This window comes from Episyrphus balteatus, chromosome 1 (assembly GCF_945859705.1).
Source record: "Episyrphus balteatus chromosome 1, idEpiBalt1.1, whole genome shotgun sequence".
Taxonomy (NCBI): Eukaryota; Metazoa; Arthropoda; class Insecta; order Diptera; family Syrphidae; genus Episyrphus; species Episyrphus balteatus.
This window is the reverse complement of record NC_079134.1, coordinates 45,419,465-45,555,200: the sequence shown is the minus strand read 5'-3', so window position 1 is coordinate 45,555,200 and position 135,736 is coordinate 45,419,465. Positions and strand designations below refer to the sequence as shown.

Genomic DNA, 135,736 nt, shown 5'->3' with positions numbered 1-135,736 from the left:
TAAATTAAATTAAATTAAACCTTATTGGATCCTTCTTGGATAGAAACCATTGAGAAATCTTATTGTTTTTGTTCTATTCTTAGTACAGGTAAAATAGGCATTTAAAAAAAAAAATTATTACACTCATGAAACTTGGCATAAAGTTTGCTTTTGGGACAAGAACCAAGTACAAAAAAAGTCTAAAAAAAAGTTGGGTGGAAGGGTGTTTTTTCGTCGCAGGGACATAAGTCCCGAAAATTTTTTTCGGGACTAATGTCCCATTTTACTGGGTCATAAGTCCCGAATCGAATTCGGGAACTATGTCCCACCTTACTGAGACATTAGTCCCGAAAAAAATTTTCGGGACTTATGTCCCACATATTTTATTTTTTTGCATAAATGTATCTAAAGAGACTATTAGAGACTACAGCTGACGAAATAATAGAACCGATATTGTTCTGGCGATTTTTTTTTTGTAGTACCTACCAACTCCAATGTAAGGTACGGTAACAAGCTGTTGGAAAACAAAAGCAAAGTTTGCAAATTTATTGCTTAGTCGAATTTGCACCGTGACAAAATATAAACAAATGTATAAAGTGAAAGTTTAATAATTGAAATTTGAGATATGATAACCGATATGAGTTCTTACCAGGGTGAAGCGTGAAATAAAAATTCGCGCGAATTTTTATTTCCACACCTCAAAATGGATTCTCCCGTGGGCAAAATTTTTTTCCGCTTCGCGTTTGGGTTGTGCAAATTAAAGAGATTCGAATCTGAGAATTTTTTTCCGCTCCGCGTTTATCGAGTTATAACACAAGCATATCTTTGGAACAAACATTAAACTGGCAAAATATTCTTTGAAGTTTGAGTTCTATTTTTTTCCCTTATTAAACTGAAGTAAGACAAATTTTATTTACAGAGCTTTCGATGGCTTTAGATTACGTACTTGACCTGTCTTGCTCCAATAGCAATATATTACTTTTAGGAGACTTCAATTTACCTCACATTGATTGGGTCCCTTCCGATGATGAAACATATCAAGAAGCTTCACTAACATCTTCACAAAATGAGCTTGCTTTATTAGACAAAATTTTGTATACTGACTTACAGCAGATAAGCTGTATTAAAAACTATAAAAATCGAATTCTCGATTTAGTATTATCCTCTGACGCTATTAGTACTCTTGTTCTAGAGTCTAGAACTGGTATCACTAATATAGACGGTTACCATCCACCTTTGGATATTTTCTTTGACTGGAGCAATCATATTACTGAAAACAGTAACGATTTTGATTGCTCTTATACTCTTGATTTAAAAAAAGCAAATTTCGCGTTGCTTTCTGAAAACATATCTAGTTGAGGCATAGAAAATATACTTACATTATCTAATATTGATGAAGCAGTTACAAATTTTTATAACATCCTTAACAGCTGCCTTGTAAATTCCATTTCCATGAAAAAACCAAATAATAATAATAATAATTTTAGTCACCCTTGGTACACAAAAGACCTAAAAATACCTACTAAGAAATAAACGAAATAAAGCATGGAAACTTTTTTTAAGAACCCTTTCACCAGTTGATCACGCTTCTTACGTTGAACTATTTGAAGAATTCAAAACTCATTCAAAAAATTTGTACACCGACTATATGATTGAGAAAGGAAATTCCCTAAGAAAAGATCCAAAGTCATTTTGGAACCTTGTTAACTCAAAGAAAAACTCAGATGGATATCCGGCAAACTTCATTCATGACGATATTACATTACATCAAACATTTGACATTTGCAATGCTTTCGCCAATAACTTTCGTAATTCATTTGTTAAGAGACTGTTGATGTTGACGAAATCTATTTCAAAAATTTACATTCATATTCCGAAACGAGTTGTACGAACATCCCTGTACTGCAAAGTACTGTGTTAGACCTTCTTTCATCCTTAAATGATGATTGTTCTGCTGGCCCAGATGGTGTGCCACCAATAGTATTAAAAAACTGTAGAAACTCCCTAGTTCAGCCTCTAACATTTTTATTCAAACTTTCCATCAAGTCAGGAAAATTTCCCTCCATCTGGAAAAATTCATTCCTCACTCCTGTTTTCAAGAAGGGTGATAAGACAGATATAAAGAATTATAGGCCTTTCGTAGTTCCCATGGGAAAGAGAACATATTTAATGAATTTCGTAAGGGTACCATTTATACCATTGATTTTATCGGACTAATCGCGGATTTTTCCCTATTTCCCAAAAAAAAACACCCTTTAACCTAAAATATTTGTATAGACTGTTTGGGTTCTTGGTTTCTGTTATAAATGAAACATTTTTACCAATTTTCATTGGTGTAATAATTTCTTCCTAGTTTTTGTGCTACTAATTCCGAATTTCATCATTTCTTTAAAAAAAAACACCCTTTCACTCAAGATAATTTTGTACACTTTATAGATTCTTAATTCTTATAACAACCAAAACATTTACACCAAGTTTTAAAAATTAATAAAATTTAAGTCAGCTGTTATGATACCTTCCTCACACACAACTTAACCTATCAAAAAAACAATGACCCTGAAAGTAGCAGACAATAGACAAAAAAAATTTTTGGCAGCGGATATCTAAGAAACAAGAATAAAAAATGGATTTCTGTAAATGGCTATTTGTTGTAATTTTGATTATGAAAATAGCACATGTAGATCATTCAAAATACTTTATGTATATTTTTTATTAACTCAAAAATAGTCATTTTTGAGGAAGTTATAAGCTGCCAAATAACCTAAGCAAAAAATCAAAAAACTAAGAAATAGCACATTTAGAGTTTTGAAAAGTAAGTATACTGTTTCAATTTCATTAAATAATGTCCATTCGTTAGCCCAGGAGAGCTGGCCAAAGTTTTATTTTTACTGTAAAATTTTACACATTACCGAAATAAAAAAAAAAATGGCACATATTCAAAATCAAAATTACAACAAATCGCTATTTACAGAAATCCATTTTTTGTTTCTTAGATATCCGCTGCCAAAGATTTTTTTTGTCTGTTGTCTGCTACTTTCAGGGTCATAAAAAACACCCTTTCACCAAAAATAATTTTAAGAACTTTATGAATCCTTTGTCCCTGCTTTATCCAAAATCTGCATCCCGAATTTTATTAGTGTAGCATGTTTTTCACATGGGTTTCGGTTATATTTTACTTGTTGAAGTCAAAAAACAAGCACCCTTGTTTTTAAACGGCAATAACTTTTCTTAGAGCAATCGTATTGACTTTATTTTTTTTTTTTTTTCTTGATTTTATGTACTATTTTACCTGTACTATCTATGTGGGTCTATTTTTCTATGTGTGTGACACTGTGACAGTATTTACAGAGACGAGCAATGTCTTGTTTTGGTATCCCTGCTCGCCCACCTTTGCAGAATTGCTATAAAGAATGCATACTGCTCAAGATCTATTAACCGAATCTACAATAGACTGTAATAGTCAAAGAACTTACTCAAATACTTAAACACAAAAATTTTAGCACTTTTAGATAATATTGAGTAATTTAATGTTTTTAATGCAACGTTTAATATTAATTTATTATTTTGTTATAGAGCTTTAAAAAAAATAATTTTCCATTTATTTATAGAACTTTAGTTCATATAATTTTAATAATTCACCTTAACAATTCACAGTAAATTAATTCAAGAAAATGACTTCACAGATAACCAACTAATCAATACACCAGATTTTGCATTATTCTTCGTTTTGGAGAAACAAAAAAAAAAAAATCAATCAATTCCTTAGCACTAATATTATAATTAGATAAAATTAAACCGATTCAATTATCCAGAAAAGAACTTCAAGTAATACCTTTCATAGAACTCGTGTTAAATGTGTACTGGACGGTTAAAATTTTTTAATACAACTGTGTGATCTACTATAGCTTTCGAAGATGCCATTTATGTTGTCCTATATTTTTTTTTACTCAAAAATATACCTATTACAAAAATAAAAAATAATAAATTTAATTTTTTTTTTCTCAAAAATATATGTTTTATAATTAAAGCGACAGATACACTCAGATTAGGTTTATTTATAACATTATGTGCAGGGTCGGACTGGGGCTGTTTGTGAAAAAATTTTTTGTGTTTAAAATTTTATTAAAAAGCGGAATAACTTTCTCTATATTTTTAAATTTTTGAACTTGTAACTATAAATAGGCAATAGCCCTTAGTAATATACCCGAATTTAACGATAACTCTATTTTAACAAAAAAAGAAAATCGACATCTCCAAGGGCTATTTTATTTATTTTTTGGCCCCTGTGTGGAAAAGCTCACAAAAGATCGCCTGTGATTTTGGAATTGAAATAATTTAAGTTTGTATTTGGAATTTACATAACCCATTTAATTTTTAAAGGGGTCCAATAATGTTAGGTACAAGCAAGACCCGAGGACAAGTAAGGTACGCGAAAACCCCTCTAATAATTGTGTCTATTCTATTTCTGTTGATTCTAGTCTTTAAGATAGATATCTTTGGTGAAAATAAGGAAACGGAGTGCACATCATAGGTATCTGTTTGTTTCGTTGTTTATTTATTACATCCTGTTTTTTCCCTAAATACAATCTAGCGTGGGGCCCTGGCATATGTACGTGGGGGCCCTGGGACACTGCACCGGTACAAGGGTAGGCACAATTGTACACCCATGGGGCCCCAAACCGTTTCACTTCTTATAAAATTATAAATATAACTTTCAAATAGTAAGAGTAAGGGACTGCATTTGTTAAATTTCGTTGGTCCAAAAGAAAAACTCACTAACTACATAGGATTTCAATAGCGGTTAGTGAGTTTTTCCTTTGAACCCACGAGTTGTACTTGTTTTTAACATATTCCTTATGTATTTTTATTTTGTAACTAGGGGATAGCTGAGGGCATGGGTGGCAATCGCCATGTCAGTTATATGGCCAGTCCGACCCTGATTATGTGCATTAGGTGGACCAAAATACTTCGCGATGTCAGTGAATAAGCAAAAATTTTGAAATGTTTATCAATATTTTTTTTTACTTGCTCAATAGGGCAAGTATTGGTTTCGTGTAAAAAAAAAAATTCGAGGTTTTAATCAAAACTAACATTACGATGATGGAGAAGTCCGAAAAAGTGGTTTTCGTCATGACGTCCGTCGGTCTGTGCGTCGCACATAGGAGTATTTGCAGTAAAAACCTGGTCATAAGTCGATTTTCTAAAAATCAAAATTGACACCAAAAAGTTTGGCAAAATGGGTGCAAAATAAACATATGTCAATATGCTGCACTCATTTTTTTGTTTTTCGATCGTGTCTTGTTAAAAAATGAGTTCAATGTTAACTGTTACATCTACCTCATTTTTATTTGAATGCGAAATATTTGGTAATTGTTATTCTATATGTGTTGTGATAGAAATCTAAAAAAAATTTAAATGGAGAATTTTTCTTCAGTTATTTATTAACGATATTAATAAAGTTTTGAAAATGTTAAATGGTTTTTTCTATTTTAATTCGGGCTTAGAACTAGTATCTAAAAACTTGATATTTTTGGTAAGTTATTATTTGAAATTTAATAATTTTGTTTTAGTATACCCCGTTATTCTGCGATGAATTGAAACTTATGAGTTAGTTTATATATTCTTTAACACAATTCAACAAAAATTGGGTGCTCTTTAGAGAATCGAGGGTCAATTAGTTTTTCACTTTCTGATAGAAAATACTCCTTACTTTATGCAAGGTTTTTTATTTTTAAATTAAATTTACTGATGTTATTAGTGTATTTTATTTTGGGTGATCTTAATTAAGGTTGGGGAAGAGAGAAAAGAAACTGAGAATTGCGTATTAGGGATGAGGAAAAAAATTTGAGAAAAATAATGTCGACAGGCGGAGTACAGGCCATTAATCAATTTTTTTAGTTTTTGGTAAAAAAATAGAAATAACAAAAACTAGGTTTATATTGAATTTTCTTGTAGGAATACTCATTTTAAACAGAAATAATAACAAAAACCACGAAAAATAATTATGGCCAGGTTTTTGATGACATTATTAATATGTGCGTCGCACAGTGGTGCCATTCTTCGTTTTTGCCGACAAAATTCATTTGCACAGCCATTTATGGACGAAAAGTCATGAAATTTGGTACACTGAATGATTTTAGTATGGAGAATACGAAAAGGCTGCCAACTTTTTTTTATTCAAAATGGCGGCTCCAAAATGGCGGAAAGAATGAGCGTTAAAATAGAATTTTCATTTTCAAAACAGTATATAAGCAAGAAATTGGGCTAAATTCATGTCAAAAAATTGTTAGATTTAAGATTTAGGAATCATAGATTAATATTCATTACAAAAAAATCAAAAAATTTGAAAACAAAGTCCAGAAAATGCCAATTTAGTAAAACACATTTTAAGACCTCTAATTACGCTATTTCATGGATTTTTTTTAAATTTATAACAATTTTGAGATCTCTTCTATTTATGTTTCATAAGAAAATTGAAAATATTGGGGTTATATGGTTGCCAACTATGTTTTTAAGTAAATATAAGAAAACATGATATAATGAAAAGTTTCAATGTTCAATAAAACTGAGAATTTAATTTTTTCCGTAAACCAAAATATACTTTTCTAATAGATTTTAGCGTTTTAAACTCAAATCCGGAGTCAAAAAAAATCTATGACGTCAAGTTTCGAAGATATAAATTAATTTTTATCTGCTTATATCTCAAAAACGTGAGGTCATAGATTTTTTTTAACTCCGGATTTGAATTTAAAACGCTAAAATCTATTAGAAAAGTATATTTTGGTTTACGGAAAAATTAAATTCTCAGTTTTATTGAACATTGAAACTTTTCATTATATCATGTTTTCTTATATTTACTTAAAAACATAGTTGGCAACCATATAACCCCAATATTTTCAATTTTCTTATGAAACATAAATAGAAGAGATCTCAAAATTGTTATAAATTAAAAAAAAAATCCATGAAATAGCGTAATTAGAGGTCTTAAAATGTGTTTTACTAAATTGGCATTTTCTGGACTTTGTTTTCAAATTTTTTGATTTTTTTGTAATGAATATTAATCTATGAGTCCTAAATCTTAAATCTAACAACTTTTTGACATGAATTTAGCCCAATTTCTAGCTTATATACTGTTTTGAAAATGAAAATTCTATTTTAACGCTCATTCTTTCCGCCATTTTGGAGCCGCCATTTTGAATAAAAAAAAGTTGGCAGCCTTTTCGTATTCTCCATACTATAATCATTCAGTGTACCAAATTTCATGACTTTTCGTCCAGAAATGGCAGTGCAAATGAATTTTGTCGCAAAAACGAAGAATGGCACCACTGTGCGTCGGTGCGTCGTCACAAAAAGCTGTACATGAAGCTGCAGCCTAAACGGGTTGAGGGATTTTCTTGAAATTTGGTACAGATGATTTTTTTGGAATTTCCAAGGTTGTTTTTTTTTTTTTGTTTTTTAATATCTCGCTTTAAACGTATACCTCCCATACAAAGTTTTGGAGTTATTGCAACTTTCTCGAAAACGGCTCTAACGATTTTGATTAAATTTAACATACGTAATGCTGTTTGCAGTTCTAACATAACTGCGTTTTTCTCAAAAAATGCGGATAGTGAAAGTATGAAATTAACTCTTTTTTAAATCGCGGATGTCGGCTCTTCCCGTACATCTTAATGGAGTTATTGCAATTTTCTCGTAAATGACTCTAACGATTTCGATTAAATTTTACACAAGTAATGTTATACGTAAATCTAACGTAACTGCATTTTTAGTTTTTCTCAAAAAATACGGATAATGGAAATATGACTTTACATTTTTTTAAATCTTTGATGTCGGCTCTTTCCGTACACCGTTAAAGAGTTATTACAATTTTCTAGACTAAATTTGACATACATAATGCTTTAAGTGATTTTAATATATGTAGCTAATTGCGTTTTTTGTTTTTGTAAAAAAAAAACACGAGTAACAAAAATATGGCGTAAGAAAATCTAAAAAAAAATAATTTCGTATTTTTGCATTTCTTATGAAATTCCTTAAAAAAATCAAATTTTAACTAATTCAAACTATTTTTTAAATGTTTTTTCTGTATTTATAAACAAAGCTATTGAAAAAGGAAAAACAACTGCTTTACTTTACTAAAAACTTGAATTTAATTTATTAAATTATAAAATTAAGCTCTCTAATATGGCAATTTTTTACATTTACATCTAATCTAAACCGAAGATGAAACTAAGTCAATTGGCTGATACAACAGAAAGACAAGAGAAAGAACTACAGAAGAACATATATCCATCGCCATGAAAAAAACCTCGCACTTATAGAGAGAGATGTTTGCAAATGTTCATATAATTTAAGACGGCGTAAAAAAATTTACATCGATATCTTTATAAGCCAATTGTTTATCAATCCAAGAACGGAGATGTGGAATGTTTGCATAAACACCAAGTACATTTTCGCCACCACATCCAATACCCCAAGAAACAATTCCAACTTGGTAGTAACGATCGGGATTGTTGGCCATTGGACAAACTAATGGTGAACCACCGTTGACTAGTGGACAAAAATAAAAAAAAAAAAAATGCAATATTGATCTTCTAAGCTATGGAGCTGGTCAAGCATATGTTAAATTACTGTTTTTGGCTGTTTTTAGCGAGACTTTCAAAAGTAGGTACTGAAAAAAATTTTAGTCATTGTGATAGCTCGAGATTTTATTTTTGTGCATTTTCATTTTGTTCGTGTAAGAAAAGTACCAAAGTTTTATTTTTTTTTATTTGTGAATAATAATCATGGATACATTGAGAACTTGTATGAGTAGTTATATTTAATTTTTTAAATAAATTTGAATCCTTTTTAAGGCATAAAATTTCATCTAAATTAAGCCTACAAAGTTGTAGTAGCAAATTGTAGCACAATGATTTATGGCATTATCTTGTGTTGTTATTGCTTTTTGAGAACACGTTTAGTTTCATTGCTAACTTTTGCTAACCTTCAAAATATTTGACTTTTTGTAGGCCAAAGTCGGACCAGAAAAAATGAACGACTTTTTGAAAGGTGGATTTGTTTTGGCAAAAACAGGGGAGAAAATGACGATATTGAGTTTATTTTGAATTAGTTAAGTAGTAGCAACTGCCACATAAAGTGTTTTAAGAAAAAAATTGATAAATTTCGACATACATCTTGATCCGAGGGGGAAGCAATGCATAAGAAACAGCTTTTTAAAGCTTTTTTCGATTTTGGTTATGTTTATAAATTCATTTTAGCAAAGTATAGTAACATTTTTAGTGTCGTTACACTGTATTAATATTTTACTTTGCGGAAATGTAAAGTTTTCATGCTAATTTTTGCTAACCTGAAAAATTTTCAACATTTCTAGGACAAGGTCAAATCTTTAAAAAATTTAAAAATTTATAAAAATGGATTTTTTTATAAAAAATCATGAATTGAATATGTTAATAATTATTCTGTATCAATTGAAGATAAAAAATGTTCCATACAATTTAAAAATGATCTAAAATACAAATTAAGTTTTTTCGACTCAAACCTCGAGGATGGGAACAATGTTCATGCTTTCGTCGAGGGTCGAGAAGCATCATGAAGCTAATCTTAAAAATAGACTTACACTTCCTGATAGCATTTTAACCTATCTGCAAAATGTATCCCCTCTTAATGAAGGGGAACTAGTCGTGGAAGACACAAACACTACATTTAGAAGCGTCGTCAAAGACGAAAAAAAGGAAAATTTGCAAGCGTTTAGCCACTAAAGTGGGCGTGGCAGAGAGCGGAGAGGTTTAACACTATTTTATATTTTTTTTAACTCATCTAGGTAATCAAATTTCCTAAATTTGGTGCAAACCGTTTTTAAGGTATAAACAATCATATACAAAAGTAGGCGTGGAAATTGGCGAAAAGGGACGAAACTATTTTTTTATTTTTACACTCATCTAGAGAATCAAATTTCCTAAATTTGAATCAAATGCTGCACGCCGTTTTTTAGATATAAATAATCATATACAAAAGTAGCCGTGGCAGGTGCCGTGAAAATTTCGTCAATTTTTTTAGAATTTCTCTTTATTACATCTACAACAATTTTTCTTTGCAAAATCAATTCCTTTTTGGAAAATTGATTTTTGTCAACCATCTTAATACTATCGCCGCACTGTGCACCGTCTCCTGTGCAAGTATCTTTTCCAATTTCTCCACCAGCACACATAAAACTGGAATGCAATTCATAGGATTGTTCTAAACGAGTTTGTCCTAAGTCGTTTTGACATTTAGCATTTGGAACTACTTTCAACTCAATCTTCTTCATAATTTTTGGATGTTTTTTTGATCTGAATCTTTTCTTTCCCCAGCCAGAAGCAATACAACGTGACATATCGAAATTTTTGTTGACTGGTGGCAAACAAACTGTTTTGATGTGAGGAGCCTCATCAAATGGTATCTCGAGGAAAAGTAGAGCAATATTGTTCTCCAAATAAGTAGCACCAAAGTTTTCATGCATAATTATAACCACATCCAACTGTTAATGGAAGTGGGTTTAAAGTTGGCTCATCTGACTTAAATACAAAAAAAACTGTGCAAAAGATTTAAAGTTTTATCAAAAATTTCTTACTGTTTTATTTAAATGACAGCATTTTTCGAAAATAGTATTACAACCAGAGCCCATGCGAATTTCACTCGTACCTCCACCATGTGGATCCATTGTTCCATTGTGGCAAAGATACTGACGAACACATACCTTATTAGGACCACAATATCTTATTTGAGTTGCCGCACACACGGCAAAATGACTACCTTAGGAGGCCAAAAATCATATGTAGATATGGAAAAATGTTTTTATTTTTTCTGTTTAGGGTTTTTGACACATATGTAATCTAAAATAACCATCAAAAAGAATAAATGGACACTCGTAAGCTTAAAAGAAGCTTAAAACTAAAACGCTAAACAAAAAAAAAAATACAACAAAAAATATATAAACTTAGGAAACCAAAAAAGTAAACACATTTCACCGAGGTTGAATTTTTGACACTATTGAGGTGAAAAATAAAATTTTCAGCTGCTAAAAATTTAACCTGCTCTGGGACCTGGTTAAATTTTTATCTTCAGAGGTTAAATTTTTCACAGAAAGTTAAGCAATTTTTTTTTAAATATCATAAACTGAAAATAAAGAATGGAAATTGAGAAAGAAATAAAACATTATGAGAGTATATCAAGGGAAATATAATATTATTTGATATATTTCACTTTATTGATGATGAAAAAAGTTGAACATCCATGAGAATCAAAAACAAAATTCACAGATTTTGTATTTTGATTTTCCAGCATTTCCAAAACCTTTTTAGCAAATTGTTTTTTTTTTTTTTATTGTGGCTCATCCTCTTGGACGCAATCACAGGATCGGAAGCTATAAGCTTACAATGGACAATGTCGGTGTTGGTATTGATCCTGGAGGTCTTTCTGGAATGGAAAACACATTTTATTTTTAAAGCACTGTTGTTTGATTGTTTATAAACACTATGATTGTCCAATATATAACTAGTTAATCGTTCCACACACTTAGACGATGATAATTTATAAAAGTTTTCATTTTGTAGCAGTAAAATCAGATCAATTTTTCAAACATGTAATTTTGAGTGACTTGGATAACTCCGACTACCTGTATATAAAAGAAGATAGTGTCCCAATGAGTTGGTTTGAGTTCTCAAAATTCACAATAATAACGGACAACTAACGGCTTAATACAAATACCAAAGACAGAAAGCGGTACCTAGCGGAACTTGTTTTGTACAAGTCTAAGTAAACATCAGTTTTAACGAGAAATTAGTCTACAGCCGCAATTTTATATTTTAATACTTTCACATTATTTTTTATAAAATGAACATACAATTTAGCTTCCATATTCTTGATAACTTTTGATATTTAGGTGCGAGACGAAAGAAATAATGCGTAATGTTGCTTAACGTTTTAGAATACAATAAAACATTTCAACTACTTCGCTTATTTGCCGGGCCCTCCCACTCTTTTGTTTTGAACATAATAAAGGCGACTTATGTCTTATGTGCTCTGTGATTAACCGAGTATCCGACTAAAAAAATACATCATAATTTAGGCTTTATGTTGATAAAAATGCTTTTTGGCCTCCTAAACTAGTTATTTTGCAGTGTGTGCAAAATTGTCAAATCTGAAATTGGAGAAATATGTAAGTTTTTAGCTATTTTGAATTATGAGGTTTTTTTTTTTGAGGGAGCGATCGATGAAAAAGACAGATGCTATATACAAACAAGGAAAAATCATAAAGCATAGTAGTTAGCGACAGGGTTCGGACTTTACTTCGATCGAAGTAGATTTACTTCGATTTTGGGAAAAAAAATTAAATCTACTTCCCTACTTCTCTTTTTCAGGATCTACTTCTATTTCTTGATTGAAAAATATTTTTCAAATAATAAATTTAGAGAAAGGGATTGAACTTAAATTTTAAAGGTCGAGCCATTGAGAAATAAAGCTCAACTGAAATCTGAAAAGATGAATGAAGGTCAATTATTCTTCGAATTCAAGATATAAATAAAGTTTATCAAAGTAATTTTGACTGATTTTGAAGAATTCCTGATCAAAAATTTGTTAGATTATGCTGAATTAACCGTTTTACCCCAAAGCACCGTTACAACCACTAGATGAGAAAGGTTTTTTGGAAAAGATCATAATAAAAAAAAGTAAAGAAAAATTATTTTGTTGAAAAATAATTTTTTTAGAATAAGTTTTTGTAAATAATTGTTCTGAAAGTTTAATTTTGAAATCTACTTCCGAAATTTTGGATCTACATACTTCACTTTTTTTTCAAATTTGCTTCGAAATTTTGAAACTGAAGTCCGAACCCTGGTTAGCGATGTTGAGAATTTGGAGAAATCAGTTCTTTAATCTCTACAATGGCGATGACACCTCTTTCCGCACATAGCACAAGAATTATACTCTACCGAGCTGTGTTAAGTGAGGGATATCTTAGCTAAACTAAAATCTTAAGGAAACGACCGCCTTGCTGCCGCAAAATTTTAGGTAGCATTAAATGAACTGCCGCCGCCGCACAGTGTGGGAATTCGCGAATTTAGCGGAATAAAATTAATAACGCTTGCATTTTAAATTTTGTTGTAGTTTTTTTTGTGATTAGTTCATTGAATATGTGTATACAATCAAATGTAATTCACATTTTGGTGATATTGTATTTAAGTTTTTGTAAAATGAGCTTTGAAGTGACAGGTTATTTTCACCAAAAAGTACTTTTTTTTGAAAATCATAATTTACAAAAAAAACTTTTGAGGAATGATTTATTGTTTAATTTTATGACAAATATGAATAAAATAAAGAAAAAAGTTAATTATTGTCAGAATTGACTAGGTTTTTTGCAAACCGATATGTCAATGGCGTTGTTTATGAACTAAAGAAACTATTCTCTAAAAGGCTACTAAAACGTACAAGATACTATTTCAAAGGATGTTTTAAATTATGTAGCTTGGTAAGTGTTCTGTCACGAAATATTTCTGCCATACATCATCAAGGATACCAAAAATTAAAAGAACCGTAAACTTCCTGTCGAAAAAAAATCAGTTTAACTGGAATAGACAATTTGTATTTACCAATCGTGTTATTCTTGTAAAATAAAAAGCCAACTGCCTCAAAGCGCTTAATTTTTATTTTTGAGACCCAAACATCAAATATTTCCTTCTTTGTTATTTGGAAAGACATTCTGCAAATTATATAATACCGAAATATTTTGTAATTTAAAAGGATAGTTTGCTAATTATTCAAATAACATACCACATTATAAAAAGACGAAAATTAATACTCCACAGTACATATACACACAATGAGCCGTATGCATAAAAGGTAGCATATGCTTTTACTAGTAAATTTTAATAGTATTTACTACTTTCCATATGCATAAAAAACATAGTAAATGCTGATAAGGTAGTATTTACTAGAAGAATAGTATTTACTAGTTTTTGATGAATTTTTATAGTAAATACTGGTTTTGGTATGCATAAAAAACTAGTACGAACTTTTACTTTCTAGTATTACTGCTAATTTTTCAAGTTTCTAAATACCAACTTGAACATTTACTAGTAAAAACTTTCTCATGTTAAATACCGACATCATCAGTCGCGACTTTACTTTCAAAGCAACCGGTTTGCAGAGGATTTATTTCGAATATAAAAATTGCAGCTTTTTTCAATTTAAGATCTGAAAAAATTTATAAACAGCGAAAAAGGCCCGCGAATAATAATTTTAAAATGCTCTATCGTTTTGAGTAAAGATAACGTTGAGTGGCTAAGCGAATATTTTATGGGTAAGATATTTAATTGAATCTGATAAATTTATTTATCCCTTTTACAATAAAAAATCTCAAAGTTCTCAATCTGAAAGAAGGGGAGGAGCAACGTCAAGTAAATTATGTGTACTAAAATTAAAACGCTTTTTTCGGCATTTGTCCCACTCCCAAGCGTATAAAACTCCTTAACCGCCTTAAACACCAGTTGTTATTATCAAAAAATTATAATACAAAAAATTGGTTACAAAAGAAGAAAATTATAGAACTTTAAAAATACAGAACAAAAAAAAGCAACATCATTTATGTAGGTATCTAGTATATACTATTACTTTCAGATGAACTAGTAGTATTTACTGGGATGAATCCAGTATTTACTACTAGTTTATACTAGCTAGTAGAAACTGAGGTTTATGCATACCGAATGTAGTAAATACTATTAGTTTCAGCTTCTACTAGTAGTACTAGTATTTACTATAAACCTTTTACTACTAGTAATTACTTTTTTTTATGCATATGCCTCAATAACAAAACACAGCACTTATAACAAGTAAAATTAATTTTAATACCGATTTTCAAAGTATCAAATATCAAATTTTGTGAAAAATACGCGTTAAAGGCGCTATTGCTCGAAAAATAAACAATTGTTTTTTTTTAATTAATTTATTTTTATCATTATAATTGGAACACCCTTTATCAGATGTAATACTTTTTTTTATTAATTGATAGTTTACGTTTTTATTTTTTTAAATAACTTATTTCTTTTTTTTCTTACTAGCCGTGTTTTATTGGTACTCAGTATTTTACTGAGTAAACATTTTATGCTCTAAATAACAAAAAACGATTACTTTTAGTTATTTTTTATAATCCTTTATTGTTGAAGGGTAAAAAATGTATATGTTAAGAAAAAAATTTTCTCTGTAAACCAACAAATAAAAAACTTTTTTTTATCCTTAGCAATCATTTGTTGTTGTTTACCGTCTTAAATTTTACTGAGCTAAGTACTGAGTTACCAATAAAACACGGCTACTGTTAACTTTGAATTTGAACACCCTGTATTTTTATTGGAACTATTTTAAAATAAAATTCACAAATTTTTTGAATAAAAAAGTTTCTGATTTTATAACATTCTTCTTCTAACAAAATCCCAAAAAGTTGTTCGATTTTTACGGTATGCCATCATTTTTTTTTTTTGATGGTCATTTAGAAAAAAAAAAAAAAAATATATATCATAACAAAATTGGGGTGTCAAATTTTAGTGATTCTTGATAGATAATAAATCAAGCTTTGCATTGAGTATTGTCTCTAAGCGGAATAACTAAAGTTTTGCTCTAACAAAGGTACAAAAATCGAAAAAAAAACACATTTTTTTAACTTCAATCACCAAAACAAAAATGTAAAACACCCTGTGAAATAAAAAATTACTTACATAATTATACCTTGATATTTAGAAAATATAAAAAAAATAAAACTTTTATTAAAACACACACCAAACGCACGAGAAAAAATTAAGAGCAAAGTAATCTCTTTCACCAAATAAACAGGAAAAAAAATCGCCAACTGCAACTTCGAAGCTATTTTTTTTTGTTTACATGATCCCCACCTATCAATGCTTTTGTTATCACTTTCTACAATCTATTAGCTTTAAGAAAAACCGGTTTTGGCATCAAACAAGACAAGTCATTTTTCGAATTAAATTCCGCTAAATTCGCGAAATCCCACACTGTGCGCCGCACCGCGCCGTGCCGTGCCGTGCCGTGGGAAGTTAGATGGAGGGGGAACTTGCTGCGTTTAAAACCCTGTAGTTATAAATTTATCGTGCCAAAAAAATAGAAAGATAAGAATGTAAAAATAACTTTTATACAGTAAATTGGAAAGAAAGAAAGATGAAACAAACATAGAAAAGAGAAAAAAAATATTTATTATTATAATTAGAAAAGAGAAAAAGAGAAATTTCTCCATGACTCCAGTCATGGAGAAACGTCAAACGTCAGTTTTTCAAAAACTGTTTTTGATGGATAAGCCCAAAATTTCATTTTCTCTTCTCTCTACACAATCAATATATTCAGATAAAATACAGTCTATAAATTGTATTCATTTTAGTCTAAGATATAAGTAAATTATGTAGAATAGCTGCATGAATTTTTATTTGAGTAAATTCTGATAAGGTTGTGTTGAAAATTTGCAATTTAAAAATGGAATTGAAAGCGAATGTATCCTTGTTGAATGGGGAAAATTATATTTTCTGGAAGACGAAGATTCAAGCCGTTTTAATAAGGGATGAGCTTTGGGATGTAGTTACCAAACCCAAACCTACAGATGCCAATGATGAATGGAAAAAGAAAAATAATAAATCGAAAGCTTATCTTACTTTAAGGATTATATACACATACATATTTTTAATGCTGATTCCAAAAAAAATCTAAAATCAAGGCAATCTGAAAAAAGTTATAATTGTTTTTCATCTGTCAACCCATATTATTATAACAGTTGCTAACTTACTACCGAAAAACCCTTAAAAGTTATGGTAGAGGAACCAAATTGTGCATAAAGGTTTTTATATCCATTATCATTAAGAATCAAAACAATGCAATGCAAAACACATGCATATCTATGACAAAATGGTATTTTTCGAGAAAAGAGGAAATTTTTTGATATGCACTAAAAAACATCCTGGTCATAATAATAATATAATAATAATGGGCTAATTTTTTTGTTTCTATCTTTGTTTGGATTATCTATAACATATGTATGTATGTCAAAAATCTAAAAAAAATCTCATGTCAGCAAGTTGGTTTGAAGATAAGGTGCAGATTTAAAAAAAATTAAAAACTACACTTCAGATATTTGTGTCAGATCAACATTAATAAAGGTACATTTCTTTTCAGGGATGGTCAGATTAATTTGTTTGTAGGTTTTGTTGGAATCAGTGTTAAAAAATACCTTGAAATCATATGGGTTATGTTGGTATACATATAAGAATCTAAAGTTTTCTTATTATTTTTTTTTTAAATCGGCACCTAACTTTAGTTTAACCTGGAAAATTAGGACTCTCGGACATGAGATTTTTTTAGATTTTTGACATAAAATATAGAATATCCAAACAAACAGAAACCAAAAAATTAGCCTATTAGAACTTATTCCAAGATTGTACCAGGAGGTTTTTTAGTGCATATCCTAAGATTTCCCTTTTCTCAAAAAATATCATTTGTTTATAGATTTATATGTTTTTTTCATTTTATTGTTTTCATTCTTAATGATAATGGATATGAAAACCTTCATGCAAAATTTGGTTCCGCTACCATAACTTTTAAGGGTTTTTCGGTAGTAAGTTAGCAACTGTTATAATAATATGGGTTGACAGATGAAAAACAATCATAACTTTTTTCAGAGACGTCAGTTTGCCTTGATATTAGATTTTTTTGAATCAGCATTAAAAAATACCTTGATATCATGTATCATATGTGTATTATAATACCATCGTCTATTTTTACTAATTTTGAAAATCTCCATTTCGTGCTTTTACCTCGAAAATCGCGACTTGCGGACATGAGATTTTTCTAGACTTTTGAGATATGTTATAGTATCTATAGAATGCCAAAACGAAGGTATTGAACAAAAAAAAATTCTATTAGCATTCATTCCGAGGTTTAGCCCTTTTTTCACCTTATTTGACTGTATTATTGTTTATTTTAAGAATATGGATTTTGCATCGGAACAACTAGTTCTAAATATTCACATCTTAATGTATGATTTCGGTTTGATTGAAAATTATCGTCATCGGCATCTGAATCTGTGGATGTTGAGAAGGAAAAAAGATGAAAAGTTGAGATTGAAATTGTCGACATTGACATGTGACAATACAATCGTGTATCTAGTCTACATTTTTTGTCTACATGGAACAACACTGCCGACAAACATCCTGACAGAATGTCAGACAGACAGACGGAATTTCTAAAACCCCTTTTCCCGCATTCTTTATCATCGTAATATCATGATTGTTATGTCTTATCTCAACTTTTTTTTTAACGAATGCATAACTTGATAGGTGTATATAGAAGCTGCGTTCCTTTGGGAACTTTTTTCTACTGCTTAGTACTTAAAACTACTTTGAACTACTTTTGCTGTATTGAAAAAATAGTTCAAAACTGCTTTTAGTACTAAGCAGTAGATAAATATTTCCAAAGGAACGCAGATACGCAGTACAGGTAAAATAGGCATTTTAAAAATAAAATAAATTGCACGACTGGGGTCGCACGTACTTGCTCTTATGCTTAAAGTAACTATAATGTTAAAGCTTTTTATTCAAGAAATTTAAAATTCGATATTTTGAAGAAATTTCATAAGTAGTATAAAAAAATGAAATCTGTTTTTATAATTAATTAAACTCCGTTTTAAATTATCTTTAAAAAAAAACAAATATGCCATTTTATTTCTCGTATAAAAAGGTATTTAAAAAAAAAAAAATTTTGAAAATTGTAGGAGCCGTTTTTTAAAAAAATAATTTTTTATATATAAAATTTTTTTAACATTTTTCAAAAAAAAAGTTGGTATGCCATTTTGAAGAAATAATTAATTTACACATAAAAACTAAATTTCAAAATTTTCAAATTTTACACACTTTTGTATAAAAATTTTCATTTAAATCGGGTTAATTTTGTACGAGATATTCAGAAACGAAAAAAACCGTTCTATGACAGGTACCGTTAATAACGGTACAAAAAATATTTTTTTTATTTAAAAAGTTGGCCCTTATGTGTAGTATTACACACAAAAATTTTAATCAAAATCGTTAGAGCCGTTTTTGAAAAAAATTAACTTTTCTATTTCCGTTATATGGCAGGTACCGTTAGTTTTGGTCATAAAAAAAAAATTTCAAATTCCCCTCTAGGGAATTACCAAAAACTGCTAACTACCAAGTTTGAAGAAAATCACTTCACTCGTTTAGGCTGCAGCTCCAGATAGAGACAGACGGACAGACAGACAGACAGACAGACAGACAGAATTGCCGGACCCACTTTTTTGGAATTCTCCATCATCGTAATGTCATGTAAAATTGTTATCTCGAGTTCGATTTTTTTTACGAATCCTAAACTTGCCCTATAGTACCTATATCGCAAGTAAAAATTGTTACACTCATGAAAATTGGCAAACAGTTTGCTTTTGGGATAAGAACCAAGTACAAAAAAAGTCTTTAAAAAAAATTGTGTGGAAGGGTGTTTTTTCGCAGACAAGAGGAAGGTTGTGAAGCTCAAAAATATACTGAAAACAATTGTTTGTGAAATTATCATATGACATTGAAACTCATGTTTCTAAGGAAATGGCGACCGTAAAACACTGCGTATCCAAAATAGTTCGTTTGTAATAAACTTTATTAAAAGGTCTGTTATGCTATACATTGCTATGATGTATTTGTTGTTAAATTTAATGATTGCATGAAATTCTGAGTTCTCGTGAAAGGTCTTAGACCGATTAGTCATTAGTTCTTTATTAATTTCTTATTCTTATTTCCAAATTGTATTTGGTGCTCAGTCAATATTTTGCGTGATTTTCTAATTGTGTTGGAAACTATGAAGAAGAACTCTTTCACTTTTGTTCTTTCCCGTGTAGTCAGAAATTCATGCTATCCTTAAATTCAACATTTAAAAAAGTTTTTTACTAACCTTCTTTGGGTACGCAGTGTTTTACGGTCGCTATTTCCGGTCAAAAGACCAAAAGGATAGGCTTTTCCACTATTTTCATTCACAAACCTTTGCTAAAGCGTAGTCTACCAACTATTACTTTTAGAGTATTAATTAAGCTTATTTTATCTTTTAAAAATCAACACCTAACTACTTCTTAAAATACCAATTCGGTTCTGAAAGGGTACAAAAATTAAATAATATGGAAAAATGACCTAATAAAAAAAGTCGCATTTCTTAAGAAAACAAATATTATCTTGATTATTTACGGAATATTCTCAACAATGTTATACCATTTTGAAAAGAGAATTGAACATACCAACTTTTAGGGTAACTTGCCGAAACATCTTAGTGCATTTTTTTACACTAAGGTTCATTGAATTAGAGTCATGTAAAATTTTTGAGTACTAAGTTGGGCAAAAAAGTGATATTTGCTTTAAAACTGATGCAGCTGAGTTAAAAGTTTTGTATGCATTTTGGTAGCAGGGTTTTCCAAGGTTCCGTAGCAAAAGAAAAAATTGAGAACACTTAAGATTTGTAGTCACGGCACATGAATAACTGTCACAGGGTGACCATTTTTTCGAATGCCCATAACTCACAAAATATATGGCTGCGATTTGTTTTATTATTTTTCTGATAACTGCCACCACCTACCCTATCTACCGTTTTCGTTTCGACGTTGACTTTTGGGACACCCTGTATATAATCAAATATAAACGTCACAAAATCAGTTCATCGATTTTGTTTTGTGGATATTTTAAATGCCTTCATACTTGAAACAAAATCTTTTATGTATGTTCTCATCATATTCAATAGTTAAATGATCAGACAGGATACTGGCTCAGACTATCAAACGCTCTTCTTTTAAAATAATATTCATAGTTCAATTTTCTCAGTGCATATAATACCCAATCAATGTATGATCGTTGGATTGCAATATGCAATATGGATGTGAATAATAACACTGTGCAAGTCGAAATTCTTGACAGGCGCGCGAATAACTGTTTCGCCCTATTTTGGACCCGAGAAATCCATTGGCATCATTAGTTTTTCGATTTATCGGTACGACTTCGAACAAAATTTTTTTTGAAAGATTTTCAATTATTTTGAGAATTTTACACTTTTTTTAGTCATTTTTTATCCAAAAACAGTATTTATATTGTTAATAATTCTGCTCAAACGTTATTTGCTACCAGTAGAAAGACATTATAAACAATTTTGAACAATTTATTTGAAAATTTAGTGATTTTTTTTTTTTTTAATTAAAAAAATCTAAATTTTTTACATTGTTAATCGTTTTTTCGCTATTTTTGTTCTCTTTTGCACAAATACATTGCATGTTTTCCATTAAAAATTAATTCAACTGTTAATTTAGTGTTGGTTAAACTTCGACAGTCTATCGATAGCATCGATAACAAAAAATATCGAGTATATCGATACTTCACAAAACTATCGATAGTTTCAATACTTAAAAATTATTTTACCACAAGGCTACCGATATTATCGATAGCTTTGAAATTAATTAAACACAATTTGAACTACAAGTTAAGTTTTCGTTTGACATTGGATATAAACAACGAATTAACATAGTGTTTGGTAGATATCGATAGTTTCCATTATCGATTGTGTCGATAGTTTTGAGAAAAAACTTTCGATAATATCGGTAATATAATATGGTAAAATAATTTGGAAGTATTGAAACTATCGATAGTTTTGTGAAGTATCGATATACTCGATATTTTTTTGTTATCGATGCTATCGATAGACTGTCAAAGTTTAACCAACACTAAATTAACAGGTAAATTAATTTTTAATGGAAAACATGCAATGTATTTGTGCAAAAGAGAACAAAAACAGCGAAAAAACGATTAACAATGTAAAAAATTTCGATTTTTTTTATTTTTTTCAAAAAAAAAATCACTAAATTTTCAAATAAATTGTTCAAAATTGTTTATAATGTCTTTCTACTGGTAGCAAATAACGTTTGAGCAGAGTTATTAACAATATAAATATTGTTTTTGGATGAAAAATGACTAAAAAAAAGTGGAAAATTCTCAAAATAATTGAAAATCTTTCAAAAAAATTTTTGTTCGAAGTCGTACCGATAAATCGAAAAACTAATGACGCCAATCGATTTCTCGGGTCCGAAATAGGGCGAAACAATTAATCGCGCACCTGTCTCAAAAAAATTTTTCAAAAAACTTGCACAGTGTAATGTAAAAACGATTCAAAGCAGTTTTAATGCCATTTCGTAGCCTTTCCAATTTGCATTGTTTCAAGAAAAATTAAATCAAAAGTCTTATTATAAGCATTTAATGGTTTTTATTCTCTGAAGCAATTCAAGGAGTTATACAAAAATCTATTTACTAGAAATTTGCTATCAAATGAAGTTGAACAATTTTTGTTCTAATTTTAATTGTTATTTTTTAGCACTGACTTTGTCCAATTTTATAATTAAAGGCACATTTATGGCGTAAAAGAATTTACATGGATATCTTTATAAGCCAACTGTTCATCAATCCAAGAACGGAGATGTGGAATGCTTGCATAAACTCCAGGCACATTTTCGTCAAAACATCCAATACCCCAAGAAACAATTCCAACTTGGTAGTATCGATTTGGATTGTTGGCCATTGGACAAACTAATGGTCCACCACCGTCTCCTTTGCAAGTATCTTTGTTATGTTCTCCACCAGCACACATAAAACTGGAATGCAATTCAAAGGATGGCCCTAAACGTGTTTGTCTTAAGTCGTTTTGACATTTAGCATTTGGAACTACTGGCAACTCAATTTTCTTCATAATTTTTGGATATTTTTTTGATCTGAATCTTTTCCTTCCCCAGCCAGAAGCAATACAACGTGACATGTCGAAATTTGTATTGACTGGTGGCAAACAAACTGTATTGATGTGAGGATCCTTATCGAATGGTGTCTCGAGGAAAAGTAGAGCAATATTGTTTTCCAAACGAACATCATCAAAATTTTCATGCATAATTTTTTCTACGACTTGTCTGTCCTGGTGTGGAAATGGTTCGACATCGGAATTAGATTGCCATTCACCAGCTCTGACCTGAATATTCCGGGCTTGTGTGGATTTCACACAGTGAGCTCCAGTTAAAACGACTGTTGGAGCTATCAACGAACCTCCGCACTTGAAAGAGCTTTTAACTTTGCCATTAGTAATAATTTTCTCCGAAATTAGCACCATCCATGGAAATTCACCAAATTCAGCTTCGTCATCAGTGGGTTCTTTGATTTTGATTCCAAGTCCATTTTTATTTCTATAACCACATCCAACTGTTGATGGGAGTGGGTTTAAAATTGGTTCATCTGACTTGAATAAAAAAAAAACAGAACTGTAAAAAAGATTTAAAGTTTTATCAAAGTTTTCTTACTGTTTCACTTATATCACAGCAAGTTTCCAAACCAATATTACATTCAGAACCCAAGTGAGGTTGAATAATAAATCCACCATGATTGTTAAATTTTCCATTATTGCAAAGATACTGACGAACACATACCTTATTAGGACCACATAGCTGATATGAGCTGACAGTTCGTTCACGTGGTAGGTTTTTTTGTCCAACTGTTGTAACAGGATGGTCTGTAGTTTCAAAATTCGATTTTCTAAATACTTGATCAATGATTTCAATTGGATATTTTGTGTTAGAAAAAATATCATCCAATAAATCTGGGTCAAGCTGAGCCACACATGATCCAATTAGAAAAATTGGGATGAGAATTAATTTTGCATTCATCCCAAAAATTTATTAAATCTGAAATTGGAGAAATAAGTTTTTAGCTGTTTTGAAATATGTCTGTGATAAATAAAGAAGAAGATGCAAATGAATAATGGACAACCTTATCATATTCTTTTTACTTGCGATATATAAAAAAAATCGTAAAATAAATCAAACTCGAGATAACAATTTTACATGACATTACGATGATGGAGAATGCCAAAAAAGTGGGTCCGGCAATTCTGTCTGTCTGTCTGTCTGTATATACCTCGAGCTACAGCCTAAACGAGTGAAGTGATTTTCTTCAAACTTGGTAGTTAGCAGTTTTTGGTGATTTCCTAGAGGGGAAATTGAAATTTTTTTTTTATGACCATAACTAACGGTACCTGCCATATAACAGAAATAGAAGAGTTAATTTTTTTCAAAAACGGCTCTAACGATTTTGATTAAAATTTGTATGTGTAGTATTACACATAAGATCCAACTTTTGAAATAAAAAAAATATTTTTTGTACCGTTAATAACGGTACCTGTCATAGAACGGTTTTTTTAGTTTCTGAATATCTCGTACAAAATTAACCTGATTTCAGCGAAAATTTTTATGCAAAAGCGTTTAAGTAAAGGTAATATTAAAATTTTAGAAAATTTTCAAAAAGTGCATTTTTAGATTTTTAAAAAATATTTCAACATTTTTTTTTGAAAAATCAATTTTTTGAAAACGGGATGGTGAAAAATTTTGAAATTTCGTTTTTAAGTGTAAATTAATTATTTCTTTAAAATGGCATACCAACTTAAAAAAAAAAAATGTTAGAAATTTTTTATATATAAAAAATTGTTTTTTTTTTTTTAAACGGCTCTAACGATTTTGGAATTTTTTTTTTTTAAATACCTTTTTATGCAAGTAATAAAATGGCATACCTACTTGGTTTTTTGTAAAACATATTTAAAACGGTGTTTCTTGAATAAAAAGCTTTAACATTAGATTTACTTTTAGCATAAGAGAAAGTACGTGCGACCCCAGTCGTGCATTTTATTTAATTTGAACTCAATGAACTAATTAAAGAATAAAGGCAAATAAGAAGCGGTTTGGCATTATACAATAAACATATATGTATATTATCAAAAGATCGTGTTATCTCCGATTCCTTAACTGAATCATAAACGCATTAACGCGCTGAGTACAAAGAGACACTGCAGAAAATGAAGCATTTAAGCTCTACAAGCAAAAAGAACGGTTGAACATTGGCTTCTCAGAAGAATAGAAGGATCTATTACATTTACATTTATTCCAGTCTGTAAATGTAATCAGTGAACAATGAAGTTACTCAAAAACTATAAAATTTAAATTGTAATTGTATTATTTTGTTACCGTACAAATACAAAAATTAATGTTTCATTAATTTTCCATAGAAAATGGGATTATTTTACGGCAAAAGAGCAGATAATCGAAAATCAAACACTTAGGTAATTTCAATAATTCACCTTAACAATTCACATTAAATTAATTCAAGAAATTAAGTTCACAGATAACAAGCTTTTGCATTATTCTTGTTTTTGAAAAAAAAATTAAAAAATTATAAAATATGTACATGATTCAGTTAAACAGAAAAAAACTTTAAGTAATACCTCTCAGAGAACTCGTGTTAAATTGTGTACTGAACGGTTAAACGGTTATAATAGTACTGTCTAATCTATTAGCTTTAAAATATTACTTTTATGTTGTCATGTTTATTTTTGCTCAAAAATATGATATGATAATGTGATTCCAAGTATTTTTCTTAAAAATATGTTTTATAATAAAAATGACTGATAAGCTCAGATTATGCGGATGTTTTGGTAGGTGGACCAAAATAAGTACTTCTTGAATACAGTGAATCTGAATATTGAAAAAAAATTGAAATGTTTATCAATATATATATATTTTTTTTTTTAACTTGGTATACATATAGGTAATTTATTTATACTTTAATCTTTAACACTGCTCAACACACTCAAATTTTCCAGACCGTTGTTTGTCATTACTAAATGGAGAATGCTGATTCCGAAAACAACATTACTTTTCTTCTAGCAGCTCTTGTTTTTAAACATAAAAGGGCATACAAATTCAATTAAATCTAAGCATAACTTAAAAAATAGTAGGAAATTGCCCCCAAAATGTAAAAAAAACTAATATTAAAAAAATAGAGCTCTTAGAAAAAAATTAATTTGATTTTTAGGCTTACTGACCTTAAATACATCAAGTTTGATGTAAAGTTGTTGGCCAGCGGCGGCGTTATAGAGGGTGATTCAGGAGCAATGTGCCAAAAACCTAGAGCGTGTAGGTTAGGTCGAGACAAGAAAAAAATCGTAAGGGAAGGGGGGGGGATGTCTATTTTGAAATTTACATGAGTAAAGGTATACCAAAGTAATCGTTTTCTTAAATCTTCATCAAACTTACATCAAACTACAACATATATAAATTACACATTGCCTCAAATATATTTTTGGAAAAATATGCAGTTTTCAGCTTGCCTCAAATACCTACCCCAAAAATTGGTGCCAGCTCTACTTAGCGATATTTTAAATGATATTTCTTTGTTTATAAAAAAAGCGATCGAAAAACAACTGCGTTACTTTACGAAAAACTTAAATTTAATTTATAAAATTATAGAATTAAGCTCACTAATATGGCAATTTTTAACATTTACATTTCCATCTAATCTAAATCGAAGATGAAACCAAGTCCATTGATTCGAGATTTGTTTTTATTATTGACAAAACATACAAAATTCTAAATATAAATTAAATGCAACCGATGTACCTCAAAAAGTTCATTAGTGACGCAAATGTTTCAAATTACGCTAGTCAAGAAAATTAAAGTTTGTTTCGCCACAAGAACCAAAATACACTTTTCTGAAGATTGAAAGGTTGCTAACTTGAATCCGAAGTCAGAAATATTAAATTGTCTTATATGTTTTTTTTTGAAAATTATCTACAGTTATAAAATTCAAAAAAAAAAAAAAACATTTTGGCTTTTTTTGGGTTATGCTTAAAAGTGTGGTAATTTATTTCAACATAGGTACTTTATTATATTTATAATTTTATTTTTTTTTATAACGCTTTAATGGTATTTATTGTTTATAATTTATAAGTTGTTCAAGGATTAATAAAAAAGTCTATTTACTAGAATTTAGCTACAAAACAAAGTTGCTCTAGTCTTAGTTGTTTGTTTTTAGCACTGACTGTCCACTTTTTTATATAATTAAATCCACATTTATGGCGTAAAAGAATTTGCATTGATTTCTTTGTCAGACAATTTTTCATCAATCCAAGAACGGAGATGTGGAATGTTTGCATAAACACCAGGCACATTTTTATCACCACATCCAATACCCCAAGAAACAATTCCAACTTGGTAGTAACGATCGGGATCGCTGGCCATTGGACAAACTAATGGTGAACCACCGTCTCCTGTGCAAGTATCTTTTCCAAATTCTCCACCAGCACACATAAAACTGGAATGCAATTTAAAGGATTGTCCTAAACGAGTTTGTCTTAAGTCGTATTGACATTTAGCTTTTGGAACTACTTTCAAATCAATCTTCTTCATAATTTTTGGGTATTTTTCGGATCCGAATCTTTTCATACCCCAGCCAGAAGCAATACAACGTGACATGTCGAAATTTGTGTTGACTGGTGGCAAACAAACTTCTTTGATGTGAGGAGCCTCATCGAATTCTGACTCGAGGAAAAGTAGAGCGATATCATTTTTTAAATTGTCAGCATTAAAGTTTTCATGTTTAATAATTTCTACGACTTGTCTTTCTCGATATGGATATGGTTCGGCATTTGAATAAGTTTCCCAATCACCAGCTCTAACCTCCAAATGCAGAACTTGTGTAGCATTTACACAATGAGCTGCAGTTAAAACGACATTTCGAGCTATCAAAGAACCTCCACATTTTAATTGGCGTTGAACTTTGCCGTTAATAATCATTTTCTGCAATATTGCCACCATCCATGGAAATTCACCAAATTCAGCTTCATTATTGGAGACTTTTTTGAATTTGTATCGTAAAACTCCATTTTTATTTCTATAGCCACATGTGCTTACCTTGAAAAAATAATATAAAGATTAAAATAAGGTTCAAAGTTTTATCAAAGTTTTCTTGCCTCATTATTATACCCATTGTTACCATATTCTAAATTAAAGTACCGTGCACGGGGAAATGTTTCTGGTTTTGTTGTAACTATTGAGCCATAATCCTTGGGATTTGGTTCATAATTATAACTCGAAGCTGGTAAACCGAAGTTAATCCTATTTTCGATATTATCATAACTCTGAACCATACATAACCCAATTAGGAAAATTGGGATGAGAATTAATTTTGCATTCATTATCAAATCTAAAATTGGAGATAAAAATTATTAATTAATTATTATTAATTATTATTAATTTGAAACGGATAGTGTGAAATAACCAACAAAACATTTAATAAACAATGCTTTCTGGAATCTTAATACCTTCGCTATTGTACAACTTTCTTCTGAGATGAAGTACTTGAGTGCTTGAGTCTGATGTAGTGCCAACACTTCGTTGATCAAAACATACTTACTCTGTATGAAAGTATTAAGCGGCCCATAGACACCACACTTGTGTCGGTGTGCGGAAATGTGTGATGTGTGTGGGCTGGATTGGACACCAATTTTCGGTGTGAGACACGGAGCGAGTAAAATCAAAAGATTTTGATTTTTGTATGTCGGTGTCTAATTACAACAATTACTATGTTGTTGCATATAAATTGTTGTTGAGTGCGAAGCGTTGGAGGTTTTTTTCAATTAAATTCCTATTCGTGCTTGCGAATACTGATGATTTTTCTTCTTTGAGATCTCTTGTGTGTACAATTTGGTGTGGCGTGTGTGGCGAAATGCAACACCGTTTTCAGTACATCCGGTGTGCACACAAGTGTGGTGTCTATGGGCCGCTTTAACAAAATATTTATTTTCAAAATATCATCTAATTTTAGTACATTCCCGAAACCCGAGCAGATAATTAAAGTTCTTCCTTATCACAATTTTGATATCAGTACGAATATTAAAAAAAAATATAACTTTTCAAACTACTGAAGAGAACAATTAAACAGATACCCAATGCATAAAATCCCTGCATATATTTTTATTTGCCAATATTCCTAATTACTTAAACAACTTAAACATACAATTTTCGATTTAAATGATTCAATTATAACAAAAAATTCAATAATACCTTTAATGAGAATTTGTATTAATTGTGTACTGAGCAGTAAGACGGTCGTATTTAAACTGTCTATGTCTATCTATAAGCTTTCGAAGATGGCTTTTGTAGAATTTCTGTTTCAACAAAGGTTTATTTTTGTCAAAATTCGGTCGTAAGGTCAGATTATATGTGGATTTTTTTTCCATTATCTGTAAAAGTTAAATTTGAGGAAGAAATAAATTTTTTACTACGTTTAAAATTAATAAATTTAAGCCAGAATGAAATAATTTATTGAATGAAACAAGCTAAACAACAACTTTCTTGAGTAATATCCTTCATTCAACGATATTCGATACAATTTGGATTTACAACAGTCGGAAAAAGTATTTTGACAAAATGAAAATTTTTCTAGCTAATGAGAATAATCTGTGACTGTAAAACATAAAATAAAGAGTTGACGGCAGTGTTGCCGCTGGGGAATACGAGAAGGTCGCAAAAAAGGTATTGAGGATCATTTCTAGTTTTTTGCTCTCTTTTTCATATGAAGTTTTTTAAAACTTTTGGTTCAATTCTTAGCAATTCTTTCTAGAAACGTGTTTTAACTCTGATTTTGAATTCACACCCAGATAACATGCAGAAAACTTCATTAAAGAACTATAGAACTGCATTACCTAGGGCTGCCAGATAAAATTTTATTAATGTCGGGACAACAAGTCTTAAAAGTCGGGACAAATCGGGATAGCAAAAAAATACAAGAAATCGAAAATAAATAAAAATTAAAAGAAATAAAAATAATAGAACATGCATTTGACTTCATTTCTTACATTTTATACAAAAGTATGGACCAATTTGGTAAAAATTCCATTTTTTTAAAACTAAACTAAAAGAGAAATAACAAAGTCTTCATCCATAAGAAATACTAATTACTAACTATTTCTATTAAATTTAACGTTGCCTTTTGAAAGCGGAAGTTTTTAAAATTGTATCCGATATGACAGTTTTTTTTTTATTTTTAATGTTGACTTTAAATAAAATTGAGAATCAATAAATTGAAGCTAAAAGTTTTTAATGTTTAAAATTTGAATACATAACAGAAAAATAATGGACCATTATTTTTTTTTTAATGTGTAATAAAAAAAGGGAAAGCAATACAAAACATACTGCGAATGTTCTATAGAAAAACAATTGAATTTGAAACCTGAACTGACCTCATTTGCGAAATTATCTCATTTGAGCTCTAGTGAAAACAGACTATAAAGAAATGTCTAATCTAATTCATTTGTTTTCGTAGTAGCCCAGGGAAATTAGTAAATTAAATCGCATTTTTGGCGGGACAAATTTTTTTTCATGGAATGTGTTCGGGTGGTTGTCCTTATCATAAAAGTCAATTTGTTGGGATAATTGGAGGTTGGGAACAGCCGCCATCTTGGAAAAGAGATTGGTATCGTTTTTATTGAATAGCTCCATTGTTATTCATTTAAACAAAAATTGACAAAGGTAAGACTTATTAACAATAAAATTATCTAAAAAATGATATACAAAACAATTCCGTGAGTTTATTAAATAAAATTTTATAGTTGGTCAAAGTGCGGGTTTGTATCGCAAGGTTGGGGCACTTTTATTTTCTTCCCCAAAGTTTTCGAATGAAAACGGATTGTCGGGACAAAATCGGGACATTTTGTAAATCGGGACAGGGTAAAAAATTCGGGACTGTACCGCCGAAATCTGGACGTCTGGCAGCCCTATAATCCAGACTTAAGCCTTAACTACATTTACCACTTTTTGCAAAAGCAAACAAGTTTGTTGTAAAAAAAGAATATACAAATTGTACTTTTTGAGCCAATGTAGTTAAGGTTTTATATACACAGTTCTTTTGTCGAAAAAATACACAAATTTATTCTATATTTTATAGACTTCATATAAAAGAGAAAGAAGCGCTGAGAAAAGCTTCCTTCAACAAAAGTGGAGTGAATGGAGTTAAAAAACTGAAGGCTCTAACTCCATTCGAAGAAAGAGTCCTAGCGCTTTTAGATTCTGCTGCAATCATCCCCATTCAGGAACAGGATTGGGTTCTGAGGCAAATCTACGTTCCTCAAGAAGCACCTATAATTCCACCATCTCGGAAACGAAAAAAAGCGCAAAAGACATCTTTTGAACAAAAAATTCTTAAAATTGAAGAGGAAAAGTTGGTGTTCATCAAAAAAACTTTTTAAATTCAAGAAAAAAAAAACTTTGCTAGTAACAAATTTGGTGCAGAACAATGCATGCATTTATAACATTTCCTTCCGTGACAGGATCGAAATCGGCTTTTCAAAATGCCTTGCCTATGCAGCGTTCCACCATGCACCTTGTTGTCTTATGAGCAACATTGTATCTTTCCATTGTTCTTGTAGACGCCGTTCTGCATGGTGTCATTAACCACGGCTGCTGTGGAAATCCACTGTCCCCAAGCAGCCAAAAATTTCTTTTACCCTCGGCATATTTGGTCTTTAAAAAATCTTGTACAACTGAGCGTCGCTAAACGTAAGCATCATGCGATGTTTCTGAAAATCTAGCATTCGCATATCGAATTCGGTATTTTGAGTCACAAATTAAAACAACATTAATAGAGTGCCCTCCTTTACGACAATAATAGGCATATTCAATGTCGTGCCTTGGAGCTGTTATTTTAATGTGCGTGCCATCTATAAGACCCACAATTCCAGGAAAAGATGAAATATTGTAAAATTCTGCTTTTATCACAATTTCTTCTTGCTCTGTTGAAAATGTGACATATTCATGTGCAATTGCATTTAGTATTTCCGCCACTTCATGAACTTCATGAATACATCGCTGCACTGATGTTAGCCATGAAATCCTGCCCAACTGCTCTTTGATAATTTCCGGTGGCAAAATACTTTACTGCACACAGAAATAAGTGTATTGCAGATTGGCGTTCGTTGATGCTGAAATAATGTTTGATTTTGTTGAGAAATTCCACGCAGAGATGTTTTGGTAAGCGATACAAATCCAGGAACTGCTGCTCTGTTGTTTCTTCGAAAGGATCCCGGGTAACTCTTATATTTCTTCTTATAATGACTAATTTTTTCCTGTAAAAAGCACAAAAAACGTTCAATTAAATCAAATTTAACAAACCGCCAAATATATCTTCTTATAATGTCATTATTTATGCAAAACTCATCTTTTTATTTAATAAATCCTCAGTTTCTGTTTGTTTGAATCATTATTTGAAATTAATTTCATCTGTTTTTCATGTGTCAAAACTCAATGCATACAAAATTATAAATATAAATTAAATGCAGCATATTATACATATATGAACCTCAAAAAGTTCATTAGTGAAAATAGGACTTATAATTTTAAGCTACGCAAATTTATCAAATTACGCTATTCAAGAAAATTAAAGTTAGTTTTGCCACAAGAACCAAAATACACTTTTCTGAAGATGAAGGGTTGCTAACTCGAATCTGAAGTCAGTAATATTAAATTGTTTATTTGTTTTTTGAAATATTACAGTTATAAAATGCAACAAAAAAACATTTTGGCTATTTTTGAGGTTATGCTTTAAAGTGTGGTAACTTATTTCAACACAATTTCTTAGATTTATAATTTATTTATTTATATTTATTATAACCATTTAATGATATTTATTTTCTGAAGCTATTGAAGGATTAATAAAAAAAAAGTCTTTTTACTAGAATTTAGCTACCAAACGAAGTTGCTCTAGTTTTAGTTGTTTGTTTTTAGCACTGATTTTCCACTTTTTTGTATAATTAAATCCACATTTATGGCGTAAAAGAATTTGCATTGATTTCTTTGTCAGCCAATTGTTTATCAATCCAAGAACGGAGATGTGGAACGCTTGCATAAACACCAGGCACATTTGTATCACCACATCCAATACCCCAAGAAACAATTCCAACTTGGTAGTAACGATCGGGATTGTTGGCCATTGGACAAACTAATGGTGAACCACCGTCTCCTGTGCAAGTATCTTTTCCAATTTCTCCACCAGCACACATAAAACTGGAATGCAATTCAAAGAATGGTCCTAAACGAGTTTGTCTTAAGTCGTTTTGACATTTAGCATTTGGAACTACTGGCAAATCAATCTTCATAATTTTTGGGTATTTTTTGGATCCGAATCTTTTCATATCCCAGCCAGAAGCAATACAACGTGACATGTCGAAATTTGTGTTGACTGGTGGCAAACAAACTTCTTTGATGTGAGGAGCCTCATCGAATTCTGACTCGAGGAAAAGTAGAGCGATATCATTTTTTAAATTGTCAGCATTAAAGTTTTCATGTTTAATAATTTCTACGACTTGTCTTTCTCGATATGGATATGGATATGGTTCGGCATTTGAATAAGTTTCCCAATCACCAGCTCTAACCTCCAAATGCAGAACTTGTGTAGCATTTACACAATGAGCTGCAGTTAAAACGACATTTCGAGCTATCAAAGAACCTCCACATTTTAATTGGCGTTGAACTTTGCCGTTAATAATCATGTTCTGCAATATTGCCACCATCCATGGAAATTCACCAAATTCAGCTTCATTATTGGAGACTTTTTTTCCATTTCCATTTTTATTTCTATAGCCACATGTGCTTACCTTGAAAAAATAATATAAAGATTAAAATAAGGTTCAAAGTTTTATCAAAGTTTTCTTGCCTCATTATTATACCCATTGTTACCATATTCTAAATTAAAGTTCCGTGCACGGGGAAATGTTTCTGGTTTTGTTGTAACTATTGAGCCATAATCCTTGGGATTTGGTTCATAATTATAACTCGAAGCTGGGAAACCGTTGCCAATCCTATATCTGATATTATCATAACTCTGAACCATACATAACCCAATTAGGAAAATTGGGATGAGAATTAATTTTGCATTCATTATCAAATCTAAAATTGGAGATACAAATTATTAGCTGTTGGCTTGCTTATACGAGTATGTATTGAAAATAAATAATTTGAGATGGATAGTGTAAAATAACAAACAAAACATGTAATAAACAAGGCCTTCTGGAATTTTAATAACTTCGCCTGGGTACAATTTTCTTGTACTTGAGTCTGATGTAGTGCCAACACTTCGTTGATCAAAACATACTTAATCTATGAAAGTATTAACAAAATATTTATTTTCAAAATATCATCTTATTTTATTACATTCCCGAAACCCGAGCAGATAATGAAAGTTCTTCCTTATCACAATTTTGATATCAGTACGAATATTAAAAAAAAAAATATAACTTTTCAAACTACTGAAGAGAACAATTTAACAGATGTCCTTTGCATAAAATCTCTGGATATATTTTTATTTGCCACTATTCCTAATTACTTAAACATAAAATTTTCGATTTAAATGATTCAATTATAACAAAAAATTCAATAATACCTTTAATGAGAATTTGTATTAAATGTGTACTGAGCAGTAAGACGGTCGTATTTAAACTGCCTTATCTATAAGCTTTCGAAGATGGCTTTTGTAGAATTTCTGTTTCAACAAAGGTTTATTTTTGTCAAAATTCGGTCATAAGGTCAGATTATATGTGGATTTTTTTTCCATTATCTGTATAAGTTAAATTTGAGGAGGAAATAAATTGTGTACTACGTTTAAAATTAATAAATTTAAGCCAGAATGAAATAATTTATTGAATGAAACAAGCTAAACAACAACTTTCTTAAGTAATAAGTTTCATACAACGATATTCGATACAATTTCGATGTATGTTCTTTTTTTAACCAAAACAATAGGACTAACATAATATGAACTGCTAAAACTAATAACACCGTCAGCTATCCAGTCCTGGATCTGCCTTTTAATATCTTATCTTTCATTCGCAGGTAATCTTCTAGGCTCTTGTAAACTTGTTTCTCATTTTAACCTTTAATTTCGTATGAGTTCATTCACTCTGTTTTTTTGACGCCCTGACGTGATAGGGCGAAATTGACTTCGAATCTGGATTCAGTGATCCAAAAACTATATGATTAACATATTCGCACATCCAGATCAGAGAAATTTTTTTTTTTGTTTTCTTGACATTTTATGAGGTTATCTCAAAAACCTGACGTGATGGAGCAAAACAAACTTCGGATTCGGTTTCAGCGACCCAAAAACTATATGAAAAATTTAGTCGCAACCCCAGGTCAGAACTTTTATATTTTTTTGTGTGGCTGCCCTACTAACAATTTTGCTTCTATAATGCTTTAAAGAAGCAACAATTGCATCTGTAAAGCTTTATAGAACCAAAATTGTTTGTCGGGTGTGTAATCATTCTGTGAGGCACGTACTATTACACGATGCCTCTTGAGTCAAGGACTCAAATTTGACATTTATCTTTTGAATTAAAATTTGTTGTTGTTGTATTGCACCAAGAAGCAAAAAGAAATGTGAGGGAATGTTGAAAAAAGAAAAAGTGGAAAAAGAAACGTCAAAAAAGAGTCTCGGACTCACGAGTCACGACCCACTACTCTCCGGTCGGATAATTTTTTCTTTCATCTTTTTTCTCTTTTGCACTCATTATGTTTAAAAAGAGTCGCTCCTCTTGAGGCTTCGTCTAATTGCTGACAAATTCTTTTGTTCTTTCAAAAGAGAAAAGGACGAAAATAGATTTCATTGGCATCAAAAGTGTTTACAAAAGATTGGACCTTAGTAATAGACTCGATTTTAATAGAATTCGTTTTTAACAAACAAAAAAAATTCATGGTAATAAAACAAACATCTTACTTCTAAACTTAGATAACTAAAACAATGAAAGTTAACCACAGTTTACATGCGATCTTAAAACAACGCACCAATGTGAACCCACCTTAATGTTTTTTGATTTTCGCTGAATGCTACATTCATTCAGTCATGAATGACATTTCATTCCAGTCCATTGGAAGTTTTCCAACAGATATTTCCAGTTGTTTTTGTTTTGCTTTGTTGTTTTTTTTTTTTTTTTTACTAAAATATCGAATTTTATTTTAATCAATTTACCTATTTCGGTTAGTAAAAACTTTAAAAATTATGCATTCTCCACATCTAGGGAACATTTGCTATCGGTCGGTATATAATTTATGCCCCTTCGGTTTTTGTGGGCCGCGTAGTTTGTACCACAAAATTCGCGTTCGCCGTTTTATTATATGATTTTTGATTGAATTAAGTGTTTTGTCGAAGCGTGGGTAAAATTTTTACTTTTTTTTCTAAATATTAGGTAGTGATTTAACCAACGCGCCATATTTTTTTCTATTATAATTCGATTTTTACTTGCGATATAGGTACTATTTCACAGACAAATTTTCAAATAAGCAATATTTAAATATGTAAACGTAAATTATTTTTTTAAGCCGAAGCTTGCACAACATCTGAGATAGTTAAAGCTGCAGCTTCGAAGTTATATAAATCTGGAAAACGCAGTGTGGCATAGACCTTAAATGAAATCGCTTCAGACACAATACTAGACCCAAAAAAAAAAGACAAAAAGAAAATAAAATTCCAATTAAGCAATCAGGCGATGAGGCTCTAGCTTTTTTAATGGATAACAAACTAACAAAAAACCAATACATTAATATTCGTGTTGATGCAAAAAAATGAAATGCGGATATAATCCCCCATACGAAAAAGTTGTAGAAGCTAAAAAACGCTGCTATCCGGAAAATTGTAGAATATCAGAAGTCGGTGGGTTTATTCCCTTGCAAGATCTCCTAAATCATACGGCTCATAGAATATGTCAAATACCCGGACTAGACTTTGATCAACTTGGCCAAAAAGATTTTGAAGTGATCTACAAATGGGGATGTGATGGTTCCAGTGATCAATCACGATACCGACAAAAGTACGAAACCATTGCAAATGCAGATGTAGAGACCGAAACTAGGTTGGTTTTTGTTATCTTAAAGTAAAACCGTTTCATATTGCTTACATAATATCAAATTTATATCGTCTTTTATAAGCTTGTTTGTGGTTTCTATGGTTCCCCTTAAATTATTTTGTGAACAAAATGGTCGTCAAAATATCGTGTGGAGAAACGAAATCTTTTTGTCAACTCGTTTGTGTCGGCCAGTGCAGTTCGAATTTGCCAAAGAAACAATTGACAAAACAAAAAAAAACTGTGAACGAACTTAATAACCAAATACAAAACCTGGAAAAGACTGTGTTCACCACTAGTGATGGTAAACAAATAACCATTTAGCATAATATGATTTTATCGATGATAGACGGAAAGGTATACTCATACAATTTTAAAATTAACAAAATCGTTCAAAAGTTGTTATACTACAATAAATAGGTCAAAATTGTCACATTTTTCAAAGCAAACCGTCAAATATGAACAATTTGAAACTGGTTTACTCGTTGACGTTGTATTACAAGGTTAAAATTTTCGTCTTCTTTTATATTTTTAACGTTATAATCAAAATTCAAAAGTATCTCCTTTTTAAAAGTTATTACATTTTTTAACTTTTAAAATGACTTACGAACAAAAAGATAAATTTGTTTATCATTTACATAGGTTTTTTTTTATTTTTTTTTTGACGGGAGGAAATCTTCAAAAGACACTTGGCAGTATTCGACACCAAGTAGTGTGGGACTCTTAACCACTAAAACCACCTCTTTATCAGGACCAATCTTGAGAGATCGACATCAGATTTTTCTTTCTTAACTTTGTAAAATCACTTCCCATGTTTTTTTAGACCATGAGCTCATGAGGCTTGGTTCTTCTTAATCTCCGAACATGGTTTCTGGTATTCAAGACGGACACAATTTCAGAATTGGTATGACATTGCAGTCTCTGATTATGAGATACAGCGTATTTTTTAACAACTTCTGTAACCGTTTCTATTTGTAAGTCACGATGTAGATCGCTATTTCTTATGTACCAAGGTGCATTAACTATTCCACGAAGGACTTTGTTTTGGAATTTTTGGATGATTTCGGTATTTGTTTTCTTTGTACAGCCCCATAATTGGATACCATAGGTCCAAACAGGCTTTAGTACTTGATTTTACAGCATTATTTTGTTTTGGGTTGATAAATCAGAGTTGTTACTGTTGCTGCTAGCAACAAAATAATTTGGTTATTTCTTGCCAAACATCCAAAACATCACCCTATAACATTTTGTTTCGTTTTAGCACAACAATTATTCATAATTCAATGTCAATGTCAACATCGAATGTAGGCCAAGGCCATGCATTGAACTTCGCACAATATCATCACCATCATCGGTCGCTCCCGAATAGCGGTGGTTGCGACCGAAAAATAGCAACATCTTCATCACCGATAACTACATAATAGGTATAACAAGACATCGAACACCTGCACCATCGCCCTTGACCCATAGCAACGATCTCGCTCCCAAATAGCGGTGGTTGCGACCGACGATGACTGAAGCAAGTTCAAGCAAAAGAACACAACAACAACAGGTGTTATGTATACATTGCAAAATAGAATAAAAGCCGAAGCTTTTTGTAATTAGGACACAGTCCATTATATCAATCACTCAAGAGTGCATCATAACTAATCATCTTTGTTAAACTTAAATTAAAATAAAGAATTATTATATTAGCAAATTTGTCGCATTTCATTTTTGGTTCGTAAACTATTCGCTCTCGTATTCGGCTAAAAAGCTAGCTGCTTCATAAAGGTCCTTCGAGCCGGATATTAATCAGTATTTTTTGAATCAATTTGCACAATTTGCAAAAAATTTAATCGTGAACATTTTTGAAATTTGAACAATCGTGAATTTGAACAATCGTGAATTAAACAATCGTGAATTAAACAATCGTGAATTAAACAATCGTTAACTGAACAATTGTAAAATAAACAGTTGCTAACATGCCAGACGATATCGTAAATAAATCGGATGAGTCGCATCAAATTGAATTAAAAGCTCTGCGATCTCAACGAGCTGTCATTCTTGGGCAGCAAACAAAAGCCAAAAACTATTTGTCCGCTAATTTGAGTTCTCTTAATCGCTTTCAGGTTGAAACCAAATTGCAGATGCTTGAAACCCAGAACATCAACTTCGAGAAAGTGCAATCCCAAATTGAACGTCTTGATGAAGAAGAACTTGCAAGCGGTAAAAGAGATGCATTCGAAGAAACGTATTACGTTTTGCGGTCAGATATGCTCCAACATCTGGACACTTTTTCGGCACCGAATAGCACCATCGCACCCAACAACAACACCATTTCACATAAACCTCGCTTGAATTTACAAAAGTTAGCACTCCCATCATTCTCTGGATCGTATACAAAATGGATGGATTTCTCAGATATGTTCAACTCGCTCATCCACAATAACAAAGAGCTCACAAACATCGAGAGGTTCCAGTATCTCCGATCATGCATTCATGGAGACGCTGCCAGAGTAATTGAGTCTTTAGAATGCACGAGCCAAAACTATGAAATTGCCCTCGAACTGCTCAAATCTCGATACGACAATAAACGGTTTTTATTTCAGGCACACATCCAAGAAATATTCCAGTTGCACTCCATAGCTAAACCAACTGTGGAAACTATTCGTGGCATGATAGACACCATCAATGTCAACCTCCGAGCGCTCAATTCAATAGGCACAACAGAGCAAATTGCTGATGGATTCTTGCTGCATTTGATACTGTCAAAGTTTGACAACGAGTCCCAAGCCAAATGGGAAGACGAAATATCAGCCAGACAAGACCAGAAAGCGCTTAGCAAACTTACTCAAAACCTGGATTCAACAACCTTGAGCAACAGTGACGGCTTTGAATTCCCAACCTGGAATGATCTTTGCACATTCATGGAGAGGCGTTGTAAAACTCTTAACATCATCGAAGCTAAATCTCACCGCAGTTCGACATCAGCCATTACATCGCAATCGCATCAAAGACCACAACAATTGCAGTTGCATCATTTCACCAAAACAAGAACCCAAGAAGCATTATTCAAGAATTCATCTTTGCTTACAACCAACTCGCCTACAACCTCGACCTGTGTTTTTTGTGACCAACCATCGCACAATGCATTCAGCTGTGAAAAGTTTATGAATATGTCACCAATTAATCGCTTCAAGCTCGCCAAGGAATTGAAATTGTGCCTTAATTGCCTACGAGCACGTCATACAATACAGAATTGCAACTCTACAAACAAATGCCAACAATGTGGTAGCAGTCATCACACCTTGCTGCATCGTGAGCGCATTATACCTGACATTTCTCAGCCTCCTGCGCCATCAACCGCAGTTGTCCAGCAAATTGCACAAAATCAAACTAATCAACACCCTTTGTCTTCATCTACTTCTTTACAGGCAAGCCATACTGACAACGTCAATCGAGATGCGGGCTACGTATTACTTGCTACTGCACTTGTTAATCTTTCCAATAAAGGAGGTACATCTGTAGTTGGTCGAACACTACTCGATTCATGCTCCCAAATGAATTTCATCACTGAGCATATTGCACAGCACCTCAAGTTGAATCGCAGTCGCACTTACCTAGACGTCAATGGAATTGGACAAGTTAGCACCATTGCTTACCAAAGGGCACAGCTATGCGTTTCATCACTCAATAATTCATTTAAGGTATATCTAGATGTAATTATACTTCCAGAAATCACGTCACCTCAACCAAGTCGTCATCTAAACATCAAAAACTGGAAAATTCCCACCAATGCTCACTTATCAGATCCTCGATTCAATCAACCTGGTGCTGTTGACTGTCTTATCGGCGCAGGGATTTACTTTGATCTACTACAAGTGGGTCAAATAAAATTAGGAGAACATCTACCAAGTCTACAGAAGACATCACTGGGATGGGTTGTAGGTGGTACAATCAAGAATAATCCAGAACACACAAACTCGTTAGACATCGCACCAGTTGGACCAAAATCACCTAGCATCAACTATGCCTGTTTCACCACTACTACTACACCACTGGAAGACGAACTCCTACAAAGGCTTTGGATTATCGAAGACAATTATGCATCAACAAAGGAACTCTCAATAGAAGAAGAGGAATGTGAGACATTCTTCAAATCCACAACAACACGGTGCCCATTGACCAACAAATTCATCGTACGATTGCCATTTCGTGAGGATCGCACATCGCTCGGAAGTTCATATGAAATAGCAAAAAGGCGGTTAGTATCCATTGAGCATAAAATATATCGTTCTCCATCTTTACAGAAAGATTATTGTCACTTCATTGATGAGTACGCAAGATTAGGTCACATGTGCAAATTGGATGCAGCAGAGGCTATTCACAAGAACGTTAACTACATTCCTCATCATAGTGTCCTGAAGCCTGATAGCTCAACAACCAAATTGCGCGTCGTTTTCGACGCATCGTGTAAAACATCATCAGGCAAATCGTTGAATGACATTCTGAAGGTCGGTCCAACTCTTCAAGATGACATCTTCACCATCCTCGTTCGCTTTCGCACCCATCGTTTCGTATTAATGGCAGATATAACCCAAATGTATCGACAAATTCTGGTGAGTCCTAAAGATACTAACTCGCAATGTATTTTGTGGCGTAACTCCAAAACGAAGGCAATCGAAACCTATAAGCTAAAAACAGTTACCTATGGTACCAGTTGTGCCCCATACTTAGCAGTGAGATGTCTTCGATTACTAGCAGAAGAAAATTCACAACAGTTTCCCATCGGTTCTGCCATTACACTGCGTGATTTCTACGTGGATAACTTGATGTCAGGTGCTAATGATCGCAGTGAGGTAATCAAAATCAAAGAGGAGACGACTAACTTGCTCCTGAGTGCAGGCTTTCACCTTCGAAAATGGGCATCTAATGATCCCACCATTATAGCAGACATTCCAGAAGAAGATAAGGAATCTTTCATTGTTCTAGGAGACAGTGAAATCATCAAAGCTCTTGGAATGGGATGGGATCCAAAGGAAGACACCTTTCGTTTCAACTACATCGAGTCTCCAAGTCGCAAATCAAATAAACGCACTATTCTTTCGCAAATTTCGCAATTCTATGATCCACTTGGCCTCATGAATCCCTTCATCGTAAAGGCAAAGATCTTCATGCAAACACTTTGGAAACTCAAACTACATTGGGATGAGAGTCTTCCAGAAGATCTTCACACTCAATGGTTGGAATATAGGAATCACCTTAATGACATCATCCAAATAAAAATCCCTCGGTATGTATCACTTTGCAATTCTAACACACAAATCCATGGTTTTTCAGATGCTAGTACCAAGGCCTATGGAGCATGCGTTTACATCAGAACAATTAGCAAAGATGGAGCGATCTCATCGAACTTGGTTTGTGCAAAATCAAGAGTAGCACCGATTAAAGAGAGAACAATTCCCAAACTTGAACTTTGTGCAGCGCTGCTACTTGTCGAACTTCTGGACAGAGTCACAAGCATTCTTGGGAAAGAGGAAATGCAAACCTTTTGCTGGACGGATTCAACGATCGTCCTGGCTTGGCTAGCATCTGAACCATGTCGATGGACCACCTTCGTGAGCAATCGAGTCGCAAAAATCCAAACATTCCCACATTTCATTTGGAATCACATTCCAACTTTGGATAATCCTGCGGATCTGGTTTCTCGAGGAGTATTTCCACATGAGCTTATTGGTAACAAGTTTTGGTTTCAAGGTCCTAACTTTCTGTTGTTATCTGAATTAGATTGGCCCAAACTTCACAACAAAACCAACGAAGAAGAGATTCCTGAAGAACGAAAACAAGTTATAGTCCTTTTTGCACAGCGCACTTTTGACATTATCTTAAACTGCAAATATTATACAAATTTACCCAAATTAATTCGCATATTTTGTTACGTTCGCAGGCACATTAACAACCGTGTCTTTAAAAAAACCAGGCCAAAAATCAATGGACCTATAACAGCACAAGAATTTGATGAAACTCTGATGTGTCTGCTCTGTACAGTACAACATAATACCTTTGCCGAGGAAATCTACAACCTTAAAAGGGGACAGCGTCTTCAATCAAATCTACAACAACTTTCACCCTTCATCAAAGATGGACTCGTCCGAGTCGGAGGGAGAATTGAAAACTCTCCACTACCATATGATGCAAAGCACCCGATTTTGCTGCCAAAATCCCATCCATTCATCTACTCTCTCATTCGTCATTATCATTTTACAAACAAACATGCTGCGCCTCAAACACTACATAACATCTTGAGGCAACGATTCTGGATTCTGAACGTCAAAGGCACCATACGGAAGATTGTTTACCGATGCAACATGTGCTATCGCAACAAACCTGTTCTGGCAACACAAATCATGGGAAACCTCCCAAGTGAAAGAGTGACACCCTCTCGTCCTTTTAGCATAACAGGTCTAGACTACTGTGGACCACTATATGTTTCACAACGTATTCGAGGACGAGGACCCTACAAAACCTATCTGGCAATCTTCGTGTGTTTCACCACTAAGGCCGTCCATCTGGAATTGGTATCGGATCTTTCATCATCATCGTTTATTATGGCACTCAAACGATTCATTGCGCGCAGGGGTAAGTGCACAAAAATTTACTCTGACAATGCTACTAATTTCACAGGAGCTAATCGAGAACTTAGAGAATTGCATACACTGTTCATGTCCGAGCAGCACAACGAAATCGTTCGTCAAGAGTGTCTTCAAGATGGAATCGAATGGAGTTTTATTCCACCACGCTCCCCCAATTTTGGAGGCCTCTGGGAGGCTGCTGTGAAGGTAGCAAAACATCATCTTCGACGTATTATTGGCCACTCTGTATTATCGTTTGAAGAGATGACAACAGTTTGCTGTCAAATCGAGGCAGTAATGAACAGCAGGCCTCTCACTCCGATGTCCAGTAATCCCAACGACTTGACAGCTCTCACACCAGGACATTTTCTTGTCGGAACACCACTTATTAGTATAGCAGAACCTCGCATTGAACCTTGCAACATTAGCAACCTCAAACGATACCAATACATTCAATGGATTCAACAAAATTTCTGGCGACAATGGTCACATGATTACCTTCAGCAACTTCAACTTCGTAAAAAATGGAATTCTTCCCAACCCAACATCCACATTAACGAACTAGTTCTTTTGAAGGAAGATAACACACCACCTCTTAAATGGCCAATGGGGCGAATCATTGGAGTCTATACAGGAGCCGATGGAAACATACGCGTAGCTGAAGTCAAAACTGCCACAGGTGTCTACAAACGCGCTATATCAAAATTGTGTCCAATACCACTCGAACAAGATCCTGAAGACACAATCGAAGAAATGTAAAGTGTTGAAAGTAAGAGCTTTCAAGGCGGGCAGTATGTTGCTGCTAGCAACAAAATAATTTGGTTATTTCTTGCCAAACATCCAAAACATCACCCTATAACATTTTGTTTCGTTTTAGCACAACAATTATTCATAATTCAATGTCAATGTCAACATCGAATGTAGGCCAAGGCCATGCATTGAACTTCGCACAATATCATCACCATCATCGGTCGCTCCCGAATAGCGGTGGTTGCGACCGAAAAATAGCAACATCTTCATCACCGATAACTACATAATAGGTATAACAAGACATCGAACACCTGCACCATCGCCCTTGACCCATAGCAACGATCTCGCTCCCAAATAGCGGTGGTTGCGACCGACGATGACTGAAGCAAGTTCAAGCAAAAGAACACAACAACAACAGGTGTTATGTATACATTGCAAAATAGAATAAAAGCCGAAGCTTTTTGTAATTAGGACACAGTCCATTATATCAATCACTCAAGAGTGCATCATAACTAATCATCTTTGTTAAACTTAAATTAAAATAAAGAATTATTATATTAGCAAATTTGTCGCATTTCATTTTTGGTTCGTAAACTATTCGCTCTCGTATTCGGCTAAAAAGCTAGCTGCTTCAGTTACCAAGTAACCAGTACATTTTTCTATATTTCAAGTTTAGTTCTTCTCTTTTCTTTTTGATGTGCTCTTTCCACTTTAGCTTTGCATCCAAAGTCATTCCAAGGTATTTGGCCGTATTGGAGTAAGGTACAGCTTGATTATTAATGAATATTGGAATATTGCTTATCTTTTTATTTGTAAAGTTTATATGTGAAGATTTTGTTTCATTGAGTTTGATACCCCATTTTTCGGTCCAATCTCTGACTGTGTCGACGTCATTTTGCAGCTTTACTGCTCCCCTAGAGACACATTTGTCGGGTACCAAAATTGCGGTATCATCTGCAAAAGTAGCCATTATGGTGTGATTACCAACTGGGATATCCCTTGTGTATAGTAAATACAGGGTAGGACCTAGGACACTTCCTTGTGGTACACCGGCTTCTATTTTCTTCAATTCCGAATATTCTTGATCGTACCTTACTCTAAACAATCGGTCTGAGATGTACGATTTTAATATTTCATAGTACTGTCTGGGAAGATCCCTTTGCAGTTTGTACTCAAGTCCCTCATGCCAAACCTTGTCAAAGGCTTGAGCAACATCTAAGAAAATAGCTGAACATACTTGTTTTTCTTCTAATGCTTTTTCTATTACATCCGTTATTCTATGAACTTGGTCTATCGTAAAATGTTTATTTCTAAAGCCAAACTGATGATTTGGAATTAACCTTCTTTCTTCTAAAATTTTGCTAAGTCTCTTCAGAAGCAGTTTTTCAAAAACTTTTGCCATAATTGGTATAAGCGATATTGGTCTGTAAGACGTCACTTCTGTAGGTGACTTACCTTGCTTGGGTATGACAATAACTTCAGCAATTTTCCAATGGTGTGGGACATACCGTTGCGTAAGGCATGCATTTATTATATATTGGAGTTTTATGAAGGCTTTCAAAGGCATTTCTTTCATAACCTGGGCAGTAATTAGATCGTAACCTGGTGATTTTTTATTTGATAGTTGATGTAAAGGTAAACACATACTTTTTATTTCTTTTAATCTTACAATTGGTATTTCACTTTCATCTATCTTATCAACAAACTGTAAGCTATTTTCAGCCGCGTTTGTTGGGTATGGCTTAAAAATATTCGCAAGATGCTCCGCGAAAAGGTTAGCTTTTTCTTTTGGGTTACCGATCCATTTCCCATCTTGAGATTTCAAGGGAGAGTTTAGTAACTGCGGTCTTTTCAGGCGCTTGGCTGCTTTCCATAGTGAAAAATCGGTTGAAGCATCAGTCGTTAAATTCTTTAGGAATGTACTGAGTGAATCATTTTTGAATTTATAAATTTGTTGATTGTTGCTTATACGGTTAAAAGTTGTTTTATCGTCTGGAAATCTAGTATTTTGCCATTTTCTTCGAGCTCTTCTTTTCTCTATTATCAACTCTCTTATCTCTTAAGGATATTTTATTTCATTTTGTCTTCTATTAGAAAATGTTGGAGTACTTTCTTCAGCGGCCTGTTGCACATCAGCTATAAATTGTTCCACTTCATGGTCAATTTGCTCGATTGTATCCATGGGAGATCTTAAATTTATAAAACTTAAAAGCCTTTCTCTAAAATCACTCCAGTTTGTTTTCTTATTTACAAGCTTTGGATTACTTTTTTCTATTACTTCCGATTCACTTAGTGTTAGAATCACTGGAGTATGATCTGATGACAAGTCATAATTACCTTCGACACTAATGTGATTTCGTTTGATTCCTTTAGCTACGAAAAAGTCAATAAGGTCTGGTATTTTGTTAGTATCGGAAGGCCAGTAAGTAGGCGACCTGGAGGTATACAATTCGCAATTGTATTTACGGCCTGCTTTTGGAAAAGTCTTTTGCCATTGAACCCCAATGGGTGTGTTTCGCATTGAAGTCTCCACCAACAAGAAAGTTATGCCCAAGAAGATTTAATAGATCTGTATAGTCATCTTCTGTCGGGGAGCGCCTTGGTGGGCAGTATATAGCTGCTATCTTAAACTCTTTCTTTTTCATACCAATACTAATAGTTGTTACTTGCATATTTTCATTAGTAAGCTTGGTTTCTTCATAATGTTTTAAGCTTTCTTTTATAAGAATCGCCGATCCACCTCTTGCCTTGTCAGCCGGATGTGGAGCGTGGTAACATGAATAGTTTTCTATTACATTATCTAGACTTTGCCCATTGGAGAAATGAGTTTCGGACACCAGGCAAATATCTATATGTTCTAGATCTAAAAAGATTTTTAATTCGGATAAGTGTTGTAAAAGACCGTTTGCATTCCATGTAGCGATTTTAAGTGTTCTGTCCATCATTGTTTTTTAAGAGCGACTTTTTCGCTTAACTGTTTGATATTCAAATCCTGTTCATCAATTCTTTGAAGAATGAGGTGTAGCATTTCTTTTATGGAAGTCTCTTCATTCTTCCGCACATTTTTTAGAATCTGAGAATAGGTTTTATTTTCATCGCTTTTACTTTGAACAGCTTTTTTAGGCGGTTCATTCTTAGTATTGTTTTCAGCAGTTAAATCGGTATTTACTGTGTTTCTGGGTTTGTCTCTAGCAGATGTATTTTTGCTCTGAACTCTTGGAATTTTTTGGCAACTGGGCAGCCTCTATAGCTTGCCGGGTGATTACCCTGGCAGTTCACACATTTTGCTTTCTGATCTTTGCTCATCGGACAATTTTTATTTGCATGTTTTCCTTCGCACTTTACACAAGCAAACTCGCGGTTGCAGTATTTTTGGGTATGACCTAAAGCTTGGCAACGTTTGCACTGCGGAACAACTTTAGATTTTCGAAGTGGTTCAATTTTAACAGCTATGCCCAAGATTGATCTTATTTTATAAATCTCCTCGACACTTTGTTTACTGTCAAAAGTTAGCATGAATAAAGGTAGTAACCTCTTACTTGTCGTCGATTCTCCAGAGGAGTTTTTAATTGTCTCATTCTTAAATAGATTGACTGCATCAAGGGCTTGGTAGCCTTTTTGTACAAGATCTTCCACTACTTCCTCAGGAGAGCACGAGGAATGAAGACCTCTGGCTACTACTTTTATTGGCCTTGTAGCTTTGTTCTCATATGAGTGCCATTGAATTTGGTGTTTGCTCAATTCTTCAGTGACAGATCTATACTCGTCGGCTTCTTCGACTGTGACTTTCCAGTTGTCTTTGTTGTACGATGTGTATTTGCAAGCTTTTTTAGTACATTTTTCTATTATTTTCTTAAGAACTCCAAAAATTGGAAATCCTGAGATCATAATTGGTGGTGGTGTAATTTTTTTGCTGCCTTTAGCGTGAGAATTTGATTTAACAACAGCTACCACATTATTCGGTTCTTTAGTTTCTGTAAACAATTCTTTATTATTTTCGTTTTTAGAGTTTTTCTGATTTCTTAAACAAATCTCAGGACTCCCGTTTGGTTTACGTTTCTTTGTGATACGCTTATTTTTCTTTTTCTCAGTTTCAAACAAGAGCTCTTCTTCATCAGTTTGATATTCATGCTCAATATATTTTGGACTTAACTGAAGCGTGGACTCTGAATCTTTCTTGTCAAGTAAGAAAACTTTCTCTTCGAGTTTTTTCACTTGCAGCTGAAGACTTTGTCTTCGATGGAACTCTGTTGATCTGTAATGTCGATCTCTTCATTTTTCTTGATCCCTTTTTCTCTGATGTGTTTAACATCGATTGTATTGTTTGGAGTTGTCGGTGATGTAACCCCTGAAGTAAATTTGTTTGGGGGAGTTCTTTGCATCTTTGAACTCCGTCTCTCAATATTTATAAGCAATAATTGGTCCTCCCCAGAATCCATAGGACCGACCTCTAAAGAGAGTGGATTTACCAGTTTAACTGGATTGCCACCTGGGGTATTTAATCTAGTCGTTTTGTTCATTGCCATAATTTTTTTAACTTTGCTTTCGTACCATAAATAGGTCAGTTACTTCTATCCATAGTTTATATTCAGCCGCCCCACAGGGTACAGACGCTGACCAGTGTGCCGCACAATATGTGTCAGACGCTCTTGGATTTAATTGTGAGCTGGTGCATTCAGAGCGATATTTCTGTTCTTTTGCTCCTAGTTCCTGAAAAGATAACTCAGGTGACTCAGCTCGTGGATCGAATGGATCCACATAAGTGCAGGAACAACAAATAATGGGAACACAGCTCGGAGATTTTTTTAAAAATTATCAACTCAGTTCGGACATAACTGGAATAAATGTTAACCTTATCCAAAGATTTGGGAACATTTTAAAAGTTATATCTAGCGGTGAAGAAATAAATGTTGAGGTATTTGATAGCTATGCTCGAGAGACCGCAAAATTGTTTGTTACGCTATATCCATGGTTTTATCTTCCATCTAGCGTACATCAAATTTTATAGCATGGTGCTCATGTCATTCGAAACATAAGTTTGCCATTGGGTAAATAAATAAGTTAATTTCATATAACCCATTAAAACTTATTTGGCTATTATATCTTTATTCACGGTCTAAGGTCAACTGTCAGAAGAAGCTGCAGAAGCATGTAATAAAGAATATAGGCTAATGAGAAAAGACCACACCAGAAAAAATACCAACACCAATTTACTAAACATGCTTCTGGTATCTTCAGACCCCTATGTGTCATCACTCATCAATTCGGGAAACCACAATAAAAAAAGAAAAAACTTACAATGATGAAGTTTCTAGATTACTTATTTTATAAAATGAAGAAAATAACGAAAATTCAAATCTTAATACTGGAAGTGATTCCGAATAAATTATGAAAAAATAATCTAAAGATAAAAAAAATATGTCTTGTATGGTGTCAACACTTCGTCGGTCAAAACGCACTTTGCATATACAGACACATCAACCAAATACTCATTTTCAAAATATCATCTAATTTAAGTACATTCCCGAGCAGATAATGAAAGTTCCTCCTTATCACTGTTTTGTTTTGATATCAGGGACGGCTATTGTAAAAAAAAAAATTTAACAAACGATGTATCGAGTTCTTTAAACTTTTCAAACTTCTGAAGAGACATTTTAAAAGATACCCAATGTATTAAGTCCTTGGATATATATTTCGTTTGCCACTATTCTTAATTACTTAAGCTTTCAATTTAAATGATTCAATTGTAAAACAAATTGAATTTCAAATAATACCTTAAATGAGAATTTGTATTAAATGTGTACTGATCAGTAAGACGGTCGTATTTAAACTGCCTTATCTATAAGTTTTCAAAGATGGCTTTCGTCTTGTTATGCAGAATTGCTATTTCAACAAAGGTTTTTTTGTTTTTGTCAAAAATGTGGTCATAAGATTAGGAGTGTGTTTTTTTTCATTATCTGTAGGTATAAGTTAAATTTCAGAAATTTGAGTAAAATAAATTTTACTTTTTCCGTGGCCTATATGTAGAATTTAGGTCTTTCTTCAATTTACTTAATTCGTACTAGTCGACGTTTCGGGTATGCTTATACCCTTTTTCAGGACTCTATTAAAAAAAAGTCATGTGTGCCTGTGCAATTCACACGTTAAAAAAAAATTTCTTGCAAAAAAATAAGAAAAAATCTACCTATTTATTATTCTATCTCTTTTAAATACATGTTTTTTATATGACAACCTATATTAATTTTATATCATTTGAAATCTTATTGTTTCACCTCAAAATATTTATATCGTCCATGTTTATACAACATCCACAAAAAAGCTTATTTTTTCAAACCAAATCACTTTTCATCAAAAAAGCAAAACAATCAATCTTTTTTCTCTTTTAAAACCATTAAATATATTTTTTTAAATGACAACCTAAAAGTAAATTTTATATCATCTGAAGGTTATTTCACCTTTAATATGACGTATGAATCAATGACGTATGAAAAAAAAGAATTTTTTAAAGCCAACTATGTCGAAATTTCAAGCTGAGATTACGGTACTTCCTACACTGGTCATCGTCAACAGATCTCCACAGGTGTTTTGAGGTATTTTTCAAGTTTTTCAATTTAAGATTGTGTAACTTGTAGAGCTCGTACAGTAATTGTGATATATCAAATGAAAGATTGTGTTATCAGCATGCGTATTAAAGTTAAATCAAATTTGTATGTGCACTAGATCAAAAGATATAACGTGTGTAGAATTATTATTGTACATTTATAGTTTATTTAATTACTTATCTACAATACAAATTTCATTCATCTATCTATTAAAACAAAAAAGTTATAACAAGTTGAATGTTCGTGTCGCGTTCATCTTGTTTCTTGTTAATCCAGTCAAATAAGGGTTTAACCTCGGAATGAATATTAGTAGAATTTTTTTTTGCTCAGTATCTTCCTTTTGCCATTCTATAACATATCTCAAAAGTCTAGAAAAATCTCATGTCCGCTTGTCGCGATTTCAAGGTCAAATCGCGAAATGGAGATTTTCAAAATTAGCAAAAATAGGCTATGGTATTATATACATATATGATACATGATTTCAAGGTATTTTTTAATGCTAATTCCAAAAAATTTTTTCATTTTAATCTTTGTTTGGATATTCTTTAACTACCCTCAAAAATCTAAAAATATCTCATGTCCGCAAGTCCTAATTTTCTTGGTTTGAAAATAAGGTGCAGATTTTAAAAAATTAATAAGAAAAATTTAAATTTTTATATGTATACCAACATAAGCGACATGATTTAAAGGTATTTTTTAACACTTATTCCAACAAATCTCACAAACAAGTCAACCTGACCATCCCTGAAGTAATGCACCTTATTCATGTTGATCTGACACAAATATCTGAAGTGAAGTTTTTCAATCTTTTAAAATCTGCACCTTATTTTCAAACCAAGAAAATTAGGACTTGGGGACATGAGATTTTTTTAGATTTTTGAGGGTAGTTAAAGAATATCCAAACAAAGATTAAAATGAAAAAAATAGCCTATTAGCACTTATTCCTTAGATGAACAAGAATCTTCTTTAGTGCATATCCTAAAATTTGCCGCTCCATCAAAAAATACCATTATTTCGTAGGTATATATATTTTTTGTAATGGATTGTTTTGATTTTTAATAATGATGGATTCTTAAATCTTCTTGCAAAATTTGGTTCATCTACCATACCTTTTAAGGGTTTTTCGGCAGTAAGTTTGCAACTGTTATAATAATATGAGTTGACAGATGAAAAACAGGTATAACTTTTTCCAGAGACGTCAGATTGTCTTGATTTTAGATTTTTTGGAATTAGCATTAAAAAAATACCTTGAAATCATGTATCATATGTGTATATAATACCATAGCCTATTTTTGCTAATTTTGAAAATCTCCATTTCGCGATTTGACCTTGAAATCGCGACAAGCGGACATGAGATTTTTCTAGACTTTAACATAATAGAATGGCAAAAGGAAGATATTGAGCAAAAAAAATTTCTACTAACATTCATTCCGAGATTTACCCCTTTTTTCTCCTTATTTTACTGTATTATGTTTAATAATTTCTATTTGATAAGAAATTCAAATTTTTTATAAAAACAAAAACAAATCCTATCTAAAACTCTAGTCAAAAAGATAAAATTTAATCTAAGATACCTCTTTGGACAAACTTACTATAAATATAAACAGCAAATAAATATTAAATGTCTACGTTATTGAAATCTGGTCTATGTCCTTCATCTAAATTCTAAACAATGTAAATCTTACGCTGTTTTTTAAGACTGTCCCCTATTTATATCTGATCTATGATCAGCTTTTCGATTCTTTAGTTTCTGCATAGATCATAGAAGTGCCTACATCTGAACTTCTCAATCTTTAGGATGCTATCAATTAAACTCAAGATATAAGACGTTTATGCGATTATGTTTCAGACTTTTGTGTTTAATTTATTGTTTGTTTATTTGAATTGAAAACCCCGATATGGTTAGTTAAATATGCTTATATCTTGAGTTCTACTAACCTCATCGCCAAGGTTGAAGTGTCCAGATAAAGTGCAATGATAGAGCATCAGCTTTTATATTTATAATTTGAAATAGTGGAAAACTTACGTTGTTTAACCACCCCGAAAACCGTATAAAGTACAAAATTAGAGTTGCCAGTCCTTTGAATCTCCTTACAAAATTTGCTCGACCTAATAGCAGAACACTTGATTTTATGGTTAAATCTTGACTTTTGATTAAACTTTGGCCTTAGCGTTTTGAATAGAATGAGTTGAAAACTTCCCAGCTCAAGAACATTATTTGACATATCAGGTGGTTGAATTTTGACGTTTCTCAAGAAAGAGAGAGAATTGCATTTGAAATTATTTTTGCTGATTACTGAAGTCCCTACATTAATAAACTGATATTTTAAAAAGTGTAAAAGTGTAAGAGTAAAGAGATAAAATACAATTAAAATAAATTTTTATTTATTTATTTTAAAATAAAACTGTATTTATTTCTTATTAATTGTGTCATTTATGCCATAATATAATTTCAATCGATTTTTTTATAAGCCAATTGTTTATCAATCCAAGAACGTAGTTTTGGAATACTTGCATAAACTCCAGGCACATTTTCTTCACCACATCCAATACCCCAAGAAACAATTCCAGCTTGGTAGTAACGATCGGAATTGTTGGCCATTGGACAAGCCAATGGTGAACCACTGTCTCCTTGGCAAGTATCTTTTCCAGTTTCTCCACCAGCACACATAAAACTGGAATGCAATTTAAAGGATTGTCCTAAACGAGTTTTTCTTAAGTGTTTTTGACATTTAGCTTTTCGAACTACTGGCAAATCAATCTTCTTCATAATATTTGTTCCGAAATTTGTCTTGCCCCAGCCAGAGGCAATACAACGTGACATGCCAAAATTTGTGTAGGCTGGTGGCAAACAAATTGTATTGATGTGAGGAGCCTCATCGAATGATGTCTCGAGGAAAAGTAGAGCGATATCGTTTTGTAAACTGCGATTATTATATTTTTCATGCACAATTATTCCTGCGACTTGTCTTTCCTGATGTGGATATGGTTCGGAATCTGAATTAGGTTCCCATTCACCAGCTCTAACCGAATAATTCTTGGTTTGTTTCACATTGACACAGTGAGCTGCAGTTAAAACGACATTTGGAGCTATCAAAGAACCTCCACATTTAGAAATGCTGAAAACTTTGCCGCTAAAAATAATTTTATTAAAAATTGATACCATCCATGGAAATTCACCAAATTTAGCTTCATTATCAGCAAGTTCTTTGTTTTGTAATTCAACTCCATTTTTATATCTATAACCACATTTAACTTTTAATGGGAGTGGTTTCAATTTTAACAAATCTGACTTGAATATAAAAAAAAAACTGTAAGAAAGATTTAAAGTTTTATCAAAGTTTTCTTACCATATCATTAGAATCACAGCATGTTTCCAAGGGATTATTACATGAATGAATCGAATCACGTATGGGAAAGTTGAAGCGAAGGTTAAAACCTATATATCCATTGTTGCAAAGATCCTGACGAACACATGCCATACCAGGATGTGTACCACATGGTTGATATGAGCTCTCAGTTTGTTCAACGGTTACGGATTTTTGTGGTGCAACTGTCGTAGCAGGATTCTCTGTAGTTGTAAAAATCGTTTTTGTAACTGTTTCAGTTTCATCTATGCCAAAAACATATCTTATGACGTCTTCGCCAATCTGAGCAGGATTCATTGTAGTTGTAAAATTCGATTCTGTAACTGTTTCAGTTTCATGTGTGTCAAAAACATATTTTATGGGGTCTTCGGTAATCTGAGCATGATTCTCTGAAGTTGCAAAACCCGATCCTGTAACTGTTTCAGTTTCATGTATGCCAAAAACATCTTGTATGAGGTCTTCGATAAGCTGAATAGGATTCTTTGTAGTTGCAAAACCCGATTCTATAACTGTTTCATATTCAATCATATCAAAAATCTCTCTTATGAGGTCTTCGTTAAGCTGAGCCACACATGATCCAATTAAAAAAATTGGGATGATAATTATTTTTGCATTCATCACAAACTTGTCAAATCTGAAATTGAATAAATAAGTTTTTAGCTGTTGAATTGAAATATATTAGAAAACTTGATACTAATATGCGCTTATCGATGCCGTTGTTGACTTTTCTAATCTCTATGATTTATGAGATGTTCATGTTCATTCAAGATTCGTGGTCATAATAGTACTTAAATAAATGGCATATGATCACGACTGTCACATATGTACAAACTTAAGTTGACAAAATTTACTTTTATTAAGCTTTTTAGATTTATGGTTTAAGATAAGTTGGGTTTTAGTTTTTGATTATGATTTATTAAATTATTTTATTATCCAAAAAAACCATTCAACTTAAGAACTTTAAGACGATACAATTTTCTTGACCTTGACCTCGGGGGAATAATTATTCTTGAGCACTTCTTAAGTTGAATTATTTTAAAATTAATTCCAAGTAAATATTTATGTGGGAACTGTTGTTTCTTTAGTGTGTACAATTAAACAGAAATATAATAACTGCCTTATCTATTAGCTTTTTAAGATGCCTTTCATCTCGACTCAATTGATAGATTAGATTAATTCTTTATTTTTTCGATTCAAAATTGTTACAATAACAAACTTAAGAATACGGACATGGCAATCTGCCGTCTACCGGATCTGATGAGAACTTGACCTTGAAATAGCTATCCTCATTTGGAATTTGATGGTTAAGATTCCTGTAGAATAACCTGGATGTTGACGACGCGACGACAGTGGGACGAATGTATGGAAAAATCGGCATTTCTAATATCTTGTGTTTTAGTGACTGAAACTACGCAAAGTTGCATTAAGACGTCTATTTGCACCTTAATCTATTAATTAAACATGAAATGGAAACGTTTTAGCCAGGAAATTCATTTTTATTTAATTAAAAGAGTTGAGCAGCGAACTTTTTTTAGGATTTTCTTTTTATTATTATAATTTTTTCTTTTCTTTTAAATAATTTTAATTTATTTAAAATAGAACTAATAATAGTAAAGATAATAAAACACTATAATTTGAATATTCAAACAAAAAAGAAAATAACAAAATGAAGAAACAAAACTTTTTATTCATTGTCGATTTCGGAGGTAAAACTTAAGTCGTCCTGGTTAAATTCTAGGGGAAAACTTAGATCTATATAATTTTTTGATGAATATTGGTATATATCTCGATCATAATTTGATATATGTGAACTTTTTGACAACTGCTAAGAATTTTTGCATTTTTATAGAATTTGATCCCATCATTTTTGATTGAAATGGTAAAATGTTATAAATAATATTGGTTTAAAGAGCATTTTTTTGTTTTAAATTGATGTTATCACTTACGCAATCATGTATAGCTTTAGTTATATTCAGATTAGAATCAGCCATTATTCGTTAGCGCTCATGAACCGATTGAGTCTTCTAGAAGACTGCTCCATCTTCTACTTTACTTAGAGGCAATAAAATTTAGTTACTTCGTGTATTTGAGCTTCTACATCTCCTGTTGACTCCTCTAAGCCAAGAAGTTTTTGAATTTTCAAACAGAACCCATCAAATCGTCTGTTTTTGAACTATCCAGCCAAGTTTTTAATTTTTGGCCATTTTTGATATAAGGGGTCGAACCTAAAAAACGCGATTATAAGTACTTTAGGCAAATTGGGGCAAGATTTTTTTCTTGATTCCTTTAGAGGACACTTTCCTGAGTATAAAACCATAAAAACCCCAGAGAGCCTTTTAGTTGTAAAAAAGAAAATCTTACTCAAAGTCAAAAAAAAAATTTTTTTTTGCCAATACTTGGAAAATCACTAATAAAAACAAAACTCAACAAAACAAAAAAATTTTTATAGTTAAAAATTAATTTATATACCTTGATGAGTGTTATTATCCATTATTAAATTAATTTTTTACCGCACAAAAAATTTTGGGAGTAAGACAAATTACAACCTGATTTTTCACCACCAAAAAAAAATTAAACTAGACAATGTTTAGCACTCTATAACTTTTGCACTAATTGGACAACGCAAATAATTTTGATGCAGTTAGAACCTAAATATATTGGATGACATATAAATCACTCAAAAGTACCGCAATAATATTCGATTTTTTTATTTATTGCTATGGGTTGTCCCACTGTGCGACGTGACGGAGCTCTGGTTAAGTAATGGCCACATATATTGCTCCATCGGTCTTAGAAATTATTGTTGCGAATATATTTTCCCATTCCATAACGTTCGCCTTTGTTGCAGACAGAGAAAGGTCATGCGATAACGCCAGCTGGTTCCACTCCCTAAAAGGATACTGATTCAACTGCAATTGTATCAACAGAATTGATTTATGAAGACTGGATTAACTTCTCCTTATCACTTTTATTAGATAGTCAGATAGATAGATAAAGATTTTATTAAAAAAATTCAATTACAAAATTAATTACAATTATGAGTGTCAACTTAGCGAAACAACATTCATCGATCCAAACGCGACTAGGTGCATATTTTGCCGTTATTTAGTCGTTAATTAGTTGTGGCAATTTTGATTTTGTCGTTCATTGTTTTCATATATATTTTTGATGTTTCGCTAACTTGATATCAACTTAGCGAAACAACAACTCTTAATAGGGGTCTTTTTGAACATTTCAGTATGTCATGATTTGCTATTAATTAGTCGTTAATTAGTTGTGATAATTTCGATTTTGCAGATTCATAATTTCATAAGGAAATGTGTTGTTTCGCTAACTTGATATCAACTTAGCCAAACACCATCTCTAAAAAAGGTTTTTTTTGAAAAACTGAGTATGAGGGAATTTGCCGCTAATTTGTCGTTAATTAGTTGTGCTATTTTCAATTTTGTCGCTAACTGTTTTCATTCAAATTTTGACATTTTCCAAATTTGATACAAATTTATCAATTCGTTTAAACAGTGACTTAGACTAAACGTACCAAAGCGTGGTTTAGACCAAAATTTGCCGTTCGAGACCCTCGAATTAGTTGTGGCATTTTCAATTTTGTCGCTCACTGTTTTCATTCAAATTTTCGACATTTTCCAAATTTGACAAGAATTTACCAATTTTCGCTTAAAAAGTGGCTAAAACCTAACGCATCAAAGCGTGGCTTATACCAAAATTTGCCATTCGAGACCCTCGAATTAGTTGTGGCATTTTCAATTTTGTCGCTCACTGTTTTCATTCAAATTGAGTGTTGTTCCGCTAACTTGACACGAATTTACCAAGTTTCGCTTAAAAAGTGGCTTAGACTTAACGCATCAAAGCGTGGCTTACACCTGAATTTGCCGATCGGGACCCTCGATTAAGTTGTACCAATTTCAATTTTGTCGCTCAATGTTTTCTTTAAAAAGTGTGATGTTTCGCTAACTTGACGTGTTAACTTAGCGAGGCACCCTCCAAAAAGTGGCTTAGACTTAACGCATCAAAGCGTGGCTTATACCTGAATTTGCCGTTCGGGACCCTCGAATTAGTTGTGCCATTTTCAATTTTGTCGCTAACTGTTTTCCTTCAAATTTTCGACATTTTCCAAATTTGACAAGAATTTACCAATTTTCGCTTAAAAAGTGGCTTAAACCTAACGCATCAAAGCGTGGCTTATACCAAAATTTGCCGTTCGAGATCCTCGAATTAGTTGTGGCATTTTCAATTTTGTCGCTCACTGTTTTCCTTCAAATTTTCGACATTTTCCAAATTTGACAAGAATTTACCAATTTTCGCTTAAAAAGTGGCTTAAACCTAACGCATCAAAGCGTGGCTTATACCAAAATTTGCCATTCGAGACCCTCGAATTAGTTGTGGCATTTTCAATTTTGTCGCTCACTGTTTTCATTCAAATTGAGTGTTGTTCCGCTAACTTGACACGAATTGATAAATTTGTGTCAAATTTGGAAAATGTCAAAAATTTTAATGAAAACAGTTAGCGACAAAATTGAAAATAGCACAACTAATTAACGACAAATTAGCGGCAAATTCCCTCATACTCAGTTTTTCAAAAAAAGCCTTTTTTAGAGATGGTGTTTCGCTAAGTTGATATCAAGTTAGCGAAACAACACATTTCCTTGTGAAATTATGGAGCTGCAAAATCTAAATTATCACAACTAATTAACGACTAATTATGACATACTCAAACGTTCAAAAAGACCTTTATTAAGAGTTGTTGTTTCGCTAAGTTGATATCAAGTTAGCGAAACATCAAAAGTATATATGAAAACAATGAACGACAAAATCAAAATTGCCACAACTAATTAACGACTAAATAACGGCAAATTATGCACCTAGTCCCGTTTAGATCGGTGAATGTTGTTTCGCTAAGTTGACACTCATATTACAATTTGATTTACAAAATCTTAATACGTAATTTTAATATTACAGTATTATTGACATAACATTTAATGTTGTCTGTCAGGTTGGCCGTTGGCTAAATGTGTAAATATAATAATAAATAATATTAAATATAAAATTAGTAGTTACATCGTTTTTAATTATTTTTCGTTTAACAATAATTCTCTATACTTTAAACAACAATTTAAACTAGCCTACCCAGCCCTCGAAATTCGAGTGCCAATTTCTTTATTTTTTTTTTATTTGCAACAATTTTGAACACAATTATACCAAAATAGTTTCTTTATTTTTTATTGTATACACAGGAATGTATAATATACCTACTTTTTGATATATTTTAAACGATTATATTGTTGAACTACGTTTTAACTACGCTCAACTACATAAAAAAAGTATCGAATAAGAAAATGCAAAGGTGTTTGCACCTTGCATTTTGCGATTCAATTCAACCTGTTTCAAGTTCCATTCGTTCAAATTCCATCATTCAACCTCCACCAACTTCACTCAAATTTGTCATTGACACTTCATTTTTTTTTTCATGCTGGCTGAGGTTTAAATTTCCGGAAGGGATACTTCCAGCGAATGGGATACTTCCAGCGAATGTCATTTCTGGGCTGGTGAAGATGTAAACAAACGTTTTTTGTACTGGAAATAGCTTTTTTGTTGTAATTAGCATGGAAAAAAATGTTTGTTTGCCTATTCACCAGTGGAGGTTGACCAAGTTTTCGAGGAAAATTTTAGTGAATGCGTCCAGATATTTATTTGAGATTAAGGATAGGTTCACATTTATTAAAGGTGCGTTCAGGTGTTGATCTTCAATGTATACAGTAGTAAAAAGGTAATCCGTTTTACTGTGTGGCAGTGAAATTTTAAGCAAAACATCCATTTGAAAGTGAGAATCGACATTTTTTAATCAAACAAATCAATTCTTAAGGCTTTACCACACCAACAGCGTCGCACGACAGTTGGAGCATTTTTATAAAATTCATAGCCGACTGTATCCTCTTCTGGTGCTTTTTTATTTTTTGCTTTTTGTAGCACATGCAAGAGCTCCCACATATCAAAAGAAGAATCAAGAAAATGATCTATTTTTTCTGGTATAACTACGGTTACCATCCGTCCCGGTTTACCCGGGACTGTCTCGTATTTCTAAAGCTTGTCCCGGGTTTTTATTACAGAAACCCGGCACGTATAAGTGCCCCGTATTTTGAAATTCGCCCCGTGATTGTCCCGTATTTGCAATTTCCCTGATTTTTAATTCAAAATTTTAATTACATTGTAAGGAAAACAGTGATTGGTTTTTCTTATTTTCTGGGGATAAAATAATTAGCTTAAAAAGCTACTCTAGAAAAAAATTTTTTTTTCGAATACCTAATGAACAAAATTATGGAAAAGTAAAGAACCCAGCTAAATTCCAAAAGTTTTAAAGGCATGTTAAAAGTCGAATTAAAGATTAAACAACTTCAAAGTCGTTTTAAATAAAATTAAAATGTTAAAAATCAGCTGTCACGATTTTGATAAATAAGTTATTTTCAACAGTACTTATTACAAAACGGTTTTTTTTTTTCATTTTTGGCTTCCTTGTAAACGACTTAAATGATTTCAACGATAATGTTCCATTAAATCCATTTAAGAAATCTAGACCTCAAAATTAGGAATAATTATGAAAATTCATTTTAAAAAATATAATTTTTTTAGTCAATATTTTCAAAACGATGCAACGAATTTTGTATCTGTCCTGGGTTTCGTTCCTAGAAATATGGTCACCGTAGGTATAACCCAACTTCAGATTGTAAAAAAAGAGACTGGAACTATACCATAAAGTCTTCGCTTTTAAGATTGCTATTTAGTTTTGGTCTAAATTTCTTCATCGAGTTGGCTAATTTCCACCAATCACTAGCATTTCTAATTGTATTAAGCTTTTCAATATTTTTGTACGCAAAGTTGATTTTCTTACTTTTACAGATAGAAATATACTTATGTAGATCGTTTCTCTAAGTAAAGTATTTTATAAAATCTAAAATTATATTTCCGGTAAAGGTTGAGCTGTATTAACATCCTCAGTGGCGGATCCAGGATTTTTTTCTGGGGGGGGGGCACAAGGGTCGGATTGCAAAAAATTTTTTAGAAATAAAGTGAAGTCAAGTTTATTTAAGTGTGTATTAGGGGGTGGGTCAAAAAAATCAAAATTCTTTTTTTTGATTTGGTACTCCGAAAAATCGATTTCTAGACACCTCTAGAATATATACACCAAATATGAGCTCTTAATATTAATGGGAAGGTCCTCCGTTTCGCAATTTTCCATTTTTACACCAAGCTTTTTTAAATCGACTTTTTAGCAAATTTCTTTACATATTCTTGTAATACCTTAAACGCTCTAAAAAAAAGCCTTGTACACATTTTTCGTTTATCTAACCATTTAATAGATATTTGAGGTCAAAAAATGGAGAAAATCTTTAAAATTTCTTTTTTTGTTCTTAATTTTGCAACAAACTAAAAAATTATAATAATCAAACGCACAAGACATATTCTTGTAGGAAATATATTAATCCACAAAAAAGGTCTTGGTAACTTTTTTCATTAATCTAGCCATTCTAAAGATATTCGTGGTCAAACTTAAAAAAAATTATAAAAACATTTTTTACTTTTCAAAATTTTCTAATTCACTGAAAATCAATTATTTTCAAATTAGCAAGATATATTCTTGTAGGGGCTTAAACGTTCTAAAAAAATTCCGTGGAATCAAATTGATTGGTTTAACCGTTAAGAAGATATTCGTATCCAAACCAATGCCCACTGAATTCAGTAGTTTTCTTATTACTCGTATGCATTGCGATTTGGATACGATTATCTTTTAAACGGTTAAAGCAATCAATTTGATTTCACGGAATTTTTTTAGAACGTTTAAGCCCCTACAAGAATATATCTTGCTAATTTGAAAATAATGAATTTTCAGTGAATTAGAAAATTTTGAAAAGTAAAAAATGTTTTTATAATTTTTTTTAAGTTTGACCACGAATATCTTTAGATTAATGAAAAAAGTTACCAAGACCTTTTTTGTGGAACAATCTATTTCCTACAAGAATAAGTCTTGCGTGTTTGATTTTTATAATTTTCCAATTTGTTACGTTTGTTAAGAACAAAAAACGAATTTTTAAAGATTTTCTCTATTTTTGGACCTCAAATATCTATTAAACGGTTAGATAAACTAAAAATATGTGCAAGGCTTTTTTTTAGAGCGTTTAATGTCCTACAAGAATATGTAAAGAAATTTGCTAAGAAGTCGATTTATAAAAAATGATTTTTTTTTAGTAGAAGCTTGGTGTAAAAATGGAAAATTGCGAAGCGGAGGACCTTCCCATTAATATTAAGAGCTCATATTTGGTGTATATATTCTAGAGGTGTCTAGAAATCGATTTTTCGGAGTACCAAATCAAAAAAAGAATTTCGATTTTTTTGACCCACCCTAGTTTGTATATTTATTATTTAAGTATGTATAAGAAGTTAAATATTTATCAAAGACAGTTTTCTCTTAAATTTCCTGCTAAAAATGTCCAGTACTTCATTAGCGTCTATTTCGGCAGCAAGGTCTTGATGGATATGCATCAAAGCCAATCCATTTAAACGCTCTTCTGTCATCCTGTTACGAAGAAATGATTTTAATCGTCGTAACGTAGAAAAAGATCGCTCCGCAGTGCTAGTAGTATGTAACTGGAAACGTGCACAACAATTGAAACAGAGTTCGAATATTTGGCAGCACCGTTGCTCTTTTGTAGGCATCTGCTGGAGATACTGGAATGTTTTCCCTCATTTGTTGCCAAATTTTTAGCTCTCCCTTTAAAGCTAAAAAACAAGGGAGGTCTTCTGTGTATGCTTCAGCGCCTTGCAAAACATCCCTATATCTTCGTCGCTGAAGCTATGGGACAGCAACTTTTGGAACTTCCCGATTCTTTGCATGGGAGCGCTTGGAAACCTGGACGACATTTCACTTAACATATAATCCAGAAAAGGAATATAAATTGAAAGTCGGTAATATTCTTCAACTGACTGTGTCTGTATGTTCGCCCGATTTGTTTGACGGCCGGTGATTCTGCGGACCGTGATTACTGCACCAATTTCATTAGCGATGACCTCAGCATCGTTGAACAGTTTTTTGAAGGTGTCCGTACTAGTTTCACGTTGTCTCTGCAGACTGGCTGTGGTTGCATTTATAAGCTGAACTGCGGAAAGTATATCGATTTCAATGGCTTGTAATGATCGGGATAAGGGTAGCGTGATTCCCAAAACATCAGATAGGATTACCAAGCTTATGAGGAACTCCGACGACATTATAGATTGGAGCAACGAAAATGGAGGTGTAGCACTTCCGTTTCCTTGATCAGCCATTTTTTGCAATACTTCAGGAAGACATGGCAAAACGTCCAAAAATGTCAAAACCGCTTCATGCCTTTCCACCCATCTGGTCTCACACATTTTTTTTAACATAGGTATTCTGCTTTTCCTTTGGCAGATGAGCTTGCATTTCTTCTCTGAGGAGATGTATTCGTTGAGCTGAGTCACGAAAGAAAGTTGCTACACTTGCGATAATCCCTACCGCATTTCTTATGCTGGGTACGGTGCAAGCTGTACTAATAGCTAAGTTGAGTCGGTGGCTTGCACAGTGGGTAAAAAAAGCTAAAGGCTGAATGCGGGATATGCGTGCCTGAACACCTTTAATTTTACCGCTCATGTTGGCTCCTCCATCATATGCTTGACCACGGCACAATGTGATGTCCAGGTTAAGGTTTTCCAACGCCTTCAAAATATGGTGTGCAATGTTTTCACCAGTAACTTTAACAACTTCGACAAACATTAGAAAGTCTTCTTGTATTTCGTTTGTATCTACATCAAAATAGCGAATACAAATGGCTAGTTGCTCACAAACAGAAACATCTGTCGTCTCATCAGCTATAATGGTAAAATATTTAGACTTCTTACCTAATTTTGTCCACTATTTTGTTTTTGTTTAATTCCCCACAGCATTCAATTAAAGGCTTGGCCACACCGGAGGGTATGCGGTAGCGGTACGGGTAGAGGTAACGGTACTTGTATGAAAAAAATTCCAAACTGACAAATCAACGTTCAGATGTGGAATTTTTTTCATACAAATATCGTTACCGCTACCCGTACCTCTACCGCATACCCTCCGGTGTGGCCAAGCCTTAAGTCATTTTGTGTCGACTTGCTAATGTAGGAAGCGTTTTTAGCACAAGTTTTTATGTGTTCATGCAGTATTTCATCTCCAGCATCGATTCGGAACTTTAACAATGCTCTGAAGTTTCCTTCTCCGTGTCTGTAAGAACTTTCAGATTCTAAACTACCGTCATCCCTGTGACCTCTTAACGGTATGTTTTGCCTTCCACATAATATTATGGTTTTTATGAGTTTATGAGTATGAGTTTTTTACGATTCTCTTCAATAGTTTTAATTTCTTGGGATCTCATTTGGACAACAACATCCATTGATTTTCCCTCCATTACCATCAAAAAATTTTGAGAAGCTATCACGTTCGCTTGGTGGTAATTCGTGCTCTCGTGGTGTTTGATCGTATCGATTGCCTTATAAAAGACCGGTTCTTTTTTCCCTCACTCACCAATGGAAACTTAAAGTCGCTTGTAGGTTGCCAAGTATTTTTCAACCACTGGTACCTTTCTTCGTCTTGAAGAACTAAGCCGTCTTGCTGGTTGATTAGTAGTGTACCTGAAATTAAAAATAAATAACACTGTGTGACAAAAAGAAGGTTGAGAATATACGTGGCCGGAGACCTACTACGTTTTGTAGAGCTATTGGTACCGATTACGAAACGTTGTAAAAATATCTGGAGCTTAGCCTAGTACGCAGCTGAAGCGAAACGAAATTTTCCATACAAAATTTTCCAAAAAAAATAAGGGAACAAAAAAATTGTGATTTTTTTGTGATTTTCAATAGGCCGTATCTCAGTAAAACATGATCATATCATGACAAAACAAAAAACATGTGAAACATTCTTCTAGTTTTTTGGATTTTATAACTAAATATTTTATTTCTAACGATAAAAAAGCTAAATCGTTGGAACACTTCACAAACCAAAATTTTCCAATCATTTTTTGTTTTTACTTTTCTCTTAAGAAAGTGGGAACATTTTTTCTGATAAAATGATTATTATTTTTAAAAAGGTTATTTATTTGGCTTCAAGATTCTTTTTGTTTCAAACTTCCGCTATTTTTTTTATCTATGGGTGATAATATTAAACTGAGGTTTATTGAAGCTTAAGATACCTGAAATTAATCTGCGAAGTTACAGATTTATTCATCAAACAGTTTTTCTGTTGTGAGGGTTTGAACTTTTGAGATGAAATTAAACACCATATTTCTGCAGCCCTGAATGACTTACCTCTAATCACTTTTTTATGAGCAAAATCAAATTCTTTTGAGTTTATTTGAACATTTTATTAATAAACACCGTTTAAATTTTAGATAAACCGAGGAAAAATTAAAAATTTTCAAAATTAAGAAAAATATCCAAAAATGGTATGAAAAGTATTTTTATTTTTTCAAAATTTAACTTCTAATTTTCTTTGGTGACTGTGAATTTTAATACATAATTGACGATTTTAAGAAAACTGCCTCAATTCATTCCTATTCGAATCATTTGAATAATGAAAACTATATGTTTCTATGACTTCTAGGTTTTGAGAAAATACAAAAAAAAAAAAAATAATAAATTGAAAAAAAAAGAAAAATCTGATAAAAAAGGAGTTGTCTTAATTAATAATTATAATTAATTTAAATTAATATTGAATTCTATGCAACCAAAAAAACTCTGGATTTGAAACAGCTGGAAATTTTTATTTATCATAAATCATGGTCGTGAAAAAGAAGTATTTATTTGCAAAAGAAATCAGCTGTTAATGGCACACACACAGTTACAAAACAAAATCAATCTCTTTTCGTTTTCCATGCAACCAGAAAAATCGAGAAATCTAGAGCAAATCTGAAATTGTTATGGAATTCACCATAAGCACAGATAATATAATCATACAGATATCTTGTCTGCTCAGAAAAATACGAATCATTTTTTTCCTTGCCACACAAGGAGCTTTCAAAAATATAGCTGAAAAAGCTCTTTTTGAATTGGACATTTTTTCACCCACTCTCATAGGAAAGAAGAGGTTTTTTTTCAAGAAAGCTTTTGGAGAGCTCTTTTTTGGTCAATTTCAGTTTCATATATCATTTCTCTCCATATGAATAAGAAATCTGTATAATTTATTATCTGTGCCATGAGTGTTGTGTTCAGATCACACAGGAGATGATCGGTGTGCCGTCTGCCGTCTGTAATGCGGTGTGCACATAAATGTGCTTATTTTGATTTGATTGTTTTTATGTCATTCGGGATCATGAAAGCTTTTTTTTTATTCAATACCTATAGATAGACCATGACCACAGACAAGAGAAAAAATGCATGTTTTTTTGTGTGGTATAACAAAGATAAAAGCTCTCCACACACACCACTACAAACATAAAAAGAATTGTGGAAAAAAGAGCTTGACGTGTAGCAGAAAAAACTGTTGCCTGCTAGAGACAAGAAGAAAAATAAGGGCACTATTTTGTGTGGGTATGTTATGAGACGTCTGTATAGTTATTTATCTGAGCTTGCAGGTAAGTATGTATTTATGTAAAGCTGCACTTAGAATACACGTTCGCGATTCGCAGTTAAGCGAATACACATAGCCACTACCCAGAGCTATACAAAATGTGGAAATATACCCACCTAAATCTCGTTCCTGCAACATGTAACTAGGAGAGCTAGAGCCTGATGCTCCTGGTCCTGATAGGTTTGTTGGCATTGATGTTGCCGCATGCGTGGATGTAGATGGGCCACCACCGTATTCTATAACTTGCTCTGAATCTGCAACCGCATCGTCTGTTTTTTTTTTTTTTGTGATGAAAAATGCACTTATGGTCTTTTGCCTTTTATTTTTATTATCACTCATTATATTAAACAGTAATATCACACACTTATGAATTATGTTACTCACTTATGACTTAAGTTTACTCAATAAAACTATGTATCACAAAACTATAACAATCACGACCAGGGTTCGGACTTTACTTCGATCGAAGTAGATTTACTTCGATTTTGAGAAAAATATAAAATCTACTTCCCTACTTCTCTTTTTCAGGATCTACTTCTATTTCTTGATTGAAAAATATTTTTCAAATAATAAGTTTAGAGAAAGGGATTTAACTTCAATTTTAAATCTGGTCGAGGCATTGCGAAATAAAGCTCAACTAAAATCTCAAAAGATGAATGGAGGTCAATTATTCTTCGAATTCAAGATATAAATAAAGTTTATCAAGGTCATTTTTACTAATTGTGAAGAATTCCTGATCAAAAATTTGTTAGATTATGCTGAATTAACCGTTTTACCCCAAAGCACCGTTGCAACCACTAGATGAGAAAGGTTCATTCATTAAAGGAAAAGTTCATAATGAAATAAGTAAAGAAAAATAATTTTGTTGAAAAATAATTTTTTTAGAATAAAATTTTGTAAATAAATGTTCTGAAAGTTTAATTTTGAAATCTACTTCCGAAATTTTGGATCTACTTCACTTTTTTTTCAAATTTGCTTCGAAATTTTGAAACTGAAGTCCGAACCCTGATCACGACTAACTAATAAATGCTCACTGAGAAGCAGATAATTTTAATGACGTTTGTTAAAGCTTTCATTTTTCAGTAAGATTCCTTGCAGACAAAAAGCGTTTTGTCTATATCCTACTACATCCTGTTGCATCCTTTCCTACATGTCAAGCTTTTTTTCCCCACAATTTTTGTCTGTGTGGAATGTGCAGTGTGGGACAGATTTTTTTCTTTTTTATACCACAAACAAACAACATCATACCCAGCGTTGCCAGATTCCCCGATTTTTCGTATTTCTCCCGATTTTTTGAGCTATTTACGATTGCCCGATTTTGTGTTTAAAAATTAGGTTTTCTCTCAATTTTCAACCCAAAAAAGTATGTGCTACCTTAGCATTGTCACTTTTTTCATAGAAACATTTAAAATTTTATTTTAAAGTTGGCAGAACTTCCCTTAAACTTTTTAAAAATTCCTTTCGTCTAATTTGTTTTCTTTTTTTAACAGTTGTTGGTTTAAATCTATCTGTTTTATTCACTATTTGGTTATACATACACATATATAAAATGGAACAATATTTTGAGAGAATACGTGAGTAACAAACAGGATCATTCCGCAATTCATTATCGACAGACGATATCGTTATGACGATAATCTTGCTTCACTTAAAAGCGATAATTAATTTTTATCAAACGATATCGTTTTGACGATTGAAAAGTTTTTTATTCTGTAGGTCAATAATCTTTTAAAAAATGTCTTCAAAACGGCACAGCGCTTATAGACGATAGGTTTTCATTTATTTGTTTTAGGATTTTATTTCATTATTACACCAGAGCGGTCTTATAAAAATATTTTCTCTAAATTGAATTGAAAATATTTTTTTTTGCAAATGAAATAAAACTGCGTTAAAAAAAATGTTAATACATTTATTCAAAATTAATGCAAAATATTTTTTCGTATTGGTTTTTTAATTTATCCAGGTACATTTAAAAAAATGAAAAATACTCAAAATCTGAAAATTTGGTTGAATAAACACGAACAAATTAGTTAAACACTAATATTAAGTTCTCTATAAACCTGATTCTAAATATTGCGCGATGAAACGACAGCGCTGCACTATTCTCAAGATTTTTCTTTAAAAAGAAACGTTTTAAGATCGTTAGACAATTCAAAATACGCGATGTTTTAGACAAAGTTAATTACCTTTTATTCTACTAATTTAAACATGAAAATTCTCATTTTCAACGACTTTTTAATTTAAGATCTTTGTGGGTACTGTCTAAAACAGAAATATTTCTACTTTTTTCAATATTTTTAAACCATATCCTATTTGGGTATTCAAGAACTTTGAAGTTTTTGAAGATTTCAAATATTTTTGAAGGTTTTCAAACTGTGATGTGGCAAAAAAACTTTACGTGAAGCAAGAAACGGACGTTAACGTTTATCGTTTTGTCGATTTTATCAATTCAAAAATTTCGGAACGACAAACAAACGAAACAAAACCACATCTCAGCCTTTGCTCATGAAATAAAAAATGTCCAGGCCGGAATTTGATGCTTATTGTTATTCAACTCAGAACTTGATGACAATGCTATTCAGGAAGTTTTCTATCGAAATTAAAGATTCTGTTTTATTTAAAATCAGTTTTATTTGAAATCTTGATTTTTTTGTAATTTTTACTGATTCCCCGATTTTCCCCTATTTTTGATGTGGTAGTCTCCCGATGTCAAAAATATTTTATGGCAACACTGGATGCCGGCCGGTGTGCTTGGATTTTTTTTTTTTCAGATATAATTGATGATTACTGATTACTTTGAAGAAATGTATTGATTTATAAGTTTTAGCTAAGGACTCAATTGTTTTCTCTTTTCTTTCTCTATATTATAATTTTACTCATTGCAAGATCGTTTATTTATCTGTGGGGTGGTGCTTTTCATGGGAAAGGGATACAACAAACAATTAAATTCGCATTTCCAGCCAGAAATAGACAAGAGTTTTACTCAAGTTCTTTCTGTTATTTTATTAATATATTTGAACAACTCTTATAATTTGATTTCCATTAAGTATGTACCAGTTCTGGGGGGGCACGTGCCCCCGTGCCCCCCCCCCCTGGATCCGCCGGTGAACATCCTATTCCGAGCACGAAGACATTCATAGTCGAACCATTTATTTTTTGGAGTAAAACGTTTACTAGCCCTACCCTTACCAGCAGCAGTTTTTATCTTGTACAAAAGAGCGTTGGTTTTTTCGTCTATTGTTTTACTTGAAAAAATATAATGGCAATTAGATAGGCGACTGAGACTGACAACATATTTTGCACGATTATTTTCAGACCAATAGAGTTTTTGAGGGAGCACCAATTGAGTAAGATTTTGATTGTGGCTTGATGGGAAAGAAAGGCACAGGTAGTCAGCATGAGCTTTTAAATTTTTGATGTAGATGGGTAGATTCAATGGCATATAGGTTGGTGCTGAGTTCGGTAATCGAAATATTAGTTTAAAGAAAAATCTTTGAACAGCTTCGAATTCTCCGAACTGTGTAATACCAAATGCTTCGTTCCATAGCACAAACAAGTTTTAACTGTTGCACTAAATACTTGGTGTTTGGTCGAATTGTCAATGTTTTGGTTAGCAAAGAACTTTGTCCACCTAATATTTAGTGCTAGATTAGCTTCTCTGCTTATATCCTTTGAATGCTTGCCAAAATTCAATGTTAACCAAACCCGAATTTACTTGAATTCACGTAGATACTATCTCAATCTCTTACACTGGCAGCATTATACACTAAGGGCCAGTTGTACAAATATTTAATCCGTGGATCAGCAACTTTTATCTTCTGAAATCGGTAGCAAGGCTGAAGTTTGGCACTGGCTCAAGGTTCATATATGTAGAAATAGTCACATTCATGCTTGAACCGAAGTTGACCCGCAGCTAATCCGCCGAAATTGGTGGGTTTACTTCCTGAACCAAGACTGATCCACGTTTGTACAACTGGCACTAAAAATATTTCTAAGAAATGCACAGAGACGTTACCAGTAAAACTTATTTATACCTTGTCAAGCAAAATATCTGTTACGAGCTCTTCATCAAAGATTTATGCAGAAACAGGGGCGTACACTCCCTTGGGGCAAGCGGGGCGGTGCCCCGGGGCCCCCGACTGACCCCAGGGCCCCCACTGGAGACAATGCAGGGAAAAAAACTGTTAGCATAAATTGAGTTACGAAGTAACCAGGGAGACAAATTATGTCATTCAGTGTAATGCATAATGCATTGGTAGCCACACAATATATGTATATTGATTTTAAAAAAAGTTACCACAGGGGCCCCAAAAAAAAATAAACTGCTTTTTTAAAAGAAAAATTATAATTTTATCTAAGGGCCCCAAAAAATATTACTTGAAAAATCTTTGCCACCACAAATAAAACATTAGGGGCCCAAAAAAAGCAAAAAAATATTATTTGAGGATCTTCAAAAGTGGTTCAAAACAATCAAATGGAAAATTAAATATAAATTCAGGGGCCCCAACATAAATACTTCAGGGCCCAAAATAAAAACATTACGTTATTGGTGGCATTCCGAATATTACTTCAGAACAGAGGCCCCAATACCTATTAATTCTTGGCTCCAAAAAAATTATATTATATTTTAGGGGCCTCTAAGCACTTAATTTTGAGGCTCTAAAAATAATTTTTCAAGGGCCCCAAAATAAAAAAAAATATGTCTGATGATGGAAAATAAAATATGTATTTATTACTTCAGAACAGAGGCCCCAAGAACTATCAATTCTAAGCTAAAAAAATTTTTATTTTAGGGATCCCTAAATATTTAACTTTGGGGGGGGGGGGGGTACAAGTGTTTACTACTTTTATGAGAGACATTTTAAGTAAGTATAGCAAAATGCATTACGAACATATTAAAACATTAAAATAAACCTAAAAATAAATAAGCCATACAAAAAAACCTATGGCGTATACGTAATTTTTTTTTTAACTAAGGGGCCCCTAAATATCAAAGGGGCCCCAAAATTTAGTCTTACCCCGGGGCCCCGGTGACTCAACGTACGCCACTGTGCAGAAAATTGCTTAGTTACTCCCATAAGGTGTCTATGTCTACTCGTATACAACAGCGCAAAATTTTTAAATCGTGATAGCTAGAACCTTTTTTTGGGCGTAGGATTAAGTGGCATTTTTAACCGTAGAACATAGGTTCTAAACAAACACATGAACATAAAAAGCAACAACACAAGAACTTTCATTTATGCATTTCTAAAAGTTATTTTATTTTAAAATAAAATTTTATTAATTTTTACATACATGTTTGAAAATTATCACTTCTCGACTTTATCATTTATGGTGTAAAAGATTTAACATCGATCCTCTTATAACCTAATTGTTCATCAATCCAAGAACGCAATTGTGGAACACTTGCATAAACGCCAGGCACATTTTCTTCACCACATCCAATACCCCAAGCAACAATACCAGCTTGGAAGTATCGGTTAGGATTGTTGGGCATTGGGCAAACCAATGGTGAACCACCGTCTCCCTTGCAAGTATCCTTGCCACGTTCACCACCAGCGCACATAAAACTGGAATGAAGTTCGAAGAATTTACCCAAGAATTTTCTCAAATTTTCTTGACACTTGGCATTCGGAACAACTGGCAAATCGATCTTCTTCAACATATTTTGATATTTTCCATTCTGGAATTGATCCTTGCCCCAGCCTGTGGCGAAGCAACGTGACATGTCAAAGTTCATGTTCGCTGGTGGCAGACAAACGGTATTAACATTGGGAGCCTCTTCGAATGGTGACTCGAGGATAAGAAGAGCGATATTATTATACAAACTGTCCTTGTTGTAGTGTTCATGGACAATCATTTCGACAACTTGCCTTTCCTGATCTGGATAGATTTCGGTTTTTGTGTTAGTTTTCCATTCACCAGCTCGCACTTTGAAGTTACTGGCAATCCTAGCCTGCACACAATGAGCTCCGGTCAAAACAACAGTTGGTGCAATCAAAGAACCTCCACATTGATAGACATTGAAAAGTTTGTCAATAATTGTTTCCTCGCGCAAAATTGCCACCATCCATGGGAATTCACCAAATTCAGTTTCGTTACCAATGGGTTTTTTGATTTTGATTCCAACTCCATTTTTATTTCTATAACCACATCCAAAAGTTAGTGGGAGTGGGTTTAAATTTATCTTATCTAACTTGAATACAAAAAAAAAACTGTAAGAAAGATTTGAAGTCTTATCAATTTTTTCTTACTGTTTCACTAAAATCACAGCAGGTTTCCAAGTCATTATTACATAAAGCTCCCATGCGAGGTTCAATCACCCTTGTACCATATGGGTCCACTTTTCCATTGTTGCATAGATAATAACGAACACATACCTTATTAGTACCACATGGCTGATATGAGTTGTCAGTTCGTACACGTGCTACGAATTTTGGTACAACAGGATGCTCTGTAGTTTCACTAAAATCACAGCAGGTTTCCAAGTCATTATTACATAAAGCTCCCATGCGAGGTTCAATCACCCTTGTACCATATGGGTCCACTTTTCCATTGTTGCATAGATAGTAACGAACACATACCTTATTAGTACCACATGGCTGATATGAGCTGCCAGTACGTGCTACGAATTTTGGTACAACAGGCTGCTTTGTAGTTTCAAAATTTGGTTCTTTAAGTACTTGATCACTTAATTGAGGTTGAAATTTTATGTTAAAAACTTCATTTATGATATTTTGGTCAACCTGACCCACACATGATCCAATTAGGAAAATTGGGATGAGAATTAATTTTGCATTCATTATCAAATCTAAAATTGGAGATATATATTATTAGCTGTTGGCTTCTGGCTTGCTTACAACTTACATGTATTGATAATAAATAATTTGGAGTGGATAGTTAAAAATTAAAAAAAGGTAAACCAACATACCAAATCTTTACGCATTTAATAACTAGGCCTTCTGGAATCGTAATACCTTCGACTGTGTACAATGTTTTTCTGAGATGAAGTAATTGGATCTGATGTAGTGTCAGGTGTCAACATTTCGTTGATCAGAACATACTTACTCTGCATGAAAATATTAACAAAATATTTATTTTCAAAATATCTAACTCAATTAAAAAACAAATTGGATTTCAAATAATACCATACATGAGAATTTGTATTAAATGTGTACTGATCAGTAAGACGGTCGTATTTAAACTGCCTTATCTATAAGCATTCGAAGATGGCTTTCGTCTTGTTATGCAGAATTGCTATTTTAAGAAAGGTTTTTTTTTTTTGGTCAAAAATGTGGTCATATAAGGTCACATTAAATGTGGGTTTTTTCATTATCGGTATTCGTTAGATTTGAGACGTAAATAGATTATATGTGTACTACTTTTAATAAATTATTATCTGTATTAATTTACGCAGAATGAAACAATTTGCTGGAACAAGCTTAACAACATCTTTCTTGAATGATAACTTTCATTCTAGATGCCGATCTTTGATAAATTTTGCGTTGGACAAAAGATATATGATACAAATTTGATTTGTTCCGTCCTTCTTTTTAACCAAAACAGTGCATAATCTGAACTGCTGGAACTAATTATATCCTCATCTATCCAGTCTGGTATCTGGCTTCTAACATTTTATCTATCATTCGCAGGTAATCGCCTAGGCTTTTGTAAAGTGGTTTCTCATTTTAACCTTTAATTTCGTATGAGTTCATTCAACTACTTCATTTCGAACATTTAATTCCAAAATGTGTGATTCGCCAGTGAATTGATCGAGAGAATCCTTTACATCAGTGAACACAAAATGATTTGTTTCAGCCAAACAAGCTTCCCTTGCAACTTTATTCTTATCTTTAGATTTTTAACTTCTTTGTTAATACCCATGTGATATCTAGTGCCTTTTCTTATTTATGAAAAAAAATAAAAATTTAATTACTATAACCCATTTTAGTTTAACTAGAATGCATTTAAAAATGAAATTTATTTTAACTTAACCAAACATTGGCATACTATACCTACTATAAAGAAAAATGGCTTAAAAAGACTAGATTTTGAAAGTCCATATTTTATCCAATTTTAATCGTATTAAATTCTTTATAAATATTTTCAAATTCAGCTTGCTTTTCAAGTCATAGACAAAAAATCCAATAAGTAATAAAAAGAGTCGAAAATTTTGATCGTTACAAAAATGGTGATATCTTTATCTTGTTATCTTTGCCAAAAAGTGTACTACACATACAAAATTTAAAACTATGGGGACTCGAAAAATTTTGATTTTTTCTGTCAGTAAGAATTTTTTTTGTCAAAATTTTCCTTTAAAAAATCGTTTTTTTATGGTTTGATACATTACACTTGACTTAAACATCTGGAGTGACCCAGAAAAGTTATTCTAGTGTTTCTTGCTTATTTATTATATTTATTATATTCAGCTTTCAGGTGCCGGTTCTTCTGTTCAGATCAGAGATCGAAAGTAAAAGTCAACTTTTTCGCAGGTCTTTAAAATAACACACATTTATTGAGATTTTTATTTACGATCCCTTAATAACCGGTTCACTCACAAAGTTAGGGCTGCCAGATAAATTTTTGTTAACGACGGGACAACAGGTCTCAAAAGTCGGGACAAATCGGGACAGAAAAAAAAAATACATGAAATCGGAAATAAGAAAATAGTAAAATACAAACTTTTCCATGCATAGGACTTACTCCTAAATTTTTGTGGACTTCTTGACAAAAAATGTCTTAAAACATGTTTCTTATGAATGTCAGGACGTTTAAAATTCCTTAAAAAAATTTAAAAAATCGTAAGAATATTCTTATGAATGTTCCACATCTCACTTAAATAAGTAACTATTAAATTCTCTTATGTGAGTTTATACAAAAAAACAAAAAATCATTTTCATCCATTTTAATAGCCTGTTTTCACTACAGCCCAAATTCAATAGTTTCGCAAATTAGGTCAGTTCGAATTCCAAATTCTAAAAGTTTCCTGTAAGATTTGAAATTCGAAATGAGATAATTTGCGAAATTTTCTCATTTGAGTCTTATAATTGTTAACTTTTTACTTTTCATTGAATTTTAACATTAGCTCCCGATCGCTTAAAACTGTTGCAATTTTGTTTAAGAAGTTTAAATCAAGATCTTAAGGTATAGTAAATACTATTGGCATTGATATACAAAATATCTTAATCCCCTGGGATGGCGGATATAAAATAAAACTGTTACCCACAATCAGTGATTCATTAAGGAGTCACATTTCTTTTCTCCCTAAAGGTGTCGAACGAAGACTGATAAAGAAACGGAATGTCGGGACAAAATCGGGACAATTTGTAAATCGGGACAGATATCGGGACAGGGTCTAAATGTCGGGACTGTCCCGGCGAAATCGGGACGTCTGGCAGCCCTACACAAAGTGTTATTTTTGGTTTCCGTCAGTGGGAAGCTTTTATTTTCTTTTTTTTTTAGGTTTTGGTCAACAGATGACTTTTATCGCTGAGAGAAAAAAACAAAAGTCTTTTGGTTATTTACAATCAGTATTTACAAATTTACGCGGTAATATACATCCGTCATTTGTTGACGTCATCTGAATTCAATTTTGTTGCATTGTTGGTACTATTTTACCTAATACTTTTGATTACATTTTAGTGCTTTTTGTATACTTATTCTAAATAGGGTTTTTACTTTTTAATACAAAAATAGATGAAAGAAATAAAAAAAATATTATTATTGTCATAAAAACTATGAAAAAATTTTCAGCCGTGTAATATTTTATATTTTTGTTTCTGCAGTTCAGCATTTTTTTTTTGCAGCACATTTCAAATCCCATATTCAGATACATATTATTTTTACTTGCTCTATGGGGCAAGTATTGGTTTCGTGTGGAAAACAAAATTTACGTTGATGGAAAAAGTGGGTCTCGCAATTCCGTCCGTCTGTGCGTCTATCTGTACACATTTTCACAGCCTAAACGTGTGGATGGATTTTCTTAAAATTTTGTACAGATGATTTTTATAGAATTCTGATAGTTGTTTTTATTTTTTTTTTATATTAGCCCAGTAATTTTAGACATTTTTTACCCCAATCTGCGGAAAAATTCCTACTGGGCTCGATTTTGGTATAGACCTTCGTTACGGCGTTGTTATGAAGATGTGAAAAATCGACATTGATATCGTGTCCGCGTTAAGAGTTATAGGGGTCAAAAGGTCACAAAAACTGGTTTTTCACGATTTTCAGCAAAACGGTAAGTCTTATCAAAAAATTTTCAATGCAAGAATTGTAGAACAGATTATTATATATAAAAAGTGTCATGACACTTTTTTTCCTAAGACCCACCGTTTCTTAGGTATAACGATTGAAAAAGTTGAAGTTTGGTTGTAATCGTCATAATCCTATTCCTGAAAAAAAAAACTCCTAACTGAAAAGTTCCTGAAATTTCATTATTTTTTTAGCTTGAATTTCGTTCCTCAACTGTTAAGAATATGGGGAAACCAAAAAAAAATGGAAATTTTCGCCATGTTTCCGATTGGGGCCCTTCTCCCGAAACCATTTCCCTAGGAATTTTTGTTTAGAATATGTCTGAAAATATACAGGGTGTGCAATAGAGAATGGACAACCCTAAAACGGCTTATAGCTACACTTATGATTGTTCTAAAAACAGATAGAAAAAAGTTCTATCGCAACCAGTTCATAAAATATGGACTTTTTTTCGTTCAGTGTATTTTAAATTTTATCATCTTATGTTTTCGTTCACTACAACCACGAATGAATGAATTTTATTTATTTCTTTTTTTTATAATTTTCTACAATAATTGGATGAGTACATAAACACTTTAAAAATTTCATAGCTATTGCACATTTTCGTAAAAAAAATTTTGAAATCTGTTTTTTGATGCAAAATGTAAAAAAGGTATTTTATGAAAAATTTTAAACACCTGTGGTATAAAATAAATCTATGGAAACCTAGGTGGCCAACTTTCTTAAAAATATTCTCCTTATACCAGAATATTTTTAAGAAAGTTGGCCACCTAGGTTTCTATAGATTTATTTTATACCACAGGTGTTTAAAATTTTTCATAAAATACTTTTTTTACATTTTGCATCAAAAAACAGATTTCAAAATTTTTTTTACGAAAATGTGCAATAGCTATGAAATTTTTAAAGTGTTTATGTACTCATCCTATTATTGTAGAAAATTATAAAAAAAAGAAATAAATAAAATTCATTCATTCGTGGTTGTAGTGAACGAAAACATAAGATGATAAAATTTAAAATACACTGAACGAAAAAAAGTCCATATTTTATGAACTGGTTGCGATAGAACTTTTTTCTATCTGTTTTTAGAACAATCATAAGTGTAGCTATAAGGCGTTTTAGGGTTGTCCATTCTCTATTGCACACCCTGTATATTTTCAGACATATTCTAAACAAAAATTCCCAGGGAAATGGTTTCGGGAGAAGGGTCCCAATCGGAAAAATGGCGAAAATTTCCATTTTTTTTTGGTTTCCCCATATTCTTAACAGTTGAGGAACGAAATTCAAGCTAAAAAAATAATGAAATTTCAGGAACTTTTCAGTTAGGAGTTTTTTTTTCAGGAATAGGATTATGACGATTACAACTAAACTTCAACTTTTTGAATCGTTATACCTAAGAAACGGTGGGTCTTAGGAAAAAAAGTGTCATGACACTTTTTATATATAATAATCTGTTCTACAATTCTTGCATTGAAAATTTTTTGATAAAACTTACCGTTTTGCTGAAAATCGTGAAAAACCAGTTTTTGTGACCTTTTGACCCCTATAACTCTTAACGCGGACACGATATCAATGTCGATTTTTCACATCTTCATAACATCGCCGTCATTAAGCTGCATACTAAAATTCAGCCCAGTAGGAATTTTTCCGCAGATAAAACCTAAAATTACTGGACTATATATATTTCGCTTAGAAAGTGTACCTGCCAAACAAATTTTTTAAGTTATAGCAAAATACTCAAAAACGGCTCCAACGATTAAACTATGCAGACGTTATGTTCAAAATAATTGCAATAAAACTGCATTTTTAGTTTTTTTCTCAAAAAAAGTCAAATAACATTAACCAAAATTTTCCCCAACATCAACAAAATTTCTTTAAAACTTATTTAGAGGCAGCTCTTGAAATCTGCAAGTAAACTAACATAAAAGTACTTCGAACTCCAAGAGCAAGTACGTTCGACCCAGTCGTGCATTTTATTACCTACGCATTTGATGTTTGTCTAAATATATCGTTTTCCTGCTTAAATCCATAACAAGAAAGAAAATAGCAAGATTGATTATATTAATCCCTTTTGGTTTGTTTTCTATGAAAAAGTTTTAGGTTGACTTTTAAGTTTTAGTTTTTACAAAAAAATCAACCCATAGAGTAATTTTTAAAGTATAAAAAAAAACTTCAACCAAAGACCTAAAAAAATATTTTTTTAAAATAAAAGTCAGACCAAGACCGAAATAAAGTAGGTATATTTAATATCGGTCAGTGGGATACCGAATGAAAATAAAAGTCAACTGTTACTTTTGATCTGTGGTTCAGATTGATCGTTTATAACTCAAGATATAGCCCGAAAACTAAGCATGCTGAAAAAAACGACGAAAAACTTTGAAAAATCATATTTCGAAAACGTATTCATATTAATTTTTTGACTTGATAAGGTCTTATAAATCGATGAACTATGGCAGCCACCACAAAAAAGTGACGCCATTTTCTAACGTTCCACTCTCGTGGCAAAAATTTCGAGGCTAAAATTTCATTTCAAAATTAAAAATAAACTATTAGAGATACAAAAATCTTTTAAACCTAAAGCTTAATCCAAATGAAGGATTTTTAAAAATTCCGTCATTTAATAGGGTAAACAGGGGTAAAACGGAAAGATGAAATTTGCGCTAAAATCTAAACGCAAAGCTGTAGAGAGTTGATTTTTTTGCTATAGATAGATGAGACTAATTTAAGAATAACTGCATTTAAGAAAAAATTCTAAAAAATTTTGAAAGTAAGCTTTAACGTTTTGTTTGAACGTTGTACACGTGTTGGGACTATGACAAAATGGTGATTTTGGGTAGGGAAAATTTTTTTTTGACAATTCTAAAGGTGACAGGTGAAAGATGAGGAAAAAAAAATTAGGCGTCTAATACGGATTTTTTTCCAACACTCTGCGTTTCGAAATTTGAATTTTTGAAAAACACCTTGTTTTTTAGGGGTATTTTTGGGTAGTTTTTGATTTTTAGCCTTTTTTTGGAGCGTTAAAAAAATCTCAAACTTATAGGACATGGCCTTATGCATACATGTGCAAAAAATTGGAATCGTTTAGTGAGTTTTGACTGAATAACGGAAGAAACAAGTTTTTAAAAAGCACGTTTTTTGACCGTTTTCAACCGATTTTCATCGTTTTATATTTTTATCTTTTTTTCTTAAATAGATACAGGAACAAAGTATATGGGGTAATGATAGACCATGCCCACGACTAAATGTGTGCGAAGTTTCAATCATTTTCGTAAACACAATTTTGAGATAACGGTAAAATAAAATTTTAGAATTCAATAGGTTATAACTTTTGACCAAGAGCAGATAGAAATTTTATTAAACTTTAATGAGCAACCTGATACAATTACCTTTCATTTGGTATATCACACATAACGGTAGACTAACTACAAGCTACACAATGTTAAATTAAGAAACTTGCGAAAAACCTCAAAACACCAGTGGAGATCTGTTGCCCCCCGAACAGCCAGGGAAGTACCGTAATCTTAGTCTGGAAATTCGACATGGTTGACTTTAAAAAATTCTAACTTCTTTTGTAAGCATCTTTGAAATGAGATTCATACGTCATAATGAAAGGTGAAATAATAAGCTTTCACATGGTATATATTTTTTATAGGTTGTCAAACAAAAAAATTGATTCCATAGCCTGAGAACATAAAAATAAATGTTTTTTTTTTGCTTTTATCAATGAAATTTGATCGAGTTCAAAAAATTCTGGAATTAATGACGTGAGAAGATAAAAATTCATGTTTGTTTTTGCTTTTTTTTTTGATGAAAATGATTGTTTTCAATAAATAATTTTTATACTTTTTGCGCATTGTAAAAATTTAAAAATGGTTCTATTCTTAAGAAGAAATACTTGGCTTTTAAATTGCATAATTTTTTTTGTGAGCTTTTAGAATAAAAAAATTATTATAAGAGAAAATAAAAAAGGTATTTTTTTTTTAGCTTTTTCTTGTAAATTATGATTGTTTGAAATAAGTAAACGCTTCAATTGACTCATTTTAAACAAAAGAACACAACCTGTTTTCTGACGACGCACGTTATCACGTAAAATCATCGCCCGTAAACCGGCTTTACAGACAGCCACTTTTTTAAAGTGATTTCCGAGTCCCTGAGGTCAAAGTACGTAAGAAAAAAGTAGTGGGATGGAGTGTCCATGTGCATTTTGGCTATAATGTGTAATTAAGTGTACTTAATCCCATGTTGGCAGTATTTATAAAGAGTTAAAAACTTTGTTTATAAGAAGTCCCCACGTTTCAAAAAACTATTCAAGTTTGTTTATTTGTAACTAGAGCGCAAATGGGTTGTCAGCATTATAACAAAACTTTAACCATTGCGCCTGCAAAAAGTTACTCCTTCTCCTGGAAGTGGAAGTAATTCACATATTTCGTCAATGGAAAGCGCAATTAGTAATGGACTTAGGATACCTACAGAGCCGGTTTTAGGGGGAGGGGCAGCCTGGGCCGTCGCCCAGGGGCGCAAGAATTGAGGGGCGCCGCAGGCGCCCCGTACTTTTACAAAAGTTATATAAATAACGAAGTCTTTCCAATCGATGTTTTATTTTTTTTACATTCACAAAGGCGCCCCAATTTGTTTCTATTTTACATTTTCAACGGCGCTCGTATTGTTTGTCCTTAACTTTTTGAAGAATGAAGGCGCCCCCCAATTTTGGGTTAGTTTATTTGGCTTCCGGAAGGACAATGGTGTCCAAAATCTTCGTTCATCTTTGAAGAACAAGGCGCCCCAATTTCTTTTGAAAGACTAAAGCAATCCTAATATTCCTCCTACCAATTTAATTTTTACAAAGGTGCCCCTATAGTAATGAATAAGGAAAGAGAAGGGAGACGGACAGAATCCCGAAATTAAAAATCCAGAAAGCCCAAAATCCAGAAAACCCTAAATTCCCAAAACCCAAAAACACAAAATCCCGAAAACCCACAATCCCAAAATCCCGAAATCCCGAAAACCCAAAATCCAGAAATGCCAAAATTCACAGCTTCTCCATTTCTCATAAAAACGTTTGTGTGTGAGAATAAAAAAATAGGTCTGTTCCTTGTTCCCCCCTCCAGGGCACTCTAAGTCATTTCAATTAACTGTGAAAAAATCAGAGTTTCTCGGGTTTTCATTTTACATCGAACACCTCAGAGCTTTAGTTTCATCAGCGAACATCGAACACAGAGGAAATAACTCTGGTTGAAAAAGGAGCTACAAAAAACGCTTGACAACGAATTCGGAGCGACCCAGAGTGCCCTAGAGCTCACAACGAACAAACCTTATACTTATAAAGGTATGTTGTTTTCGATTGGCCGTCCGGAAGCGCCTGGAATCATTAAGAAGCGTGCTGCAAGTTTTTATTCTCCTAGTGAAAAAACAAAACACAATATTTGATTTTTCACCAATACAGATATTAAATTTTAGAATTGGGTGGAAGCGATTCAAAGTTTTTTATTGGATTTCAGAATGAGTGAATCATTGAGTGATTCCAATCGAAAACGACATTAATGTACCTAGTTGAAAAAGTTTTTGAAAAAATATTGTTCAAATAAGACCAACTGTACCTAATCTTTAAATGTGTTTAAACAAAAAAGTCAGAGATAAAGGTAGTCTTGTCAATTGAGCCTAAATGACATGAATAATTAATTTTTTTTTTAATTTAACCTTTTTAAGTTAATACACTGCACATTTTTAATAAATGCATTAACAAGTATATGAGAGGTAAGACATAATCTGCTATTGCTTTTTTTCGTGATTTTAAAAAATTGTTTTTAGATGAATTTTTTTTGAGAGGCGCCACTTACAATCTTGCCCAGGGGCGCCGGTAGTGCTTAAACCGGCACTGGATACCTACGTCCTACGTGATGAACTCTCGAAGAAGATTCAAACCTTTCAAAAAACTCGTTTCTTTTACACCCATGCGTTTTTTAATTTAAACTCAAACACATATGAAATCACCTTTTATTATGCATGAAAATAAAAAAAAAAAACAATTAATATAATTTTGCATTTATTTATTTTAAAATTTTAAAATAAAATTGTATTTATTTTTACAAAGTGTGTCATTTATAGCGTTAAATAATTTGCAATGATAAATTTTTATAACCCAATTGTGTATCAATCCAAGAACGTAGTTTTAGAATACTTGCATAAACGCCAGGCACATTTTCGTTACCACATTCAATACCCCAAGAAACAATTCCAGCTTGGTAGTAACGATCGGGATTGTTGGCCATTGGACAAACCAATGGTGAACCACCGTCTCCTTGGCAAGTATCTTTTCCAGTTTCTCCACCAGCACACATAAAACTGTAATGTAATTTAAAGGATCGTCCTAAAGGAGTTTTCCTTAAGTCTTTTTCACATTTAGCATTTGGAACTACTGGCAAATCAATTTTTTTCAAAATATTTGGATATTTTCCGGTTCCGAAGTTTGTCTTGCCCCAGCCAGAGGCAATACAACGTGACATGCCAATATTTGTGTAGGCTGAGGCTGGTGGCAAACAAATTGTATTGATGTGAGGAGCCTTATCGAATGATGTCTCGAGGAAAAGTAGAGCGATATCGTTTTGTAAACTGCGATTATTATATTTTTCATGCACAATTATTCCTGCGACTTGTCTTTCCTGATGTGAATATGGTTCGGAATCTGAATTAGGTTCCCATTCACCAGCTCTAACCGAATAATTCTTGGTTTGTTTCACATTGACACAGTGAGCTGCAGTTAAAACGACATTTAGAGCTATCAAAGTACCTCCACAATTATAAAGGCTTAAAACTTTGCCGCTAAGAATTATTTTATTCAAAATTGCTACCATCCATGGAAATTCACCAAATTTAGCTTCATTATCAGCAAGTTCTTTGTTTTGTAATTCAACTCCATTTTGATTTCTGTAACCACATCCATTTTTCAATTTTAACAAATCTGACTTGAATATAAAAAAAAAATTTAAGAAAGATTAAAAGTTTTATGAAAGTTTTCCTACCATATCATTATTATCACAGCATGTTTCCAAGGGATTATTACATGAATGAATCGAATCACGTTTGGGAAAGTTGAAGCGAAGGTTAAAACCTATATATCCATTGTTGCAAAGATCCTGACGAACACATGCCATACCAGGATGTGTACCACATGGTTGATATGAGCTCTCAGTTTGTTCAACGGTTACGGATTTTTGTGGTACAACTGTCGTAGCAGGATTCTCTGTAGTTGTAAAAATCGTTTTTGTAACTGTTTCAGTTTCATCTATGCCAAAAACATCTCTTATGACGTCTTCGACAATCTGATCAGGATTCATTGTAGTTGTAAAATTCGATTCTGTAACTGTTTCAGTTTCATGTGTGTCAAAATCATATTTTATGGGGTCTTCGGTAATCTGAGCAGGATTCTCTAAAGTTGCAAAACTCGATCCTGTAACTGTTTCATATTCATTCATATCAAAAATGTCTCTTATGAGGGCTTCGTCAACCTGAGCCACACATGATCCAATTAAAAAAATTGGGATGAGAATTATTTTTGCATTCATCACAAACTTGTCAAATCTGAAATTGAATAAATAAGTTTTTAGCTGTTGAATTGAAATATATTAGAAAACTTGATACTAATATGCGCTTATCGATGCCGTTGTTGACTTTTCTAATCTCTATGATTTATGAGATGCTCATTCAATAGTCGTGGTCTCATAATACCACTTTGATATGGCATATGATCAGGACTGTCCCATACACATTTTAGTTGAGAAAATTTAATTTTATTAAACCTTTAAGATCATGATTTAAGATAAGTTGGTTTTAGTTTTTTGGTTATGATTTATTAAATTATTTTAGTATCCAAAAAATTATATTCATATTCAAAATACCATTCGATTTAAGAACTTTAGCATGTAGATGATAAAATTTTCTAATGCCTACCTTGACTTCAGGGGAATAAGTAGTCTTGGGCACTTCTTATGTTGCGTAAAGTATGAATAATACTTTCAGTAAAATTGAATTATTTAGAAATGAATTTCAAGTAAATATTTTTGCGTCTTTAGTGTTTACAATTAAACGGCCATATAATAACTGCCTTATCTATAAGCTTCTGAAGATGTCTTGAAAATTTCTGCTTGGGTTTTCCCAAAATTATATTCTTATACTTCTAACGAAGTGCGATAAGTTCAGAATAGATGTATTTTTTGTTCACAGTATTTATAAAATTTGAGACAAAATAATCAATGGCATATGTGTGTGAATGTTATTATATTAGTAAGTATACTGAATACAACGTAATCTTCAGCAACAGAGGTATTTAATACATTACTTTAGCGAGCTTCCTCTCAAGCTAAACACACAAAACATGGCTGAGTTCGGATATGACTGTATTACACTTTAAATAGGACTGGGAACCGAAATTTTGGCTTCATCTTTAACGTTGAATGATGCAATATAACATTAGATGGACTCGGATTCGGATTGCTTGAGTGATTCCTTTAAATTTTCTAATTTGAATTCTTTTAATTTTCTTTAAAGAAATTACATTTCTTACTCTAACTTAATTCCTTCCAAGAAATTGAGTATTAGGTATATTTAGGGGAGAGTGGGGCAGTTTTGAACACGGGGCACATTTGAACACTGCATATAAAATTTTAGTATATCAATCTTTTTTAGAAGTATTTCGATATTTGAACCCGTCAACACGATATCCATAAATGTGTTGTAAGAGTTTAAAAAAAAATTGGTACGTGATTTCAAAACGCAATACAGTTTTTGTTAATGGTTAATGAATTTTAAACTAATTGACGGTGAATTTTTGAATGAATATATTAATGTTAAATATTTATTCAACATTTTATGTCGTTGACACAGTGGGGGCAGTTTTGAACAAGTGTGTTGGGGCAGTTTTGAACATGTTCAAAACCGCCCCGAGCAGTTTGTATCAGACATTTTAAGGACACTTGAATGTATTTTATTTAATAAATCGTAATGTTCTTATAAAAAAAAAATAATGAAACTTGCATTTGTGGGCAAAATTAAAGAAAAAATGGGAATATGTACAACATAATTGAAGATTTAAAAAAATGCCTGAATTCTTCAAGTTCTGCTAGACTGTTCTCGATGAGAACTCGATTATATACCGCTTAAGCGTTATAGAAATTAAAGGCAAGCTACCTACACCAATTAATGTTCCGGTACATGAAGAACATCCGCTTTGTCAACATTTTGATTTAATGTCTAGAAATATATCCATATATATTGAAAATAAATCTATTTTACTCTGAGAAGCATAAATGGAATGAATACCATTTTTCTAAGATACATTTTAAATTAATTTTTCTTGGTTTTTGTTTTTCTTTTGAACTTATAAATGTGATAAACTGTTAACTATAGTTTAAATTTTAATGTTATTTTTTCTGAGTTTTTATTATTTGTTGGTTAATTGAATATGATATAATAATCAATTTGGAGTTTTTGTATGTTCTTATTAAAAAACTAATAAAAAGTTAAGTATTATTTATTCATTACAACGAAATTAATACTGATGTTCAAAACTGCCCCTTTCATGTTCAAAACTGCCCCATACATGGGGCACTTTTGAACATAAGATCTAATATTGGTTAAAAATTAAAATTAAATATAAATAATATGCTAAAATAACCAGATATAATTTAAAATCGAAGTTCAATATCACTGCTTCATATAAGTTAACTTAACAGATCAATAAATCGAATAAATATCTTTCTAGCAGTTGCGAAAGCAAAAAGTGTTCAAAACTGCCCCACTCTCCCCTATAGAGTGTACTAAATTGTTCCTCTTCGGTCTGTTGCTACCCCAGGTGTTTGAACCTTTAATGTATTGCATCAGCTGAGCTACCATGAATGTGGTTTGGTGGTTTTTGTGTTCATTGCAGAATCTACTACCTACATATTGTACTTTTTACAAGGCCCAAAATGCTAAGTAGTACGGGAAAGTTAGACTTTTGAACGAACTCGAAAGAGTATCAAGCAGAGGGAGACTAAATTTTGGGGCCACTTTGATATTTGTAGGCCCCTTTGATATAAAAAAAAAAAAAAAAACAAATAAAAAAGTACGTCAACGTCATACCTTTGATGTATCATTTGTTCGTCGCTAAAATTACACTGGTTTACAAAATTAAACTTTTTTTTTGTTGCCGGAACAAAAATATACTTTTCTGAAGGTTTTCGGTGTGCTGAACTTGAATCCGAAGTCAAAAAAATTCTAGCAGCTCCCGTTTTTGAGATATTACCGTTAGAAAGTGCAGCACTTCGGACCTTATTCTTTTATATAAGGAAAATTGTTTGAGCATATTTAGTAACGGTTTTTATAAGAACTATTTACCACCTTTTTAAATCTGTTTAAATCTTTTTTACTTCCCGAGATATCCTCAGTTGTTTGATATTTTTAAAAATTTTATAATGTCATTATGTTCTTTATGATATATGAAGCCAAACCCACTGACTTCAGTTTAAGATATCTCGGGCAATACATAAGATATTGAAAAGATTTAAACAGGTATCGAAAGATGGGAAATAGTTCTTATAGAAACCGTTACTAAATATGCTCAAACAATTTTCCTTATACAATAAAATAAGGTCCGAAAAACTCAAAAAAACGTTTTTTTGCATTTTCTAACGGTAATATCTCAAAAACGGGAGCTGCTAGAATTTTTTTGACTTCGGATTTTTTGACTTCGGATTCGAGTTCAGCACACCAAAAACCTTCAGAAAAGTATATTTTTGTTCCGGCAACAGAACCCTTGTTAACCAGTGTTATTAATGGAACCCCAATAAAATATTTAATTTTTCTTTTTAAAATGCAATTGCTTTTCTTGGGGCCCCTGAGACTTTATTTTTTTTTATTAAATACCTGTTATATGGCTGGCTACCAATTCATTATGAATTAAACTGAAGAAAATAATTTGTCTCTTTTCTGGAATTCATGTCAAATATCTTATATTTTTGTAATAATAAGTTGCCTTCTCTGCATTGGCTCCAATGGGGGCCCTATCGTGTCGGTCGGGGGCCCCGGGGCCCACTGGGGAAATTTGTATGGGAGTGAGGAAAAAATAGATTTGGATGAAATTTTCAGGGATGACAGTTTACGTCGTAAGAAATTATTACTATTCATTTCCGCCCACTGCCACGCCCTTTTAAAAAAATTAGTGAGAGTAATAAAGAACTCCGATTCACAATTTACTTGTACTTATAGCATTTTTTTTAATTTTTTTGTATTATTAGAACCACCTTACCGATTTTAATTACATTAAATGAAAAAGAATAATCCATAGTAGGTACTGTTGTCGAGGTCCACGTCCACGCAAAATAAAAAACCCGAATTATAGTAAAAAATTATAAAAAAAAACACTTTTTTCATACACTGAGGGAAAAAACGCAACGTAAAATGTAATATGTTCAATGTTGATTTAATGTTGAAAAAACTAACATGAAAAATCTTTAAATCAAAATTTAAACAACGTAAGAATTTTTTTTATTTTTGTCGGACTTCAGCTTTTGTTGCATTTTATCACTCTTGTTTTCAACAGTTAGATAGCACGTTGGTAAAACATTCGCCTAGAGATCCAAGGGTTGTAGGTTCGATCCCTAGTGGCTGCCAATTTTTTCTTTTTTTTTTAATAAATTTATGCTTTTTTTTCAAAGTTGAAACAACTTTGATTTAAAAATGTTTTATAACGGCAAACCACTTTAAACTAACAATGTTCTACTTTGATTTTAAAATTTTCGTCTTCAACGCAAAATCATTCCGAAAATTGTTAAATCAACGTGGTTTTCGTTTTTAAGTTGTTTTTTCCCTAAGTGTATTTTATAAAAAATTTTCAAAAGTTTATTCTTTTAAGAGAGCCATTTCTTCCTCAATTAAATGACTTTGATTCTTCTTAATAAAGGAAGAAGTCAGGTGATCTGAATTTTTCAACAATAATTTCAATTTAAATCTGGAGACATTTCATTACCTTTCTGCTTAGATCTTCGCATGAAATGCTTCAAATTCCCATTATTAAAAAAATGTAAGATAATAAGACGCATAGTTTTCAATATATTATGTACATACATTTCAGTTACATATAACGAAAATTAATTTTTCTGAGCCAAGGTAAAAAAATCGAATGTAATTTTACTGTAGCAGATTTGTAAGAAAATGTGTTGCGAATTAATTTTATTTTCTATATTTGTCTTTTCGGATAAGAATTTCAAGCTTGCAGCCAAAAAAAACAAAATTTTGACAAAAAGGAAATTTTTCAATTTTCTCAGTGTTTGGTAAGAAATTAATTAAAGCAGTTTTCTTCATCATTCAATTTGAATTCAAATCCCCAGTCTCTACAAAAATAGTATTGGATGTGTTTTTTAAATCTTTTTTCAAAATTTTGACTTTGAAATCGATTATTTCGAAAACAATTAACTTAAAGAACTTAAGCTATGATTACACGGTCAACGAAATCGGTCAACGCGTTGACTCTCTGACTTAAAAATGACGTCACAGTCTGTCCCAAGAGTGTCACGTCGTGTGATCGTCAACGAAAACTGCTGTCATTGCTTTGACGGGTACGATGACACTCGCGTTGACTCACATTTTTGGGTCAACGCATTGACTATTTTCGATGACCGTGTAATCTCTATGTCAATGCCATTGGGACGCGTTGACAGGGTTTTAGGACTGGGTGTCATCGCAATGACCCCGTCCCAGCGTTGACGCGGCAGAATTTAATACCGTGTCATCGTTTTAGAATGACATTGTTTTTTGTATAGAAATATGATGAAAGTTGGATTGGGAAAATTTTTTGTAGGACGATTATTTGAATGGTGTACCGTTTTGGAGAGGGAGGGGTTCTCATTTCAAATTTTTGTATGGCCGTGGCATCCATGTTGGATGCAAAAATTTTTTTTTTTACAAAAAACCAAAAACCATTTATATATTCTAAGCTAAATTTTAAGACCATAACCATTAACATTGGGTGCGGCGTTCCTATGGTATAAGCGTTTGAAGGTGGCCATGTTGATTTTTTTTTGATTTTTTAAAAATCAAATGTGGAAACTTTTTTTTATTTTTTTTTCTAATTTTTCGACACAAATTTAGTAATTTTAAATTTGTATTCGTTCAACAATCTTATTAGAATTCATTTAAGACTTTTATCTTAAAAGTGCATTGCGTATATCTCGAAATATTTACATTTCAATGCAACAATGTCAAACATATTTGCGTTTAATTTTTCTATGAGAGCTTTTTTCAAATCTCATTTTCTCCGCCTTTTTTAATTTTTGCTTTGTGTCAAACAGTGTGATCAACAGTTTTGCGAGTCAACCAGGGTTCCCAGGTTGAGGGGAAAATCACCATTTTTGCCGATTTTCTTAGACGAAAGGGATAAAATAGGGGACGGGGATTAAAAAGGGGAAAAAATATCTAAAAGGGAAAATTTAAACTTACAAAAACGTTAGACACAATCTTTGAACAATGGAATCAATTTAAATAAAACTTAATTTCGAAATAAACTATCGTATTCCACGCTAATTGAATTTTTAAATTTGACAGCTCTACTAAAAACTAGGGTGCTTCCATTTTTTAATTCACTCCTCAAAATATTTCATTACTATGGGAATCTGTACGAAATTTTCAGCCAGCAAGTAAAGTAAAAAAAAAACTTATACTTAAAAATAGACATCGTTGTTAAAAAAATCCTGCCTTAAGGCTTGGCCACACCGGAGGGTACATGCGGTAGCGGTATGGGTAATTGTATGAAAATAATTCCAAACTTGAACAACAACGTTTAGGTGTGGAATATTTTTCATACAATTACTCGTACCGCTACCGCATATACCCTCCGGTGCGGCCAAGCCTTTAGTCGGCATAATAACTCTATGATTTACAAAAATACATTAAATATAGAAAATAATATCCAGTTTTTATTAAATTAGCACTGATATTTCAGATTTACTATCAAAATAAAATTTATGAAGTAGTTCCATACTTCATAAATTTTATTTTGACTGTTTTTAGTTTGAAAATGAAATATGTATGTATTTTGAGCTTCATTTTTGTTAATTTTTTTTTATTAACTTATGTCCATTATAAAGTTTTTATTTTTGTGAATAAATTAAATACAAAATTAATATGTTTAAAAAAATTTTAAAAAAATTAATACTTGCATTTTTTTCTGGAAAAAAGGGGATTTTTTTTACGAAAAGGGAAAAATAAACGTTTTGGTGTTAAAAAAAGGGGATTTTTATTTTGAAAACCTGGGAACCCTGGAGTCAACGCGTTGACACTGCTAAGTAAACGTCACGTTGACACACCTGCTCCTCAACGTAATTTAGGACAACATTGACGCAATAGTGTCAATCGTGTGATAGTCAATGTTTTATGCATTGACACTGTAAACGTTGACGGTGAGATGACAGAGAGAATAAGGATTTTTTTTTGACGTCAGAGAGTCAACGCGTTTACCGATTTCGTTGACCGTGTAATCATAGCTTTAATCTAAAAGCTCAAATTAAGCGTAATATTCTGGGCTTTAAAAAAAGGTATTATTTATAACTGTAAGAGTTACCATTGATTTTAATGTTTTTTTTTTTTGTTACTTTAAGTAATTTTTAAGAAAATCATTTTTGCGACCAAATGAAGTTTTCAATTGCCAATAAAAAACGCAGTGGCACCTGGTGGCACCCAAATTTGGCCTTTATCGAAAGGTAATTTCATAAGAAAAATGTTTTTAATAGTCTCTAACTGTAGGCAAGTGTAGCTAAAATTATATATACAAAAATATGAAAAAAATCAAGCCATTTTTTTCTCTATTCTTTAAATAATTATATAAAATAATTAACATCTTTAAAATTAATAATTTCTTCGATTTACAATAGACAAATAATGGCTTCTTTACGGAAAAATAAAAGTGTATGAGTCGGCTCAAGCTAAAAAAAATTACACAACTTTAATTTCATTTCAGTTCGTTTTTTATATTTTCAACAACATGTCCTTTTACAAAGCTCTAAAAAGTAAACTACAAGTCCGATTTTAGTAATTCTTTCTGATTTTGATTCAGATTTTCTTCTAGAATTTGGAAATACTATTGAAAATATTTTCCAATGAACTTTAAATTTTTGACTTTTTTCCGCAAAATCCCTAGTGTGCGAGGCACCGCCCCGCTTGCCCCAATGGTGTGTACGCCTCTGGTATCAAAACACGAGTCAAAAACAAAAATTTGCACAGTCATTTGGCAGCCATTTTGTTTTTTATACGATTTTTTACCACATATAGGTATGATTTTTTTCTAGTCTGAGTGCCACCTACACGCTCTAGGTTTTTCTTACACCTTATGCAAATTATCCTGTATTGTAGTACCTACATTTTGTCCCTATATAAAACATTGCATTTTTTAAAAGTTTTTTGCCTACAGATGGAAAATGGTCTTTTAAAAAAATCACCCTTTGGTATTTAACATATATTATAGGAAATTAAATTATCTTTAAGTTTGCAATGCATTTTTTTTCTGTAGATTCAAAAATACAAAATGGCGGCCAAATGACTCTAGGTGCGATTGTGCGAATGTGGTTCTCGACTCGTGTCTTGATAATCTTTCGAGTCCTAAAGGTCAAAATGCATTTATGTATTTTTTCCCATATAATAAAATCTAACTTTCCCGTACCTACTAAGGTTCATTCTAATCTTGCAGTGGCCTAGGAGAGTTTGGTACTAGACACAAGAACTCTTGCACATTTATCTTACGCTGTTCTCGACCCGTCTTTACATATACCCTGCTGATGGTGTTTTCTTTAAGCGAATAAAATTAACAGATTCACCTACCTAATCTTTTTTACAACTGAGGTGAATTTTGCTATATACGAGTAGTTTCTGACCATAGAATCTCTTGGAAAGTTAAGGAAGTTTTCTTCAGAGGATCTGAGGATATGAAGAGGAACTGCACAGCAAGGATAATATGACCCCTTAACAATATTTTATTTTGATGGTAGTTTGTACATGTACATTAAGACCTATCTTGATATCAGCTGTGATTAGAATTTTATCAATCCATCTCACTACAATGATAAGTACTCTTCTCCTTAAAAGTGCTTTGTTTACAGCGACATGTGAGGTGTTCCAATCCAAATACTTCCTCTGTATATCTAGAAAAGCACACAGAACTGTTCGTAAAGAAATTGTTAGTTATAATAGGGCAGTTTCCGTAAATCTTCCCGGCCTTTTGTTTATTAAAACTTCTAATATAATGAAGATATCTATTGCTTTGCCACTGGTTATCTATACTTGCTGCCAGCGATGAAAATCTTCATAACAAACGCGATCGCAACAAGATCTTGTCGATAACAATTTCGGAAATAATCTGAAACCCAAAAACCGTAGTTTCCAACGACCAATCACGAGAGGCTATTTTTCTATTAAAGGAAACGCATGGGTTTTTTAATTTTGCTATGTATTTCTTTTTGAATTACCATTCCTTTAAGATGAATTTTCACGGGACAATAAAATTTGTTAGAGGTAAATTAGAGGAAAAATGTTGGTTTTTTCTCTGAAGCTTTTGGACTTCTGCATGCACTAGATTTTGTAGGAACGTCGAATGCAATTCCTTTTTGAACCGATAGTATATAACATAAGAGTGGTATTGAAGTATAAATGGACACCTTTAGGTGTTCTTTGGCAACTATTTATTAGCTTTTCAAGTACCTACCTAATAATGGTCGCGAAAGAATGGAATCAATTTTAAGTGGTAACCCTAAAGCCAAAAACCGCATAGAAATGTTTGCTAACCCTCACTCAATCGCTTTTCAGAATTATTTATAGGCACCCTTGATGCAGTTTTTCTCTGCAAAATCAGGCAATTCTTGAAAGTATCGTTTTTCATCACAATGACCAAGATTGATTGTACTTATTGAACATTATAATATGAATTAGTTTGAATCATATTTTAAATAATTTTTCATTTTTAAAAGAAAAAAAAAAAAAATGTAATTTTAATTTTAAAATAAAACTTTATTAATGTTTCACATTATGTTTGAAAATAATCACTTCCGAACTTTTGTCATTTATGGTGTAAAAGATTTAGCATCGATCCTCTTATAACCTAATTGTTCATCAATCCAAGAACGCAGCTGTGGAACACTTGCATAAACGCCAGGCACATTTTCTTCACCACATCCAATACCCCATGCAACAATACCAGCTTGGAAGTATCGATTAGGATTGTTGGGCATTGGGCAAACCAAAGGTGAACCACCGTCTCCCTTGCAAGTATCCTTGCCACGTTCACCACCAGCACACATAAAACTAGAATGAAGTTCGAAGAATTTACCCAAACGGGTCTTTCTCAAATTATCTTGACACTTGCCATTTGGAACAACTGGCAAATCGATCTTTTTCAAGATATTTTGATATTTTCCATTCTGGAATTGATCCTTGCCCCAGCCTGTGGCAAAGCAACGTGACATATCAAAGTTTGTATTTACTGGTGGCAGACAGACGGTATTTACATTGGGAGCCTCTTCGAATGGTGACTCGAGGATAAGAAGAGCGATATCATTATACAAACTGCCCTTGTTGTAGTGTTCATGGACAATCATTTCGACAACTTGTCTATCCTGATCTGGATAGATTTCGGTTTTTGTATTAGTTTCCCATTCACCAGCTCGCACTTTGAAGTTACTAGCTTTCCTAGCCTGAACACAATGAGCTCCGGTTAAGACAACAGTTGGTGCAATCAAAGAACCACCACATTGATAAACATTGAGAACTTTGTCAATAGCTGTTTCCTCGCGCAAAATTGCCACCATCCATGGGAATTCACCAAATTCAGCTTCGCTGTCAGCAGCACCTTCGATTTTGAATCCAATTCCTTCAATATTTCTATAACCACAACCGGCTGGTGGATCAACTGGTCTAACAATTGGTTCAGATACCTTAAATTTAAATTAGAAAAATAAGTGTTTTTTTTTATCAGAATTAGAACAAAAGTTTAACATACAGTATCTCCAGTAGCGCAACAAGTTTCCAAGAACGGACATGAATTATCATCAATACGAATGTCAATTAAAGTTGCACCATCCTTGTTGACTTTGCCATTTGAGCAAAGATACTCACGAACACATTCCATGCCAGCACCGCATGGTTTGTATGTGTGACCTCCGACAGGTGAAAGGGGTATCGGGGCAAGTGTTGTTGTTGCTACTTGTCTTGCTGGTGGAGTTGGACTGATGACTAAGGGAGGAAGCTTTGTACTTGTATCAACGATATCGCCTGTATCTGTTGGTAGACCGGCAGATTGATTGAAAATCGAAGCTATGAGATCGCCATAATCCTGGCCCGCACATGCCCCAATTAAGAGAATCGGGATGAGAATTAATTTGCCAAACATCACAATAGTTTAATCTGAAATTGGAAAAAAAATAAGAATACTAAAATCAGGATCGATTTTATAAGTAAAATGCAAACAAGAAACAAATTGCAGTTAAAAGATTCAAAATATCTAATTTGAATTTCTGAACAAAAAGAAAGCGAGTTTTAGGTGAAATTATTCCCCACAAGATGTGAAGTTATTTCCCAAGTGAAGTTAGTTCCCGTTAAGTAAGTTTCCTTCACCTTCTATTTCAAGTGGAATGACAAAAATCGACACATTTTCTGTATCTTAAATTTCGCTGGCGAACAACAAACCAGTTTATAGAAAAATATTCGAAAACTCGAAATGTTTTTTAAAGTACCGAGCGAATAATAATATTTTGGTTGAAAAATTTTTCAAATCCAATTTAAATTCAATTAAAAAAACCTGTGAATTTACCAATATTAGGTAAATAATATTAATAAACAACAAAATGAATTATTTTTTCATTGTAGCCTTTGTTTAGATTTGATAGATGACTTATAATATAAGGTAATTTGTATTTTTTTTTCTTCGTCATTATTAAGAAAACTGGTTGAAAATTTATTCAAACTTTTCTTATACATAAATCTTTAATTTGTTGGGAAAACATTATTAACCAAGAAAATTCTAGAAACAACTGAAGTTAATAGTTACCTAATTGAAATACTACTTTCATGAGACCAATTATTTTAACAACGCTCAACTTATCGTTCCAAAGTTTTCGATTTAAATCAAGCTCGCATAAAGAAATCTACATTTATTTATTTATTTTTTTGTTTTTTTTTTTCAAATATAAAAATAGACATTAATAAATTGAATAAATATTGTTGTTGTTATTTATTTTTTTTTTCTCAAGAATGTAAGATCAAACAACAATAAAACAAGTTTTCCATTGGATTTAGAATTTAAGTTTTGTGATTGTGATTATAGTTCAAGTAAGTCTGCGTATAAGTGAATGAGAAATTGAAGCTATAAAGTACAACCTTTTAATAAATAGAAAGTTATTAAAAAATGTATGCACTATTACATCTATTGCTAACAGAAATTTACATTATGTAGCTAAAAATAGTCGAAACGGCGGCGGCCAAAGGCTTAACAAAACAGTATTTTTTTTTTCAATTTCCATCACCTGAACGGAAAATGATCCCGCCATCATCATCAATATCTTACCCGCGAGTGATCGCACAGAAAATTCAAAATAAGTTTTAAAAACTTTAATGAAAATTCTATAAATATTTGCCATGGTTTTTACTTGCTCTATAGAGTAGTTCAATAATTTTAGGATTTAGCTGGCCGAAAAATTTCTAGAGGGTTGAATTTTGGTTAATACGGCGTTGTAATGAAGATGTGAAAAATCGACATTGACTAAAAAATCGTGCCAACTAAAAAAGTTATTAGGGTCGAAAGGTCACTTTTTGCTCGGTGGTCATCAGAGGTCAGTATAAAAATTGTTCGTCGTGAAATTATCAAAAACTTATTTCCTTAACATTTTTCTGTATAATGAATCGTTTGGGGAGTAGAGCGCTCAGAAAGTGACTAGATTGCACTCACATACGAATAAATGTATCTTTTTGGTTTATGTGGCTCGATTTTTCAGGTTTTTATCGAAGAAGCTTATATTATCTTGGTCTCATTTACTTATACTTATTACGTTTATACGGATTGAATAAAATAAAGTAAAAAAACGCATAATTTCCAAAAAAAATGTTGTTTCCCTTCTATTCATTATTTTTTATCTCAATGTGATTTCATTTGATTTCTTGTATAACAAAGAATTTTTATTTTTTTTTTATTTCTTTTTTATTATTGCACATAATAGGTAGGTACCTATAAACAAATTTTCAAACATTTGGAAGTTTTAAAAATATGGATTTTTTTTTTTCAAAAAGTAAATTGAAGTTTTTTCAAAAATTCGAAAATGAATTTTTTTAATTTTTGTTTTAATAAGAGATAGGTACTTAATAAATAAAATATTCAATGATATGGATTAAGTCTTTTAAGAAAGTGCAAAATAACACGTACCGTTAAAAAAGTACCATCATCGTTATGCATGTTCGATTGTAATATCAAGTTCGATTTTTTTACGAATCATAACCTTGTCCTGTAGTTACTACAACGCATGTTAAGAAGTTAAAAAGAAAAACATTTCATTCAATAAACTAAGATGGATGTTTAATCTATTGTTCTAATTTAAGATTAACAAAACAATTAATACAGTAAAGTTCCGCCCCTTAATAAACAAACAGTTTTTCATTTGACATAAATTTGATAACATTGTGACATTGTGAGTGTTTTTACTATCAATTCAAAACTGATAAGCTATAAACTGACTGCACGAGGTCAGGGGCGGATCCAGGATTTTTTTCTGGGGGGGGGCACAAGGGACGGATTGGCAAAAAAAAACAGCAATAACAGTTAGAAATAAAGTGAAGTACCATACGACTGACTAACAAGCAGAAAATTTTAACGACCCACAGTGGTCTAAAACCTGGCCAAAAATATTTAGGCACATTTCCCACATCAAATAGGTACCAAATGACCAAAAAGTTATTCGGAAGGAAAAATTTTCATTTTCTTGTTACAGTAAAAGCCACTTAAGTGCTAACCCTCTTACTCCTGGATTAGCCGGAAGAAAAAAAATATAAAAAATCAGAAAATGCACGTACAATTCTGTGCTATATTAAAGTTAGTAATCTATTCTTTGTTTAATTTTTTGACTTAAGTTGTTTCACCAAATAGATTTTGAGAAATTAAGTTTTAAAGATGAAATTTTGAAAAAAAAAATGTTTACGTTTTTTAATTGATTTTGTATAAAATTTTGCAATATTATGGACATAATTATACCATTAGTTAATGACCTAGTAGTTTTTAGTCAAATACTAAAGACTTCATTCTAATAAATATTAAAGTTCCTAAGAATAACAAAAAAACTGAATCCTACTTTTTTGCCGGGAAACCCAGTTTTTTTTTTTTTATTTGCATTAACCTTTTGTAACCCAAGGTCGTAAATTTAAAAATTAATAAGTCAATCGATTGGCCTTTATCTTTAATAAAACACGTATTTTTTAAAAATTCAATAAAGTCATTATTTACTTAGTTATTTCGATATTTTGGGAGTAAAAAAAAGTTTAAATAATTTATTTTTATATAAAAATTCAAAAATTCAAGCAAAAAACTATCTAATATTAATTTTTAGGCACTTTCCTAAAATCCAAAAATAAAACCCCGTGGGGTTTACTAACAAAAACTATTTTTTTTCTGAATTTCGTAGTTTTTATACAAATTTGCTTATTTTCAAAAAAAGCCCAACTTTCAACATTAACTGTCAATTAAAAACTATTGGTGCTATTTATTAGAAATTTGAAGTACTATTTCGATAAAGCAATACTTAAAGATTATAATATAAGAAGCTTCAAAAGAAAAAAAAAATAGTTTGTAGAGCTTTTATGCAATCTTTTTCGGTTTGTTACAGAAATGTCACATAGGGCTACAAGGGGTTAAATTGTTTTATACCTCAAGAATATTGTGTTCAAATCGTAGGTCTCTTGGAGCCAAATTGACCAAGTTATAAGTATTTTAATACTACCCTTAGGAACGTTTTAGTCCAGAGTTCAAAACTTTAAATCGTTATCCCCACAACTAATGTTTTCAACGCCGGTGCTCCTCATAACTTCAAAACTACTGCACCGATTCTTTTGAAATTTGGAACACTATTATTTTTACATATTTTTAGAGGTATCCCTGGAGAAATTTTCTCAATAAAATAATATTTATAAAAATCTATAAGTAAGGGTCGCTTTTGAGGAGTTTTTTTTCAAGGGGTCTTTATTTTCGGGGTGCAAACTTGGGCAAACTTCTGAAATGCAAGTTTGTTCTACATATATTGCAGTTCTATAATGTATAGTTTATGCAATTTTGTGACGTGTTCCGCTATTTTAAAAACACTAATGTTGAAAAAAAACAACGAAAAAAGTGCAAATTTTTTAACCCCTCTGTATGAAAAAATAGAGTTGCATATAGGTACAATTATTTTTTTTATATCATTCAATGTCATTCGATGTCCATATCAAAATTTTTCACCAAAATCACTTTGAAAATTCACTTTTTTTTAAATCGAAAAATCGTTTATTTATTTGTGAGGTGGAGCTTTTCATGGGAAAGGGATGAAACAATCAACAAAATTCGCATTTTCAGCCAGAAATAGACAAGAATTTTACTCAAGTTCTTTCTGTTATTATTCATATATTTTTAAAACTCTTATAGTTTGATTTCCTTTAAGTATGAACTTTAAGTTGTGGGGGGGGGGGGCACGTGCCCCCGTGCCCCCCCCCCCCTAAATCCGCCTACGCACGAGGTAATAAATAACTCAAAGCTTGGCTAATTGCTTTGATCTTATTTGTACTTATTTTTAACTTTGTTTTTAATTAAAAATTATGATACATCAGTTATCTTTTTAACTATGGTGGCGGTGGGCGTTTCTGTTTTTTTATTTCGTTATCTATCACTTGTGTTTGTACACAAACACAATTCATTGAAAAAAAAATCCCGCGTTTCGAAAAAATACGTCTTTCTTTAAACCCAACTGGTTGCGAATTATAAAGTTGTATTACTGGAAACGCTAAGAATTTGAAGTGTCCAATTTATATTTAATTTAGTTTTAGGAACTTGATGTTACATTTTTTTATTTTTGGTTATTGTTGAGACTATTTTGTTATCATGTCAACAACTTTTTGCAGAAGTACAAAAATTAAAAATAATTTTTAGTGTAGTTTGTTTGTAAAAATAAAATAGCAAAATATTGTTTTTTAAACCAAAATCTAAGCTTTTTGCATATTTACTCTTGACTCTTTTTATTCATTTTTGTTCTTTGCATTCCTTGGCAGTCTTTGCATTCTTTTGCATTTAATAACTTCGTCAGTGTTTAACGATAGGCCCTCTTTTTTTGTACCAATCGATGTATCTTAGAAATAAGTTTATTTTAAGTCAATTGTAAATACCAAGTAGTTTAATAAACAAAATTGAATTGCATTCTTTTTATTATCATTCTTTATAAACTCGCATCTTTGCAAAAGAATGCAATGACTTCAGAAAAGAACTAGAAATTGCAAAGAATGCCAAAATTGCTAAGAAATTTAATTAATACAAAAACTTTCAAAAACTACTAGGCTTTTCTTAAAACTCTTTGGCTTAGTGTTATAAAAACATGAGCAATTTTGAAATGATAAAAATTTCGAATCTTCTTGTTAGTTTTCGAGTTTTTGTCTTTATTGGAAAGACCGCCGAAAAATATTAATAAAGGAACTTTTTTGTAGAAATTAAATTAAATATCGATGTATATCCTTTTAGTAAATCAAATCGCATTTTTTACTGGACAAATTTTTTTAACATTAAAATCAATTTGTTCGGATGATAGCGATGATAGGTTCTCGACGGGGGCCATCATCTTGAAAAAGTGGTTAGTGCCGTTTTCATTTAATAGCTTTATTTTTACCAATTTTAACCGAAAATGACCAAGCACATAAAAATAATAGAATTATATAAAAAATGATTTACAAATGAATTCCGTGGGTTGGTTAAATTCAATTTTATAGTTGGTCAAAGTCCGGGTTAGTCTCGCAAGTTGCGGCAAAAAAAAATACAGATTTTGATTTGTTTAGGTAATTCTTCAAAAATAAATTATATCTAACTATCTTTAAAATGAAGAAGAAAAAAATAACAAAAATAATAAAAAATTATTAAAATTATTTTTATTTTAAGTGGGCATTTGATTTCATGTCTATATTTTGACTAATTTGTCTGGGCTATATACTTACATATAGGTATATAATATTGCAAAAAAATCTATTTTAAAATAACGACCTTTTCGATATTGTTACTAAATTGATTATTTTTAGGCTTTGTGAGCATATCTTTAAATAAACCGTATGAAGGTTAAAAGAAGATACTTTAGGTATCTTGAAAAATGGACTTTCGAAGTCTACGGTTTAAAATTTTTCTACTGTACAGTTCCCCTTTTTTTTTGTATAATTACCCTTATTTATTTTTAAGAATAATTATTAAATAATTTATACATATTTCTATATTATTTTTCTATATTCATTGATTAGTTAGTTTATTTTTTGTTTGTTTATTTATTTATGTCTTAATTTATGTATTAAGTTTTTTTTTTTTTGATTGGTTTGTTTTTACTTCTTTACTTTATTTTATGTAGTTGGTTTTTATTTATCTTTTGCATTAGTTGTGAATTTATGTATTTAATACTATCAGTAACAGTTATCATATACATATTTTTCTTTTATTTATTATTTAGTTGTTTGGTTTGTTTCTTTATTTATTTATTTATTTATTTAACTTTTCAATTATTTAATTTTTATATTATTCTTCACTTGTTGGCATTTTCAATTTAAACTTTGTTCAAACAAATATCTTAGGTACGTTTTTAAAATTCTTTTAAGTCTCATATTTATTATGAATGTTTGATTTTTTATTAAAATGTTAATTAAAAAACCTGTCTTTTATTCTTGTTTTTTAAGATTTCTTTGTCAAGTAAAGTTCACGTAGGTATTGGATTAATAATTACATTTTTGTAGACGTTGTCAAATGAACAGAAATTAAAAGCATATTTTTATTGAATTTTTTCACATCAAATTTTGTTCATTTTAAAATAAATTCAGTATTAAGTAAGATACAATTTAAATGTTTAATCTCTGAGCTTTTGCAAAGCGTTATTCCATGAAATGTAACATAAAGATGAATATTACATAGTTACTTGCAAGTTGTCAACAACAACAATTAACAACAAATACAAATATTCACTTTAACAAGACAATCTTACGAGATAATATGTATTATTTTGAGTACAATTCAAATTAAATTCGAATTGATTATATCACAGTTACGTAATTCACAAAAAAAGAAAACCAGCTTAATTACATATATTATTTTTTTTTATCAAAATTCAAGGAATCAATATAAAAAAAAAAAAAACAATTTTTTAGCACTACCTACACTTAAATTGGATAAAGTATCTTTTAGATTCTCTCACAGAAAACTAAAATAATATTTATAAAATGAATTTCAAATTACCTATAAACGAGAACTGAGGAGTATTATTATAAATAAATGCGTTCTGACCGGTTAAACGGTCATATTAAAACTGTCGTAGCTTTGCGGTTGTTTGCTATTGAAGACGCCTTCAATCTTGACTTGTCTGTCCGGCTAGTTTGCGCCGGGGGTTTTGCTCAGATACATCGATCGAAAATTCATCTTCTTATGCTCAAGGGAGTTCAAATTAGGGATGGGTTTTTTTTCACATTCTGATTCAGTTGTAAAAATTATAAATAACATGTGTGTACCATGTTTTTAGTATTAAAGCATGCTATTGTTTTATTACTTTATTAAGGTACCTACCAGAAAAATTAATTTGGTGGGTATTTCTAGAAGAATTTGCATTGTTGTTAACATTTCGAAGAAAAACGTTGTTCTTACTTGAACGAAATTTGAATGAATTGTTCTATAGAAGTTGATAAGAAGTTCGTATGACGTTTTTTTTTTACTGAGAGTAGACTTTTCTTAGAACAAATTAATAGAAAAAGTGAAAGTAGGTATTGGTTCAATGTGAATCTGAAAATAATTTATTCAACCGTTTGTTCGTAGTTCTTATCGCTTACAAAAATATTGAGTATATATGAAGTATGAATGTGGCTTAGATGAAGTATAGATGTATACATGCATCATCTATCGAAAAATGAGCTTTGAGTTTTTTGTTTCTAATATATTTAATAATTCCGAAAGATTCAAAATTCACAATCATAAATTGAATACACATGATAGTTTCAATTGGTTGGTTTGCTACACAGTACACATAATAAGGTAATATATTCCGAACGTTGTCAAAATTTGTTTGTCAAAAATGGGCAACAATCTGTCAGGTCGGCCTTTAATTTTTATATTTCAATCGCAGTAAACAGGAAATTTGTTTTTGTTTAATTTATAAAATGTCATTTAAAAATATTATAAATTGAAAAATAACAAATTTTCTTCGTGTTTCATCGCGGAAAATGATAAATAATTGTTTAAAAATTAGTGGTGTGCGTGGTTTATCGGTTTTGTGCGTTTTTCGTCGGTATTTTAAACAATTAAGAATTCAATAGCTGACATTGGTCGCCAAAGTGTCATGTTTTGACAATCTGGCGACCAATGTCAGTTCGGAATATATGTATTACCTTTTTATGTGTACTGTGGGTTTGCTAGACTCTAACTGACTTTGACGAAAGACGTATTTTCCTGTAAGTTTGCAAAATAAAGAATGGAAAACCCAGAATTGATTTTGTAGTAAAAATCAATATATTCTATTTTCTATAAATGAGTGTATAAATAGAAATGGAATAAAGTGTTGTTGAAATTGCAGAAAAATTCGAAAATTAAACAAAAATACGTTTCTTCTTTTAATTACGAGAGCTACAAAGAGATGAGTAGCTGAAAAAAATACAATCTGAGTGGATTTCGAACGAACCTTGTTTAAAAACAATTTCAGCACTATTAATGTCTTTTAAAAATTATTTTAACGAAGAAACATAACAAAAATAATAAAAAATTATTAAAATTATTTTTATTTTAAGTGGAGCGATTGAATATACATAGTTCAATTTTAAAGTTCAAGTGACCTCAACTGCAAATTTATAAAGCGTACGACAGATCTAACTGATGAGCCCACTGTCGTACCTGGGCGAAACGCTTTATAAATTTGGACTTGAGGTCACTTGAACTTTAAAATTGAAGAAATTATTTTATTTCATATTTACGTTACTAATGATCATTGGGTAGTTATCATTTTAACTTATTTTGAAAAAATGAAGAGTTTTCAAAAGGGCATACCTTATCCATTTAGGATGTACATTAGGGTGTTTTTTTTTTTTTTTTGAGGCGACCATCGATTTTTGTCACTCGCATTTCAAAATTCGGTTGGAAATGCCCAAAAAAAAGTTCCTTAAAAATTTGAGCCCTTAAAATTAAGATTTAGCACTCGCCACTTGAGTTTTATAATTTCCTATACAAAATACACGTAAGTTTTATTGATTTTTTTTTTAATTTATACAGCTCAGATGAATTTTATGCCATCTCAATGAATCAAAAAGCATTTTACTCAGAATTGAACGTTCTATAAAAATGTCATTAGTGACTTTACTGCAACCTCCACTGGTCAGACACGACAGCTCATGAAAGCTAATTTTTCCAAAAAGTACCTACCTTTTTCTTTCTAGATATTTTGTTCGGCAGGAATTACTTGGTCTTAGGCAAAAAAAAACTACATTCAAACAACAAATACTGTTTAATAACTTACTCGAAATCATTGCAAAATTTTAAGGCGCACCTTTTTTTTGTAATGAATAAGATTGTCTTTCAGTTTTTGTTTTGAAAGGAATATATGATAAAAAAGCATGTTTTTGTAGTTGTTACTTGCTCTATAAGGGCAAGTATTGGTTTCGTGTGGAAAAAAATTTGAGGTTTTAATCAAAACCAACATTACGATGATGGAGAATTCCAAAAAAGTGGGTCTCGCAATTCCGTCTGTGCGTCTGTGCGGTTGTGCGTCCATCTGTACCAACGGCGTATACAGGGGGGGGGGGGGTCATGGGTTCATGACCCCCCCCCCCACCCAAGAACTCAAAACTTAAACAAGAAATTGTTGTGTGCTACTAAATTCTTTTGAGTGCGATGATTTTCAAAATGTCGAAGTTTTAGAACAAAAACGAAAATGAAAAGTGAAAAAATTTGTTGGTATTCAACCGAATATTTTTGCCATATCTGGGGATGTGGTCATATTTTTAGCGAACGCTATGCTGGATTAGGATTATTTTGATTCGTTCGATAATATAAGGCATTGATAGGCTACAAATTAAGCTGTGTTGTAGAGCTTTGTATGGATTTAAAATCCAAATATTTTTTTTAATTTTGACTAAACCGAGAATAGATAAGAATATAGGCAACCTCTTCTAAAGGCAAATTAAATATTTAAGCAAGCTTAGGTCACTTAAAATAACCTTCGAAATCAATTTAAGAAAATCTAATAAATATAACTGAATATTTTTTATATTTTAAACCGCTGATAAATACCTGAAAGCTGATTAAATGAGAGCCGAATATTATAAAATATTATAAAAAATATCTAAACTAGCATAATTTTGTTTAATATTTTCTGTTACGCCAAAAATATTTTTTTGTCCTTACTATTTTGACAGAGGTATTTGAATCCTGTATCGTCTTAAAAGAAAAAAAAAATTCGCGTACAATTTTAAAACAAAATTTAAAAAAAATTGTATTTTCAAATGCAATTTTTCTTTGCAAAACCTTGCGGTTCGTTTGCCTGAGGTTAGGAAGACAACACCGGCATACAAAATAAAAAAAGTGTCATGTACCAGGTGTGCTGGCACTGTCGCGAAATGTCGCTTTCATCCCCGGCACACAAAAAAAAAAAATTCCATGTACCTACCAGGAACCAGACCTATCTTTCTATATGTTTTTGGACCCGCTGAATTCGGATTTCAAGTCCGTTTTGCCCGAACACCCTTCAGTTTTGAGAAAAATGCAAAAAAAACTCCAAAAAAGTCATAAAAATCCAAACAAAATGCAGTCACAGCTCAAAACTGGAGAGTGACCGGGCCAAACGGACTTGAAATTCGGATTCAGCGAGCCCAAAAACATATAGAAAGATAGGTCTGGTTCCTGGTACATGACACTTTTTTTATTTTGTGTGCTTATGCAATTAATTCCAAAGTTATAAGTGTTATTAAACTAAAAAGATTTTATTTTAACTTGTAAAATAATTCTGGACCACCGAAAAACAATGCAGAGTTGTTTAAAGACAAATTATTCAATCGAAGTACTTGTACATTGAACTGTATTTTAAGGACAGGATGGTCTTAATTGGTGCAGATTTAAGGCTAAACAAATAAAAGCAAACGAATCACACAAAGTTTTTGTTTGGTTATTCTTAGAACTCTCCGGAACTGTTCGTTTCGAAATGCAAAACGAACAAATTTTAATATTTTTAATTTAAATAGCACATTTTCAAGTTTATGCCTACTATCAAAACTTTTGTAAAAAAAATTTGGCATGACCCCCCCAACAAGAAAACCTGTATACGCCCCTGATCTGTACACATTTCCACAGCCTAAACCAGTGGATGGATTTTCTTCAAATTTGGTACAGATGATTTTTATTGAATTTTGGAAGTTGTTTTTTTCTAACGATTTTACTACACTTTGCTGACGTAATATTCAAAGCTATTGCCATTAAACTGCATTTTTATTTTTTCCAAAAAAAGTCAAATAAAAACAAATTTTTTTTTCATATACAAAAATTTGCCCTAAAGGTTGGCTCTTCCCCAACCTCAACAAAATTTCTTTAAAATTTATGTATATAGAGGCAGCTCGTAAAATCTACAAGTAAACTAACATAAAAGTGCTTTGAACTGCAAGAGCAAGTACGTGCGATCCGAGCCGTGCATTTTATTTTTTTTTTTAGATTTAATAAAGGCCGTGTGTCAAATCCGTTATTTCTGATTTTAACTCTAATTTTATAAAAAGAAAACATATGCTTCAATAGCTTATTCCGTCGTCTCAAAAAGCTAAAATTATTCTTACTTACCTCACTTACTTAGGGTGACCAGTGCCGTAAGGCGGCTACAATCCGCTGTGGATTTGGGCCTCAACCAACAAGCTTCGCCAGCCAGTTTCGCTAAAATTATTCAACACTGGAAAATTTGGTATTACATTGTTATGGAATCAAAGTTTGAAAAATCATTTTCAATGGCTCTTAGTGATAGACCCGAATTCTGCGAAAGCTTGATTTAAACTAAAAATAAAACATACCTCTCACTGAACAATAATCTAACTAACTTTAGTGGACTGTAAATTATTAGTAGTGTATAAATAAATAAAACACAAATGAATTCTTGTTCTTATTGGACTGCGCGTCCTGTTTATTCGAGGATCTTATTAAGACTGAAAGTTTTGGTTGAGGAAGAAGGAAGGAATGAAAAGGAGATACACACACACAATTGTTCGCTGATCGCCTGTTAGATGTTGTGTGTGTTGAGAGGCTTCTCTTGGGAGTAGGCAGGTAGGCACGGATTATTTAACATCCTGCCCACTTTAAACCTTCGGTTTAATATTTGATGATTGTTGATCTTCGCTGCGATGGGGGTTTCTTCCGAATAGCATTTGCTCAAGGACATTGGGAAAACCATTGGCGCCCCTGAGTGTTTGAAAATGCCAATGGAAAAAACCAAGTCGATTCGGGTAATGTGTAGTGAATTTACTGACGGAATCTTTGCTAATATAGACCTTATAGTTGACTGTTTTGCAGACTAAAGATCTGTTGAATCCTTGGAGATTTGATGTGGTCCATTATTTTTGATAGGTGTTCTAATGTTTTGTTTGATGTTCTGTTGTTTTCTTGTAATGTCGGCTAAACAATATGAACATATTGAGTGCTTAAAATTTTCAAATTTTTGGTATGGAAAACTTGATGCATTTTGAATGGGTGATTTATGATGTTGAGCTGCTGGGCAAAGCTCGGCGCATGTACTACATTCGCCTACAGTTATCGTTGCTATGCACATGGTTGAATTGGCGTTGTCAATTTGTTTTTGATTGTTTTGTTTTAAGTCACATCCTCATGTAGGTATATTGGCCTTGATCTTGAAGTTCTTGTAGCTATTGCTGCTGTTGCCGTTACTGCTATTGTTGATTTATTGCTTGCTTTTCCTGAGAAGCATTTTGACGGAATGATCTGCTGCCATTGGTAAGCTGCATCGTGTGCTTGTGTTTTGGGTTTGATCTGCCTATGAACAGATGTCCCTGCCCACTTTGATTCTACAGAATCAAGAGAATTGATAAAGCTGTATCGTATCTCATATGGCATTCTTAGCCATTTCTCTGTGTTGGAAATGCTCGGAAAGAAAATAAAAGAAAGAGAAAGTATTTAGTCATGCTTCCTACTTGAAGGAATATTATATTGTAAATGAATGTTTTGAAATGTATATGTTTTTGTTTTGAAATTTGTATATAGTGTTTCATATCATGCGCCTCGTGTAGACGATTGATTGTTAAAAGGATACTCAATGTCGACGACTCCTTTTTCTGCATGAATGTACGTTTTGTAAGAACGCACACTCAAAATTAAAAAGTTTAAAGGTCATTCTTTGCAGGCAATAACCTTTTTGCAAGAATGTGCGCTGTGATGAATTTTGTCTGATGAACAAATGATTCATCCTGCAAACGCACACTCAAATTCGAATTGTGAAAAGGATGCCGTTTGAAGACGATCTGCTTTTCTGGAAGAATGTGCGTTTTGTAAGAACGCACACTCAAAATAAAATGTTAAAGGTTTTAAAGCAATTGCCGGTTGTTGAATTTTTTTTGCATACTAATTTTTGAAAAACGGTATATATTTTTTTTTTCTTCTTTCTGAAACAGAGTTGAAATAGAGACAAATTTATTGCTCTTGCACAATAAATCTATCATATTTAAATTTAATTCAGTTAAAAAGAATATAGATGCATGTAGATGCAAATGTACTAGCATTTTTGTTCTACATGATACTCTTTGAAAATTGCCTATGATTTGATTTTGCTTGGTTTGCTTAAGTTTATTTATTGAGGTTGATTTATGACTTTGCTCACAAGAATTTGATTCCTAGGTTAATTTGTGTTATTTGAAAATAACAAACTTTGTTTTTATCAATTTATTGTTTTTCAATTGGTAAACCTTTTTTTTTTTATATTGGATATAAAATGTGATCGATCTGATAAAGCTGATCTAAAAAGGACACCCTATGTAGGCGATCTGCTTTCCTGCAAGAATGTACGTTTTGTAAGAACGTGCACTCAAAATGGAATTGAGAAAAGGACACCCTATGTAGGCGATCTGCTTTCCTGCAAGAATGTACGCTCGGATGAACTTTGTCTCATGAACAAATGATTCATCTTGCAAACGCACACTCAAAATGGATTTGAGAAAAGGACACCCTATGTAGGCGATCTGCTTTCCTGCAAGAATGCACGTTTTGTAAGAACGTGCACTCAAAATGGAATTGAGAAAAGGATACCCTATGTAGGCGATCTGCTTTCCTGCAAGAATGTGCGCTCGGATGAACTTTGTCTCATGAACAAATGATTCATCTTGCAAACGCACACTCAAAATGGATTTGAGAAAAGGACACCCTATGTAGGCGATCTGCTTTCCTGCAAGAATGTGCGCTCGGATGAACTTTGTCTCATGAACAAATGATTCATCTTGCAAACGCACACTCAAAATGGATTTGAGAAAAGGACACCCTATGTAGGCGATCTGCTTTCCTGCAAGAATGCACGTTTTGTAAGAACGTGCACTCAAAATGGAATTGAGAAAAGGATACCCTATGTAGGCGATCTGCTTTCCTGCAAGAATGTGCGCTCGGATGAACTTTGTCTCATGAACAAATGATTCATCTTGCAAACGCACACTCAAAATGGATTTGAGAAAAGGACACCCTATGTAGGCGATCTGCTTTCCTGCAAGAATGCACGTTTTGTAAGAACGTGCACTCAAAATGGAATTGAGAAAAGGACACCCTATGTAGGCGATCTGCTTTCCTGCAAGAATGTACGCTCGGATGAACTTTGTCTCATGAACAAATGATTCATCTTGCGAACGCACACTCAAAATTAAATTGTGAAAAGGACACCCTATGTAGGTGATCTGCTTTTCTGCAAGAATGTACGCTCGGATGAATTTTGTCTCATGAACAAATGATTCATCTTGCGAACGCACACTCAAAATTGAATTGTGAAAAGGACAAAAGTGTTAAAGTCAAATTAAATCCCTGGTAGTCAAATTAACGCATGTAATTTATCCTAAAAGATAACAAATGAAACAAACAAGTGAAATTTGAGTTTGGGTGGGAGTGAAACTTATATGCGTCTTGTGTACCTATTTGTTTTGTTTTTTTTTTTTTTTTTTTTTTTGGTTTAAAATATTTTTTTGTTTTTTTATCTCAATATAACCTGGTATAGGTATATTATTTTGCATTGTTTTATTGTTTATTGTGTCTCTCATTATGAACTAAAATGTGCATTAAAATTTGATTGGTTTGGCCCCTTTTCCGTTTTGCATTTGTTTTGTTTTGCTCTTTTATATAATTTAGCTTGCTTTAATTCTTTTTTGTAATTTGATAAATAGTAGTTATATAAACGCTTACGTTGTGTATTTATTGCTACAAAAGAACGAAATGAAATTGTATATCATGCATAAAAGTTCCGATCTTAAATGAAAAACATTAAAAGTTTTTCTTATAAATGAAAAGCGCTATTTTTGTTTGTTTGTAAATACTTTCAATGACTCTCATGAAAATTTTAAAGAAAAACTACTTAAATTAAGTTGTGACATGAGTAATTGCATAACAACAATCCAAAGGTCTCACTCCAACCCAAACAAGTAGGTAGATAATTATCCTACCAACCACCTCGAGTAAACAAAACAATTCAATTCAACCCTGGCAGATCTAAACCCCAGACTCACCGCGCAAAAGGACAACATTTTTCGAGACAAAGCAACGCGAAAAATAAAACTCAAAGATCCTAATTGTCTCAGCGATCTACGATTATGATTCCCTCATAAAAGAATTTTGCACAAGAATATCTACCGACCTGCCCTGCAAAACACAAATTCCCAATCTCAAACAACAAATAAAAAGGGTTATGAACTAACCGTATACCTACGTGACCAAAAATGTAGGTAGGTATACTTTCTTGATCATGAACAGCGAAGTTCTTTACTACACATAAAAGGACTATGAACATGAAGAGGACCTAACGGGGTTTTCTTTCTTAACAGCTGCACCCTGCATGACATATATTCCGCAACAACAAATCGATGCAAATAGATTTTGATATTTTCGAAAACTAAAAGTGTACATACCTATCACCCATGTAGGTCTAGGTACCTGCATACAAAAAGTTCGGTGGTTGATATATCTAGAAATTGTTTGATTTCTAACGAGCAATATAAATTTTCATTTCGAGTTAGATAGGTATTTTTGTTTTTTGTTTTATGTTTTTTTTTATGAAGATATTTTTTTTTTTTTTTTTGAGTGCACAAGCCTGCACCAAAAAGAAATTCAACTTTATGAAATTTGGCTTCTCGTCTTTTTATTTCAATTTCATCCTTTACAGGTACCTATGTATATTACATACACTATATGTGTATGTATGTGCATTTGCAAAGTAATTTGTGTATGTACAAATGTAGGTACACGAATCTTAATACATATTTTCGTTATCATGTTATTTTTTTATAAGATCGGTAGGTAGGTATATAGGTTATTTAGGTCTGTAACGTACCGACTGTCTCCTTTTAAAAGACATAAATGCCAAATCACAATCATGCGTCCGCTCAATCAAAATTAAATTAAGCATTGCTTTATAGGCATAGGCACCCAGAATCAGAGATACCCATCAGTCATCACAGATAAAAACTTGGAAGTATAACCACCCAAAAGAAAAAAAAAAAGCAATACCTACAAAAATATCCGACACTTAAAACGGCGCGAGATTATAGGTACCTATTAGAAAACAACATTATCTAGACTTCAAAAAAGAAATCCTAACAATCCTGTGCGCCTCGCCTGTGCTGGATGGGTGGATCACAAAGCTACCTGCGGCATAAAAACAATTCTTCATCTGAACGAACAACAACAAAAAGGGTGATGTGTAGTGACACGCGACACAAATAATGTATCTCTAAATGACACAGGAAAATAAAATTCTTGCTACACACATAAAAAAGGGCTATGAAGATGACCTAACGGGGTTTTCTTTTCCAACAGTTGCACAACCAAGCATACAAAATAAATAGAAAAAGAATTGGATAATGTTCGAGCAAATAGATCGTTTGCGTACCTACATAGTGCAATATGCAATAACAACATCTACCTATGTATAATTGTATATAGGTACCTACATGGAAATATATAAATTTCGGTGGTTGATGTATGTGTGCGCGACCGCAACACCATGTATCTTGTTTTGCAATTCTTGAGGTTTAATTGTATTTTGTATGTAGCTATGTATGTAGATTGGATATTGTAAATCTATTTTGTACTGATCTTTTGTTTTTGCTTTTGTTTTGTAATTGAATTGAGTATTAGAAAAGAGACAATTTGGAGTACCTACATACCTACAGATTTGGTGATGTTGCACTGTGGTGGTTGTTTTGTTTTTGTTTTAATTGTTTTTTTTTTTTACCATCCTTTATGGGCGTATTGAATTCGAGATCAATTCATTACAAATTAGGTGTCTATCATAATTATGCAGATGAATGTATGTACAAATGAAGGCAGGTAGGTATGTAGTATGTAGGTACATAATTATGTAGTATGTATGATATACATACATAAAGTGTTGAGTATAGGTTTTGTTATTTTAAAATGTTTGTTTGATTTATAAAATCACGATAGATATTACCTACTTACGTTTGTTTTTCACATAGGAATGTACATATGTACATTTAATACCTTCAAAGAAAATGCCACAGCATAATTTTCTTGTTGACACATGCGCTACTGCTAGATCAGGTTGCTGATTTTCATCTTTCTTTCGCTTGTTTCAACTTCATGGACTCCATTGCAAGCACTAGTCGGCTGTAAATTCGTATTGCAGTTCAATATTTGCATCTCCATCTACAATTCGTATTGTGTCCAGCTGATTTGTCACCAAAATAATGTCAGGCACAACGTGAACTGATATTTGTGTTTTTTTTTTTTTTTTTGTGTTTCTATTTGTATTTGAATTTGTATTTTTTTTTTTTTTTTTTTTTCACACGCGAGGAGTCTGAATGTGTTTTGTTTTCTATTAATTTTCGCACTCTCACTTGAACAAAAACATAACTACCAATGGTGGTTGGTTTGTTTATTTTGTATTTCGTAATATATTTTTTTTTTTTTTAACGGCACTGCATTACAGGTACTAAAATGTACTTTTAAGAGGTACATAGCTCAATATTGGGCTACGAAGGACCGTGAACAATAATCTAACTAACTTTAGTGGACTGTAAATTATTAGTAGTGTATAAATAAATAAAACACAAATGAATTCTTGTTCTTATTGGACTGCGCGTCCTGTTTATTCGAGGATCTTATTAAGACTGAAAGTTTTGGTTGAGGAAGAAGGAAGGAATGAAAAGGAGATACACACACACAATTGTTCGCTGATCGCCTGTTAGATGTTGTGTGTGTTGAGAGGCTTCTCTTGGGAGTAGGCAGGTAGGCACGGATTATTTAACACTCACTTCTAAATTTAAAAAGTGCTCTGTTTTTAAAATCGACTTAGTTTTAGTTATAGGTGAACTTCCTCTAAGCCAATTCCATGTTTATAAGTTAGATATGTATGTTTTATTAGGATTAACTTTTTTGTTAAAATCGAGTTTTAGTTATTTCGGGTCCTTAGGTACTAAGGGCGCATGTTTTTCCAGTGATAATATTTAAACATCACGCGTCCGCAAGTTGTTATTTTCAAAGCTTAAATGTGCTACATTGACGAACCCTAAGCTATTAACAAAAAAAAAAAAAATTACTTACCATGTCAAAAATCAAAATTCACCGAAATCTTTAATAAAAAAAAAAACCACAACACAAAGACCTAACCTTCAACAGACAATAATTAATTTTCTTCGAATTAAAATCATACACATGCACGAAACTTGTTTTGATATCATTTTTAAACAAAACAAATGCCAATTTTTTTCATATTCATTTCTATTTTTAATAAATTTAAGTCGTCGCAAGTGATCGTGTTGCCAATACCACCTCTTGAAAGGTTAACGTACCAACTCAGTCAAAAATCCTTCATGTCTTAATACCAATACTGATTTTTTAAAGTGTTTTGTATACGTATTTGGTGCTTTGTTTTTTTGATAAGCAAAAATCAATATAATCTCATATTGGTATTCTTTTTATTACCGAAGATCTTCCGAATTTTTACTTTTGAGATTGTGAATTTCCTTGGAAACCGTTAATTTAAAAATAACTTAATTCGTTATCATTCCATACGGAAGCATACGATTTTTCAACAATGGCAACACTTTGTATAATATAATCTGATACATGTGTCGCATACAAGTTGTCTTATTAATTTTAAAAAACCAGATGATCCAGATTGTGATCTTACTGTAAAATAACCGAAGGTAAGGAAAGAATATAACCAGTATTGAACTTCTCGCTAAACAATCTAAGAGTTTACATGGTTATGTAGCTACATACGTAATTTGCCTGCATGTTAATAGATAAGAATGCATTATAGTTAGGCACATAACCTACGTAAGAAAAACTGTGAGGTATAAGAGTGATGACGTACTTAGGGAAGCCGGTTCGGCTAGTGTGGTGATATGTTATTAAAACGTGCTGAGAATAAGATTGTGATAGTTTTATTAATGCTTGAAACCAGTTGATGGAAATGATTCATTCAAATTTTCAGTTTACATACTGAGTAGCAATCATGTTTTAGCATTGTATTCAATGACGTGTAGTTTGGATTTACCCGAATGAAAATTGATTTTATTATTTGCATTGCTGAATTGAAGGTTATTTTTTTTTTATTTATAAATTAGGTAAGTGATTTTATATATTTTTTTTATTTTGTTCTTCCGGTTAGACTGGTTATGAAGTTGATTGTTTGTACGAAATCAGTTAAGAGGGTCTGAAAAAGCTTATGAGCCAAGATCATGATGATAGAAAACTTTAGATTCAGAGATTTTTTATAATTAAAACTAAGTAGATACCTACATATAAAAATTATGGTCATACAAGTGCATATTATAATATGCACATCAAATTGAAGATTTCGTATACCTTACTTATTTAAATAATCTACAAGCATTTCGCCCTTTTATTGCAAGTAGGTACTCGGAAACCGGAAACGCATCTATCGACTTGTCGTAGGCTAGCATTATCTATGTATATACAAAAGTAGAGAAAACTGGGCAAATTCCTATTTTTTCTCACTTTTTTAATAACATAAAATTCGTTCTTTAAAAGAAAATAATAACATCTTAAATGAAATTAAGCTCCAAGAAAAATATAATACTTGATTTTTTTTTATTTTGTGTTGTTGTCTCAATGTTGTGTGTAAATTGATAAATAAGTGTAAGGATAAAATAAAATTAAAAATTTAAATTTAAGCTTTTTTGTTTTATTTAAAATTATATTTATTTTATTTTATTTTTAAACTTGAAAAAGATCCCAACATTATTTAATTTTACAATTTAGTATAATATATAACACAGCAATAAACTACGAAAATAGACAGCAATAATAAAAACGAAACAACAATATATCAACTACACCAAGAGATCAAATTGGCCATTACACCAAAAGTCAACAAATTAAGCCCGATGATGGATGACAAATATCTGAAACGCGTCGCTAATTAAATTGTAAAATTAAATAATGTTGTGATCTTTTTCAAATTTAAAAATAAAATAAAATAAATATAATTTTAAATAAAACAAAAAAGTTTAAATTTTAATTTTAAATATATTTTTTAAATTTTATTTTATTAATAGGTACACTTATTTATTGATTTTTTTATTATGGCGCATTTAAAAAAATAAAACAAAAAACTAATTTTTTGAAAAAAAAAAAAAAATATTAATTTAAAGTGAGATTTATGGTGAAAATTCAAAAAAAAATTTTATGTCCCGTTTTCTAAAGTTTTATTTTTCAAAAAAAAAGTTTAAAAATTACTGTAAAATAGTTTATTTTTTTGTTATGGTGTGAACCTACTAATTGAATTTCTGTAAGAAGTATAAGTTCAATCGCTTGTACATTTGAAAATGTGTATACACACATTTTTGAATAATCCTCGTCGACTTTTTTACAAATTTGACTATAAATAAATAAATAGCATAAGCTATTTGACTTATTAAACTAAAGAGAATGGCATATTTATAAGCAGTTTCTAAGCTTATTAGAAACTCGAGTTTATCGTATTTGAATTATGTAGGTACCTTGGTAGTAATAAAATATTTGTGACTTCGGATTCGAGTTCAGAAAACCTTTAGAAAAGTATAGTTGAGTCTCGGCAACAGAAACTTTGTATACTTGTGTAATGACAAATAAAGTATTTTTCAAGTTTTTTTTTTTCATTTTTTGCATTTTCTGATAATAGTACTATTCTAATATATATTTTGTACAATATCAGAGAGTAGAGATTTCAACAAACAAAATGCTTACCAACTTTTTCAAAAACAACTGATATTTTTTTAAACGTGAATTTTCGATTGAAAATAAGGGTGCTTTTTTTTTGGTATTAAGTCAAAATAAGATGAAAAAATAAAAATAAACAAAATAAGGAAAATTTTAACCAAATTTCTTAGAATTTTTTTTTTTTTTTTTTGAAAAAGATAAAAATAAAAAACCAAAAACTCGGTAATTTAAATTTTTCACATAAATTTTGAGGTGCCGTGAAAAAATTGTTAAGACAAAAGTTGTAGATCTTTTTATTACCTACAACTTTGCCATATGACTTTTTTCCATAGGACTTGTTGTTATTCCAGAAATCGAGATATACCTACCTTTTTTATACCATTAAAAACTCAACCCACCCACTTCCCGAACTCGGCTCGCCGGTAATTTATTTTTCCTTACAAAAAAATTTAATCATATTCACCTCCTTTACCAATGGGTTTCATCCTACTGTTATTTTAATGTTATTGAAGGCTTCTTACCCTAGTCTACTACTACTATGCCGATGCATGCCGGCTCTATTTCTATAGACTAAAGCTTCTTACCTTTATTTCATACACATAATAAATCTTATGATTAAAAAAAAACACTAATTGTAACTGTTTGTATTCAATTTTTATCTTTGCTTTAGTGACAACTGGTAAAACAGTGTACCTAAATAAATAAAAAACAATAAAATAAAACAAAAATAAGTAGGATAAGCATATCCAGTGGACTCTAACGTCCACTGGTTGCTTTTATGAATCATCCATATTGAGACTCTGAGCGTGGTTTTCGTTACATGTTACATGCGAGTTGCGACGACCAGCACTCCTTTCGTATGATAGTCAATATCATTATTTTTGTCAATCAACAATGATGATTATGTACCTAGTATGTACATCGAGTATATTTATCTGAAATGGATTATGGATCGTTGAACAACATGATGAACAATTACCCTCGTCAAAAATATACAAATGCTCAAAATTTCAAATAAAAGAGAATCAAGAACGACGACATGACATCGCAAAAGAGCAAATTATGTAGTTTGTACAGATAAAAAGAAATATTGGTTTTCTTAGTATTAAACTTCATTGGCAATGAAAATAATTCCAGTATAATTTGACCGAGAAGTTTGTACCACCCCCCAATTTTTTGTTTCTCATTCAATAGAGAATTTGCTGAAGATCATAAAACTGATTTTTAGCACTCGTAAAATTCACTTTTTGGCTGCCATCTTGGATTTTAGCTTTTATTAAATATCTTGACTTCTATTCATACCAGGGCTGTACAAATATCAATAAAAAAAAGCATACGTAATAAAATAACACTGGTAAACAAAATTTAAATTTTTTTTGCCACAAGAACCTAGATATACTTTTGTAGAGGTATTTTATGTGCTGAATTCGAATCTGAAGTCAGAAAAATTTGATTGGCCTCCGTTTTTTTCAATATTAACGTTATAAAATGTTAAAAAAAACGTCATTTTGCCTGTTTTCGAGGTTCTGTTTTTATGTGCGGTAATTTTTTATAAACAAAGTTGTAACGGTGATTATAAAAACAGATATTCTTCTTTCAAAAACTGTTTAAATATTCCCGATATCTCCTTTATTGCTCGAGATATCTTAAGTTTCAGTTAATAAGCCAAAGAGAAACTAAACTTAATTTAAAGTTTAAGTCACTGGTAACAGAATTTTTGCCACAAGAACGAATATATACTTTTCTATAGGTTTTCGATGTGCTGAACTCGAATCCGCAATCAGAAATCAGAATTCTATTAGCCTCCGTTCTTGAAATATAACTTGTGGCAAAAACCTTGTTGATGTGTGCAATAGTTAAATTTCTCGTCTTTAACGTTTAGAACATTTTTTTGAATATTCTAAATATTAAAAAAGTTACTGGTCAAAAAAGCAAAAACAAAAACTTTGAAAAAAACTTGTTCATCAATTTTGACTTCAGGATTCGAATTTCACTCGTGTACTGATATTTTCTTTCGATATTCGAAAGAGTATATCAGTACACGAGCGAAGAGCCTCAAACTATATTTTGCATAACTGTACCTGGACCGTAATTTTTGCCAAATTTCAGAAAATTTATTTGAAACGATTTTTTTTTTAATTTTTCTTTGAAAAATTGTTTGGAAAAAATATTTTTTGAATACCTATACAAATTCAAAAAAAAATTGCAAGTCCATTCTGAAAAAAAATATCTATCCACACATTAAAACAAAATTTCAAAGAAAAAATTTTATTCATCCGATTTGAAAACAAAAATGTTTTTTTCAAAAAAAAAATTTGAAATTTCGTTTATAAATCAAAAAGTGATGTTTTATTTGTTTTTAAATAAGTTAGTACAACTTTTAAAAGATATGAGAAATTCAGAAACCAAAACAACTACCGTTAATACTGGTTAAAACATATTTTTTTTATTTAAATTTTTAAAGATTTTAGAGTTATTTTTCAAGTATCATCCATCCACTTAAACCTCACCCAAATTTTTATTTTCCCATTTTCTTATCAAATTTAGTTGAGTCCACAAATTAATTAGAGAACATTTGATTGAAAAAAAAAATTTATTAAAATATGGTCGCCAAAAATTTTATCAATCATACAAAATAAAAATTTTGTTTATCTATCTTCAAAAATTCCATCGATTCCTCCAAAATTAAGTCCATAATCACCAACCTCCTCACCTGGTGCTACAAAGGCTCTATTAAATTCTTCCGCAAGTCGTTCTTCCAATCGGACTAAATCTGGTGTTGAGGTCTCCTTGCCCTGGGCTCCAAAGAAAAGTTGGTTAGGATCTTCATCTTCTGTAACAGTTACACTAGCAGAAGTAGCAGCTTTTGGAATACAAATCACAAAAGCCAATAAACTGAATGCAATTGCAACGACAAAAAGATACTTTGATGCCATTTTTTAGATTTAAAAAAAAAAACTAGATAACTTGTAAAAGTACGTGTAAAATTATAACACCGTTAACAAAGTCTTTCGGTCTTGTATACTATCTGCGCAGGCACCTGCTTTGCAATTGTCTATAGACTAAAGCTTCTTACCTTCATTTTATACACATAATAAATATTATGATTAAAAACAACACTTATTTTAACTGTTTGTATTCAATTTTTATCTTTGCTTTAGTGACAACTGGTAAAACAGTGTACCTAAATAAATAAAAAATAATAAAATAAAACAAAAATAAGAAGGTAACAATACCTAGATGAATATTTTTTAATTGTACCGAGCTCGTTTGGCGCCTTCGTATATGCACAAAATCTTCTACCTTGACGACACAAAGTAGATAGGTATTTAAAATTCAACCATTCAATAAAGCATATCCAGTGGGCGTTAGATTTGGTTGCTTTTATGAATCATCCATATTGAGACTCTGAGCGTGGTTTTCGTTACATGTTACTTGCGACGACCGGCACTCCTTTCGTATGATCGTCAATATCATTATTTTTGTCAATCAACAATGATGATTAGGTACCTATGTATATCGAGTATAAATTCTGAAATGGATTATGGATCGTTGAACAACATGATGAACAATTAAATTACCCTCGTCAAAAATATACAAATGCTCAAATTTCAAATAAAAGAAAATCAATAAAATTCTTCTTGATGCACTGCGTCGCATCGTCTAATAATGCGTTGGCATTATTAGACGAGTTGCACATCGACATGACATCGCAAAAGTGCAAATTATTTATGAAATTAGTTTGCACCGATAAAAAGGAATATCGATTTCCTTAATATTAACCTTCATTGGCAATGAAAATAAGTCTAGTGCGTTTATAATTTGACCGAGAAGTTTGTACCACCCCCAAATTTTTTTTTTTTCTCATTCGATAGAGAATTTGCTAAATATCATAACCCTTATTTTTAGCACTCGTAAAATTCACTTTTTGGCTGCATTCTTGGATTTTAGCTTTTATTAAATGTCTCCACTTCTCTATTCATACCAGGGTTGGAAAAATGTGAATTAAAAAAAATGCGTTTAAAATTTTAAAAAATAGCTATGTAGGTATTTATTGCAAATAAAAAAAATGCATTAAAAAATATTTATTGCTACTGAAAAAAAATTGCATAAAAAAAAATTTATTGCAACTGAAAAATATTTGCAAATAAAAATATTTTGCACTAAAATAAAAAAAAATTATTGGAAATAAAAAATGTTCTGCATTGAAAAAAAATCAATGCAAAATGTGTGCATTAAATAGTTTTTTACTTGCGATATAGGTACTATATATCAAGTTATGCATTCGTACAAAAAAAAAGTTGAGATAACATTTTTCCATGACATTACGATGGTAGACAATGCCAAAAAAGTGGGTCCCGGAAGTCCGTCTGTCTGTCTGTCTGTATAAGGAGCTACAGCCTAAACGGATGAACCGATTAATGTCAAACTTGGTATGTAGCGTTATTTGGCGACTCTCCAGAGGAGTTTTTGGAATTAATTTTTTTGGACCAAAAATAACGGTACCTGTCATATACCACTTTTAGTAAAATTGAAATATCTCGAAAACGGCTCCAACGATTTTGTTTAAAAAATTCAAATGTTAGTTTTAAGTTAAGGTCTATCTTTTAATGAAAAAAATTTTTTGGAAAACCATTATTAACGGTACCTGCCATAGAACCGTTTTTTTTTCAAATCCGATTATCTCCGAAACCGCTTATTCGATTTCAACGAAACTTTTTGTGAAGAAGCATTTATATAATTTTAATATAAATAAAATTTCCAAAAAAATAATTTTTGGATTTTTAAAAAAATTTTGAAATTTTTTTTTTGAAAAATCAAATTTTCGAAAACGGGACATTGAATTTTTTGGAAATTTTGTTTTTAGATGTTGATTAGTGATTTCTACAAAATGGCATACCAATTTTATTTTAAAACTTTTTTTCCAAAAAATCATTTATAAAAAATTAGTTTTTTATAAAAAACGGTTCTAACGATTTTGAAAATTTTTTTTCTAAAAATGCATGTTAATATATCAATCAAAACTGCATACTTGTTTTGGAGGGCAATTTAATTGCAGATTTTATTTTATTATTTTTTAAAACGAATTTTATTTTTTTTTTCAAATTTCTATATAAAAAGTCTTAAAAATTAAAGCAACTTTAACTCTAAGAGCAAGTTCGTGCGACCCAGTCGTGCATTTTATTTTTTTTTATATTCGTCGAATTTCTTCGATACTAAAACATTTTCGAAAAATAATCATTTTGACCAATACAAAGAAAAAAAAACCAACTTCCATGATTAAAAAGAAAAACTGCGTTTTATATTTTTTCTCATAATGCAGGCACCAGCGCACAGTGCGGTATTTTGACCTAAAACGTGGTCATAAATCAAATTTCTCAATTTTATCTAAAAATTGGTTAACCCAGTTCGCGACACCATCAGTTGCAACTTGCACCATTTGGGTAAACACGATTTTTTTTGCGATTTAAAAAAAAAATTTACTTTCAAAGTGTTTTTTAAATTTAAAAGTGATTTTGGTGAAAAATTTTGATATGGATATTGACAAGCAAGGTATTTAAATTATCCTAAAAAAATTCAATTGTATATGCAAATCTTTTTTTTCATACGGAGGGAGGGGTTGAAGTATGTTTCAGATTTTTTTAAAACTTCTAAGGAACTTTGATATTTATAAGAATGAATTCTTCAGTATTTGACTTAGAACTACCAGGTCATTAAATAATGATAAAAAAGGTCAATAATATTGAAAAATTTTATACAGAATCAATGAATAAACGAAAAATGTTTTGTTTTCCAAATTTCATCTTTAAAACTTATTTTTTCAAAAACTAATTAATGAAACAACATTAGTTAAAAAACAAAATAAAGAATAAACTACTAGCTTTAAAAAAAAGTTATAGAACAGGACTGTACGTGCACTTTTTGATTTTTTATAATTTTTTCACGGCTAATCGGGAGGAAAGCACTTAAGTGGGTTTCACTGTACCAAGAAAATGAAAAATGTTCCTTCTTTTTAGTCATCTGGTACCTATTTGATGTGAAAAATGTGCAAAAAAAAATAGATGAATTGAATACCTCCTCCTTTTTGGAAGTCGGCAAAAAAATTAAAAGGCGTTAATCTAGTTAAAAAACATTTTTTATTTCGATTATTCATAACGATTTTAGATCCATTGCTGAAAGTACCATCCTTCCACTTTAACTTCATTCAAATTAGTTAAACTAAACTAATTAATTAATGATTTAATAAATCATCAAAATATATATCTACCGTATAAAAAATAATTTTGAATAGCAACCCTAAAGTGTTGAATGGGTTTCGAATTTCGATAGGTATTAATAAAATTGGGAACGACCACATAAAACTCATAAATTGTTATAACTTTTAAAAGTTTTTTTATTAACTTAACCCGTTTTCACTTAACAGGCCCTACATCAATAAATATAAATCTATCCCATCAGCCTATCATTTTTCACTAATGAGTCATATGACGGAATTTAAATTTCACCGCCGCCGTTTAATCATCATATTTCTTTTTTTCCCATATTTTTTTTTTTTGTAAACTAATTTAAAAAAAAAAGTAAAAGTGAAAAGAAACCCAAAATATTCACATATCACTTTGTCGATAATTATGGTCAAACATAATTTTTGACAAAACCACACAGAAAAAAAAAAAAATAAAAGAAAGTTAAAAGCATCTCATCGTGAACAAATAACAATCAATTTCTCTGCCCTGTGGCGGCGACAAACAAAACTAAATAAGCAATAAATAAATATCGATAACTATCTTTTACATAATTAACATATATTTTTGTTTTCATTTTATTAGAAATGTCTTAGTTTTTACAAAAAAAAATATAAAATAAATTAAGTTCATAAATAATTTATAATTCTATTTGTTTATATTTTTTTTTTCTTTTAAATTAATTTAAAGCTATTTGCACCAGATTCTTTATGAGAAAAAAAAAGAACACAATCTTACTCTAACAATCTTACAATTTATCTATCTTCAAAAATTCCATCGATTCCTCCAAAATCAAGTCCATAATCACCATCATCCTCACCTGGCGGTACAAAGGCTCCATTGAATATTTCCGCAAGTCGTTCCTCGGCTCCCATTGTTGATGCAATTCCATAAATTATCCGCATCACAACCAATCGAACAAAATCTGGTGTTGAGGTCTCCTTGCCCTGGGCTCCAAAGAAAAGTTGTTTAGGATCTTCATCTTCTGTAGCAGTAACACTAGCAGGAGTAGCAGCTTTTGGAATACAAATCACAAAAGCCAATAAACTGAATGCAATTGCAACGACAAAAAGATACTTTGATGCCATTTTTAAGATTTATGAAAAAAAACTTTTGAGTAAATACGTGTAAAATTATAACACCGTTAACAAAGTGTGCGTACTATTCTTCCGGCCTTGTATACTATCTGCGCAGACACCTGCTTTGCAATTGTCTTCAGCGCCAAGTCGTTGCTATCATAAAACTGACCATGATGGGACTTGATTTTGCCCCTTTTACAGCCATAGGAGAAAGTCGGATCAAAATGAACGTAAAACGATTTCAATGTCAATTAGTAGTTTCTTGGAAACTCTGTGAGCGTTAGACTTTTATTTCAGATAAGAGAAGTGGTCGGAGTTCATAATTTAAGGTTAAGACCTAACTTTTACTAACTTTGGCGTTATATCACCTCCAGATTAGGTTAGGTTGCAACTTGATTGCAATCAAATTTTTTTCGCGTTTGCAAACAACTTAAAATTCATTTGCAATCTTTTTTAAACTATTTTACAATCTTTTAACTTCGATTCGGTTTAAAAATAATTCGCAGAGTTTGAAGATGGAGCAATATTAAAAAAGTTAACTATGTAAAACCAGTTTGCAACTGATTCGAAGTTTGCAATCGGTTTAAAAAGGCTAATTTACATAAAGTGTTATTATCAACTCTCGGATTCACTTTTGAGTAAGGGTTTAAAACTTGATGTAGAAGACAATTTACTATAACTTGGCCTGCAAGAGGGTTAAAACTTGATTGAAACTACTTCGAAAATGACATGCAATCTAATTGCAATTTATTGGCTATTTCAGACTAGTTTCCAATTATTATTATTATTTTTTTTTTTTAATTTTTCGTAGTTTGCAATCGGTTTTAAACCAACTTACAAATGGATAGATGAAAAAAAAACATACCAAAATTAACTGGCAACTTATTTGCGATTTGAAATAATAATGTTCTGAGCATAATTTAAATTCATCGACTCGTTATGATGGGTTTGTGTTAGATCTGAAATGAGCTCTCCAAAGAGTTAAGGCTTTAAATTTTAACTATAGTTCAGGAAAAGATTACAATGTAAAATGATTTAGTTTGAAACCGATTTAAACTAAATTTGAACTATTTCGAAACTGAATGGCAACTAGTTTTCACAAGATTTAAAACTGATTTCTAATCGATTAGGTATAGACTTATTTGAAATCACTTTTCAAGCTAGTTTTTAATTGGTTTTAATCTACTTTGATAGATGTGACAGTGAAATAAAAACTATTTTGCTACTTGCATGCAAATTTCAAATTATGAAGCTTGCAACTGATTTGAAACCAATCTGCAGTCTATTTAAAACTAATTTGCAGTAACTAACTCAGCTCTAAATGTTAACCATAGACAATAGCATGTTCTATTATTAAGATCACAACCGCTTTTAAACCAGTTTGCACCCGATTTAAAACTCATTTGTAATCGACTATAAACTAAACTGTTTTGCAATTAATTTTCAAACTAGTTTTCAATTGGTTTTAAACTTCTTTAATATGTATATATGAGAATTAAATATAAATAACTATTGCTATTTACTTGCAATTTAAAATTATCTACCTTGCAACTGATTTGAAACTGCAATCGATTTAAAACTGATTTACAGTAACTAACTCTCTAATGAGTCATGGTTAGAATTTAAATGTGACCTAAGTCTCAAAAGTTGAAGACAATGTACTAAAATTGCAACCGCACTTAAACTAGTTTGCAACTCCTTTTAAACTGATTTTGAATCGAAGATAAACTTATTTGGAATTTAAAAGAAGGAAAAACCTATTGTATCATTTTATAAAATTAACATGAACACTTCAATCACTTGAACTCCATTCTCCCCTAAAGACATTCTTCGCTGAAATAAACACATGATCGGGGAGAAGATAATAATAATGGTAGGCATAAAGAAAGGGAAATGGTTATTCTGTTCCTATTATACAAGCTCAGTTTAGTTTCAGTCAGCACCAGTATACATATAGCTTTGGATTCAAGAATTGAAATTGGAAGTGTGTCTTTCTCTTTGTTTGTGCTCAAGACTTTTTTTTTATTTGGCCATCCAAGGTGCAGGCACGACGACGACGATTGTTATTCTTTTACCATGATCATGATGGCAGAATTCTTCATTTAACTTTTTTGACCCAAATAGCTTCTTACGATGACGATGAAGACGACAAAAAGTTCGTCCAACGCATGGTATGGGTTTGGGGCGTTTGGGGGGCATTGTTATGAACGTGACAAATTTACATAATTACATCTAATCTTTATCGTCTTTTTTTTTCTTGGTTTCTGCTGTAATATTTAGTTAGACTAATGAATTTTAAAGGGAAATTTAAATAGGTGTAAGTATGATGGCATTATTGGTTGGAAGTCTTGAGAGTTTTTGGAGATTATTTAACAGATTTATGAATTTACTAAGAACATTAACTAAAGTATATTTTCTAAAACATTTATGTGACTTTTGCGTGCTTTTTCCACATCTTACGATTTAATGTAATTTCAGTCGTGAAGCCTAAATGCTTCCTGTGCGTCAAGACATCCATTGACTATTTGCTGATAAATAATGTTGAATAGAATTCCGTAGTCGAGTTACATAGTTGTGATTCACTAGGAACTATTCTTAGAAGTTGTGAATTTTATGCATTTAGTTTAGTGGAAAATCGCACAGGGTTGCCAACTTACATATGTACATATATCAAATATGGGAATGCTGTAACTGCTGCAAGAATGCAAGTGTACGATTTTATCACTTAACTTATTTTTATCAGACATTTTTAGTATTCCATACATTTGAAAAGAAAATTAATTAAAGTGTAAGTCAGTTAGTGTTTGGCTAGTCAGTTAAATTCTTATCTAAGTGAAAACTGAAAAGAAAGTAAAGGTATCAATATCTCTGTATGGAAAATGTTTGACTGCACTCACGCATCAACTTAATACGCGTGCCGATTTGTGTTGGAAAAAGATATGTCAATTTTAATTAGTTGGCAAGTTGTTTATAGATGTCAATTTGACAGTGAAATACAGACGTCACTTGACATTTTAAAATTGTATACTAACGAAGAAAGATACAAAGTAATGAAAGTCTTTGAAAATCTGTTATTTTGTGATTGAAAGTTGTGGTCATTGTGTACTTATTACATTTGCAACTTTCCACATTAATTTATTATTTTAATTAATAAGATTGGCTTAAGTTCAGTACATTTGTAGATCTAACGAATATTCGATTTTTTTCGGTTAAAAATAGTCTGTTCCAATTAGTCTGTTTTTTAACCGCAGAGAAAACACGTTTTACAATCATTGCATCCTTGAGCTAAGGATAGAGCTGGCTGGCGAAGCTTGTTGGTTGATTGTAATCGCCTTACGACGCATGGTAACCCTAAAAAAAAACTATTACTTCAGATAAAGTGTCTGAAATATGGATTTTGCACGCAGAAGCAATGTCTGTTTTTATTGGCCCAGCTAAGTTCTCAAGCATCTTTGGTACTACACCCATATTTTCAGGAAACCATTCAAGCCATTTTCGACCTCCATCTAACTTATGTATCAAACATGCCAGAAATTTCAAACACGCTTCATTTGTTAAGCTGGTCTAAAACAAACTGTTCACAAAATTTGAGTTACTTGAGGATGAGCGGTTTCTGTGATATAGGGCTTCGAAAATCACAAAAACCGTAACTCACTGACTGATTGATGATGGGTCTTGTGCAGAGATGGGTATTTCTGGCCTTGTGGTGAATGCAAAGGAAAAACTCGAAAATTTGAGATTTTCAATTCAGGGGGCGTGGTAACTGGTAACCGCCCATTTTCGCTGAATTTTCATGAAATATTTTAGAGCGCCTCTGATTATTTTTGGATCTTAAAGCTTAGTAGAATCTTATGCAAAGAAATATTTTTAAAATTGAGATTTTCTATAATCAGGGGGTGTTGGTACCCACCCTTTGATATACGAAGTAAATTGATTTTTTGTTTTGAAATTTTGGTTGTTAGGTGACGAAATACAAAGAAAAAAAATGTCAGCTACAATTTAGCGCGGTTTGCAGTACCTATGTATACATATAAGGTAAAATATAACTCAGAAACCAGATATGAAAGAATTTTTTCTTTTTCATTTATGAATAGAATTTAAAGGAACCTTTCTTTTCTGTCTCACTCGATGGGTTTGGAGGAAATTTTTCAAAGCAAAAATGACTTCTGCCTTCGAAACTAAGAAAAAAAAAAAAAATCATGTGTGCAATTTGCACGTGGTAGAAGTGAAACCTTAAGAAATCATTTTTCTTGCAAAAAAAAAAAAATAGAAAAAATCTACCTATTTTTATTCAAATCCATGTTTTTATATGAAAACCTATATAAATTTTATATCATCTGAAAGCTTATTGTCTAAGCTCAAAATATATATATCGATCAGGTCTATGAGACATCTACAAAAAGAGCTAGAATTTTTTGAACTCGATCAATTTCCATCAAAAAAAGCGAAAAAACACGTATTTTTGTCTTCTCACGCTATTAAATGCATTTTTTCCCTAACAACCTATACAAAATGTTATACCATCTGAAAGCTTATTGTAAGAGCTCAAAATATATATATCGATCAGGTCTATGAGACATCTACAAAAAGAGCTAGAATTTTTTGAACTCGATCAATTTCCATCAAAAAAAGCGAAAAACACGTATTTTTATCTTCTCACGCTATTAAATCCATTTTTTTCCCTAACAACCAATAAATTTTTTTACACCATCTGAAAGCTTATTGTCTTAGCTCAAAATATATATATCGATCAGGTGTATGAGACATCTACAAAAAGAGCTAGAATTTTTTAAACTCGATGTAATTTCATCCAAAAAGCAAAAAAAAAAAACATTTATTTTTATGTTCTCATGCTATTAAATCAATTTTTTTGTTTGACAACCTCTGAAAAATTTTATACGATGTGAAAGCTTATTAGAAATGGTTTGTGTATAGCTTTGTAATACTGGCAGGGCAGCTGCTTGTGTAATCAATTTTGATTGAAGCTTATTGTTTCACCTTGTATAATGATGTATAAATCTTATTTCAAAGATGGCTACAAGAAAAGTTTAAGATTGTGTAACTTGTAGAGCACGTAACGTTATGTGTGATATATCGAATAAAAGGTTACGTTATCAGCATGCGTATTAAAGTTAAATCAAATTTGTATGTGCACTAGATCAAAAGATGTAACGTGTGTTGGAAAAGAACATCTTTTTACCGTTATCTCCGAATTTTGAATATGAAATTAATTGAAATTTTGTGCAATTATAATTTATTTAATTACCTATCTACAGTAAAAATTTCATTCATCTATCTGTTAAAACAAAAAAGTTATAACAAGTTGAAGTCGTGTCGCGTTTTCGTTTCATCTTGTTTCAAATCACTACGATACTAAAGAAGTTTTCACTTCAAAAATATTTGGACGCAAATGCCTCAGCAAATAACCAAACCTTAAAGAAACTTTTGGTTTTCAGTTATAAATAGAGATTAGGGAGACCTTTCTTTTGATGTCTCACTCGAGGGATTTGGAGGAAATTTTTAAAAATGCATATTTATTCGGCAAGAGGTATCTAATACTTTGCTTCGAAAAATCAAATCCCCCCGAAAAACACAAAACATTCCCAGACACAAGCACTTTCCTTTCAGTTGAAAAAAAACTCGACTGCATCTAATTTTGAATTTTCAATATTTCGGCTGGTTGATTTGATATATTTGACATTTAAACAAGCCTGCTTCTTTTTTTGCTGTCGCTTCACTTACTGGGTCAAAAACTAAAGTAGAGGCATGCTTAGTTTTTGAGAAACCTGCCTATACCACATTACCCAAGTGTACCACAAAACCACATTTAATTAAATTACTCTAAACCTTGATTTTGTTTTTGGAAAATCTGCAAAAAAAAGTTGTTATTATTTACAAAACGAAATGTTCACTGTGAACTCATATCTGTAAACAAAAACTTGTTTCGAGACTTTGTTTTCAAGTTATGTGCCTTCTACAACAAACAGACCCCAAAAAACCTTTTGGTTTTCAGTTATGAATAAAGCTGAAAGAGACCTTTCTTTTGATGTCTCACATGATTAAAAGAAACAAATTTGTCTTGCTCCGGGGCCCGACAGCTTAACGTACGCCTCTGTCCACTATTCATAAAACTTGTATATAAAACGTCTTAAAAGTCTTGAATTTTTAAAGCAAGTTTGTGCGACCGATTTCTGCTCGGTGTTTCGAATACTTATTTTGCGGGGAGTTTTTCATGTAACCCTATCTATTAGTCACCGATCAAATTTTACTGCACAAATAGCTTTTGTTTAGTTTTTATAATCTCTAATTTAATAAACGTGTTACCTTTTCTTCACACCTGTTCATATAAACAAATAAAATTTCAAAATTATTTGTTTATTTAAAAAAAAAGCTTCATACTTAGTTCACACATTAATGAGTAATAGTTTAATCGTGTGTTTAGTGCATGACATCAGAGAAAGATGTTAATTTGAATAAATTCATAGCGTATCGACAATTGCAATGATCTTGGGTCTAGAATTTTGATTATTATCTTTTAACTGCGTAGCCATTTGCATGTCAATGAGTTTTTGGTTTACAATTTAAATTTGATTGCTAAGAAAAGCTTCTAAATGTTATAATGTACATTTTCTCACACATCAGTGAACACAAAAAAAAAAGAAAAAAAAAACTAGAAACAAACAAATTCAAGAAGCTTTTGTTTGACTTGGAGTTTTCTTACATCATAAGATAAAATAATTTTCAAAACGGGTTTAGTGTAAAGAGTAAAACGAAAAACAATTCAAGCCAAGCTTTTTTTCATATACAAAATTCAAATAATTCTAGTACGTTAGAGGTATTGGGATGAATTAAATGAATAAAGGTTTAGATGCGTTTGTATTTTTACTTTGCATCCGAACTTCATCTTTGGCCTGCTGGAAAATGCACCGAAATGCAATAAGTACCTACTCCATACACACTTTTTTATGAATTCCACTTGAAACTTATGGTTATTTTAATTTCAATTAATCTCACTCAGAAGATTTTGTATCAATGTTTTTTAATTTGAACTCATCGGTCACTGTGGTGTATGCGTAATATTTTCTTCTATAAAAATAAAATTGACGATTATTTAAATAAGAATGCTCGACTAGTCTGCATTTAAAAAATGGATTTAATGGTGTTTGATATTTTTGATTTTTTCATGAAAAATGATTGTTTTGAATAAATTATTTTTATACTTTTTGCGTATTGTAAATATTGAAGTATGGCTTTATTCTTAAGGAAAATTTGTAAGTATTTTAATGGTGCAATTTTTTTTTTTTTTTAAGAAAAATGAATTTTTAAGGTTTGACTTCTACCACGTGTGAATTGCACACATGATTTTTTTTTTGTTTGAGTTACCGTTCCCTCTTTATTAGGCATATAAGTTCGAATAAATCTATAAAAAAAGGCATTATGTGTTCAAGTACGAAAAATCAAAAAAAAAAAAAAATGTAGGAACATAAATACAGGGTGATTTGCATAAGATGTGAGTTAAGACATGAAAAAAAAAAATGGTAATAGAAGGTCTCTATTCCCTACCGTTTAGTAAGGAGGGGTAATTTTCTAAAAAAAATTAACTTAATTTAAAAAAAAAATAATTAAAAATAAACGCCAACACTAGTTTAAAGCTTTTTGTAAAGCCAAAAACCTTATCTTGTAATATATAGTACAGGTAAAATAGTACATAAAATCAAGAAATAAAAAAAAATAATTGTAACACTCATGAAACTTGGCAAAAAGTTTGCCGATTAAAAACAATAGTGCTTGTTTTTTTACTTCAACAGGTAAAATATAACAGAAACCTATGTGAAAACATTCTACACTGACAAAATTCGGGATAAAGGTTTTAGATAAAGCAAAAACAAAGGATTCATTAAGTTTTTAAAAATATTTCTGGTGAAAGGATGTTTTTTTGGTGGGTTGAGTTGTGTGTGAGAATGGTATCATAACAGCTAACTTATATTTTATTAATTTTTAAAACTTGGTGAAAATGTTTTGTTTGGTATAAGAATTAAGAATCCATAAAGTGTAACATAATTATCTTGAGTGAAAGGGTGTTTTTTTTTAAAGATATGATGAATATATGGAATTAGTACTACCAAAAACTGGGAAAAAATTGTTACACGAATGAAAATTGGTACATATGTTTGATTTATAACAGAAACCAAGAATCTAAGTAGTCTATAAAAATATTTTAGGTGAAAGAGTGTTTTTTTTTTGGGGGGAAATAAGGGAAATCCGCTATAAATCCGATCAAATCAATGGTATAAAAGTTACCCTTACGAAATTTATTAAAAATGTTGTCTTCCCATGGGAATTACGAATAAAGTAAAACTATAAATTTTGTTCATGTGAAAGGGTGTTTTTTTTGGGTGTAGAGAAAATATGGGTATATTTGGAAAAGTGCGCAATACTAGAGTAATACTTGTGGCACGCTATTGAAATTCAGGAATTATGTTACTTTTGAGATAAGAAACAAGAAACTGCAGTGTCTATAAAAATATCATGATTAAAATGGTGTTTTTTTTTAGTGTAAACAAAAATGATGGGTCACCCTAATGAAATTTGGTAAAAACATTGAATTTGGGATAGGAAGCAAGAATAAAGAGTTTTCATAAAAAAAAATTAGGTCAAATTGTGTTTTTTCCGAAGAGACAGTTAAATCTGTAATTAGGTAGTTCCAAAAAATAATGTTTCGTGTAGAACGTCTAAGAACTTAAGTATAAACGTTTAATTTGTCATCAAAACCAAAAATAAAATGAATCATAATAACATATTTTATTTTATTTAGATATGACATTTTTGTAACGATCAAAATTGTCGGATCTTTGACAAACAAGCCGAATTCGAAAATTTTTATTAAGTAACTTTTTGTTGACAATTGAATTTGTTATCGATAGAGATCCTTTTTAACAATTTTAAAATTAAAATATTGTAAGAAACTTAAGAAAAACTATTAAAAAATGAGAAAAATATGAAATTTTGGAAATAGTTTATTTTTATGCTTTGAGCATTTATAGATATCTACCACCTCAGTCTTATGTCTTGTGTTCAATTTCTTTTTACAAATCCTAACCTGTAAAAATCGTAACTAAAAAATTATTAAAATTCAAAGTTCAATATAAAACAATATAATTAAAGCCTTGAAGACCCATAACAGAAATTACGTGCATTCAAATATAACATATCGCAAGTCAGTTTTTTTTGTGTCAAAAAATTATTAAGCTCTTAACTTATTAGTACAAACAAATCTCAAAAGGAAACCCAATGAAATAAAATCATCCATTTCGGATGACAAAAAAACACCAACCAACCAAACTTTAAAGTAAAACAAAGAAGTAAACATGATCTAATAGTATTTTTTTTTTGTGGAAATGATGTAGGCTTCTCAAAAGTTAAACTTTGTAGCAGCGCACAGTATTTTTATTTTCTCATTAAGTTTTTCAGTTATTATTCGATATCATCGCAGAGCGGACGAGAAAAGATATTCCAGTGAGAAATAAAAAAAAAAATACAAAAATATTTAAAAACAAAAACAGAAGGTAAACAATAATAATTCTAAATATTTCCACTCTGCCAAAATAAATTTAAATATAATTTATGACCTCAAAATAAGAAATGTTGATGACTGTTTATTTTTTTTTCTCATAAATTCAGTATCTATTTAGTATCTGATAATTGAAAACTTGAATATTTTCTCCAATAATGTTGAAGCAATTGATCGTTGCCCTAATTGTGGCATTATGTTTAATAAACACCTGTGAGTATAAAAAAAATTACAATCATTTTTGATTGTGGTTTAATGCATTTTAATTAAAAAAAATCTTAATTAAAGGCTCCGCAATTAAGTGCTATTCCTGCCGATCGACAACCGATCCCCGATGCGCAGATGAAAAAATGGATGAGGCACTTTTGAAACAATTGAGACAAGTCGATTGTGATGCAGTTCCCAGGCTTACAAGCTTATCCACCCCTCTGCCAGTGACCAAGTGCAACAAGGTCGTAACCAGGGGTAAGTTTAACTATTCCCATGATCATAAGATTCTATCTTAGGCCTCACGAAAGATGATGTCACTTTCACCAAATTAAACTTTAGTTTGAGATAAGCTAAGCATTTTACGTATGGGTTAGGTAGGCAGCGTATCAGCCTACAAACAATGTTCAAATGTGAGCTTTTATTTTAACTAACGACGCAATGGAAAACCAGTTTTAAAAGCTTTATTTTGAAGCTTGAATTGTTTGTTTTGTTTTCAATTTTGTTTTTGTTTTTTTTTTTTCTGGTCAATGAATTTCAATTAATGTTTGTTTTTCTTTCTGCTTTTTTTATTAACAGATCGCGCTGGGGTCATTGTGTCACGAGACTGTCAATTCGAAGAGTACGGAGATGATCCAAACAAATGCTCAGTTAGCCACAGTCTACAAGTTGAAAGTTGTCAGATTTGTAAAGGCGATTTATGTAATTCCGCAACTGGTTACACTGCAATGGGCGTTATGACTTTGTTGGGAGTGTATTTTATGACTCTTGTACTTTAAATGAATGCTAATTTAATTTGAATATGCAACAGAAAAAGGTGCATCAAATTTTTTAAAGTTATCAGATTGGGATACATGTATTTTTGTATAAATGTTAATTGTTAATTTAATTGTCCAGAGCCGTAAGAGCATTTATTTTATTTTCTCAGAAAAAACAAACATTTCGTTTTATTATTACCTTTCTGCTATGTGAAAAAGTACCTTAATAAATATTGTCTTGGTGATTTATGCATGTAAACAAAAATATGAGTCGCAATATATTTAATTAAATTATATAACATAATGTAAAACCCCTTTTTAAATATTGAAATAACTTATTTGTAAATATTACATGTAAAATCTAGATTTTGTCCATTTTAAAAGTATTGAACTGAGAATAAAAATAAAACAATAAAATCCATTATTTTGGTCATAAATGTACCTATTATAATATTATTTGATTAAGAAATTAGGTGACTAATCGGTAGAGTTCTGGGATGCCAGCATGTAACTTAAAGCAATCGAGATAACTTGATACAATAGCGTACCAATTATAAATGGTATGGTGACTAATTTGGTTCAAATCGATTGTATTCCATTGAAAACGAAACATCCAATTGGAACAAATAAGATATACGACAAATAAAACTTATGCTCAAATGTATCGATTACAATTGATGGTATCAAATTACGTGCCGATGGACGTTTTGCGTCTTTACTTAGTCAAATGAATTTTTCCACGAAATAATCTCCATGTTCAATTATTATGTTATAACATCATTTGATATCATAAAACTCAACTGTTCTTATTCTTAAACGATGAATACTTACTTACTTAAAATTGCTTTCACATCCCAGAATATATCTCGACTTCAATCATCCATTTCATCCACCTTTATTCTTATTATTTTCAATTAAAAAAATGGTACGCATACGCCACAGTGACCACTTAAATGTTTAGTCATAGACTTTTCATGAGTCGATTTTTTCCGTGCGGCAAAGCTTTTTGGCGTAAGTCTACTTTCCAGAAGAGTTTTTGGAACTATTTTTAGGGCCAAAAGAATGGTTCCACCTGTATACCAATTTTGGAAAAGTTTAATATTCTCAAAAACAGATCAAAGGACTCAAAACATTTTCCAGGTATACACTTTTCTGTGATTTCGAATTTTTCAGTGCTTCATCAAACATGACATAATTATTCGCACATGTGTTTCTGGAACTCTTCGTTATCTGAAGGCCACCCTTA

The 135,736-nt window shown here is 31.6% G+C and overlaps 11 protein-coding genes across 21 annotated transcripts; 2 read left to right on the top strand and 9 right to left on the bottom strand.

Annotated features, from left to right (window-relative positions):
- Positions 1-8,223: 8,223 nt before the first annotated feature.
- Positions 8,224-10,871, bottom strand: LOC129906308 (phenoloxidase-activating factor 2-like). Its single transcript, XM_055982010.1, has 2 exons — positions 10,141-10,871; positions 8,224-8,526 (listed from the first exon to the last, which is right to left on the bottom strand). The coding sequence occupies exons 1-2, from the start codon at positions 10,475-10,477 to the stop codon at positions 8,327-8,329; spliced, it is 537 nt and encodes a 178-aa protein (XP_055837985.1). The 5' UTR covers positions 10,478-10,871; the 3' UTR covers positions 8,224-8,326.
- Positions 10,872-22,273: 11,402 nt separating this feature from the next.
- On the bottom strand, positions 22,274-25,472 carry LOC129917758 (phenoloxidase-activating factor 2-like). The gene is made up of 3 exons (XM_055997848.1): positions 25,342-25,472; positions 23,372-23,752; positions 22,274-23,310 (listed from the first exon to the last, which is right to left on the bottom strand). The coding sequence occupies exons 2-3, from the start codon at positions 23,732-23,734 to the stop codon at positions 22,441-22,443; spliced, it is 1,233 nt and encodes a 410-aa protein (XP_055853823.1). The 5' UTR covers positions 23,735-23,752; positions 25,342-25,472; the 3' UTR covers positions 22,274-22,440.
- Positions 25,473-26,730: 1,258 nt separating this feature from the next.
- On the bottom strand, positions 26,731-29,088 carry LOC129917764 (phenoloxidase-activating factor 2-like). 2 transcript variants are annotated; one of them, XM_055997862.1, is made up of 3 exons: positions 28,961-29,088; positions 27,868-28,100; positions 26,731-27,808 (listed from the first exon to the last, which is right to left on the bottom strand). In XM_055997862.1, exons 2-3 carry the CDS (start codon positions 28,090-28,092, stop codon positions 26,969-26,971), a joined length of 1,065 nt encoding a protein of 354 aa, XP_055853837.1. In that variant the 5' UTR covers positions 28,093-28,100; positions 28,961-29,088; the 3' UTR covers positions 26,731-26,968. The 2 variants fall into 2 exon arrangements, with proteins under 2 accessions (XP_055853837.1, XP_055853847.1); XM_055997872.1 differs by lacking the exon at positions 28,961-29,088 and adding an exon at positions 28,219-28,769.
- Positions 29,089-32,398: 3,310 nt separating this feature from the next.
- LOC129917772 (phenoloxidase-activating factor 2-like) lies at positions 32,399-50,012 on the bottom strand. 2 transcript variants are annotated; one of them, XM_055997894.1, is made up of 3 exons: positions 49,925-50,012; positions 33,606-33,838; positions 32,399-33,546 (listed from the first exon to the last, which is right to left on the bottom strand). In XM_055997894.1, the coding sequence occupies exons 2-3, from the start codon at positions 33,828-33,830 to the stop codon at positions 32,716-32,718; spliced, it is 1,056 nt and encodes a 351-aa protein (XP_055853869.1). In that variant the 5' UTR covers positions 33,831-33,838; positions 49,925-50,012; the 3' UTR covers positions 32,399-32,715. The 2 variants fall into 2 exon arrangements, with proteins under 2 accessions (XP_055853869.1, XP_055853858.1); XM_055997883.1 differs by lacking the exon at positions 49,925-50,012 and adding an exon at positions 34,332-34,430.
- LOC129919253 (uncharacterized) lies at positions 38,751-44,437 on the top strand. The gene is made up of 2 exons (XM_056000136.1): positions 38,751-44,155; positions 44,278-44,437. The coding sequence occupies exons 1-2, from the start codon at positions 38,751-38,753 to the stop codon at positions 44,435-44,437; spliced, it is 5,565 nt and encodes a 1,854-aa protein (XP_055856111.1).
- A 3,108-nt stretch (positions 50,013-53,120) lies between the features above and the next one.
- On the bottom strand, positions 53,121-55,477 carry LOC129906727 (phenoloxidase-activating factor 2-like). Its single transcript, XM_055982621.1, has 3 exons — positions 55,391-55,477; positions 54,103-54,754; positions 53,121-54,044 (listed from the first exon to the last, which is right to left on the bottom strand). Exons 1-3 carry the CDS (start codon positions 55,408-55,410, stop codon positions 53,205-53,207), a joined length of 1,512 nt encoding a protein of 503 aa, XP_055838596.1. The 5' UTR covers positions 55,411-55,477; the 3' UTR covers positions 53,121-53,204.
- Positions 55,478-71,967: 16,490 nt separating this feature from the next.
- LOC129906405 (phenoloxidase-activating factor 2-like) lies at positions 71,968-73,948 on the bottom strand. Of its 8 annotated transcripts, none has more exons than XM_055982162.1 (4): positions 73,890-73,948; positions 73,604-73,805; positions 72,991-73,547; positions 71,968-72,932 (listed from the first exon to the last, which is right to left on the bottom strand). In XM_055982162.1, exons 3-4 carry the CDS (start codon positions 73,537-73,539, stop codon positions 72,066-72,068), a joined length of 1,416 nt encoding a protein of 471 aa, XP_055838137.1. In that variant the 5' UTR covers positions 73,540-73,547; positions 73,604-73,805; positions 73,890-73,948; the 3' UTR covers positions 71,968-72,065. The 8 variants fall into 8 exon arrangements, with proteins under 8 accessions (XP_055838137.1, XP_055838135.1, XP_055838141.1 ...); XM_055982160.1 differs by having other exon boundaries at positions 73,668-73,805; XM_055982166.1 differs by having other exon boundaries at positions 73,604-73,736; positions 73,801-73,943.
- A 9,068-nt stretch (positions 73,949-83,016) lies between these two features.
- Positions 83,017-85,102, bottom strand: LOC129905329 (phenoloxidase-activating factor 2-like). 2 transcript variants are annotated; one of them, XM_055980785.1, is made up of 4 exons: positions 84,932-85,102; positions 84,623-84,735; positions 84,004-84,562; positions 83,017-83,946 (listed from the first exon to the last, which is right to left on the bottom strand). In XM_055980785.1, exons 3-4 carry the CDS (start codon positions 84,544-84,546, stop codon positions 83,092-83,094), a joined length of 1,398 nt encoding a protein of 465 aa, XP_055836760.1. In that variant the 5' UTR covers positions 84,547-84,562; positions 84,623-84,735; positions 84,932-85,102; the 3' UTR covers positions 83,017-83,091. The 2 variants fall into 2 exon arrangements, with proteins under 2 accessions (XP_055836760.1, XP_055836759.1); XM_055980784.1 differs by lacking the exon at positions 84,623-84,735 and having other exon boundaries at positions 84,932-85,101.
- An 8,886-nt stretch (positions 85,103-93,988) lies between these two features.
- On the bottom strand, positions 93,989-102,610 carry LOC129905587 (phenoloxidase-activating factor 2-like). The gene is made up of 3 exons (XM_055981101.1): positions 102,477-102,610; positions 94,998-95,401; positions 93,989-94,932 (listed from the first exon to the last, which is right to left on the bottom strand). The coding sequence occupies exons 2-3, from the start codon at positions 95,385-95,387 to the stop codon at positions 94,063-94,065; spliced, it is 1,260 nt and encodes a 419-aa protein (XP_055837076.1). The 5' UTR covers positions 95,388-95,401; positions 102,477-102,610; the 3' UTR covers positions 93,989-94,062.
- A 20,963-nt stretch (positions 102,611-123,573) lies between these two features.
- LOC129906599 (uncharacterized) lies at positions 123,574-123,979 on the bottom strand. The gene has a single exon (XM_055982410.1). The coding sequence runs from the start codon at positions 123,961-123,963 to the stop codon at positions 123,631-123,633; it is 333 nt and encodes a 110-aa protein (XP_055838385.1). The 5' UTR covers positions 123,964-123,979; the 3' UTR covers positions 123,574-123,630.
- A 9,411-nt stretch (positions 123,980-133,390) lies between these two features.
- LOC129921554 (uncharacterized) lies at positions 133,391-134,911 on the top strand. Its single transcript, XM_056003440.1, has 4 exons — positions 133,391-133,520; positions 133,636-133,738; positions 133,814-133,990; positions 134,312-134,911. Exons 2-4 carry the CDS (start codon positions 133,684-133,686, stop codon positions 134,509-134,511), a joined length of 432 nt encoding a protein of 143 aa, XP_055859415.1. The 5' UTR covers positions 133,391-133,520; positions 133,636-133,683; the 3' UTR covers positions 134,512-134,911.
- Positions 134,912-135,736: the final 825 nt, after the last annotated feature.

Bases quoted from the DNA above. Each gene is read 5' to 3' on its own strand.
- LOC129917758 (XM_055997848.1), bottom strand. From the start codon at position 23,734: ATGAATGCAAAATTAATTCTCATCCCAATTTTTCTAATTGGATCATGT. The intron at 23,311-23,371 runs GTAAGAAAACTT...TTTTTATTCAAG, and splicing joins GCTGTGATATAAGTGAAACA to TCAGATGAACCAATTTTAAA.
- LOC129905329 (XM_055980785.1), bottom strand. From the start codon at position 84,546: ATGAATGCAAAAATAATTCTCATCCCAATTTTTTTAATTGGATCATGT. The intron at 83,947-84,003 runs GTAGGAAAACTT...TTTATATTCAAG, and splicing joins GCTGTGATAATAATGATATG to TCAGATTTGTTAAAATTGAA.
- LOC129917772 (XM_055997894.1), bottom strand. From the start codon at position 33,830: ATGAATGCAAAATTAATTCTCATCCCAATTTTCCTAATTGGGTTATGT. The intron at 33,547-33,605 runs GCAAGAAAACTT...TATTTTTTCAAG, and splicing joins ACAATGGGTATAATAATGAG to GTAAGCACATGTGGCTATAG.
- LOC129917764 (XM_055997862.1), bottom strand. From the start codon at position 28,092: ATGAATGCAAAATTAATTCTCATCCCAATTTTCCTAATTGGGTTATGT. The intron at 27,809-27,867 runs GCAAGAAAACTT...TATTTTTTCAAG, and splicing joins ACAATGGGTATAATAATGAG to GTAAGCACATGTGGCTATAG.
- LOC129919253 (XM_056000136.1), top strand. From the start codon at position 38,751: ATGCCAGACGATATCGTAAATAAATCGGATGAGTCGCATCAAATTGAA. The intron at 44,156-44,277 runs GTAAAGTGTTGA...GTTTCGTTTTAG, and splicing joins GAAGACACAATCGAAGAAAT to CACAACAATTATTCATAATT.
- LOC129906599 (XM_055982410.1), bottom strand. From the start codon at position 123,963: ATGGCATCAAAGTATCTTTTTGTCGTTGCAATTGCATTCAGTTTATTG.
- LOC129906405 (XM_055982162.1), bottom strand. From the start codon at position 73,539: ATGAATGCAAAATTAATTCTCATCCCAATTTTCCTAATTGGATCATGT. The intron at 72,933-72,990 runs GTAAGAAAAAAT...TTTGTATTCAAG, and splicing joins GCTGTGATTTTAGTGAAACA to TTAGATAAGATAAATTTAAA.
- LOC129906308 (XM_055982010.1), bottom strand. From the start codon at position 10,477: ATGCATGAAAACTTTGGTGCTACTTATTTGGAGAACAATATTGCTCTA. The intron at 8,527-10,140 runs GTGCACAGTGCG...TTTGTCCACTAG, and splicing joins AGATACTTGCACAGGAGACG to TCAACGGTGGTTCACCATTA.
- LOC129921554 (XM_056003440.1), top strand. From the start codon at position 133,684: ATGTTGAAGCAATTGATCGTTGCCCTAATTGTGGCATTATGTTTAATA. The intron at 133,739-133,813 runs GTGAGTATAAAA...TCTTAATTAAAG, and splicing joins ATTATGTTTAATAAACACCT to GCTCCGCAATTAAGTGCTAT. The intron at 133,991-134,311 runs GTAAGTTTAACT...TTTTATTAACAG, and splicing joins CAACAAGGTCGTAACCAGGG to ATCGCGCTGGGGTCATTGTG.
- LOC129905587 (XM_055981101.1), bottom strand. From the start codon at position 95,387: ATGTTTGGCAAATTAATTCTCATCCCGATTCTCTTAATTGGGGCATGT. The intron at 94,933-94,997 runs GTATGTTAAACT...TTTAAATTTAAG, and splicing joins GTTGCGCTACTGGAGATACT to GTATCTGAACCAATTGTTAG.
- LOC129906727 (XM_055982621.1), bottom strand. From the start codon at position 55,410: ATGAGGATAGCTATTTCAAG. The intron at 54,755-55,390 runs GTCAAGTTCTCA...ATTCAATTTCAG, and splicing joins ATGAGGATAGCTATTTCAAG to ATTTGACAAGTTTGTGATGA. The intron at 54,045-54,102 runs GTAAGAAAACTT...TTTATATTCAAG, and splicing joins GCTGTGATTCTAATGATATG to TCAGATTTGTTAAAATTGAA.